Below are 144,179 nucleotides of genomic sequence, written 5' to 3' on the forward strand. Positions count from 1 at the left end.
AATTACCCTATTACAGAGATCTAACTTAATTAGCATTTGTATTAAAAACTATCCAATGCATTAAAATATTCAGTCAGTGAGTCCCATCTTGAGTACATACCCTCACCCATACTTCAAACTCATATTAAAAGTTCTTATACAGAAGGGAACAAACAAGTTCAGGAACCAATTTGTCCTGCAGCTGAGGGATTGTTGCCTTTTCCCTGAATGCATCCACCATTAATACTGAGATGAGGGGTGATTCTCATTGTTCATGACACTCTTTACTTGCATCAAAATTCTTTGAGAGCAGAATTCATCAAGAAAGATCTGCTTATCAAATACTCTTCATGCCTGGTTCAGTAACCTCTGTACCCTTAAAGAGCCTGCTTTCCTAAGACAACAGCACCAGGTGAGACATCCAGAAAGGATAGCATTCTCAACTACAGCTGTATGGAAGAGTTTCATGATTGTAGGATCTATTCAAAAGCATTTTAATTTTCTGAGGTCGTATAATTGTATGTCCCTTGGCCACCACATCTGTACGTTGTGTTAATGGTATGTTAGTTATATTGTTAGGAACCACAGGTGAAAGGCATTGTTTAATTAAGTACTTTGAGCACATATAAATGGGTATAGAGGTGTCAGCTGTGGCTCAGTTCATAGCACCCTCGCCTTTGAATCAGAGGGTTGTGGGTTCATGTCCCACTCCCAGAAAACCAAGAACTGTGATTGTACTCAAAGAGTTGCAATCTGTGACTGTTGATAACTCAAAAGAGTATAAATGGGTATAGCTGAGACACTGAGTATGTGGAAGGGGAGCTATGAGACTGGACAAGTCAATGGACATTCTCTATAAAGAAATGCTCTGTGATTTGGTTTCAACTTCGCCTATAGGCTTGCATCCTATTGACACACTATTCCTTCCAATTCAATTTATCATCTGCTTTGTGGATACTTGTAGTTAGTAATTATTTCAATGACCACATCATGAATCTTCACTGAAAAAAATATCATTAACTGACTTTTTCCTAAAGTCTATAACTAGTTCTTTTGTCTTGTTTTCGTTCAGTTGTTGCACCCATTTTACAAACATATTCACTAAGCTCCTATAGTTTCCCTTGTTATTCTTTATGAGACCCACCAGTACCATCAGCATATTTCAGGATCATTATGTCGTCGTACTCTGATCAACAAACATGTCCTATCAATGGCGGAGCAGGCTAGAAAGGCTGAATGTTCCTAAGTCCTATGTTCCTATGGATAGAAGATGAAAAGTAAATGTGACTTAATAAATTATAGACTTAATAATTGTACTTAGTAAGAAGGCTACATCAAGAGTTTATGTCATTCCATCTTTAATTATATCAACAGTTAACAAACTATTTGATTACAATTTGGTTAAAAAGAAATTGAAGAAATTGAATTACCTACTAGGCAGCCAATAAGGCAATGTCTGAATGGTATCTTGAATGTCAACTGTCCAGTCATGGAACTGTTCCTGGATGAGGGCAATTCCAATAGATGAACATATGAAAAGAAGGGAGGAACATGGCTATCAGGTTCATGAATATTTATCCTGTCCATTAGATGGTGCAGGCTTATGTACCTAACTCTACAACCGCAGAGCACACAATTTTGTGGCTAATTTGAGAAAAAATGCTCTGGGTAATACTGCCTCAAGTCCAGAATACAATCAACATACCCCAGGTGAACACATTTACTCATACCTCATCATGAGACAAACTCAGAATCCACAGACACATCCTGAATATATCCCAATACCTTGCTCCTTCAGGAAATTATCATGCAGCAACATAAATTAGTCAATATTTTCATCCTTCAACGTTGGTGCAAAGGGAGATGGAATGAGTTGAATAACACATTTTGAAACAGTATCTAATAATTACTAATTAAAAGTGATCAAACAATAATACACATGTCCACACACTCTAATGGCAAAGGAGTGTATAGTAGACTGACCTTTCTCTAATTCCTTCACTAAAGGACAGACATTTACAAGTCCCTTCGTACCAATCAGTCAGGTTTACAAAATATTGTCTTGTTGGATGAACAGCACTATAGGTGTACCTACAGCACTGTGGGTATAACTACACCACATGGGTTGCAACAGTTCAAGAAGGCGGCTCACTGCCCTCTTCTATAGGCAATTAGGGATGGGCAATACATGCTGGCCCAGCCAACAACACCCTCATCCCATTAACAAATATTAAAACAAAGATATAGGACCTATTTAAGGATTTTTACATGGCTCTGCTTCCAAACCAGCCATGGAACACTACATTGTGAGTGGCAATGTCAGCAAATCTTGTATCACACACTTAAGCATGTTGAGGTGTCCTCAATGAAGTGGAAAATGCTAGTCAGGAGCAATAAGGTCATGAGATTATCTACAGGTCCGGGGGAATCCTGCCAATGTGTGGAAAACTGTTAAACATTTCACAGCAAGGGTGAATGCAGGAAACATCTAATCCTTTATGAGGCTCTTAAAAATGTCAATCAAAATATGGACATACGAACAAGGGGCACGAGTAGGTTATTCGGCCCCTTGAGCCTGCTCTGCCATTTAATAAGATCATGTCTGATCTGATAATAACCTCTAATCTGCATCCTGCCTTCCCCCAACAATCTATCACCCCCTTGCTTCCCAAGAATCTATCCACATCTGTCTTAAAAGTGTTCAAAGACTCTGCTTCCACCGCCTTTTCAGGAAGAGAGTTCCAAAGACTCACAGCCCTCTGAGAGAAAAAAATTCACCTCATCTCCATTTTAAATGGGTGACCCCTAGTTCTAGATTCTCCCACAAGGGGAAACATCCTCTCCATATCCATCCTATCAAGACCCCCCAGGATCTTATATGTTTCAGTTGAGTCACCTCTTACTCTTCTAAACTCCAGTGGATATAAGCCTAGCCTGTTCATAAGATAACCCACCCATTCCCGGTATTAATCTAGCAAACCTTCTCTGAACTGCTTCCAACACATTTTACATCCTTCCTTAAATAAGGTGACCAATATGGTACACAGTATTCCAGATGTGTTCTCACTAGTGCTCTGTATAACTGAAGCAAAACCTCCCTACTGTTGTATTCAATTCCCCTTACAGTAAATGATAACATTCTTATCATAAAGCTATTAATGTATATAATATTATTGAAAAATATTTTTCTTTTAAAACAGGGGATTAGTCTGTGGGCATGTCTTAATTAGATAAAAGCCAGGTAGTCTGGGTGCTTTAATATGTATTAGTTTTGAGATGTAAACAGAGAGGTAGAGCGCATTTGCATTTTTTTAATAGAACATTCAAGAAGTGGGGTGAAAACTGACACCTATCTAGCAGATACCAAGCAATATGCTTATATTACTAATAAAATTTGTACTATGAAAGGGGTTGTATTGCTAGAGTGGTTTAGTTCAGAGGTTGGTGATACAATGGAAATTTACATTCAGTGAGGTGTGTGGTAGGTATAACTTCAGCAGTTTGTGTGTGCAGGGCAGAGGCAATGTGAGATCAAAAGGCAGCTGTAAGCCTCCAACTGTTTTCACAGGAACTAAAGTGAAAAGAACCTCATTTGAATTTGTAGGGTGGAAATGCTTTTTCTGGTGTCTGGTTAAGTCTATGGGCTGCTGTTGCCTTAATGGAAATTAGTTTGGGAATTTGTTAAAAGTTATGACAGTAGTCATTTGTAGCTATGTGTATATATATTTTAACCTGTATAAATTAATAAAATGTTTCATTTAGTTTAATGTAAAAGCTCAAGAACTGATGGTCTGATTCCTGAATTTAGAGTCACATCTCAAACATAACACTTAAAATTATAGGTTATGACAGTTTAAAGTTTCCCTCCGGGATTTTTAAATAACTGCTTTACCAATTGCATCAGTCATAACAATTCTATTAGCTTTCCTAATTACTTGCTGTACCGCATATCAGCCTTTTGCGATTCTTACACTAAGACACCCAGATCCCTCTGCATCTCAGAGCTCTGCAATCTCTCACCATTTAGATAACATGCTTCTCTTTTATTTTTCCTGCCACAATGGACAGTTTCACATTTTCCCACATTATACTCCATTTGCCAGATCTTTGCCCACTCATTTAACCTAGCTATAGTTTTTTGTAGCCTCCTTATGTCCTTTTCACAACATACTTTTCTACCTATCTTTGTGTCATCAGCAAATTTGGCAACCATCCCATTCATCCTTTCATCTAAGTCATTTATATAAATTGTAAACAGTTGAGGTCCCAGCACTGATCCCTGTGGCAAACCACTCATTACATCTTGCCATCCTGAAAAAGACCCGTTTATGCCTACTCTCTGCTTCCTGTTAGCCAACCAATCTTCTTTCCATGCCAATATGGACCTCTGTACCATGAACTTTTATTTTTTGCAATAACCTATGATGTGGCCCTTTATCAAATGCCTTCTGGAAATCTAAGTACAGTACATCCACCGGTTCTCCTTTATCCACAGCATGTGTTACTTCCTCAAAGAACTCCAATAAGTTGGTTAAACATTATTTCCCTTTCACAAAATCATTTTGACTCTGCCGGATTACCTTGAACTTATCCAAGTGCCCTACAAAAACTGCTTTAATAATAGCTTCTAACATGTCCCCTATGGCAGATGTTAAGTTAACTGGCCTGTAGTTTCCTGCTTTCTGTCTCCCTCCCTTTTTGAATAATGGAGTTAAATTTGCTATCTTCAAATCTAATGGGACCTTCCCTGAATCTAGAGTGTTTCAGGTAATTGAAACCAATGCATCAACTATTTCACTAGCCACTTCTTTAAAGATCCTAGGATTAAGTCCATCAGGATCCGGGCACTTGTCAGCCCCGCAGCCCCAACAATTTACTCAGTACCACTTCTCTGGTGATTGCATTTTTCCTGAGTTCCTCCCTCCCTTTCATTTCCTGATTTATAGCTGTTTCAGGGATGTTACTTGTATCCTCTATAAATAAAGACTGATGCAAAATATCTGTTCAATTCATCTGCCATTTCCTTGTTTTCCAGTATCAATTCTCTAGACTCACTTTCTATAGAGCCAATGCTTCCTTTGTTAACCCATTTCTTTTTTAAATATTTATAGAAACTCTTATTATCTGTTTTTATATTTCTGGCTAGCTTTCTCTCATACTCTAATTTTTCCCTCCTTATTCATCTTTTATTCATCCTTTGCTGTTCATTATATTCTGTCCAATCTTCTAGCCTTCCACCTCACTTTGCACAATTATATACTTTTTCTTTAAGTTTGTTACTATCTTTAAGCTTTCTACTTAACCACGGATGTGGGTCTGTCCCTTGGACCTTTTCTTACTTGTTGGAATGTATCTATTCGATGCATTCTGAAACATCCCCTTAAATTAACTCAGCCCCCCTGCTGGGATAAGTGATTCTGGACCTTTTAAAGCTCAGCCACGCATTCATAATGGTCTCAGCTATAATAACAGCCCTTGGGAAATGTCAACCATGAACTCTACTGAATCTGCAGCATGGTAATGTTTTTCAATCAATGCACTCCAGCAGAAAATGTTTTTTTTCTAGTCTGACAACTGCAGCTTGTTCTTTCACATTTAAAGGGGTGGGGATTTAAATAACTTTGGATCATGATACATAAACAGGCCTTATCCACCCTTCAAGAGCATTTATGTCTCCCCCATAAATGTGTGAAGCCCACACTGTGGGTTAGGGCCCATGGAACAGCATGAACTCAGCACTAATTTCAAATGACCCTGCTGAGGTCGAGTTTCCTGCCTGCTTGATTCACACCTCGCCCCCTTCCCCTGCCGACAAAAAATGAAATCTGCTAGAAATGGGGTTGGGACTTCAGCACTTGGGTCCCATCCATCATCTTTAAAAGCCTCTGGAATCGGCCAGACTCTGCAAAAATCTGGCCCTCAATCTTTCACTCCTCAGTGTATGGAACAATCACATAGCAACAGCACAGCCCCAAACATTAGATCCAGCTAGCAATATTATCCAATTGATGCATGCAAAGCATACTCAGGAAATTCTAAAACAATAGATCATTGAAGGAAGCCATTCGGCCCATTGTGTCTATGCTGGCTCTTTGATAGAGCTATTCAATTAGCTCTACTCCCCTGCTCTTTTCCCATTACCCTGTAAATTTCTCTCTTCCAACTACATATCAACTGGATATATCCTTTCATACCTTCTTAGAGAGTAATTAATTATTAAAAACATACATAAGTAAGTTTAAAATATTATTATACATTAGCAGTTAATATCTTACCAAAGGTTTCATTTGTCCCAATTATTATCTTTTGTCAGGTAAGATGGTCTCATAATAAATATAGACAGAGAGAAACATTCTTGACTGAATTTCTGATCTCCAGTGTTTAAGTAGAAATGTCAATGTCTAGCATTTTCTAGCTGCTGGGTTATAGTGAGAGCTCTTGTATCAGCAGGAGTTTGGGATTTTTATACTGATTAAATTTGAATAAGAGGGTAACAGCATGAAGTAGTGACCTCAGGAAGAATAGCAACAGCAAGAGGACAAGACTGGATTTTAAGGAATGTGTTAGAAAATATTGCAATATTACATTCTGGTCCAATGAAGCCCGGTTGCTTTTCTTCTACTTATCACTACCAAACAAGCTTAATTCTGTATTCTTTAAAAATTTGTCGCTACGTTATGTGTGATATATACTTAACCTGAGCAAATCTGTGTAGAAAATCAGTCCTACACTTCAGAGAAATGCACTGTATTGGGTGTGAACTCAAGACCCTAGTCAGGGGTCAGTGCTTTGACCTTTAACCTTTTCTCAAGAGATGAGAGCCACTGTCAACTGACAGGTCATGTCAGGTCATTTTTTTGAGTCACATTAACATTGTCATTATCAGTTCTTTCAATCTGTTAAAACCTCTGTGTTTTCCCAGTTTAATCCTTTGGACAATCCTGCTTTGAGAATAACTCATCATTAAAGAATCAGATTGCCTGTCTAGGACTCATCTGATTTTAAGTTATATTTCTCGAACTTTGAATGCAACTGATTGAGTACTGGCTTAGGTACAATGAACTGGAAGGACCCAAAGCAACAACAGACACATATCAGGGTAATTGTATTCAGGCTTCAGCACAACGAGATCTGGGCCTCACATGAGATGCCAAATTTGGATTACTAAGGTTTTTTTGGAAGTTACTGTGAGTATAAATACTTAGCATATTCCTATCAAATTCCTTTCTTCGCTATTTTGAGATAGATATTAAATAATTTAATTTAAATGAGCAACATCTCCATTGGAGAGGAATTTGATAAGTGCTCATGCAAATATTCAGTCTTATATTTTTAGATGTATAAATCTAATGCCTGAATTTTGGACATAGGTTTTCAGTCCCTTGTACAGATGCACACACACTTACTTATAGACACATTTGTAGGCATACTTTTAAATTACATTTCTCTCCTGTTTGGTCAGCTATGTCACACATCATTTTTACCAAGTCCTTCTCCCGCCTTATAACCAATGCTAAGAAATGCAGAGGAACAACCCAAATTGCTTTGTGCTCTGATTTACTTCATTTCCCTTGAGTTTTGCTTTGTCCCCACTCTGCAAAGCTCAACACTTTGCCATCTGAGAAATTATGCGTGTGAAGCTACATCATATATCTGATCTTCTTAAAGGTTAACAAGAGAATATTATTTTATTAATGCAAATGCACCTTTTTTTAAACCCCATTTATAGAACCATACAATGAGGTCTGAAAGAAGCTACCTTAAGCATTCAAGAAATTCCATTGTTCAATACAGCCTTTCTACTTTACAGAAAGACTACAATTCTACTTTGCAATAATCACTAAATGTATATACCGATTAGTTCTGTAGCAGTTATGTCGTTCCAGAAATGAATGGTGAAGTGGTTGATAGCCTCTGTGAGAAAATCGATTTAGTTGCTCAACTAGGTAACAAAACCTGGTTTATTAAGAAGCGTAACTGAGTCTGCATAGCCTTATCTGCATATACATAATAGATATTTTATGTTGTCTTCTCCTAAGGGTTACCTAAAAAGCATCCTTTTTTGATGGGGCAGGTGAGCCCTATTGAAGTGCAGATCATTTGCTGCAAAAGACCACACTTAGCCATTGTGTTGTAGAGACCACTAAAATCAATGATACGAGATGGTATTCACTATCTCCCATTCCTGTCGAATGAGCTAAGGATATGATAAAGCATTCTGAATATGGACCAGTATTCTCAGCTTTATTGTGAAAATAACAGTATCTATTTTACAATTTATTGTTCTAACGGACTATTTATCTGTATCTGTCTGCTATCATCTGTTATTTATTTTCTGAAATGTACCCAGTGGATATGGTAGTCTGATGGCATGAACTAACTGAAGAAACTTAGGCGGCAATTTTGAGCTTAGTAGCGCAGCTGGTTCAAACACTACGGAAGTCCAAAAGGATCAAATAGCAGGGCCTCGCTGCCAGCCTTTTGCAATGTGTCCTGCATGTTGCCCCGTGCTGGGCATGGCACTAGAATGGATACCAGTAGCATGAGGGGAGGTCTGGTTGTGACAGCAATCAGCCTTTCCAGATGATTTGATGCACTTGGTCTGCACATGTCCACTCAGCCCCCCACGGCGAATCACTCTTGCAGCACACAGGACACTGCAAAAAGCACGATTTAAAGGGCCAAGTGCTTTCGACTTCTGCTGTGCCAGGGTTAGTGGAAGTGGTGTGGCTTATCTTGGGAGGTTTTGTGGCAAACTGTGGCATATATTCAGGGAGGACAAAAGATCTGGTGCCCAACTCTGCATGAGGTATGGGGGCTGTGGTTGCAGTGCCTCTGAGTCATAGTAATCCTAGTAATCTGTTGGAACACAGACTGCCGGATTGTAGCCAGACCCTGTATATCTCTTTGAGCACTGAGATCCACAGCCATGGTAGCAGTAGTCTCAGCTGCTTGGCAGGAAGCATGGACCTCATGATCTCCATCTGAGCTTCCAGTGTAGCACTGAGACATTAGGTGGATTCCACCTGGGCTGCAATGGAAGCTGAGACACTAGCCCCAACCCTGCATCGCTGCTTGGTCTGCTGGCACTGTCATGGAGTAGGCCACCACTTGTATGCTGGAAAGGATAGACTCCATGCTCTGCCATGTTGAAGCTGGATTCCTCCATGTTTCTTTGACAGGAGGCTGTCTGGCATCTTGGGGTGCACGTTCATCAGTGTCCTCCTGTGTGCTGTGTCATTAAAGTCTTCATCTGAGCTCCCTGCAGCAGGGCTTGTGCATGACCTCAGCCCCCAGTGAACTGGCAGGTGAGATATCCTTTTCCCCTGACCTGTCTGCAGCCCACTGATGTCTGGTGACCCACCATGTGTAGATCCTGACTCTATGCTAACCAATCGGGTATGCACGGTGCCAGTATTAGAGCTGGTGGCTGTGAGTGTCAGATTAAGTGATGGAGTCTCTTCATTGGTGCTGATATTGCTTTCTCTCTCCATTCCTCCTTGGGCTGCTGAGGTGGCAATGCTTGGGTATCTGAAAGCATAATATCAGAAGTGGGGGATTAGGGTATAAAGCAAGAGGTCCATGGTCACACCATCTGCTCCTTGCACCTTATCCCAGAATCCTGGATGAGGATGAGGTGGAAGTTCAGAAGAGGCATTAGGAAGCCATGTACTGACATCCTGAATGTTCTGGGCAACACCAGATGCTTCGAGTCCATGATGCAGATCACCAGTTCCTCCATTGGGCTCAGGGGATAAAGGAGCACCTAGCCCTCATCGGTTCTCTGCTGCTCTCTGCTATGATGGGTCACCTTGTCCTGCGTGATGGAGGACAGAATGGCACTGATTGTGTTGCACTGTATTTGAGAGATATGCGTGCCACAGCTGAATAGCTGGAAGTATGTGGAGACAGCAAGAGGTGTTTTGAGGCTGGCATAACTGCAATGTGTCTGAGAGTGAGATGGAGTATCTGAATATTAAGCTAGGATCTGCTACTGGACTTGGTGCATTGAGCAAGGTGAGAAGTTGGTGGAAACATTGGGTCACAGATGGGTGAAGAGGCATTCACTGGCCTTGACCACCCATGTGTGGTCATTAAACTTCTTCCTGCGCTGCTGCCAGGTCCTTATGGCCAGATTCCTTGCAATGACCTCCTTGGCTTCCTGCTTCTGCTTCCTTCCTTGACAGTTTATAGACCCCTGTGGATGGCATCTCTCCAACTGAAGTCTTCAGTGTTACATGAATGAACTGTGGAGCCCTCTGTCCAGTTGTTCTTAATGCCTAGTCTTCATTTGCAGTGCTCGCAGTCAGCAGAAGCCTTCTTTGATTCACTGCAGCTTCCTTGTAAGAGGGACAGACCACCTTTAAGAGTTGGAGGCTAACTGCTCTTCTAAACGCCAGCCTTGCACTCTGTTAGACACCCTGTTGCATGTGCAACAGCCAGTAGCACCGGTCACACTGGGCTGTGCACAGAAATCATGGAAATGAGGAGGCAACACAAAGTTTGCGTTCTGCCTTTCTCAACAGAAATGGGCAGATTGCGAATCTCAACCCCTGCCCCCCAAAATGGTTGCAAAGCCATGTTTAGCCCTTACTATTTACACAAGATCACAAAACATGTTGGGAGTTTAAAATATTGGTATTGAGAAATTATGGTGTGCTGTATTGCATTTGTTGGGTACATAAATCACAAAGACTATCAATACTTACATACAAATTGCAGGTGATATTTCCCTTCTATTTCTACAGATCAGAATAGAAGGGAAAATGAGGAGCAGTGGCGACACTGCAGCTGAATACATTCAGGTTTTCTTATTTGTATCTAGGACAGAAAAGATCAATAAAATTAAAAATGAGATTGAATGTTATTGTTTAACACGAAAACAAGTAAAATAAACAACCAATCTATAACCAGCCCAAAAGCAGTGCAAGGATGTGTGGTAAGATCTTACGCTTGTGGGCAAGTTATGGAGCAAGGGTGGGAGGGAAAATTGGAGAATCATTCTGACCTCCCAAACCTTGAGCAACAACGCTAAGAACCCGCTGATAGGAGGGATCTTAGTCTGACTGTCTGGAGGTTTTAGGTCTCCCAATGAGAAGCGTTGGGCACTGCTCTACATTTTCACACACTGATCAGTTATTTAATGGGGTGACAGTAGGGGTAGTGGGGTAGGGGAGGGGGGACTGTGGGGAATACTTCATCAAAAAGACATTTCTCTAAATCTTCAAAATGTTGATAATTCCTTTGTCTTCCTTTAACCTTAAGATCAACACTAGCATTACTAGAATCATAGATATTTTACAGCACAAAAGGAAATCATAGCTCATAGCAATAGGCAGAATGACCTCCTTCTGTGCCATTTCTATGATTCTATAATAATAGAGTTAACTCAAGGTGCAATGAAGGAAAAAGGAATTAGCAACTCTTTCCCTTTTTAAAAGCAAGGATGGATTTTGTTTCCATCATTGCTTCTACAATGTTCCACACCCTAAAAACCACCTTCACAAAAAGTTTTTTGCCTAATGTCCCCCTTCATGTCTTTAATTTGCAATGATCTGAATTTTATGCTCTCTGGTTAGTGCATCAGTGGCCAATGGAAATAGTTTGCCAAGTTTTCCCCTCAAAATTTTGAACAGTTTGGTCAGATCTGCTCAATGTTTTAATGAAAAGTACCTCTAGTCACTCCTCAAAATTAAAACTTTTTGTTCCTCGTGTTATCAGAGTGAATATCTTCTGCATTCTCTCTAAGGCCTTGAAATCCTGCATAAATTAAGGGGCCAAATACAGGATACAATACTCTAATTGTGGCTTAACCAATAGTTTGTATGTGTGTATTTTTGTTAGCATTATCTCTTTACTTTGATACTCTATGGGCAGAATTTTGCCATCAGCGAGCAGGTGGCAGGACCCGCTCGCCGACGCATAAAATGACGCGGGATGATGTCAGGCGGAACCCCGAATGTCATCCCGGCCCATTTAAGTTTTCAGGAAGGCGGGGGCGCAGCAAAATCAGCTGTGGGCCCGCCAACCTGCCAATTGAGGCCATTGACAGGATCATTTAAACAATTAAAGGACCTGCCCGTCCAACCTTAAGGTTAGCAGGTCGGCCAGGAGCCCCAGCGGCAAATAGAGAAAACATGAAACCTCATCCACCGGCGGGATGAGGTTTCATGCAGGGCTTTAAACATTTTAATAAGCTTATTCTGTAAATTATGAACATGTCCCATCTCATATGACATTGTCACATGAGGGAGACATGTTAGGGAATTTTCTTTTTTCTATTTTTAATATTTTTCAAAGTGGAAGTGACCTCCCTGAGGCTGCACTTAGCCTCAAGGAGATGTGTGCTCTTTTGTGCGCATGTGTGAAAGAGCGCACTCTCACTTTTAGGGAATCCCCCCCCCCCACCCGCACAGGGAGCTCATAGCACTTCCCGCTGGATGTCACGCTGGGCAGGCCTTAATTGGCCTGCCCACGTAAAATGGCGGCAGGGCCCGTTTCTCCGATGGGGATTGGCTCCCCGTCCGCCGGAGATTGGGCCGGGCCCACCCGCCCGACAGGCAGAAAATTCTGCCATATATCCTTATTTAGGAACCGAGGATTCCATAGGATTTTGCAATCATTTTCTCCTCCCACTTTTCAAGATGTGTGCATTTGCTCTGCTCCACAGCACTGTTTAAAATTGATCATTTAGTGTGTATATCCTCACCCATTCACCTCACAAAATATACTGCCTTGCATTTTGCTGAATTAAATTTCATCTGGCACCTAGTCAAATTACTAACTGTCTACATACTCCTAAAATCATTTACAATACAAAGATATTTACAAAGATGACCGCACTCTCTTATTTTAGTGTCATCTGCGTATAATTTATCTGCTGTGTCCCCTACATTATAACAGTGACTAATTTCTAAAGTACTTCATTGATTGTAAAGGTCTTTGGCATGTCTTGTGGATGTGAAAGCACTACCTAAATGCAAGTTATTTCTCTTTTTTCTTTTACTACCACACTCTTCTGAAATTGTGACAATTAATGTAGATTTGGATAAATAAAAGTGACTCTCCTCCTTACTCTTTTCTTTCCAATGTTCTCCCTTTCCTCCTTTCCAATTCATAAAGGCATTGACTCCCTGACATGGGATGTTGTCCCTATAGGTGACAGTCACACTTGGGTACATCATCTAAATGTCCATTTTTCACTGTGTGATCCTTGAGAATGAGTGTGATCAGGCCATTGGAGCCAAGCCTGATACTATCCTCACTCACCACCCATCCACACATGCACTCTCAGTTGGCGTTGCTGTGTAATGACAAAGGACAGCCCTGGATCTTTTAATCTTCTAAATCCAGGGCTGTAAGGCCAACAGTAACGTCCTTGCAGCTGCTCTGGCTGAGCTTAGCACAGACCAGACATTAAACATGGCAAATTCTTACATATGTTTTTGTGCCTCAATAGTTCAGCAGTCTCCCTTGAGCCTCTTTTCCAACTTAATCAATGACTGATGATTTTCTTACATCTGCACTTGCACCGTCACCATGCCTTAACTGGAAGTAGGGCAGAAATCATGTCTACAGCATAAACAGGGTTTCCACCACACCTCCGGCACATTTGCAGGAGCAGGAACAGTTCAAAGGAGATTCTTGGCCCAGGTTTTCATCAGCAAATTCTGGCATATATTGGCCTGTTCTATGCTCATTTCTGTTTTTCTTGTATAATGAGGTTGTTCTCACACAGCTACACCAGAGACAAACAAAGGATCCCATCTGAGAGAGCCTGGAACACTAGCAGTTGGGCACGGTACTCCCAAGTTTAGCATCTGAGTTCCAATCGCAACCTCGGGTGTCATTTGAACGCAATAACTTGCTAATTCTCACCAGACTCTAGATTTGCCACTTCAAAGAGGAAATGTTGTCAAGTCCAGTTCGTTGCCACGGAAATATATTTCATGTCAACCAATTACAAAACAACATTGAGAATAACTATGCAGAAGTTCCCACCCATATCCATCTAACCCTCCCAACTGGAGGGAGTAAGAGAAGGTTAAACAGGGTTAAAACTTGTAAAAAGATCCTTTATGAGATTTGTTTGCCTGTTCAGAATTTGCGGTCATTTACTTGGACTTAATTGACCACCAAATTGTGCTTATCTTCTGTGTGGTGCTTTAAAGCAAATGCCAACATTACCCAAAAATGTTTAAATGTTTTGCTGCATCATCTTGGTGCATAATTTGTTGTTGTATCATGCCTCAATTATAAAGAAAATTAATCATGAGAAAGTATGTTATTGTTTCATGGAGGACATAATTATATGTTAGGAGGGCTGATCATTTTAACATAAAGATCTTTCAAGCGATTTCAATGAAGTCATTCATTATTTAGATAACTATCTCATCCAACCCACCACTACCTCGCAATCTGCCCAGGCCAGTGACATGCACTGTGATATGAAGTGGTTTGCTTGTGACAGGAAGACTTGCAGTGTTTGTCAGGTCATCGCTGAATGTTGCACCCTCTATGTTTAACATTATAATCAGTGTATACTCTGGACCAGCTCTCTCTTGTGCTGTGTTAGACATGTGATCTTTTACATGTAGGCTTCAGAAGCCCTGTTTACTTTCAGAAATTAGATGAGATCCATTAGTCAATGTCTACAGGAAAGACAAGGGAAAAGTGAAATGGGAAAAACTTCAGTTGCAAACTGAATAGTTTATTGTGCTTCACTTAAACTCAGCTGAGGTGTACATCTCACGTTTGATCAAATTTGAATGCAAGCCAAACAAAGTGTAAGTAGCCTCATTATTAAACTGGCTTTCTAATAGCCTCCAATTGTATTTAATGTTGGTGAATTATCTTGTGTATGTTAAGTTGGGAGCATAAACAATTTTCCCACTTTTTGTTACCAAATAACAGCAACAAATACTTTAAGATCAAGTGTAGCATGACTGAGAACAAAGTACAGTTTTCACTATTCTTCCCCAAAAATGTACCTTGTCTCTAGTCTTTGAAAAATTGCCCTTAGCTGCCGCAAAGTGATTCTCTTTTCATTTCACACAATCGTGTCTCAATGTCACGAACGTGCTCATTTTTGCTGAATTGTAGGGTTATGTCTTCTACTGATAGGAGCTGAATTGAGGCTGTGCAAGTCATCCGCGGTAAGACCCTTGCAGTAGGGAGAGAAAGAAGATGAACATCTCATCAGTCTGGGCGCAGTATGAAGTCAGCTTGCAGAGATGAAAAGATTAGCATATCTCCTCTGCAATTCTTAATGTTATGAGTAGATGCGTCATTCTTGCATGATCAAATAAATGCAGTCTGGTTCCAGCATATTTGTGGATATATCAAAATAATTACAAACTTGGCTATGGGAAAGTCCCCCAAAAACAGCAGTCCACACTGGTTTGATCCAGTTGAATCATGAAATTGAACATTTAGGACCGGATTTTTGCCATGGAGGCAGGAAGCTGGAGTCAGGAAATCTCCTGACTTGGCAGGCCCAGGGAAATGACCCCATACACACAATTTTCACTCCGGTGCCACAGGAGCATGATCAAGTCAGGCCTGCTGCCTCTGGAGGCAGTTCAGAGGTGGTCACAGAGGCAGGCTGGTTAGAAGGCCTACCTTGGTTCTCTGAGATTTCAGCCCAGTTTTATTAAAGGCTAATAGGCCCTTTAGCCCTCACTCCCACCCCTACTCATCCTGATGCCCGCTCATACTCCGCCATGCCAGTTCAAACCCCTATGCCACCTCATAGCTCTATGCCATCCCCATGGCATGTCATAGCCTCATGCCACATCCATAGCCATTCACCCAGTATCTACTAGTGCAAACCTCAGGAGACACGTGGAGTTGTAAAAAAAACTTCTAATAATCTATTTTAAAGGCCTTAGAGCCAGCCTGACTCTGTGAAAATCTGGCCCTTGGTCCAGATAATAGCACAAAGCATAATATGTTAGATAACCCACCATGTTATAATCAGCTAATAAAAACTGATTTAATCCCAGCTCAGAAGAACATGTTGTCATGGGAAACCAAACTGAGGTCTAGGCCAAACAGATTCTCACATCTTAGCCTGCTGTTTCTTTGCACGGTCTCCTAGCCAGAGGAGATGTGCAGTGCTATGAAAACTGATGGGAATGAGAAGACTGAAACAAACTTTAAAATGTTCTGTTCTTTTTCTCGGTGTCTATGCTATGACTTTTAAGCAAATAATACTAAGTGGTCATAATTCCAAACTCCTTTTCACTGGGTTCAATTGTCATTACTTCACAGACAGGAGAAAATCCAAAAACTTCTAACAATCAGTTGGAGCTTTCACTCATATATAATTGATACAGAGAAAACCTCTCATTCATGAAACCCATTCAAAGATTTTAAATCCCCTCAAGTGATTAATCTGTTATAAAAACAAAAAGCTTCTATTCAGTAAGCACAGCTCCTCCTTCAGGTACCATGCCTAAGAGGGCACTGATGACCATGAACTTCAATTGGATTGGTCTATAATTATGCTTGGCAAAGTACTGCAATGGTTTGCTTTTGTCATATGGCTGACCAAGAAACTCCCCCACTCTTATCAATGGCCATCAGGAATATTGGAAGGATTTACAGGCTGACAATCAACCTGTTTGGCCACAAGTCGCCATCTAGTCCTGAAGTGGCATAAAAACAGAAAATGCTGCAAAAACTCAGCTGGTCTAACAGCATCTGCGGAGAGAGAAACAGAGTTAACGTTTTGAGTCCATATGACTCTTCTTCAGAGCTAAAGAGAAGTAGAAAGTTAAGGAATTTATACTGTTTAAAGGGGGGTGGAGCAGGTAAAGCAAAATAGAAGGTCAGCGATAGTTGGGGGCTAAGGAGAGATTGATAAAGATGTCATGGACACAAGACAAAGGGAGTGTTAATGGTAGTGGTAAGGGCTGAAGAAGGTGCTGATAGTGGCAAAGGTAAGAAAGCAGAATGTGTGAATAGCAGAACAAGGGTCAGCATTCTGTGAAAGAACAAGTGACAGTTGGCCTTTTTGGGGGTGGGTGGGGGAAGGGCAGTGGTTGGGTAAAAAGTCCTGAAGTGGGACTTGAACCCAAAGCTTCTGGTGCAGCAGCAGGGATGCTACCGCTGCAACATAAGAACCCCACATCCTTGCACTGACAACTGAACCAATTCATTTGTAAGATGCAGGAGAGTCTCATCGATCATACTTATTGCTATTTATCCTCACACATTGTGGTATCTTTTAACCTGTTCTTGTATCATGTGGATTCGATAATAAACTCTCTGCACTCTAGTTGCTCAATGTTCTGATGTTTAAATTACCTCCGAAAAAAACATGAAAAATAAAACTTCTGTTGAATATATTTGACGCATTTTCAAAGGACTTTGTGATATGTAAAACATTTCAGGAAATATCGGTAACCTTAAAAATGCTGAAGATTTCAGTGTCTTTGTAAGAAGGTGAACTAAAGCAGTTGCTTATAAATACCATGTGAGTGTCCGAAGGAAATTGCGATATTTGAAAGGAAGTTTTGTAGCTTTGAAGTACAATTAAGACCAACCAATAGCGTCTTCAGGGTTTCAGCAGTGATGTTGGGCCCCTGTATTGTTCAAAGCTAATATTATGGGGTAGAGTTTCTACTTGTTTTTGTCAGTAACATCAGTGCAATCTGATCAGAATAGGCCAAACTTTTACGAAAGACCGGGGAATTTTAAAAGGGAGTTGCATCTGAACCCACTGAAGTTTGTGTTTTCTACGATTCCTTACTCTGGTTTAAGATTCAGTTTGCCAGATAAAGCCATTTCCACAAGTCTGGCCACACTTCCAGGGTGAAATTGCGATATTCTGATGGCCAGGAATTTCCTTGCAACTGAAGTGCTCTTTCAAGTTGTGCTCATTTTCTTATGTGCACAGGAATTAGTGAGTGGCCAGAATTTTCGGCTCAGTGAGTGGGGGCAGGGGCGGGGCTCGCTCACTGAGGCGTAAAATGACGCGGGATGATGTCGGACGTGTGTCTCGACATTACCGCGCATTATTTGGATTTTCAGTTCGGTGGGTACACAGCCGATTCGGCTCAGCGCCCGCCGAACTGTCAAAGGCCTATTAAGGCCATTTAAAAACTAATTAAACCAATAAACTGAGCTGCCCGTCCAACCTTAAGGTTGTCGGCAGGTGAAGAGCCCAGGCGGCCTTTGCATTCTTCATGGAACCTCATCCACGGGCGGGATGAGGTTTCATGAAGTGTTTATAAATCGAATAAAATTTTTTTAAAAAATTCATTGACATGTCCCAGTTCAAGTGACACTTTCACATGAGGGGACGTGGCTTAGAAAATTTTTCTTTTCTTTATTTAGCTTTTTAAAACTTAAAATAACCTCCCGGAGACATCTCCGTGCCTCAGGGAGATTTCTGCATCCGTTCGCCCAACGCACCCCCCGACTCAGGGAATCCACCCCCCCTCCCCCCGCCCACCCACACAGGGAATCCACCCCCCCTCCCGCCCACCCACACAGGGAATCCACACCCCTCCCCCCCCCACCCACACAGGGAATCCACCCCCCCCTCCCGCCCACCCACACAGGGAATCCACCCCCCCCCACCTCCCGCCCACCCACACAGGGAATCCACCACCCCCCCCACCCCCCGCCCACCCACACAGGGAATCCACCCCCCGCCACCCCCCACCCCCCCCGCCCCACCCACACAGGGAATCCACCCCCCCTCCCCCCGCCCACCCACACAGGGAATCCACCCCCCCTCCCGCCTACCCACACAGGGAATCCACACCCCTCCCCCCCCCACCCACACAGGGAATCCACCCCCCCCTCCCGCCCACCCACACAGGGAATCCACCCCCCCCCCCCTCCCGCCCACCCACACAGGGAATCCACCCCCCCCCACCTCCCGCCCACCCACACAGGGAATCCACCACCCCCCCCACCCCCCGCCCACCCACACAGGGAATCCACCCCCCGCCACCCCCCACCCCCCCCGCCCCACCCACACAGGGAATCCACCCCCCCTCCCGCCCACCCACACAGGGAATCCACACCCCTCCCCCCCCCACCCACACAGGGAATCCACCCCCCCCACCTCCCGCCCACCCACACAGGGAATCCACCCCCCCCCCACCCCCCGCCCACCCACACAGGGAATCCACCCCCCGCCACCCCCCCCCCCACCCCCCGCCCACCCACACAGGGAATCCACCCCCCGCCACCCCCCCCCCCACCTCCCGCCCCACCCACACAGGGAATCCACCCCCCCTCCCACCCCACCCACACAGGGAATCCACCCCCCCTCCCACCCCACCCACACAGGGAATCCCACCCCCCTGCCCCACCCACACAGGGAATCCACCCCCCTCCGCCCCACCCACACAGGGAATCTGAGCGCGCCTCATGCTGGGTGGGCCTTAATCGGCCGGTCCATGTAAAATGGCGGCGCGGCCCTGACCAGGCTCACGCCCACCCCCGCACAACAACCCTAACAGGGGGGAAATTCTCTCCAGTATCTTTTAAAAGCTTTTTCATATCAAGAAACATTTAATTTACTAAAAAGAACTGACTACAGTTTACTATTAAATGGTTCAAGTCATTTCCTAATGATTTTAAATCGGTTACTCAAAAGTGGAGGACTGGGCACACTTATTGAAAATGCTTATTTTTGGTGCAAAACATATTTTCAGATGTAATAGGGAAACCACTCCAGTTTGCCAATCCTAAATACATTAAGGGATACTGTTGTCAACTGTGGGTCAGTTGGTAGTGTTCTCATCTTTCAGTGGGAGATTGTGGGTTAGCTGTACTGAGGGAGTGCTGTATTGTTGGAGGTGCCATCTTTTGGATTGCTGCTTAACTGAGGCCCTGTCTGTGGTTTCAAGTGGACATAAAAGATCCAATACACTATTTCATAGAAGAGCAAGCTGCCTTGCATAATATTTATCCACCAATCAACATCCCTAAAAATAGATTATCTGGTCATTTTCATATTGCTGTTTTTGGGAGTGAAACAACAAAAGCGGATTTCCAGCCTATTCCCAAAGCTGCATTGTTGATGCTGGCATAATGGTAATGTTACTGGCCTAAGTAATCCAAAGGGCCCAAGCTAATGTCCTGGGTACATAGGTTCAAGTCATGGCAGCTGGTGGAATTTGAATTCAATTAATAAATCTGAAATTAAAAGCTGATCTCAGTAATGGTGACCATGAAACCATTGTCAACTGTTGTAAATACCCATCTGGTTTACTAATGTCCTTTAGGGAAGGAAATCCATCATTCTTGTCTGGTCTGGCCTACATGTGACTCCAGATCCAAACCAATACCTTAACTAGCAAGCCATTCAGTTTGAGGGCTATTAAGGATGGGCAACAAATGCTGGTCTTGCCAGCAATACCCACATCCCATGAAATAATAAGAAAAAATTAATTATTCCGTGCTGCCTCATATTCCCTTGTGCATTGGAATAATGTCTCATGCATTGTTGATGTCGCTAGGGCAGGTAAAACAACTCAAAATATTTTTGTTTGCTTTTAGTCTTGAATGGATAGAAGATGACCTCTCGATGTGTTCGGTTCCTTCCTGAATGAGTCTCCTCCAATTTTGGTTGGTCACAAGCCAGAGTTTCCCCATGTCCCTAAAGCTTTTCTGCTGTTCTCCTGGGAGTCCCCTGCCGTGATTGAGTTCAGTAGCGCAATTGGTTTGGGAGTCTGGTGTCAGGCATCTAAATGACATGTCCCACCTAGTGGAGCTGGTTTTGAGTGGTTGGTGCCTCAATGCTGGGCATGTGGTGTAGGTACACCCACAGTGCTGTTAGGAAGGGAGTTCCAGGATCTTGACCCAGTGACAGTGAAGGAACGGTGATATATTTCCAAGCCTTGGTTGTTCATCTACTTTCTTTTGTTGTTTTTCTTTTTTTTTCACACTTTCTATTTTTTTAAACTCCTCCATTTCCTTAATCGATCTCATGGACCATCTTACAATAGCTTCAGGATTTGGGCATACGGAGATGAGTGGGAGGAGTTTAAACTAATTCGGCGGGGGGAGGGGACACAGAATGTTAGCAGAATAGGGACACATCATAATACAGTAAAACAATCAAGTCAGAGGGAGTACAGCTGAAATAAGCTTCAGGGGAGTAAGGCAAGGCTGGATGGCCTCTACTTTAATGCCAGGAGTATTACAGGTAAAACGGATGAGTTAAGGGTGAGGATTGACAGGGGGAATTGTGACATAGTAGCAATCACTGAGACGTGGTCGAGGGAGGGGCAGGATTGGCAGCTCAACATTCCGGGATATAGAATCTTCAGACGAGACAGGGGAGGGGGTAAAAGAGGAGGGGGCGTTGCATTATTAGTTAAGGAGTCAGTTACTGCAGTAAGGAGAGATGATATCTTGGAGGGGGCATCGAATGAAGATTTGTGGGTAGAGCTTAGGAATAAAAAAAGGGGCAGCCACATTGTTAGGTGTTTATTATAGACCCCCAGATAGTCAGCAGGAAATTGAGGAGCAAATATGTGCACAATTTGTGGAAGTGTGTAAAAACAATAACAATAGGGTAATTATATTAGGTGATTTCAACTTTCCCAACATTAATTGGGATAGACATAGTGTTAAGGGCTTGGATGGAGTGGATTTCTTGAAATGTGTACAGGAGAACTTTTTAGGTCAATATGTAGAGGGCCCAACAAGGGACGGTGCAGTGCTGGACCTAATTCTGGGGAATGAAGCCGGACAGGTGGCTGAGGTGGTGGTGGGCGATCATTTTAGTGATAGCGACCACAACATGGTACAGTTTAAGTTTGTTATGGACAAAGAAATCGACAAGTTGGAAAAAAATGTTTTGGATTGGGAGAGAGTGGATTTTAGTAAAATAAGGCAGGATCTGGCCAAGGTAGATTGTGAACAGTTACTTGTGGGGAAATCTACAGAGGAGCAGTGGGGGTTGTTTAAAAGGAAATGGGGAGGGTACAGGCTCAACATGTTCCCTCTAGGGGGATAGGAAGGAGTAACAAGCCCAGAGAACCATGGATGACCAGAGATATTCAGGTTACGATGAGAAGGAAAAGAGAGGCTTTTAGCAGGTACAAAGGAAGCAAATCGGCAGAGGCATTAGTGTAGTACAGACAGTGCAAGGTGGAGCTTAAGAAAGCAATTAGGAGAGCAAAGAGGGGATATGAGAAAGCTCTGGCTGGTAAAAGTAGGGAAAATCCCAAGATATTCCATAAGTATATCAATCGGAAGAGGATAACCAGGGAAAGAGTAGGGCCCATAAGGGACCAAGGGGGAAATCTATGGGTGGAGCCAGAGGACATTGCTAGAGGGTTGAATGAATACTTCACATCCGTCTTCACCCAAGAGAATGAGGATGAAGGTATCGAGCTCAGGGAGAGAGACTGCGAGGTTCTTAAGCAAATTGATATAGGGAGTGACAAGGTATTGGAGGTGTTGGCTGGCTTAAAAGTGGACAAATCTCCAGGTCCAGATGATTTGTGTCCCAGACTGCTGAGGGAGGCAAGGGAGGAGATCGCAGGGGTTCTGACCCAAATTTTTAATTCCTCTCTGGCCATGGGGGAGGTGCCAGAGGACTGGAGAACAGCTAATGTGGTTCCGCTATATAAGAAGGGTTGTACAGATAAGCCAGGGAACTACAGGCCAGTAAGTCTCACGTCAGTGGTAGGGAAACTATTGAAGAAAATTCTGAAGGAGAGAATCTATCTCCACTTGGAGAGGCAAGGTTTGATAAGGGATAGTCAGCATGGCTTTGTCAGAGGGAGGTCATGCCTAACCAATGTGATTGAATTTTTTGAGGAGGTGACCAGGTGTGTAGATGAGGGTAGTGCAGTTGATGTAGTTTATGTGGATTTCAGAAAAGTCTTTGACAAGGTCCCACATAGGAGACTTATAAAGAAGGCAAATGCACATGGGATACAGGGTAATTTGATAAGGTGGATTCAAAATTGGCTTAGTTGTAGGAGACAGAGGGTGATGACAGAAGGATGCTTTAGTGACTGGAAGCCAGTGTCCAGTGGCATACCACAGGGATCTGTGCTGAGTCCCCTATTATTTGTCATTTATATAAACGACATAGATGACTATGTGGGGTGTAGGATTAGTAAGTTTGCGGATGACACAAAGATTGGCCGGGTGGTTAACAGTGAGGTTGTGTGTCTTGGGCTACAGGAAGATATAGACGGGATGGTCAAATGGGCAGATAAGTGGCAGATGGAATTTAACCCTGAAAAGTGTGAGGTGATACACTTTGGAAGGAGTAATTTGACAAGGAAGTATTCAATGAACAGCATGGCACTAGGAAGTTCTGAGGAACAAAGGGACCTGGGCGTGTGTGTCCATAGATCCCTGAAGGCAGAGGGGCATGTTAGTGGGGTGGTGAAAAAGGCATATGGGACACTTGCCTTTATCAATCGAGGTATAGATTACAAAAGTATGGAGGTCATGTTGGAGTTGTATAGAACCATAGTGAGGCCATAGCTGGAGTACTGTGTGCAGCTCTGGTCACTGCATTACAGGGAGGATGTGATTACACTGGAGGGGATGCAGAGGAGATTCACCAGGATGTTGCCTGGGATGAAACATTTAAGTTATGAAGAGAGGTTGGATAGACTTGGGTTGTTTTCGTTGGAGCTGAGAAGACTGAGGGGCGACCTGATCGAGGTGTACAAGATTATGAGGGGCATGGACAGGGTGGATAGAGAGCAGCTGTTGCCCTTAGTTGAAGGGTCAGTCACAAGGAGGCATAAGTTCAAGGTGAGGGACAGGAGGTTTAGGGGGGATGTGAAGAAAAACTTTTTTACCCAGAGGGTGGTGAAGGTCTGGAATGTGCTGCCTGGGAGGGTGGTGGAGGCGGGTTGCCTCACATCCTTTAAAAAGTACCTGGATGAGCACCTGGCACGTCATAACATTCAAGGCTATGGGCCAAGTGCTGGTCAATGGGGTTAGGTAGGTAGGTCAGGTGTTTCTCACATGTCTCGATGAGCCAAAGAGCCTCTTCTGCATTGTGATTCTGTGATTCTGTATATCACTGACCAATGGATTCATGGTCATTTACTTGGAGGACTATTTTACGAGTTTTGTTGGGAATTTGAGCAATACAGAATGAAAGTAGAGACAGCGAAGACGATAAATTTCCAAGACTCCCAGCATCTGCTTCTTCTTGTGGTCTTCTCTGTTTCCGAGATGCCAAGGTTCCCCAAAGAGCTTCAGCAGCACAAATTAAAGGGTTTTCTGGGTTACCCTAGCTGTGCCATGAAAGTGGGCTAACTGAGAATCATGCCCACAAGCAGAAAATGTAGTTTCTATAAACCAGAAACCTAATATGATACTATAGAAAATAATTGACCTTTGTATTAATGTTCCACCAACAACAACGACTTTCATCTATGTAGCACTTTTACTATCGTAAAATATCCCAAAGCACATCACAGAAGTTTATTGAACAAAATTTGACACCGAGCCACATGAAAAGTTATTTGGACAGGTAGGTTTAAGAAGCGACAGGGAGATTTAGGGAGGGAATTCCAGATTTCAGAGCCTCAATATCTGAAGGCTCAGCCACCAGTGAGGAACATGGGAATGTGTATAAGGTCAGGATTGGAGGTGTGCAGAGGTCTCAGACCATTGTAAGCTGGAGGAGGTTACAGAGATAGGGACGGACAAGGCCATGGAGGGATTAGAACACAACGAAGAGAATTTTAAAATAAGGCAGTGCTTCCTGATCAGGGTACAATGTTAGTCAGGGAACACAGGGTGATGATGAGCGAGACTTAGTGAAAGTTAGGATATGGGCAGTAGAAATTTGGAGAGTACAAGGTTACGGAACATGGTAGCTGGCCAGGAGAACATTGGAATAATCTTAAATATTGTTATCAAATTCTATTAACTGCTATGCACTGTAATGTCCCTTTAAAACCTGCCCAAAGTGTAAAACAAAATCGCAGGGACAGTATTCCAACACAGTTTTTCAGTATTTCTCATACTCCCACGGGGGCTAGGGGGTGGGGTTAGGGATGGGGGTTGGGGGCGCAGGTAATGTTTGAATCAATTCAGTTTCAAACTGATGGCATATTTCATTACCACATGAGAGCTGACCTTAAACAAATGCATTGACCACTTTCGTATTTTCTTTCACGAATCAGTTCTTTGTGACCTTTCCCAACAAAAATAAATAACCTGTTTAGTTTTGAATATTAAATGCTAAGCCTCAGTGAAAGGATTTTACAAGTTTTGTATTCATATCATGATATGTCTCTTATGTAAATTGAAACGGTATCCCAAAGGTTCTGGAAATTAGTAGTCATCCACAACCAACAAGATCTGTTAAAGAAGTTGCAATATCTGGTTATAGCTTAGTTCTTGTAATAGTCTATACATCAAACTCCATCAGATTGGTCACTTTGTGAAAGGCCACATTGTTACCCTATTTACTGTGATTCAAAATAGTTTATAAGCATTGTGTTTGCAGAAAACCAGGATTTTTTTTTAAAGCATTTTAAATCTCTTGATATAACATTTGCATTCAGTTCCATTAACAACGCACTACTGAAAAGTAGGGAGTGCAATGGCTGACAATCCACTCTACCCAGCTTATAGTTTCACTTTGAACTAGTTATTAGCCATGATGTTGTGATAGCAAGAATGAACTGAAGCATTAGAAATGCTAAAAAAAAAGGGTGGTACCTTAGGAACATAGGAAGAAAGGAACAGGGGTAGGCCATTAAGCCCTTCAAGACTGCTCCATTACTCAATTAGATCATGGTTGATCTGTATCTTAACTCCATTTACCCACCATGATTCAGTAACCCTAATGCTCTTGCCAAATAGAATCCTACTTGAACTGTACTGTAACTTTATTCCTTCTAATGCTGTACTGTTTATATCACACCCTAGTAAGGAACATCAAGTGAATACATTGGAGAAGTCATTAAAGAGACCTAACTTGCTCACTAAAGTAGCCTAGACAACAGGAGTGGAAATTATTCTTCTCCGTCCCATTTACAATTGCTTTATTGATTAAAATGTTGATTAATGATAAATTTGTCAACAAATGGTGATTGATGTTGAGTTAGTTCTTAATTTAGAAAGCTTCTAACACCAGATGTGGTGGCACAGCAAAATAATAAATATTTCCACGGAGAAGTCAGTAAGATGTCTCCTGAGGTGAAATAAAATTTGGTGTGGCTCCATGAATACCCATAACATGCAAACTTAAATAAAAATGTACTGTTGACCAATCATATCATCATGTTTTATTACTTTTGCTTTTTGTCCACTGAAGCTGTGATTCGTTATCAGTATTGAGTGGTCAAACAACATTTTGGAAGAATAACATTCTTCACTGCAGAATAGGACAAAACATCTTCCTGCAATCCACTACTCTCTGAGTTAGCAATCACAACTATGCCAACATGAGGAGGTGCTCAGTAGATTCAAGCAATTGCCCACATGGTCAATGGGTGAGTTGCTCTGGGCCACACAAAAGCACTTCCTAGTAGTTGGTTTCTCAGTTATGCTGGTAGAAACCTCAGAACAACTTCTTTGTCCTCTATCTGACCACAGGTAGTGTGTGGAACCGGGAAGCCAATAGAAAAGGGAAGGGCAGAAAACCTTATTATTTAAAAATAGACTCTTGTTTGCAATTGAATAAATAATTGGCAAATAGTAACATTTGGACATTGGCTGTATGAAATCCTTAAAATAACAGACAATCTCATTATTGAAAGGTTATTAGCATGGGACAATGCAGGTGCTGGTATGAAGCAAAATGCTTTATAAGCACCTGACTTAGGGCTCTAAAGATATAAGTCAAACTACCCTATTAAATAAACAATGGATAGCTGGGAAATATCTGTATGATACACTCCAAGAATGAAGTCTAAGCAATTTGTATAAGCATCTTAACCCTACATTAGATTACGGTGTTAAATTCACTGCCTGGTAACTGTAGTTCAGTAGTAAATTGCTTGTGGCATTTACCCACAGTCAGATGAATCTAAGTTTTTGGTAATGGTATTGGTGTTAGATGTCAGACTTCAGGTTCTTGTTTCAGGGTGGCTAGACCTTTCATTACATTGTGACAGTTAACATAATATAACTAAATGGTCAACGTAGCAATTTACAATGTTAAATGTTGGGAGAAAAGCCTAACTAAAATTTGTGACAAGGGGAAGTGAGATTTGTGGACAAGAAATGTGTACCCCAGGGAAGGTAATTAATAATATACAGACTTTCTTTGCAACATTTTGACATCTCCATTATTAACGAAACTTAGGGTCATGTTCACCTGTGCTCTTGAAACAGGAGGATATCACAAAGGGGTATGAGTGCCCTAAGCTGCAAGACATAAGCGCAATAAAAGAGACACATTGTATCGGAATTTACTGGGAATTGGTTAATTATATTAACCACCAGTAGTGTAACCAAAGGCAAAAACTGTTAAGGGCAATATAGCTGCTCTTACAGTGATATGAAAGTCTATGGTTTTGCAGATGTGTTCTTAATGTGTGCAACTTTTAGACACAACTCTCGGTCAACTCTAGAAAATTACATAAGCCAAGCCAATTCCTCTTCCTCCCAAAACACTTGTGCAGTGTTACGTCTTCACCTCCTCATTTGGTGGGCAACCTCTGATCCACTTGGGCTGCAGCAAGACCAAGAGACATAAGAATGCAGCAACATTCTCTGGATAAAGCTTGATACTGGAGAGCTGTGTCCTCATGTCACTTAATATGTAACAAGCCATGTTAAGGATTTAATATTGAGTAAGGTCAGCTGCTAGGTAGTGAATTCATTTTTAAATCTCTTGCACTTGTTATGACCGATCCCCCAATTTGTTAATTCCCTAACCAGGGCCCCAGCTTGTGATGCTCCCGAGTGAGCAGGAATGAGCTGGCTCCCCTTCTTTATTCAACCCCCTCAGTTGGTCACAACAAGGTTAATTTAAAAGGGATCCCTTCCCCCCTGGATACCTTTTCCCAATCCAAATGTATTTATTTTTTTTAGAAGGAGCCAATTTAACCAGGCTTTCTTGAGTCAAAGAAAGAGTAAGTTTATTAGTTATTAAAGCCTGAGAAAAATAATAAAAATGCAACACACACACACACAGATCAGAAATGAGAAGTTAATAGTCCAAATAAAAGCTAAAAAAAATACAGATCAGTCTTTGGCTTGTCTGTGAAGTGTTGATGGTGGTACATTGCGGCCGTTAAGTTGGGTGATTCCAGTAGAGCTGCCTTTGGCAGTTTCACAGTTGGTTTGGAGACACTTGGTTCTGCAGGGTAGCGGAGGAGGCTGTCCTATTGCCTTTTTGATTGTGGCTTCTGCTGAGCCTTGCCTCCAGCAACAGAGAGAGAGAGACTTTGCCTGCAACTGCAGAGATGCCTAGGTGGTTTTCTTGTGCTGTCACACTCACAGCATACCAGCACACACTGCACTGCTCTGCAGCCAGCTTTTTAACCCATTTTTTTCTTATGTATTCCAGGAGAGAAAATAGTCGTCTTGCATTCATATTAGAACTATTTCCACATTCTGAGATATAAATCAACAGGAGATAGATTTTTGGGTGACTGCTGAGACGTGCAAATCAATCTTTTGGCTCCTCAACAACGGGAGATTAAAATTCAGTCTTTTGCATCTTTCCTATCTCCCTTTCAAATGCCTCTGCTTGAAGAAGGCCATGATACCTATTCAGGTGTGACATTCCATGTTATCTCAAGACAGGTATGTCTGTATAATCCACACAGGAATTTTCCAGAAAGTGATCACTTTACATTATTAGCTATCTTTTGCTCTGTGTCCTTGCTTGTATTTCTTTAAAAATAAACAAGTCTTCCTTAAAAGTTCAATATGCCTGTAAGTAATTCGTGGCTGTAATCTGCTTTTCATGACACACTTGAAAAGTTCTGGTTCTTTGAGTTTACCAGTGTTGAAATCCCAAATGAACTAAACATTGGCTATGCTACGTTCAAATATTATATATAATATATGCAATATTCCAAGTTCATTAAAGGCAATTGAATCAAGTTTTGCTATCTGCCAGTTTTTTATGTCAATAACAGCTTCCATTTATATAGTACCTTTAATGGAGTAAAATTATCCAAGGTGCATCACAGGGTAAAAAAGACACAGAACTAAATAAAAAGACATATCGACAGATGGTCAAAGAGGTGGTTTTTAGGAGCCCTTTAATATAAATGGTACTAACTTGAGGGGTGCAAGGGTAGAGGGATCTTAGGGTGGACATTCATAAATCCTTGACGGTGACAGGCCATAATGACGTAACAGTTAAGAAAGGATATGAAGTATTTGGCTGAAGTAAGGGTAATGAATACCAAAAACAAGGAAGTCATAAACTTTAGCAAGTCACTGGTCAGGCCGCAGCTGAAGTGTTGTGTACAATTCTGGGTTCCACATTTTTGGAAGAATATCAAGGCTTTAAGATGGTAAAGAGGAGGTTCCTGAATATGATGCCAGGGATGAGGGAACTCAGTTATGTGGAAAGATTGGAGAAGCTGAGATTGTCCTCCTTAGAGCAGAAAAGATTAAGGGGAAACCTAATGGCCTGAATTTTCCCGTCAGCGATTTGGGGGCAGGGCCCGCTCGCCGATGGGAAAATGACGCGGGATGACGTCAGGAGGAACCCCCAGAGATCAGCTGTCCACCCGCCGACCTGTCAGTGGCCAATTGAGGCCATTGACAGAGTAATTAAGATAATTAAAGACCTGCCAGTCCAACCTTAAGGCTGGCGGGCAGGCCAGGAGCCCCAGCAGGCTTCTGATAATACATCAAACCTCATCCACTGAGTTTCATGTTCATTTTTAAAAACTTTAATACATTTTATGTGATATTTATTAAAATGTCCCATCTCATGTGACATTGTCACATGAGGGGGACATGTTAATAATTTTTTAATTTTTCTATTTTTAAAGTTTCCTGGACTGTCAGTAATCTCCCTGAGACAGCACTTTGCCTCAGGGTGCAGTGTGCTCTTTAGCGCACTTTGACAATTGGGGATTCCCTCCCCCCCAGAACAGGAAGCGCATAGTACTTCCCGTCGGGCAGGCCGCTGGGTGGGCCTTAATTGGCCTTCCCACTCAAAATGGCGGCGGGCCCCATTTCGGTGGCGGGGGTCGGCTGTCTGCCCGCCATCCAAGGGCAAGATTCTGCCCAATAAGTGTATTCAAAATGATGAGGGGTTAGGTATGTTAGTTATAATAGGGCAAGCAGGTCATAGACCTAAAATAAGTGACAAACAAACTGAAGGGGAAATGTGGAGAAATTTCTTTTCACACACAGTGTTGTTGAGATCTGGAACACAAAACAGCACGTGAAAATGGTGGAATCAGATTGCATAGAATGTTCCAAAAGGCAATTGGATATGTACTAACTTGCAGGGTGTGGGACTAAGTTGGAGAGTGGTCTTTTAAAAATGCAGCACAGGTAATGATGTGCTGAATGGCCTTGTCCTGTGCTGTAAGATGCTGAATGGCCTTCTCCTGTGCTGTAAGATGCTGAATGGCCTTCTCCTGTGCTGTAAGATGCTGAATGGCCTTCTCCTGTGCTGTAAAATGCTGAATGGCCTTCTCCTGTGCTGTTAGATTATTTTATTCTGTGAAGGAAGAAAGAGGACTGAGATTTCAAGTATGAACAAAAATCTGATTCTTAAGAAAGAAATTATTTTTCCCCATTTATTTCTGTATCATTCGTGCTTTTTATTAAGAAAAAAGGCATGAATTACAACCACAATTTCTGAAACACTGGGGGAAAGTGTCAGAATCCCAGCAAATAAAAATGATGATCTAAATATTCTAAGGTTTCAAGCATGAGGTATCTCATTCACCACAGACATGCAGTGGAATATCATGGACAATGGACTTATGCTTTTTCATTTGATGCTGGTAGTGGGTCAAGTGCCTCGCTGTCAGTGTAGCACAGGCGTAATTTTAACTGCCTGAAGGTCTGGCTTGATTGGGTGAGATGACCATTTTACACACTGACTTGTCTTACTCCTAATTGATTTCAATGGAAAATAAAATTGGGCTGTGGGGCTTTTTTAAATTCATTCACAGGTTGTGGGCGTCGCTGGCTAGGTCAACATTTTTTGCCCATCCCTAATTGTCCTTGAGAAGATGGTGCCTTCTTGAACCACTGAAGTCCATGTGGTGTAGGTACAGCTGCAGTGCTGTATGGGAGTGAGTTCCAGGATTTTGACCCAGAGACAGTGAAGGAACAGTGATATATTCCCAAGTCAGGATGGTGAGTGGCTTGGAGGGGAAGTTCCAGGTGGTGGTGTTCCCATGTGTCTTCTGCCCTTGTCCTTATAGATGGTAGTGGTTCTAGATGGTTTGGAAGGTGATGCCTTTTGGGTGGCAAACACTGCTGCCATTATTCGTCAGTGGTGGAAGCAGAGTAGATAGTCAGAAGCTTTTTCCCAGGAAGAGTCAATTACTAGGGGACGTAGATTTAAGGTGAGAGGAGAAATCTATAGAGGAGATGTGTGGGGCAAGTTTTTTACGCAAAGGGTAGCAAGTGTCTGGAATTCACTGCCAGAGGAGGTGGTGGAAGCAGGTACGATAGTGGCGTTTAAGAGGCAGCTTGACAAATACATGAATAGGATAGGAATAGAGGGATACAGACCCCGGAAGTGCAAAATGTTTTGGTTGTTGGGCAATATGATCGGCGGAGGTTTGGAGGGCCGAAGGGCATGTTCCTGTGCTGTACTTTTCTTTGTTCTTTGTTCTTTGAATGTTTGTGGAAAGGGTGCCAACCAAGCGACTGCTTTGTCCTGGATGGTGTTGAGATTCTTGAGTGTTGTATGAGCTGCACTCACCCAGGTAAATGGAGAGTATCCCATCACACTCCTGACCTGTGCCTTGTAGACGGTGGATGGGCTTTGGGGAGTCAGAAGGTGAGTTACACGTTGCAGGATTCCTAGCCTCTGATCTGCTCTTGTAGCCACAGAACCTATATGGCTAGTCCAGTTCAGTTTCTGTTCAACGGTAACCCCCAAAATGTTGATAGTGGAAGATTCAGCAATGGTAATGCCATTGAACATTAAGGGGTGATGGTTAGATTCTCTCTTGTTGGAGATGGTCATTGCCTGGTACTTCTGGGTTATGGGGTGTGGGTGGTCGATCTGGACTCAACCCTTTCCCACTCAGCAGGTTAAGTTAAAATTGGCCCTCATAACATTCAGTTACCATGGCACAGGGTGGGGTGGTGAGGAGGGGGGGGGGGGGGGTGTGGATAGGAGGGGATCTGAAAACTGGAAGGAAATCCTGTCAGACCAGTTCCACAACATGCTCCTGCCTCTACAGGATTCTCAGGGTGGCAGCAGGCGGGCTTGGTTACCTGCCCGGGCATGGCAGGTTGCCTAATAAGCCCCCATCAAGCCAGGACACCTCCATGAAAAGGTCACAGCCTCAGGCTGGGTAACCATCGGAACCAGGGGCTCCATTCAATGGCACCCACAGCTGTCCCTGTTACCCAGTGGGGGGCTTTCCACCTCCTGGTCAAAAGCACTAACCCTTTTGGTCCTTATTTCCCCATATTTGTTGTCAATGATGGTGATCGAAGACACAGCCTCCTTACTTCAGCAGCTCCCACCTCTGATGGTGGGGTTGTCCGCCTCTCAGTGCTGGAGGGCCGGACATTGACCCTCTAGACTTTCGAGCCCTTCTACCACCCTTAAATAGGGCAAACTTCCTGAGGTGGCCTTTTAATTAGCTGCATCCTGGGAAATCTCATCCAGGATTCCTCTGCTGACACTTCCAGCCTGGATTCAAACAAAACAAAAAATCAGCTAATGTATAACTCTGTTCCCCAAGGTTTTCAATTAATTTCTGGCTGAAGGAAAGCGAACATCAGGAAGTCCCTCAAGCCTTGATCCCACTCTTCTGCCCCCTCACTGGTTTGGGGTTTGACAATAAGAAGGTGGCAACCCCTATTTCACTGTTAGAACTTGTAAATGCCGAATGTGCATAACTGGAGTTTGCAGTTTGGTGCAGTTTGAAATTGAGCCTCAGGAGCTGTGGTGTCGCTCGGTTTGCCCAGTTTAGTTGCTTCCTTGTTGACTGTGATTGGCTCTCCCGGGCATGATGTCGTTTGGAGCCCAGCTCCTCCGAGTGTTTTGGTGTCTGGCCACGACTTGTGTGTTGTTCGAGATCCTGAGCGCACTCAGCTGAATGAGATCTCAGTCCCCAGTCTTTCATCGCCCCGTTAACACCGGGATCTGAGGCTCCTCGATCCCTTACAGCTTCCCCTTCGCCTGAACTACAAGTTGGTTCATTGCAGCGAGAGACTGAAGCAAAAGACAGACAGACAGAGAGAGAATTGTCAGCTCCACTTAGTGCACACGTTTAAAAACTGCTGGAATCTACCCCACTGCGAAAAACTGAGCTTCCCTCTGTATCTCCGAGACTGTGTACAAGCTCGACTCTCTTGTGAGCTCTGCTTTGCTCTGAGTTTCTTTGTGCTTTTGTACTTTGAGTGCCCGCGACGAGTGTGAATGCCCGAAGCTGCAATGATGAATCGCAAAGGGATGGTGGCCAAGATTTTGTCCCGAATACGGACCGACTCTTTCAACAGTAATTACACTCTCTTGGGAAAGGAGTTAGGAAGGTAAGTGGATGTTAAAGGGATCCGTTCAGCGGAAGCTGCGATGCATTTACCTTTATTCCAGTCAGTCCATTTGAAGTAAATTCCCAGAGTGTCGGAAATTCAACCTCATCGATCGCTGGAAATAAACCGCTGGGGTTATCAATAAACAACATCAGGGATAAAATAATGCATTGATATGATTTGCAGGCGGAGGAGAGCATGCGGAAAGTTAGTATCAGAGGTTGGTGGATCAATGTCATTTAATGTTTAACGAGGGGTATCTGTATAAAATTTCTCAATTAAAGTTGTGACTAATGCAAATTAGAGTTATTTTTAATTTTTGGTGTTCAAAGGGTTAATTAAAGACACCGCATTATGCAGAATCTGGAGAGGCTGCACGGGTTTGCTTTTGTTTTTACCTTTCTGCAGTGCTAGCGTAGATAATTACTAGTTCAATGTCTTAATTGCTGTTTAACGTTTTGCACAGCCGTAGGGAATGAACACTTTTTAAAAAAAAGTAAAGCGTTACAGATACACTTAATCATAGTTTGAACATTGCTTGATTGGTATTCTAGTTCACTGTTGGCAAAATAGAGACTCTGGTCAGTTTATGCCAGGATGGATCATTCATTAATTCATTATTTTTGGGTAACTTTTTATATAACAACTTCTGGTATCATTAGACTTCAGGTCCCTGTTAGGGTGAGAAATATGACGAATATTAATGTAACCTTTATGTCCCTTACAAGCATCCTTTGCACTGACCAAGATTTCTTTAAGTAAATAAAGGCACACATTCAGATGGATACTCAAACCAGTGACAATTTAAAACTGGCACTGTTTGTAAATATAATCTTTTCATTAGTTATATTAATTTGGGAGCTCTTTTGCAGGATGGTCATTTGACTCTCTCCAGTAAGTTTAAATGCACTACAGTTTATTTCTATTGACATTTTCAGGGAATGAACCTTATGAATTAAGACAGAATTGTTGATTCCTGCAGATATTTGCTCAGGTGCTGTTCTCTGCGCTTCTAATTGCACTAACTTTGCCCACGATACAATCTCTTTGCTGTAACCCCAAGGGTGGTAAATGCCAAAGAGATTCCTGAGTTCAAATTGATTGAAGTTCTCTGTGGGATATTTATGAATTCACTCAGCTCAGGTTAAGTTATCTGCAGTGTCCACATCCAGTTGAGGCCAAACTGTGCCTTCAAGTGCCTTGATTGATTGATTGACTTTCAGAAGTACTCCTGAAAAACTAGCAAAGGATGATGTCCAAACCTGAATTAGGCACTTGTGGATCCCAAATTTGATGTGAATCCACACATGGCTTTATTTTATAGTTATTATAACAATTGGTAGCCTTTCCTGAAGAAGTTGTGTAACATCACAGAACCTCATTGTTTCCAATGGTGTCTCTTGCCAGTATTGCTGATGTTTAGAATTCCTCCCTCCCTAGGCCCTGTAAATGAACAAAGCAACATTAACCAGTGTGTACAATCAATCAATCCATTCATTGCCTCCGTGAAAGTTTTCTAACTTATAGTTATCAATAAGGAGGGGGTTATATATAGATTAAGAATAGCTAACTGTCAAGAACCAGGGTGACTGGGGTGATGGAATATAGATTTTGCTTCCCCAGTTGCTAAGCCTCACAAGTTAATAATGAATGAGAGAGCAATGATTTTGGCTCTGTTATTATGTGTATACAGCTTATCCAGTTCTATGTGTTAATTCACACCAGGATTTGATTTGTGAATTGCGTAAAGCGGATAAGATAAATGATAATAGGTTATTGTGTAGCCCTGTTCTGAGGATCAGGTGTCAGTTTTCCATTTATCTATCTGAAACTTGGGATGGGTTTGTATTTGAACCTATCAAAATAGGATTGGTGCTGCCTCCAACTGAACATATGCACTCTCTAGTGGGACTTGTCTCCTCCTCCCTGCTACACCCCACCACTAATGCTCCCCCCATCAATGTTTTCTCTCCACATTCCCTGAAGGTTCTGAGTCTTGTTGGGACATGGCTCCATGTGCGATGTTGAAACAGCTACCCAGTACCTCAATCGCATGACTGTTCTTCACTTCTGAGTCTAAACAGTGCACGTTAGTGAGCTGGTAGTTAGCAAAAGGCGATGACAACTGAGAACATTCCCATCCTCACTGCCACTAAATTATCCAAACTGCCATGTTTTCTTCGAATGATTCCCAGTTAGTTTAGCTGAGTAATGGAAGCAGAAGCTTTTATAAATACCCTGGACCCATCCCAGGCTTCTTTGTAATTAATCTGGTGGAAATAATTTTCCAGTTTAAAAGAACAGTTCCAACAACCATTATGCAATACAAGTGATGGCTTGGTGGCACATGCCTGTCAAAAATGTTAATGTCTTATGAATGATAGTTAATAGGATTCACTAATTTAGAATACAATTTAGAACTAACTTAAGCATAAGTGCAACAATAGTAACTTCCTTAGCTACAGTGTAATGGGGGTAACAAAGGCATGGATTCTGCCTTTTTAAAGGAGATTGTATTATTTTACAAAGGACTCTTGCAGAATAAGAATTGCACAGCTGGGGTCATCCAGCATGGTGGTTTTAGAGGCATCAGTAACTTCTACAGTAATAATGTTTTGGAAAGTTTCAAAAATGCTGACAGTATTATTCACTTTTGCAAGATGACACATCCTTTAAAACAATGCGTGTTTGTGTTAAAAGGCTGAAAGAATCCCCCATTGTATGTGAAAACTTTTTAAAAAATCAGTTTCTGGTCATATCTCTCCAGTTTAGTTATTCACTGGTGATCTATTTTACTCGTGATCAGACTGACTTAGTGGTAAATCTGACTGAGACTGCAGTAGACATCGTCTATATCCAAAGTGCAAATCAAAACTATAATCATTGTCCTCAAGTGAATCTCTGCATGTATTTTTACTGGCGCTCTGAATAAATCTGAGAGAAAATCTTTCAGAACGTTTACTTATTATACCTTCTTATAACTCAAATCGTTCAACAAAACTATGGCCAGTGTGCTTCTAAACTAACTCAAGCTTTGATGCCTTTTAGCCTGAGCTCGCGAGCAGAAAGCACCAGTTATTTCCAAAATTCAGACAAAATGTCTGGTGAAGATGAATAATCTGCAGAAGAATGCTGTTGCTGAAGAAAGAAAGCCAGTTATATTTCTGGAGCCTAGCCTCTTCATGGTAGCAGGGCTTGAGTAATGTTACATTATATAGCTACAGGATTCCTTCCCATCCCATGATTTGTATTATCCTGTGTACAAGTTCTCTCTGTTGGAGCAATCCCCAGACTGGAATCTATGGTGACACTGCCAGCTGTCAGCTTAAGATCAGCCACAGATTTCCTGGTCTGACCTGGGCATTATGCCAGAACAGCTCCTGTATCTTCCTGCCACTGAGTGCAAAGGCAGATCCCTGTGGATGAAGATGTAAATCTAATTAATCTAATTAAAGTGGAATTGTAGCCCTTGATTCCATCTTCATAGAGATTAAAACAAGTAGCTTAGAAAGTTAAGTACAAAGTTGTAATATTATCACCCCTCCAGTAGTTGATGAATACTTGCTCTAACATGTATTTTTATTAGCTCTGTACAGCAGGAAATTAGATTTTCTGCTTTTAGTTGATTAATTATCCAAAAAATTTGACATTCATGTTGTTTTTAACAATGCCTCAGTCTAGGAAATAAGTAATGCTTTCAAGAAGATATGAACTGGATTGGATTATATTGCACGTGCATAGTCCTTTTATTCAATCAATACAGTTTTAATTGTACTCATTTTCACACTTTAGCTAGTCCTGCTTAGGGCCTAACAAGAGACAGAGCTATTGCTCCTGAAAGTTTGCAGAAGGAGAACAAAATTTGAAAGACTCCTATTTATCCTATCATTGCAAATTAGCATCGGTTTTGAAGTTAACTGCTGCTGCAAACTAAATGGATTCTGAATGTTCTGCCTTTGTGGAACCTCTGTTCTCTCTCCATGTTGTAAAGATTAATTTGCATTGAAGTCTAGTGCTGTGTTTGGTATTGCAAAAGGATGTGGGATTGGTTGTGGATTCTGCCATCTTTTTGGAATGCTGAATGATGCAGTACAGTTAAACCAGGAATTGCTCATGATCCAAAGGATCTCACTTGCCGAAGTGAATGCTGGAAAGAGGCAGGACAAAAAGGTGTGTAGAGTCATTAGTGAACCCCATGCATCAACAAATGCAGAAGCTGTCTGCTCAGACTGTCTATTTTTTTTAACATCTGGCCACATACATTCCTGACTCAAATTTTCCTCTTTTTTTCCTCTGACTTGGCTGAGGAACGACTTAAGGTTTGAAAAGATATTTGGGGAAAAAAAAACAAAAACATTGTGCACATGCACTGAGATGCACATTCTTCTATTTTTACTTAGTTCTGTTGAAGGGTCATTCGGACTCAAAACGTTAACTGTGCTCCTCTCTGCAGATGCTGCCAGACCTGCTGAGTTTTTCCAGGTATTTTTGTTTTTATTGTGCACATGCACTGCATTGCTCACTCATGCACAATGACCTTGTGAGAAAAACCCATTCACAACACTTGTTCTCCCTGCCCCCACCCAAAGTTCATTTCTGGTTCCTGTGCAATTGCCAGTCGGAGCTGGGGAAAACATTGGAAAATAGCAGCAAGCCCACCAAATGGGGCAATGGAATGGACTGAGGAGGTAACGGCTATTTTCCAATACACCTGCGAGCTCCCACAATCTCCCACATTAAAATTGGTCCTTGCAGGTACAAGGACATCAAATTCAACAGGAAATCTGCTGGCTGTTTTACGACTCAATGAACAGAAACTTTTAATTAGGATCATAAAAATGCAGGATTTATTACAAAATTGCAATTGAGATGGAATTGGGGAGAGTTGGTGCAAAGAGATGGTCAATGTATATTTAAATTATTTGTGTGCCAAGAATGCAGATTCACTATTAGTTAGATTAAAGTTTCTTATATAAATGGTGTTCAGTTTATCATGTGAGTTCAGACTAGAATCTATTAACCACAGTTTGGGAGCTGTGAAGGGAGGAATTGATATGTTGACACCAGGCCAATGCACAGACCAAATACAAATTGTCAGCTGTGTTCTGTGGGAAAAGAAAACTCTGCTCAACACTAGCAGGCAGATCATTCAACACTTCCTTGTTGCACAAACAGAATCCGGGGAGATCTATGTCTGTACCCTGGGAGATCTCATTCATTGTAGCATGTTGATGTTTCGAATTGAGTGTACTCTTCACTGGGACTGCAGCTGATGTGGGCATTGGGTCAGGTTCTGAATATTTACATTAGGCAAGAAAATTGCAATCTTCTGTCAAATACATTCTTCAGAGCTATGCAGCGCAAACTTTTAGGGGTATTAACAAAACACCGCAGAGAAGTGGTTCGAGAAATGTAGGGACTTGAAGAGCATTGTTGTTCGGCTGATTTTGCAGATATACTTGCTTCCTGGGGCAGCTAGTGCCATGGAACTAATGGTAACTGGCAGTGGGAAGCAGTCTGCCTTCACTCCTGAAATGATAACTCAAACTGGAATGCAATTCCAAGGAGCTATCAGCTCTCAACATCACTTCCAAAGTAATCATTCTTCACAGGCCACATTAGAGAATGAATGATTGCAGATTGTTCAAGCAATGGGGTACATCACAAATCACATTCACTCACACATAATTGATTAATGATTAGGAACTGGAACCCCGAGCACTTTTCACTTCCCCTGTTGGGTGTCATTGGGACCAATTAGAGAGCTCCACTGGTAACCTGGCTAGTTAGCCTATCAGAGACAATGAAAGTAAAATTAAACTTCAGGATTCAATCATATCTCAGGCAGTGCAGTTGTCCATTGAGCTGTTGGGAAGCTAGCAAGTTGTATTTTGCACATATATTTCTATTGCTGTATTTAATTCCAGTGGAATTTGCATGTGATTAATAAAGATACTGTGCATTGAGTGTCATCATTATGCACTTCATGTGATCAAACCTTTATAGACTTTTCCAAGCCTTCACATTGGGCTTTTTCCCTTTAATATTTAAGATTCAGGTCATATGGGTTGTAAAAAGGTTCCTCCCCTCATACTCTTTTGTGACAAATGCAGCGTCATTTGATCATTCACTCTGGCAGTGTGAGGTCAGCCCGTGGCATGTTCAGGATGATAATGAAATACAAAATGCTTTAGCAATGCATAGCTCATTCTCATTGCAAAACTGCAATTGCTGTGTCTTGCACACATGATTGAGTCAGTCACTTAACCAGTTTCCTGTTGAGGGAAATTAGCCTAGAACGGGCTGCTTATAGTTTAATCTGCACATTTGAGTCTTTAAAGCATTACTGTCCCTGCTCTTTGTCCTTCTCCCAGCCACCTGCATTGAGAACGTCTCGAAGAAACCCGATTGTCAATGTTTGTTTGCTTTCCTGGTTTGCTGTGGAGGTTTGAAGAGCAGTTGAGGAAATGCTTGTGCAGAATTAAGTCACACACGCCCATGTGATGCTTTGGCTTCCTTGAGGAGAGTACATGACCTGAAGAAAAGGATTAGGTTTTTAGATTTATCATTCTTGGTGTCTTAATAATTAATACAACACTGCACTCAAAGTAAATTGTTTGCAGCCTGTGCCGATGATAATGCCATGGTTAATTAATTGACAGTTATGGCCAAAGCAAGGATGGCATTGAAATATTTCAGTTTTGTCCTCTTTAGGACTACGTAGCACAGCAATCCCATTGTTTTATCCCAGTTCTAATTTCTATGGGCCAGTTGATGATATTAACAATGTTAAATGGTGTACAAGTCACAAATGGCACTAGCCTCCAACAGAGTTAATCCCTCTTTGTTTGTGGCATTTCACCTAGGTTTCCAATGATTTCCCATCAAAGCTACAGTCAAAGATCAGGAGAATCCCTGTGGGAAAACACAATGGTGAAAATAGGAGCACCATTTTAAATGAGAATTGAAATTCTGTCAAAAGAGTTTAATATTCCAGAATTATGGAATGTTGGCTATTTTATTTAGTATAATTCAATTCCCTTAATTGGTTGGATCAGGCCAAATTCAAGTGATTGTCAAACTTCCTGCTTGCTATCGTCAAAAGGATCTTTTATGCTAAAGCTACATCAAAGGGAAAAGGACAGAAGAATGCAGCTGTTCTGAATCTTCCCTTCAAATGCATTGTTAGTGCCCCTGTGTGCCAGCGGCAAAGGAGAAGCACATGTGCAGCATGACCATGACAAATTGATCACTGTGCCTGTTCAACATAATTGTGTCATGACATCGTCAACTAGTGGCATCACAGTGCATAAGCCATATATGGAACTGGGGCACATAGATGATTGGCACAACATCATTAGGCAGTGTGTCTAATAACATCACCAGTGAAGTGATTTTACTGGACACAATCAGTTTGCTATCAGGCACTAAGACCCAAGCGGTTTTAAAAAGTGGGTATTCTTGGCCACCTGCTGCTGGAGGCCCAGGCTATCAGAGCCAGCAGCCAAAGGACAATATAAAAGCAGCTAAAGTTACATTAAGTGCCACTGACCAGTTTCCCTCATTAACCTTCTGACCTTCCTTCAGCAAGTACAAAATGAACTGGACCTTGTGTGTTCCCTAACCAGCTTTATATCTAATACTTATCTTGCATACTTAGTTCCAAGAAACCACCACAGATCAATTGTGTCAGAGAGCTTGCAGTAATTTAAGAGCAATCATCTTCTTGTAATGTGTCATTTGGAATAGTACTTAATTTAGCGGGCTCAATAAAATAGCTTGTACCAGTCTGAAAGCGCAAGTTATATTGTCACCGCACTGGGATATATTCCAATGGATTAAGCTCCTGGAACAACCTAGAACAGCCAACTTTGTAACCTCAGTTCAAAGCCCATCATATGATGCAGTCGTTTCTTATACTTAGTGGAAACCTTTACAATGCGTATCAGTAAAATTGTTCTTTTATTGGTTCCAAAGACAAAATTAATTCTTAACCTTTGCTGAACCAAATGAAAAAGGCAGGAGAATGGGTCTAATTAAATCGGTCTTTCAAAAAGCTGGCACAGGCCTGATGGCCAAATAGCCTCCTTTGTGCTATAATTTCTATGATCCTAACCTTCTAAATGTGAAGGTGTGACTGGTGGCACTGATATTGCCATATAATTTGTATTATCACAGAATTGACATTAATTGAGACAGAAAGCACCACTCCCTAAGTCAGTGGCCCCGTGTTATATCAGCTCATGGTGATTGTATTTTAACTTGGCTCAGTACTGCAATATTTTATGGTTGGCGTGTGTTTGTGTGTGTGAACATGGATCAAGGATTCGTGTCTCTTAAAGCTCAAAATTGTCCTACTTTTAACACTGAAAAATCTAAAGCCAGGCTGTTTTCTCCAATTTTTTTTATTCACACTGACAATCACAAAGCGTTAATAATTATTTATTCGTTGGGTAACCAGTTTTTACCAAATGCGTGTTCAAATATTGAGCAATGAAATGTAGGTATATTAAGTAACTTTACACATGTTTATATGAGCTTCCTCTTGAGGCTTTGCTGTGCAAAATGTGATGCTCTTACAAATGATGCACCCTTTTTCCTCTTGGGATGAATAAGCTCACCATAATTACTTTGACATGGCAGTGCTTTTAATGGCAGCCTGGTGGTATTCCCACAATTAATGTATGTGCCACTCAGCCTGTTGGCAGAGTGCAAGACCTTGGAAGTTCTGGTGATGCTAGAGATGCATATTTTGATGGATCCCACATTGTGTGCCCTCTTAAACACCGAGATTTTTTATTTCCTTTTCCCAGTCAATTGCCTGTCTCTGGCCTCCAATAAGCCTCACACCAGAATAAAAGTAAATGTGGAAAACAGGACCCGGAGGTCATAGGCTTCCATGTGACCTGTGCCATATGGGATTGGTGTGTCGGCGCAAACATGTCTTATGTTTAGTTCTGACCTCAGTTTAATCAAGTGTCACGGGTTCCTGATTCTCAACTGCATCGTCCTCTACTTCCAATGGCTGTTACATATATTGCAATGTAAATCCTGTAACTTGACCTTGTCTGCAATATAAATGACATGAGGCATCAAGAAAAGCAGTAAAATAAAAGTAAATACTACAGATTCTGGAAATCTGAAATAAAACAAAGTGCTGGAAAAACTCAGCAGGTCTGGCAGCATCTTTCTGTTTTCAGGTTTTGCTAATTTAATTATGAAAGCTGGGTTAAGTGAAAGGACTTTAAACTTCAACCACAGAAGCCCAGTTACAAATAATGTTTGGATTGATTAAAAACAAATTGCTGTACTGTATATGACATCATTACAACACTTGTTGACAGAGTAAACATGTTAGATAAAATGGAAATATTACATCGTTTTTCTTGCAGCTTAATTGAGCAGCTTTTAAAAGTTAATGCAAATCTGTTATTCAAAGGTATTTGTCAGAAGAGAACTTGTACGATCATGTCATCTTACGTACTTGTTTGTTTCTGAATGAATGTTAAGGGAAATGGGATGATATCATGCTGAGCACAAGCTACACACATTCCCTGTGCCAATTTGGGTGCCGCACCTCATTCTCCCTGGTGCATTTAGAATTGATGGATATGGCAAAAAGAAATCTGAACCCTTCTTTCTGGTTGTCACCTTCAGATTGGAAAGTTAGATTGACCACTAATAATCCCAACAATTCTGGTTGGAGTAGGGGGTCCTGAGGAGTTCCTTTCTCATCAGAAAATGTGACAAAAATACTCCAATCCCTGTTTTTGAGTGTAGGATTGGGGATTTGGCCCCATTTGAGCACATTGTGCGTTTGGTGCCTGCAAAGATTTTGTCTTAAACTACTATGGACTATGAATGAATATACTTTCTAATTTTCAGCATTGGAAATGCCTAATTACCCTTTCCTATGGGTCTGCTGTATTAGGAGATGTGTATATTATAAAGCTCCATTTAATTGTTCTTCCACCTTTGTACAAACACGTGAAGAATCACTATAACAAAGTCCAGGCACATCATCATCAGGGAGACATGTAGACGGTTCTGCATGTAGACGGCCCAGAGGTTGGTGTTAGCATCAAATGGCACTAACTCAAAGGTAATAAAGTGATCTTATCAACACTCCTATCTGCCATTGGATGCTCATGTAACAGTAAATTGCACATATGATGTAAGTCCTGTCATTGCCCAATGTAGCCTTTAGAAAGATTGAGCCGTGTTCTTTGAAGTGTTTCAAAAATGAAGACTCACTGACTCTAGAAATCCAGCATCCATTTATTCTCAAGTTTATTCTCCTGAATGTCCTGCATCTTGTCATTGTTCCATAGTGCAGCCCTTCAGTATCTCATCAAGTCTTCATGCATAAGCTAAGACAATGTGTATCAGCTGTCTGGTCAAGGGCATAACACTCCAGCCCTTCTTTGTTCTCATCTGATGTTCATACATGCACTTTTCAGTAGGGATCACTAAAATTGCAGACTGGATCAGGAAGTCATTTTTTCTCCCTTTGTCCTCTTTCCATCGCCCAAGGAGGGTAAGGTGAGTTTGATATCCTCATTGAAATCAGCCAACTCCACACAAGAGTGCTTAAAAAATTGCTCTCTTTCAACCTCCTCAGTGTTGCCATGAAATTGATTTTACCATGCTGACAGTGTTGATGGTGATGTTTATAGAAACATCACTTGCCAGTTTTTCTGTATGTCCATTGAGGCCTCTTTTCACTCCTCCTCAGCATTTCCATTCTCACCATCTCTGACCATCCGTCTATGTGTCATTAATTTAAATACAGTAATGCTTTAATGGCCCTGCTACTGCAATGAAGGCTGATGATGTTATGCTTAATTTATTAAACAGATGCACTGGAGGCTCAGGTCCCTCTTCAGTAAAGCACTGCATGTGGAAAGAGAGCAATTTCACAAGTTTGTAAGGACAAAGCCAAAGAAGGATGAGAAATCTTGCTCACTATCATTTATGCCCTGAGTGGCTATTGAGGCAGACTTCCTGATTAACAGGCAATTTTTTGTGGCTGATTTTCCTCTTTGTTTTGTGCTCAGGTGATTGAATATGCGTAGTGCACTCAAGCATAGGAAAACCCGGCTCTTGGTCTACACTTTAATCCCAAAAAACCTAAAACTTTTTATGTATTTTAAGGAGGTAAAATTGGCCTGCACCAATGCAAAATGGGATTGGAGCAAATCTGCATCCCATGCACCCAATCCTCTTTTCACTGAAATTCACTGAATGATAGTTCATACTCTTTTTGATGAGTTGTTTCCTTGTTTCACAGTCACTTCTGCTTGGTTTGAAATTAAAAATCTTGGAAATATGAGTCAATGGTAATTGATGTGGGGAAAAATCAGTTGCTGATTCTCTGCAAGTTCACCCTGCTGACTTCCACCCCCTATTTTTTTTTGGCAATTTGGAAGCATGATGCAAATCCGAGTCCGAATGAAGGAGATGATGCCACATGACTAATCATTTCTGAGCACATTAAAGCAGTATACTGTTGATCACCGCATTTTAAGAAATTTAGTTTACAAACTGCAGAATCATGTATTAACCTAGGACCATAGCTCATTGCATCTAGGCTATAGAAACAGCTAGAATAGAATTGTCACAGAATGTATGATTTTATTCCGAGGAAAGGTAGGTAGATGAAGTTGAGGTACCAGATCAGCCACAATCTAATAGAGTGGCAGAACTAGCTTGATGGACTGAATGGCCTACTCCTGTTTCTCCATTCATGATATGTTAGCTCATCAAATGATGAGGTCAAAGATCAACCAGCTTTCCAAGTGCCATTTGAATACTGAACTTAATTTTCCATTATCTGTTATCATTTTACATAGCACAAAATTGACCTTTGATTGTTACAACAGTGGAAAGAATGTTTTAATCATGAACCGGCAAGTAATCTGTTGAAGGTAAATCCCTATTTTAAAAATTCTCTCAATGATGGGACTTGTGCCACTGGTTTAGAGGGAAACAAATTCTGTGCGGAACGTTACTCTTAAACTTCTGGGTGTGAGCTCAGGCATTGTCACTATTAGTAGGAGGGTTCCAGTGTTTCCTTGAACAGTGTCATCTTATGATGGGCTCTAGAGAATTCAGGGTAACATTTGTATCTCACTCTTCAGACTGGTTTAACGCAGACTTGTAACTCTTGACAGTTGTAGCCACTTAAATTAAAGTTAGATTTCATTGATTGGCCAATGATCATATCACTACACAAAAATAGAAGCAAGGTACTGTGGATGCTGGAAGTCTGAAATAAAAACAGAAAATGCTGGAAGTGCTCAGCAGGGAGAGAGAAACAAAGTGTGGAGAGAGAAACAGAGTACGGTTTTGAAGACAAGTCACATTTGACTCAAAATGTTAACTCTGTTTCTCTCTCCACAGATGCTGCCAGACCTGCTGAGGACTTCCAGCACTTTCTGTTTTTATACCAAACACTAAAAGAATGGTAAAACAAAAACAGAATTACCTGGAAAAACTCAGCAGGTCTGGCAGCATCGGTGGAGAAGAAAAGAGTCGACGTTTGGGGTCCACACGACCCTTCAACAGAACAATGGTGTTTTGTCATGTAATTACCAGAATGTATTTTGCAATAGATTAGATTTAAGTGGTATCCCAAAGTACATGTAGGTTTTATTAGTGTAATTGGCTGGGGTGGAGATTGGAACGTTTCTTAAATGGCTCCAAAGTAGAAAGTAGAGTATGTGCCACCTACAGGAATGTTGCTATCCAGTAAAATAGAACGTTCTGTTACTCAGTAACCTGATCTTTTTCTGTCAAACTGAAAGACCACATATTACATTTTTGTTTTAAAAAAAGTCTCTTTGGTCTACCACCTGGATCTTGTAAATATATCATCCTTTTTCATGTTACCTGAGGCTCAGCTGGTAGCACCTCTTGCCTCTGAGTCAGGAGGTTATGGGCTTAATTCCCTCAGGACTTGAGCAAAAAAATTCAAGGCTGATGCTCCAATACAGAGCTAAGGGAGTGCTGCACTGCTGGAGGTGCTGGCTTTTGGGTAGGAGGTTAAATTAAGGCCCTGACTGCCCCCTCAGATGGATATAAAAGATCCCATGGCACTATTTTGAAGAAGGGCAGGAGAGTTATCCGCAGTATCCTGTCAATCAACATCACAAAAACAGATTGGCCCAGATCTTCCAGTCTCCAGATTGTCGGAGATTGGATACATGACCCAAGACCCCTCAGAAGTCCCAGTGCACTGGCCTCCATGGGAATTGCCTGGGAAGTTTGAACTTCTGACGGGTGATTTCCCCTGCTCCTTGGATCCTCTGTGATCTAGCATCAGAGACTTCAGACAGTTCTGTTGGACTTACCTGAATAGTTCCCATAGAACCATAGAAAAGTTACAGTACAGAAGGAAGGCCATTCAGCCCACCTTGCCCATGCCAGCCCGAGGACACGCAGGTGCCCTTTCTAATCCCACCTTCCTGCACCCGGCCCATAGCCCTGCAGCTTACAGCACTTAAGGTGCAGATCCAGGTACTTTTTAAGTGTTTAGAGTTTCTGCCTCTACCACCAACTTGGGCAGCGAATTCCAGACACCCACTACTCTCTGCGTAAAAAAGTTCTTCCTAATTTCCCCCTGCACCTTCTGCCACTTATCTTGAATCTATGTCCCCTGGTTCTACAATTCTCCACCAAGGGAAACAATTTTATCTTGTCCACTCTATCTATTCCCCAGGCAATGTTAGACTGAAAAATCCTAGTCTGACTCCTTGGTAACAATAGAACTGACCCCTGACTATCATCCCCCCACCCACTTTATAAAAGGCTAAATTGGGGTTAGTCATGTCCCCTGTTTGATAATATGACAGGTATGATGGGTTAGTTGATATTTTTCTGCTCTTTGTTTTCATTTGTCTATACCTCAGATGTTGCTAGTTTGCATAGAAAAATGTAAAAATGCATGAAACATCTATTAAGAGACTATTGACTCATACAGTCACTTCACAGTGGCTAGAAATACAACTATTCATTCGAACACTCAGCCCTCCACAACGCTGATTATATAACATAGCGGTAGACTCCTTATTTCTGTGTTTGAAATCCACGGAAAAAAGTGAATTATACCAATGAGTGTGTCATGTAGATGATTTGTATGTTAATAAGAGAGCAGTAAGCAACACAGCATATTTCAGAAGGTTCAGTGCATCAAGATGTGTTCTACTGAGAGATGATATTGAACTTGGAAGGCCTAACATGGACCTTCCCACCCATTGAGATCTGAGCCGAATACTTTATGGATCATATTAATTCTCCTTTAGATCTTCAGGGCATATTTTCATTTTGTACAGCAAGCAGCTTTTCCCCACCTTGCTGCGTTTTAAACAGGTGAATGCCACATGACAGATATCATTCACCTTGTGCACTCTAACTGAGCTTTGTAAACGTTCAACAATGTCAAACATTAACAACAGCAGCAAAGCCTGAAGTTCTGTTAAAGGGGGTTAACTGGGAATGAATCTAAATGCCTCTTGGGAGTAGTTTTAGCAAGGCAATTATGCAAACTGTTTCAAGTAATCCCAGCACATGTTTACTACAAATTAATTTTCCCTGTCTCCTTCATATGCCATCTTGAGGGGTCTATAAAGCGCTATTAACTGTCATGTGCGACATAAATTAGTCTTTTATAGTGTGAAGCCAGAGTCATGCTGTGGTTCATCCTCTTTCCGTTGGATCTCGCTGGAATTGCCAATAAGGATATAACATTTTTGGGAGGGAGCACCCAAAACCTGTTTTGTGTCAAAATATCAAATAAGTTGGTCAGCCATGAAAACCACTTGTTTCATTACATTGTAAACAATGTTCCCTCCCCTTCTCTGAAGTGGGGAGGGAGAGATTTGACATTTTACTCTGCACAGCCCCTGATGGGTTCCTCTTTATCATACAGGTGCCATTCTATTCTAGAAAATGGTCCAGATTGTGTGCATAGTTTATGTTATTGAGGGCATAGCAGGTTGGTTTGTTTATGAGTAAAGTATATATAAATTAAGGAAGCATCACATGCACCCTGTAGCAAGTAGAGCAGTCCCCAGGGTGCCCTGAATTGAGAACTTCCTTGATTGTTTAAGACCATCCTTTCAAAATGTTCCTCAGCAGAACTTTGTTCCTTTATGGTAACTGACATTAAAGAAATGTGAACGACTTAGCTGAATTCCTCTTTGTGTTCCAGGCATGTAAAGGTTGCCCTTTCATGTGGCATTTGCTTTTATATTTTGTATTTCTCATAAAACAGTGCGTTGTGTGTGCAACAAACAGTGACAGCTAATGACCTGCCCAAGCCTGTATTTATCGGTAGAAAGGGAGTGCAGGTTATAGGTGGCAATTGCAACAAACAATGTGTCATCATTGGGATTAGTTAACAGTGGAATTCTACTGCCAAAAGGTGAAAAAATAAGTATTTTGGCTTGACGCCAGGAATTCCATATGAATTCTGCTATGTGCAAAAGCTTTACTGATTTGTCAGTGCTTCACATGTAATACTGCCACAATAACCATTTGGGATATGATGGGGGTTTGAGCTGACAGATGTGGATTTTAACTAGAAATGCCATTACGGTGCCAGGCAGAAGCTGGTGCTGTCAAGGGCCCCTTAGTATAAACTTGGAATAGAGGTGACGGTTTTGGGGGAGAAATTCAATCCTGTCTCTTGGCTGTTTTAATACACACAAAAAAAATTGAGGTTGGAGGGCTGTGATCTCACTGGGCCTGATTTTCCCTGGAAGTGTGTAGGTTGCTAAATTGGATGTTAGATGCCCAGCAAACTTAGAGTCCGAACATCGCTGGTAGGGCTCCAATCGAAATTTGTCATCGACTGGGTACAGCTTGTGACCCATATGTTCAGTCCAGTTATTCTAGGCAATTGGTGGTCTTTAAAGGGACAGCTGGAAGCTGCCAACCAAAGGATAAGAATGGCCTTTTACAGTTCCATTTTTGTGGAGCAGGAAGGCTCTTCTCTGGGCCTAACCCTTTTGATTTTCCATCCCATACCAGTCCTTCCAGGATTTAACTTGCAGGCTGGCTTGGCATCTGAACCAGTCAAACTTCCTGTGGCCCTAAGTTTGTGAGCTGCATTGGAATACCCATTTGGCATCTGCAGTTCGCCACTTTTTTGCAGATGAGGCCTGAGGCTCAATTTTGATCGGGACTAGGGCCAACATCTTTGTGCACACTTTGCGAGTGCGCTGCACATTTCATGAGGCATAAGGCAGCTCCCTGTATTTCTCCCCCTTACGGCCTTCGAGGTCAAATTGCCCTTATTTATTAACATGCTTTGATTCATTTTATGTAAGAGCACAGATTGTACTTTTGGAAATTTGAACTAAAGATAGTGCATTATTCCAGTGTCTACCACTGCTCCTTAGATGGGTGCTCGAGCCATGTCCATGAGGTGTCAGGAAGTGCAAAAGCACAACCTGCTCATGCAATCTGACATCTGCTTCACTGCTAGATTTGAAATATAATCGTTTTAGAATATTTTTCTTACTTCAGAATTTAAAATCTGGTATAGAAAAAGGCTGGCACCATCACCTCATTATCCCCTTATTATGCATCATTATGTCTTTCTCTGTTTACAAATCTCGAATACTGCCAAATCACATATCTGGTTAGAGTATCAATTTGAAGGGTGTGTCCATTTGGGGTTAATTGCTCATCCCTTAATTTTCAGGACGTTAACAGGAAGTCTCTGAAGTAACTCTCACTAATTTCTATTCGTTTAGCCATCCATCACTAGATATGGCTGGATTAAATCAAAGTATTAAGAGCTTATTAGTATCTTTGTCACTAATTTGGAGACCACCTATTCAGCTGCCTCTCTTACTCTCCCTTCCCAATATGCCAGCCCTTCTTCCAGCCTCCTGCTGCCCTTTCCATGAACTGGTACCTCTGGTTACTTTCTCATCTCCTTGAATGCCATCTCAAAGCTCATCCCGTCAACAAGATCCACCTCCTTCTCCCTTAACCACATTCCCATTCCCTGGCCTCCCCCAAAATCTTCATTCCTCGATATTGGCCTTTTGTGCATTCCACTTCCATGCCCCACCATTGGCCAATAATCCTGAAGCATGTCACATTGTGGAATTGCCTCCCTGACCTCCTGTGTCTCCCTGCCTCCCTCCCTCCCTGTAAGACTTATAAATTATAAATTGACCATTTTAAACAAACATTTTGGATCTGAATTTTCACTCCTGTGGTGCAAGTAAAGAGTCAGGAGAATTCCCAGCTCCACAGATTTAACCCCTGAAAATCTGCACTGGAAGTTCCAATTTTCATTCTGGGGGGGTGGGGGGCAGCTGTTAACAGGAGTTGTACTTGCTGACCCAAGAAACAGTTCAGAGGTAGGATGGGTGAAACAAAAACAAAAATAGCTGGAAAAACTCAGCAGGTCTGACAGCATCTGCGGAGAGGAACACAGTTAACATTTCAATTCCATATGACTCTTCAAAGAAATATCGAAATGAGGTGGAATAGAAGCTGGTTGAAGGGGGTGGGACAGGTAGAGCTGGGTAGAGGGCCAGTGATAGGTGGAGATTGCCAAAAGATGTCATAGACAAAAGGACAAAGGGGCGTTGACAGTGGTGATATTAGCCAAGCAATGTGCTAATGATGACATTAAGGGTAGAAAGCAGGACGAGCAAGGTACAGATAGCCCTAGTGGGGTGGGGTTGGGGGAAGGGATCGAAATAGGCTAAAAGGTAGAGATAAAACAATGGATGGAAATACATTTAAAAATAATGCAAATAGGTGGGAAAAGGAAAATATATATAAAAGATTATAAATTATTGGAAAAGGGGGGATCGGAAAGGGGGTGGGGATGGAGGAGAGAGTTCATGATCTAAAGTTGTTGAACTCAATGTTAAGTCCGGAAGGCTGTAAAGTGCCTAATTGGAAGATGAGGTGCTGTTCCTCCAGTTTGCGTTGAGCTTCACTGGAACATTGCAGCAGGCCAAGGATGGACATGTGGGCATGAGAGCAGGGTGGAATGTTGAAATGGCAAACGACAGGGAGGTCTGGATCATGCTTGCAGACAGACCGAAGGTGTTCCGCAAAGCGGTCACCCAGTCTGTGTTTGGTCTCTCCAATGTAGAGGAGACCGCATTGGGAGCAGCGAATGCAGTAGACTAAATTGAGGGAAATGCAAGTGAAATGCTGCTTCACTTGAAAGGAGTGTTTGGGCCCTTGGACGGTGAGGAGGGGGGAAGTAAAGGGGCAGGTGTTGCACCTTCTACTGTTGCATGGGAAGGTGCCATAGGAGGAGGTTGAGGTGTAGGGGGTGATGGAGGAGTGGACCAGGGTGTCCCGGAGGGAACGATCCCTGTGGAATGCCGCCGGGAGGGGGCGAAGGGAAGATGTGTTTGGTGGTGGTGGCATCATGTTGGAGTTGGCGGAAATGGCGGAGGATGATCCTTTGAATGCGGAGGCTGGTGGGGTGATAAGTGAGGACAAGGGGGACCCTATCATGTTTCTGGGAGGGAGAGGAAGGTGTGAGGGCGGATGCGCGGGAGAAGGGCCGGACACGGTTGAGGGCACTGTCAACCACCGTGGGTGGAAAACCTCGGTTAAGGAAGAAGGAAGACATGTCAGAGGAACTGTTTTGGAAAGTGGCATCATCAGAACAGATGTGACGGAGGCGAAGGAACTGAAAGAATGGGATGGAGTCCTTACAAGAAGCGGGGTGTGAGCAGCTGTAGTCAAGGTAGCTGTGGTAGCTAGAGGTCGCTAGGCTTGTAATGAATATTGGTGGACAGTCTATCACCAGAAATTGAGACAGAGAGGTCAAGGAAGGGAAGGGAAGTGTCAGAGATGGACCATGTGAAAATGATGGAGGGGTGGAGATTGGAAGCAAAATTAATAAATTTTTCGAGGTCCAGACGAGAGCATGAAGCAGCACCAAGTCAGTCATCGATGTACCGGAGAAAGAAGGGGGCCGGAGTAGGACTGGAACAAGGAATGTCCCCCATCCCCCATAAAGAGACAGGCATAACTGGGGCTCATGCGGGTACCCATAGCCACACCTTTCATCTGGAGGAAGTGAGAGGAGTTTAAGGAGAAATTGTTCAGTGAGAAAACAAGTTCAGCCAGACGGAAGAGAGTAGTGGTGGATGGGGATTGTTCGGGCCTCTGTTTGAGGAAGAAGTGGAGAGCTATCAGACCATCCCGGTGGGGGATGGAGGTGTAGAGGGATTGGACGTCCATGATGAAGAGGAGGCGGTTGGGGCCAGGGAACTGGAAATTGTTGATATGATGTAGGATGTCAGAGGAATCGCGGATGTAGGTGGGAAGGGACTGGACAAGGGGAGAGAGATTGGGGTCAAGGTAGCAAGAAATGAGTTCCGTGGGACAGGAACAGGCTGACATGATCGGTCTGCCGGGACAGTCCTGTTTGTGGATTTTGGGTAAGAAGTAGAAGCGGGCTGTCCGAGGTTGGGAGACTGAGATTGGAAGCTGTGGAGGGAAGATCTGCAGAGGAGATGAAGTCAGTGACAGTCCTAGAAACAATGTCTTGATGTTCAGTGGTGGGGTCATGGTCCAGAGGGAGGTAGGAGGAAGTGTCTGCGAGTTGACGCTCAGCCTCTGCGAGGATGGTCTGAGGGCTCTCCGCTTCTTCCTCGAACAGAGGCCCGAACAATCCCCATCCACCACTACTCTCCTCCGTCTGGCTGATAATTTTTTATATATATTTTCCTTTTCCCACCTAGTTCCATTATTTTTAAATGTATTTCTATTCATTCTTTTATCACTACCGTTTAGCCTATTTCGATCCCTTCCCCCCACCCCACCCCCACTAGGGCTATCTTGTTTGTCCTGCTTTCTACCCTTAATGTCATCATTGGCACATTCCTCAGCTAATATCACCACTGTCAACACCCCTTTGTCCTTTTGTCTATGACATCTTTGGCAATTTCTTCTTTGCCTCCACCTATCACTGGCCCTCTATCCAGCTCTACCTGTCCCACCCCCCTTCAACCAGCTTCTATTCCACCTCATTTCTATTTTTCTTAGTTCTGATGAAGAGTCATTTGGACTTGAAACGTTAACTGTCTTCCTCTCCGCAGATGCTGTCAGATCTGCTGAGTTTTTCCAGATATTATTGTTTTTGTTTTGGATTTCCAGCATCCACAGTGTTTTGCTTTTATCTTCGGATGGGTGAAAGGTTGGCTTCGGTGATCTGGCATTATTATCCGTGCCAACCTATGTGCCTCAACCCCCCCCCCACCCCACCCCACTGGCCCTTTGCCAACTTAGTGCCAATGCATGTCAACTCATGCCCCCACCTACCACCCACCACCCTTTGCCCTTACACCCTCCATACCAACTCACCCAGTATCTGCCATGCACAGACCCCAGGACCTATGCTGAGAGAAAATAAAATAAAATTCCATGTGCCTAATGGTGAATTCGCTGTTTTTTAAAAAACGCTCTCATTGCCTTTTAACAATGAACATTTGTATTCATAGTCCCACTTCAAATAGTTTATAAGTACTAGGACCTGTCAATCAAACGGTGAACTGACAGAAACCACACTGTGATAATGATAGATTGTGAAATCAGTCATACAACACTAATCCTATAATAATAATCCTCAGGCTTATGGCACCAGAGTGAAATAGCAAGCACTCATCTTTTTTTTTAAACACAGTGGACTGTTTATTTTTCAAATATTTAAAGGTCAAAAAAAGTTACATGCCTGGACAGCTCCCTTGACAGTCCCAATGAGTTTGTTCACTTTTTATGCACATTCATGTCTACTTTTAACAATCCCAAAGGTGCCCTGGGACCCTATCCAAAAGGGTACTCCACCTTTCCAAAGAACTCCATTAACTTCAGACTATTTGATAGGTCCAAAATGCACAAGTCGTGCTTTGGACATCCCACTAACAAAAAATGGATCTGACTGAAGGATGCACTTTTACATATGCAATTGCCTCCGTGAACCACAGAGGTGCAAAATACAACCTGCCCTCATTCACCACTAGCAACCACCCCCTACGAATATGGTAGATTTCGGTTTCAGGGGTGGGACTTCTAGAGGGTCTGTAGCATTTTTGCTGAGCCAGGGATCCTCCCTGTCATTGTGAAAATTCAGACCTTCATCAACCCTCCTAATACCACCCTCCCTTTAGTTCATCTTTTCTTTGAACCTCTGTGAGGCGCCTGGGGATGTTTTGTCTATGTTAAAGGCCCTATGTAAATGGAAGTTGTTGGATTCAGCACATGTTTAATTTACAAGGAACTTGACACCCAATTCTAATGAAAACTGATAGTCCTAGTGAAGAAGCACCAACAGATGTGACACATGACAACTCCTCCTCCACATCATCATGCCCAACTTACTAATGACTCCAAAAGTTAACACCACGAAAAGATAAAATGTCTCTGTTTTTCCCATGTGGCAGGCATTTCCCATGTGAAATGTTAGTTGCATCTCCAGGTGCAAAGAGTAATGGCAATAGCTGTTTATCCAATTTCCATTCATTTTCTCTCAACTCTTCATAGTCAGCCACTGACTTGACAATAAGTGAGTTTTCAATAGGTTTTGAGCAAATAGCTTAAAAATAAAACCCAAGTTGGCCACAGGCCCTTCCTTTAGGCAATTTTAGCTCAATTAGTGAGGTTTGTAACCATCTAGATAGAATCAACTCAATGATTCAGGTGCCAGTCCTTTCTTTGTCCAGAGAACCTGTTATTAGAAATGCAAAGACATCCAAGGCAGCTTGCATGCAACAGCTCTCAGGCACTTTATCAGCCTTGCACTACAAAGTGATTGTAGAATAAACAGCTCATGTATACATAACAACCTCAAGGTCTGTTAATAATTTGCTAGTTGCTCCTGGGCTTCTGAAGGTTCAGAAATGGGATTTTAACATAATTCTCAAGAATGATTAAGCAGCATTTGTTCATCTTAGCTTAATTCGAATGAAGCAAAGAGTAGTTTGAACGAAACATTCAAATGTACATTGTCCAGTGTGACTAGTTATTCACTTGATTAGTTTGCAGTGCAATGGCAACTCAATGCTAGTCCTGTGTGGAGACAAACATGTGGAATACAGTGCCTGCAGTTAAATGAATGAAAATGTAATATAGTGATATATTTTAAGTGGACTATGTAAAATTTAAATTTTGACTTAGTGTGTAGTTGGTACTTCATGATTAGAGCACTGCTAATGCTACCTGGTTTCTATAAATACTGTGTGAAAAATCTTTAATAGTATTAAGCTTACTAAGTGGTGTTTCTTTCTGCTTCTTGCAAAGAAATCCAATTAGAAGGTCAGGAAAATTATGGATAGTTTATAGAAGCGTTTCCAAGTGTGAAGCGTAAGAACTTCCCTAAGGAATTTTCTTACAAATTGGTGTGAGAATAAGATGAATGCCAATCCCTCATGTAATATTTTGACAAATCAGTTGATGTAAACTAGAAATCGAAACAGATTGCTCCAGAAAGGGCCTCAGCTAACTTGCTCCTCATTTTTAAAACTTGCATCCCAATATTTTGGATATGTGCCCCAAAGTATTACATTTTACCTTTGAAGAAATGTGCTCACTCAGTTCTGTTTTGGAGAAACCTTCTTTACCCAAATTCATTCACTAGTGAGCAAAAGAGTAGACTGTTTATAACTAGTAACATGGAACTGATGTCTTGTGGGTCTGGTGTTAGGATCAAATCATCCTGGACCTAAACTCCAGAGTTTAGCTCGAGCTAAGTGACCAGATAGCGTTGTTTAGCTTAGATTTAGCTATAAGTTCTTAGCACATCAACCAACACTCAATTACATTCTTTTAATAAGTCTTTCTGGTAAAGTAAGGAATTATAATGAGTTGACCCTATCCATTTGTATTGCAATCAGATGTTTTAACATGATTGTAGATTCAAAATATAATTCAGGGAGCAGTTTTTAAAGACCAAAGTTTACATTTTTAGGAAGGTTATCCTGTAGGCAGAGTTGTAAAATTGGATGTATTCTGGGTGTTTTCTTAATTGCAACTGGAAATTTAGCCATATTTTTACATAGTGGGCATTACACATATGTAGGAACAGTTTGTGGAAGCTAAACCAGGTTCATGTATCTGCTACTGTTGATTGTAATATATTCTTGCAATTATTCAAGCAACCCTTTTTAAAAAAAACCCTGTACCTATGTGTCATTCAGAGATTCATTCAGTCCATGTGCATTCAATGATTGTGTTTGAATAATTATCATTGTAACCAGTTTAAGAAGTGGATAAATTGTTTGGTGGAGTAAAGACTCTGTACTCTTTAACGATTTTTATATCTTATCTGAAACCAAGCATTTTGAACTTAGTGGAATCAAATGACCTAAATGAGCAACATAATTGATTGAGGAGATAGTAACCTGTAGTCTGTACTTCTGACCTTCCAATGCACAGCACATTGCTGAGGCTTGCTCACCAGTAGCTGATTAAATTGGTGCTCAAACTCCTCACCTGATCAGAACATAATGTGCTATAATAAGAATGCTAGCGCTTTCATTACATTAATTTTCTTTGACTGAAAACTGTGCAGCACTGCTAAGCTATATAAAGTGCTCATTAACCAGTTAAATCTCTCTAATTTAGCTGTCTGCTAATCGGCACCTGAATAAGTATTATTAATAATGTTACAAAAATAAAAATACCTGGAAAAACTCAGCAGGTCTGGCAGCATCTGCGGAGAGGAGCACAGTTAACGTTTCGAGTCCGTATGACTCTTCATCAGAACTAAGGAAAAATAGGGCCTATTTTTACTTAGTTCTGATGAAGAGTCATACGGACTCGAAACGTTAACTGTGCTCCTCTCCGCAGATGCTGCCAGACCTGCTGAGTTTTTCCAGGTATTTTTATTTTTGTTTTGGATTAATAATGTTACAACTGGGTCAATTGACTTTCAATTGAGAACTGCCATTAAAATGATCAGAACATCCAAACTGCACTCAAGGCTATGAAAGATGGCAGTAGCAGATGGGTTCTGGTTTTGGAAAGGGGATTTTAATTGTCTTAAATGATTGATCATTACAGGCAGTGACCAATATAGAATGTATGAATGTATCCCGTCCTTTTGTACCACTTAAAATAGGATTACAAGCAGGTAGACACATGAATAGGGTTATGATTGCTCCGCATAGTTTGGATTTTATCTGGGTCTCCCTTGTTTCTATTCAGGTGCACTTTTGTAATCCTGACTTTCACTTTTTTATTATTGCTGCCCATATTTTTGACTCTCTTCTCTCTTCCTTCATTGTTTTCAAGCATATTCCATTCAGTTCCATTCAATATACCTCTTCAGTTGTTTCTGTTCATCCTGTTAATAACAGTCACTGGCTATGCTGGACACACCATTAGTGTCAAAAACCACACATTTAAAACAAAGAACTGAAGTGTATGAAATTCAAACCAGCTCTGCTCTCAGCAGCAGCAACACTAGATCCCCACATCCTGTTGCAGGTTTAGTCTGATCTTTTATGCTGCCTAAAATGCAGCAACTTTAAAGATCAATATATACCTTGATTCAAACTAAGCTCTTTAGCCCTGATAAGTTTTATCATTAAATCCGTATATATCTCTTTTAGGTTGTAACTACTGTATAACACCGGAAGAGTTAAAATGTGAAACTAAGCTAAATAATTAAACCCATGAGCATAAGGATTAAGCAGTTTGGTATACACTGAGCAGCAAGTGATTATAACATTTTAATTGAGTCAAAATATTTAATTGCCAAAGACATCGGTTTAGCCACCATTATCTTCAGTAAAAATATTTATTAGTTTGACACTCTTGCCACCGTGGTCAGTACTGCCACTTCTCATTTTTAAGTTGTTATTGAGTGCTAGATATTTTCTTTGGTTGGCCTTTATGTGGAGCAGTAATTGGAGGAAGTGAATACTATCTGGTACAAGCCTTGCGTGCTGTCTTGACTGATCAGCTAGCCACATTTGACTGACTCATATTGAACCGTTGGATTGAAGACTAGCTACATGAAAGGTTGAACTCCTGGCTATACTTAAGAGCTGTGGTTAACATTGCCATAATTGCACCTGTCAGACAATGCAGCAGCATTGTCAGTTAGAACAGAAAAGATCATGCCACATCTCGGCCGAGAAAGGCACTCTTCAACACTCAGTAAAGTCCAGTGATCTTCTGCTAGCCAGTTGTGATCGTATGGCTACCAAAATGTTTCCAAAATTGTAAACCTGGAGTCAAAAAAACCTCCCTCCCATCTCCCACCAGATTGAAACACAATGGATGGTTGGAGGGGAGCGGGAGAAAAACTGGGAGAAGGCAGGAGGGGAACCAGCAAACATTAAATCTAATGTCTGAACTGTATGCAACATAATCTCCTCTGTCTTCAGAGCAGCATAAAGTATAGGAATGTTTTGTGACTCCCTCTCTTTCCATGCCGCAAGGTCCAAGATATTTGGAAAGGTGCCAAGCCACCACATTCTATTGACTTAAGAAAAATTTTTTAAATGATTCAAGGGAAAAGATGTGGGGACTCGAGGGAATTTCTTGCATTCCACTGAAGCTCACATGCAATACTTAGAGATTTGAAAAACAGGACAAAGGCAAAGTACTTGAGATGGAAATACTTTAATTTTGAGAAACTGCTGCAATCATTGCAACATTATTGCTGAGGTGAATTGCACAATTAACATTCTGTGTACATCCTTTAAAGTGTTGTTTGTATTTTTTTATCTAAAAGCATAGAAAATCAGAAACTAATGGTATCGAAAAACCACAAAAGTCTCAAACTTTTTGGTTATGTCCAAAATTGGGGTCTCATATGCATGGCTGTTGGAAGTTTCCAGGTTGTTAAAATAGACATTAAAGTAAATGTGAAAAGATGCTGTCTATAACTGTTCAGTGAATTCTGAGCTCTTAATGAAATGAAAACAAATCTGCTTCTCCGCTCTCCATTCCTGAGGTTTTGGTCTAAAGGCACAACCACAGATTTGAGTTGGATGCATGCAAGGGAAATCCAGAATTTGGAGCAAGAAATCATGAGCTGTATTTAAAAACAAGGAGAGGAGCAATTCTTTATCCTTCCCAGTGGTTGTATATATCTTTTGCCTCTGTTTTGATTTCATCTTGAGCCAAATTTTATCCAGTCCTGATGGTCTTTTGTTGCAGTCAGATTGGGTCTTATTTACCCGATCTTCAACACAGGGGATGCGTGCTGTCGTGATTATATGGTGTAGACACACAATAGTTCTGCAATCACGATTTAAATCTTTGGCATTGTAGTGTCAGAGACAATGTCATGTGCTTTCACTATAGAACTTCATTGTTTACTACTGTGATCTTGAAAGCTGGCACATTGGGATGGTGTTCAATTATTTATACTACCAACAGGCCCAAGTTAGAGCAAGCTAGAACAAGCAGATGAGATTTTAGACTCTTTTGGTAATAGTTGAAAATTGTAAAACTTGCAGCAATACTACATTGACTATATCCCACAGTACACATTGAGTATGATTTATACGTCTGCAGCCTTAACCACCCAGTTGCATATTGTTAATATAGGTTGTAGCAGCTGAGTGTTTAGAAATCATAAGCCAATTGAAGAGTAATGGCCTAATAGTTCTAATTCTGAATGCCTTTGTCCAACTCTCAGGTAAAGACCATGATGAACATGATTCTTTACCTAAAGACACCAGCTAATGATGTTGACTTCTTTTGCTCACAGGGGAAAGTTTGCTGTTGTCAAGAAGTGCATGGAAAATGCCTCTGGAAAGGAATACGCTGCCAAGTTCTTACGAAAGCGAAGGAAGGGACAGGATTGCCGCATGGATATTATTAATGAGATCGCAATCCTTGAGATAGCAAAAAGCAACTCTCACGTGGTAGATTTGCACGAAGTGTACGAGACGACTTCAGAAATCATCCTGGTGCTGGAATAGTAAGTAGAATGTTGGGATCTTCTCCTTGTCTGCCAGTGTAAAATGTTTCAGCCTTTTCTTTTCAATGATATACTCATCCTCAACTCTTATGATGTGGGACCATGACATCTGCTGTCTTGTGTGGAACTCCTGTTTGAATGGTAATGTAAGTACTAGTGGTTTTGCTTTTGACCATTTAAAGCATGCAAATGTGACAAATGTAAAATCCTTTTATCAGGCCAGCGAGTAGCTGACCTGCTTCTTAATTGCTGTGTCACCAGTAACTTATTGACATTTTATCGGTCAGTGAGTACATGACACACATTTATGAAAAAGGTGATGCAGTTGATTAACATGGAAGGGAAATACCCTTTGCGCTTTACTTCGAATGATGTGTTGGCTTGGCATTTCCACAAGGCTGTTAAAATGCTTATGGTAGCAAAATCTGATGGGATGCTTGAAGTGGCAACGCAGTCAGAACCACAGGAGTCATTCATCAGTCCTTTTGCATACACTTTGGAAAATCCATATCTACGTGAGAATCAGAGGCTGTGGGCTTAAATTCTTACTTCAGGGCTTGATCACCTAATCTAACCTGATACTTCAATTGAGCAATGACAATAGTGAAACATTGTCAGAAGTGCTGTCCTTTGAATGAGATGTTAACCAAGGCCCATTCTAACTATTTAAGAACAGCAAGGAATTGTCCTGACCACCATTGATCCTTCAACTTAAATAAATTAGCTGGTCATTTATCTCATTAGTTGCCACTGTTACCTACGAAACAAAAGTTACTGAACTTCAAAAGTAATTCATTAGATGCTAAACTTGCCAAATCTCCTTTGACAGCACCTTCCAAACCCACAAACTCTACCAGTTTGAAGGACAAGGGAATCAGATACATGGGAAAACCGCCATCTGCAAGTTCCCCTCCAAGTCACGCACCATCTTGTCTTGGGATCGTTGTTCCTTCACTGTCACTGGGTCAAAAACCCGGAGCTCCCTCCCTAAGGTGGGACTCCAGGTGCACCTACACCAACCTGGAGCTCCCTCCCTAAGGTGGGACTCCAGGTGCACCTACACCAACCTGGAGCTCCCTCCCTAAGTTGGGACTCCAGGTGCACCTACACCAGATGGACTGCAGCAGTTCGAGAAGGTGGCTGACCACCAAATTCTGAAGGGCAATTAGGGATAGGCAACAAATGCTGGCCTTGCCAGCAACACCCATGTCCCGTGAAAAAATAAAGAAAAACACTTTGAGATATCATGAGGATGTGTAGATGTTGTATAAATGTGAGCTCTAATTTGTCTACACTCTGGAGCTTTTCACATGTAATGGATTTGAACAGTGAAATTATGCAAATGGATCATGTACAGGACTGAACATGGTGCTTAAGATGGGTGAAGAATAATATATCTAAAGCCTAGCCATTGTAGCGCTTACAAGTGACATGTTCAACAGTATTTAAGAAATGGCGACATATATAGCCACTTTGCCAGTGTATGTTACCAGCCTTATAAACCAAACATGATACAACATGATTGGAGACATGTTACATTAGTAGCCACCTTAACCACAAAGGAGTCTGAGAAAAATGGTGATATTAATGCAGACAACATTTGAATTCCTATCACCCACAAGAAGTATTTTATGCATTTGCAGTTGGTGCTTCCTAGGCTGTGCACAGACCCTGATAAATCCAGCACTGTTGCTTTGTTCCAACGATTAGGAGCTGCAAGGGAATAGCCTGGGACACCCCACAGTGTTGTAGGTAAAGTTTCTGATCCGAATGGATAGCAAAGCCACATCCCCTCAATGGTAAATATGTTGGAGTATTGCTGTTTATCCATCTAGTATGTGGAGATACGGTGGGATAGGTTTTTGTCTTTACCTCCTGGGCAGTAATATAACAAGACAAGCCACCAGCCTTTTATAGAATCTATCATTGAAACCAGTGGAATGAAAATCTGATGAGGACAGGCAATCCCAACATTTACTGGCCAGGCAGTAAAGGCAAATATCTACCCCAGTGAGTTCAAGGTTCTGAACTTTGTAGAGAGAGAAAAAAGATCACCCTATGCCCTAAATATTGGTGGTGTTGAAGTTAACAAAAATCTGCAGTGTTGTTTGGAAATGATTTAGAAAGACTTAATAATTCTGATGTAGCAAGAAATATTTTTTCTATTTGACAGATATTGCTGAGGTTTTAATTTGTTGAAATCTAAAATGTAGAACAAAGACTTATGAGAACTTGAATATTAATTACGTGAAACAGATGTAACTTGCACGCACTTCCTGTTACAAAATCAGACAGACTTGTAAAGCCACATCCTCAACACAACCAAAATCAGACTATCTCCTGTAACAGTCAACAGGTTGCAAATGATGTAGACTGTTGCCATATATGGTTATGTAAAATGATCATAATTCTATGTTGGTCCATGAACCAGGGCTTTACATTTTAGGTTCCTCCATTATGGCTGTGAGAATGACATTTGTGGGCTATGACTGAGCCGGGCAATGTTGAAAGCAACAAGCTGATTATGAACTGTATTACCTGATATTCTTGAACACCAATTCACCATCGCAGGACCATGTACATATATTAAAACATAGATTAAAGCAAAACATGTAGAAGTCTAGCACCACTATTCAACAGCAGTTTCACAGTGTAGATATAATATGTATTATTTGTTTGCAAATTGAGGAGAGGGCTCAATGATTCCAATGTATTACTGTCAGTGCTGAGGGTAGGCAGCCCTGAAACTTGAATCGATGGATAACAAAAACAGAAACAGAAATACCTGGAAAAACTCAGCAGGTCTGGCAGCATCGGTGGAGAAGAAAATAGTTGACGTTTCGAGTCCTCATGACCCTTCAACAGAACTGTTGAAGGGTCATGAGGACTCAAAACGTCAACTGTGCTCTTCTCCACCGATGCTGCCAGACCTGCTGAGTTTTTCCAGGTATTTCTGTTTCTGTTTTTGTTTTGGATTTCCAGCATTCGCAGTTCTTTGCTTTTATTGCTTGAATTCATGGATGTCTGGTTGAGACTTTCTGCCACCACTGTATTCACTAGACTTTGTGAGCACTTGCTGTACAAATTGAGAAAATCTTTCACCACGAAATCTTTCCTTTTACAGAGGAAAGGGACATCAAGGCAGAACTAAAGCAATAGGGGAGGCCAAAAGCAAGGTTCAGAAAGGTTGAGTTGAAGAAACATCTTTTCAAAGTGATAGAGAAAGCTGGCAAAATGAAGGAGTTTTCAAAAAGATATTCAGGGCATGATGGCAGAAGCATTGGCGCTGATAACAAAATGGGGGTGGGTGGGAGACGAGCAGGAATTCAGAGACGAACAGAAGGTCTGGACTGTGATGTAAGGTTCGAGTAGGACAGTGTGAGGCCAGGGAGGGGATTTGAAGTTGGTTCTCTGGGGACAGTGCAAGACGGGTGAAGATGGGTAAGTGAGACTCTGTATGGAAGGTGACTAGGATCACACACTAATCCAGTACCGAAAGTATTTTATTCTGAAATGCATGAGGTAGATGTACTGATTAGCTCGTTTTCTGTTTTAGCCATTTTTTTGTTTTAAATAGCAGCATCCCTCTCAATGTTCGGAATTCAGTGTAATTTAAATATATAAATGAAAATGGACACTTTACTAAGATACCACAGCCGTTGATGTAAAAATACGGTGTGGTTTCAATATGTCCAGTTGCTGTATTGAAGTTTGTTTTAAATTTCTGCTCTTAATTGTCTTCCTTTCTCTCCTGAAGGCACGTGCAGGGGTACAGTTCCACAGGTTTTGACTTCCTTGTACTTCCTCAGTCCAGTGGTCTCTCAAAGATCATGCATTAAGAATGTGAATGGCAGACAATTTGACTGAGCTTGAGAAATTAAAGCCAAGCCTAATCCAACCCTCCCCCATTCTAAGCACATGCACAGCTTCCAACAGGAACCACATTTTCTAGAATGATCCTTACCTACCTATCTACCCACTGCAAAAGGTGGTGGCTGATTTCTAGGACACTGTCAACATGTTGAACAGGAATGGGAAATGTAAAGCTTCAATTTATTTATTAGGTGAATAGTAGGAAAATGTCATCTTAAGGCAATCCTAATCAGGTGAAACACTGCATGTTTTCTAATTGAAGTATGTCAGTCTCTTTTAGATTACGCCAACCTATCTTGCTAGTTTTAGTTCAGCTTTGTTATGGGACACCACAAATAGACAGAAGGTTTTAGCAATATTGCATCTGAGACATGCAATGCTGAATGTCCATACTTCACGTAGGAAGTGTGCAATCTGGATGCTGCAGCTACAATCTGTAGAATAAATCCTACACAACAGAAAGGCTTCAATAATTGGGAGAATGTAGAACTTAAAAAAGGATAGAAGTTATCTTAATGAACAATCCTAAAAAAACCCCTTCAATGCCCCTGAGGCATCATTTCATAAATGTACTGCCTAATGTGGGCATAACAACATAGACCAAGGATGGTCCAGGTTCAATTCTTGGTCTGTATTCTATCAAATAACTTCAGGCAGTAAGGGTAAGGGTCCTATAGTGGACTGAAACTAGCAAGATAGCTTGGTGTGATCTGAAAGAGACTGACATGCTTCCATTAGAAAACATGCAGTGTTTCACTTGATTAGGATTGCCTACTATTTACTTAATAAATAAATTGAAGCTTTACATTTCCCATTCCTGTTCAACATGTTGACAGTGTCCTAGATATCAGCCACCACCTTTTGCAGTGGGTAAGTAGAACATTAAAATTGCATCTTTTAACCCCCTCACTCTTAACATTTGCGAATGCATCAGATCAGCATTTGTCAAGTTGACGTGCATTTAAAAGAGAGATACAAGTGGAGAGGTAGGTGGTTATGTGGTCAGTCCAGACATTCATTCTGGTCGAGCATGAGTTCTAGTTTCACACGTAACTTATCCGGTGGTTTCAACTGGTACCTCGGCAAGCATCGTTCTAGAAAATGTGCTTAAATAATGAGAATTTGCATTGCATCCTTCACACCACTTCCTCGAACTTCAACATTTCTACTGAAAGGTTCTCAAGGTTACTGAAGTTTGTTGCATGCCTCATAGTGAAGTGATCTGAATTCGTTGCAGGATCTATCATGGACTGATTTTTTTTGTATTCTTGGAGGAGTTGTACTAAATGCCCTGATGGAGGGTTAATACCAGATGCACCTGATCCAAACCTAGCAATCCTATATCTCTATAACTTTCAACAGCCAGGCAACCCCCCCTGCCCCTGCCACCAAACTCCAACCCCTGCCAATAAACCTCATTTTCCAGCCTCCCTCATTGTCAGCTTTGCCTTCAGTCATCTAGGCCCCACATTCTACACACAAGGAGTGCCATAAAGGAGGAGAGAGAGGTAGACTGTCAGAGATGTTAAGCCAGAGGGGTGGTGTAGAATTCCAAAGTTTAATACTTAGGCAAAGGCTCAGCCACCATTGATGGAACAATTAAAATCAGGAATCTGTAGGAGGCCAGAACTGGAGAAGCACAGATATCTGAGGGTAGCAGGGCTCAAGATTACAGAGATTAAGAGAGGCAAGGTCACAGAGGAATTTGAAGATGAGGACGGGAATTTTAAAATTGAGGTGTTGCCAGACCCAGAGCCAAAGTAGATCAGTGAGCACAGGGTGATATAAACACAAGGGCTAACAGGACTTGGTAGATTAGGATAATGGCTGCAGAATTTCGGGTGAGTGCAAGTTTATGAAGGGTGCAAAGACGGAGGAAAATGAGGATATATATATGTATAACGTAACCTTATTATGTTGCATTTACATCACATTGCCTTTCAAAAACTTAACACACCTTGTGATTCAAAGGATATCAGCAAATTGCTTAGTTCACTGTTGAAGTCCTTAAGGCCATCTGAACATGTCCAAGAATAGCACACCCCAGTCTACACATTATTGTATGCTGATTAGAGAAAACATTTTGGCACCAAGTAGCCATTTCTTTCACTAGCTCTTCAGCACAGTAATTACCTGTTAGCAAAGTGTCAAGAGCACAAGTTGTTACATTCACAGTGATACCTGATACCCTTTGCTGGCTGATAACCTTGAAGGAAATGATTGCCTGCCACTGACTGACTGAAAATAGCCTTTCTGATTGAAGGGTGAAAGCAAACACCTGCGAGATCAGGAAACACATTTCACTTGGACGACTGGCAACTCTCTCTACGGCTTCATATGTTGAGATAAAATGTCTAAATTTTTTGCCAGTTGTCTCAGTAAAAAAGAAAAAAAACTTGTATTTATATCACACTTTTCACAACCAATGGATGTCTCAAAACTCTTTATACCCAATTAAGCACTTTTGAAGTGTACTCACTACAGTAACGTAGGAATGAAGAAGAAATGTAGCATTGTTAGTCTGACCATTTTATAAAAGGCGTAACTTTCTTCTAAAGCTCCATTTAAGGATATTTATACCAACTGTCGCTACCTGCCCTGATTTTGCCTTTGCATCAGAACAGGAAAAAGGTAGAGAAAAGTTGGGCTGTTTATTTCTTCTCGTTCTGATGGAAGGTAAGCAACGTGAATCATTAACTCTGTTTCTCTCTCTATTGATGCTGCCTGACCTGCTGAGTCTTTCTAGCATTTTCTGTTTTTACTTCAAAAGTGCTTAATTGGCTGTAAATTGCTATGGGCGACATGAATATCAGCAGGCTAACAGTAAATGCTGATGCTGCTGATTTTACCTGGCAAAGTCTAGGAGATTAAAGCTACGACCTTTTGTTAATACGATTCTAGACTGCCTTTACCTGCATTGGATAGCCTAAATATTAAGTTTGTTGTATGTCAAGAGTTCACTTCACACTAGTCTAAATGTACTTGCAACAGTACTAAACCAATGCTACATACTCAAGGACATGCTCACTACATAAGCATAGCTCCACAATTGAACGGTCTGTACAATAGTCGGTAACATTGATATGAGATTCATACTTCTGAAAAAGAGGTATCAAATATACCAGAACAGGTTTTACAGTATTTGATACAATACAATAGCTGCCGTTTAAAACAAAACAAAAAAAAAACTCCTAAAACAGGATTGTTGAGTCTGCAACTAAACGTATCAGGTGCCCTGAAAGAACAGGTATAATTACAAAGCACTTGAAAGGTAATGTTGGCCATTTTGAACACAGAATAGAATGTCATGGTGGTTTCTCAGAATATAAAAGCCACTTTGTTTATACCCTGACTTGTGATTGGTCAAAATGGGCCCCTTATTAAACACCTAAACTACAGTGACTTGTGATAACTAGGTTTTGTCCATTTAACTACATCTTGTCAACACTGAGCCTGCTCCACCATTTCAAAAGTCACACGAAATGCACAGTGCCAACTACCATGGGATAGTGGATCCATTTTACTTAGCATTTAATGGACTGTTCAGTTCACATTGTGTTACGAATCTGCACTGATTTCCTTTTATACAAATCTTATGGGGGAAGGATAGTCACCGTCTGATTATTTAGTGCTTTATATGTGCCGCAGTGCTTTCTTTTTCAATTGGTAGAGTAGTTAGACGAAGCCATGTAGACGCTGCTCCCCTGAGAATCAGGAATGTGATGGAACATGATCCACTTGATGAGTATGGTGCCTACAACTTTGAAGAAGCTCAACACCATCCAAGACAAAGCAGCCTGCTTCATTAGCACCCCATCCACCACCTTAAACATTTACTCCCCCTGCTACTGGTGCACAGTGGCAGCTTTCTGTGCCATCTGCAAGACGCGCTGCAGCAACTCGTCACGGCTCTTTTGACAGCACCTCCCAAACCAGCGATCTCTACCACCTTGCAAGGCAAAAGTATCAGATGGATGGGAACACCACCAGCTGCAAATTCCCCTCGAGTTATTCACCATCCTGACTTAGAATTATGTTGCCGTTCCTTCACTGTTGCTGGGACAAAATCCTGGAACTCCTTCCCTAACAGCACTGAGGATGTACACCACATGGGCTGCAGCGGTTCAAGGAGGTGGCTCACCACAACCTTCTGAAGGGCAGTTAGGGACGGAAATAAATGCTGGCTTTTGTTAACAACACCCACATCCCAAAATTGAATTAACAAAAAAGAATGAAAAATAACTTTGAAAGTGTAATCATTATTAATGTCGGAAACGTGACAGCAAATTTGCACACAGCAGGGCCTCAACAGCAGTGAGATAAATGATAAAATTAGACTGTCTTTGGTGTTGGCTGAGAGAAAAATGTTGGCCAAGGTATTAGGGCAACTCCCTGCTCTACTTTAGTCACGCAACTTTTTTACCTCTACCTGAGAAGGCAGGTGGGACCTTGGTTTAATGTCTCATCTGAAGAACAGCTCTGCTGACAATGCAGCACATTCATAATACTGCATAGTATCAGCCTAGTTTATGTGCTGCATCCTGGAGTGGAGCTTAAAGACTTGCCTTTCCGACTGAGTGATAACATTGATACCAGTGAAACAAGAGTCCAATTTTACTTGTTTAGGGTATAAATATCACAACCTCCTTTTCTACCGGTGGGAGTGTTTCAATAAAATAAAAGCTCTTATGTAGATAGCCTGCATTTGAAAGGACCATTACTGAGAGAGTTTGTTTCCCCTTTGATTAGAAAGGAAGAAGTGTCTGTAATTAGAGATATATTAATATGAGGAAGTGAAGTAGACTAATTTTGGCCAGTTTGTATCACATGACTATTTGATTTCTATTTGCTGCTTCCCCCTCACTGGTCTTATCTTGGTAGTTATTACTCGACGTGACCTCCATGTGATAAGACTATTATTTGTTTTGCAAGCTCAGTCAACGTTCACTAAGGTAAGAAGATGAGTATGTCCATGTTCAGAAAGCAGAGGGCAGAAGGGTAGTGATGTCCCAACAAACTCTGATATGCAATTCTGATAACTGGAGAGAGAGTAGCACTGGGTCCAATGATTTTAAAATGAGCAGGTAGCATTTGCCATAGCTGTGCTACGTTTCCCAATGTCCTACAACATGATTTAAAAATGACCAAACTTTGGCCCTGAAGGCACCTGTTTTGGCTTCCAACAGTTGCATGAGTTTCATTTCTAGTCTCTGTTCTTATGTGGCTTTGTGCTTGGATAGTTATTCCATGGTAGAATTACGAGGCTGTCTGGAGTCTGATTGTATATTTTGAGAAAGAGTAAACTTCTGTTGAGTTACATATAGGGCAGATGCCCAAGGGAAACTTCTTAATGCAGAGTGATCAAGATTCAGAATGATCTTCCAGATTGGATATTGAAGACAAAAATCTTCTTTCAGATTTGATTAGATAGCATGATGAGAGGAGGGAGGAGATCAGTAAATGTATTTTTCTGGATAGATAAGCTGATGTGGGCCAAATGGCCTCACTCACCAGTATTTATCTCAGAAACATTTTGGTCTTCGAAGCTGCCCTACCAGTGTTTCTGGATTTATTGGCAGTTTATAGCTGGATAGCAGGGGACTGGATTTTTAAAAAACAAGCATTATGGTAAGAAATGATCTTTTTTTAACAAATGCACAATGTTTGTTTTTCCAAGCCACCAACACCTTTACAGTTGTTGTCTCCCCAATTCTGCAAAGAGTAATTAGTGCAATTTTGTGAAGTAGAAACTAGTCTTATTGAGGACTCCAGCTAATGAGCCAGCTGAGAACAAGATAAACTCACCCAATGAGAAAGTTGCTAATGCCTTATTGACCTTGAACTTGCACCATGTGCAAATTTGGTGGAAGATCCCGTCTCCCGCTGCTATTTGGTGTATTTATTTAAAATGAAGACTGAGCGCCTCCACTAAAGAGCAGAAAGAAGAACTTTGTGTTAATGCATATTACTGGTAATCTCACAGTGTAATTTCAGTGCCTTTGGAACTAAGATTTGTTTCCTGCTGAGTTGGTAAGAAAGAAATCTCCAGTCCGTTTTCACTCGACTTGAACTGCATTCCAACTGCTAAAAGCTTCCTTGCAGCCTTTTAAAAGCTGTACCAGTCTCTCTCTCAGAAAGGTCTCTGGAAAATCAAAGTGGCTGTAGAATCTCAGGCCCCGTGAATCCTTTGTCAATGACTGCCAAGACATCGAGAGGCCTTCTAAACACAAATTGGTTGCAACTGAAGTTAAAAGTCGAAAATAGATGCCTATAATACCAAAGAAGACACATTCCTAAGCCAACAAAGATGGGAACATATCAACCAATAAAATCAATCGATGAAATGGTCAAGGAATTCTGCCTTGGGTAAACGTCCTACTTAAATCAGCTTGGTGGCAGAGTAATAATCTTTAATACCCTGCACAGACAAGAACTTGTGTTTCAGGATAAGTTATATCTGTGCAGAAACCACAGCCAAGAACAATAAAAGCTAAAGATGTGCGGTGCTTTTGATTTTTCCATGGCAGGCATTCGAGTTTTATATTGCCTGCAGCTTTATCCTGTTGAAATATTTCATGAAAGCTGTTTTCTTGAACTATAATTAACACTTTTTTTCCTTATGTTAGTCTTCCTCAATACAACCATTTTGTGGTAATTTCCTTCAATTTAGGCATATTTCCTAAGGGAGTTGCTCCCTTTTATCTGCAGAATCTGGAACTGAAAAGTAGATAGAGATGGTCTGGTAGAATTCCATGGTGGGTACTAGTGCACGGCAACATGCAGAGCTGAGATACAGATCTTGACCAATCAATCATACCAGACAAAAGAGGTACACCTCCTGCCTTCAAGCAGGGGAATGGACAGATGACAAATCTATATTTTTATATATTGAGAAGTCAAGTTCAAATTACCAAGGCTCATGTAGAGTAAGGGACATCCACCAAGCTAGAAATAAAGTCAAAGTCAAGGTAAATTAGGTAAATAGTGATCAGTGACCGTTATGTTTAGGTTTGAAAGAACTCGAGATTGTAGGAGAAAGGGAAGTCTCGGGGTGTATAGGGTTCCCAGTTCTGAGTATGGGACTATGGAATGAACCCTGATTTCAATACAGTTATGAGTGGGGGGAGGGGAGGGGGGAGTAGATAATGTAGGTGATCAGGATCTTTTAGATTAGGAGAACCAAGAGCAGAACATTCAGAGGAATATTGAGCACAGCTGTGTCAGCTGTGGCCCAGTTGGTAATGGTCTCGCCTCAAGGTTGTGAGTTCAATTCCCGCTCCAGGACTTGAGCACAAAAATCAATGCTGACACTCTAATGCAGTATTGAGAGAGTGCTGTGCTGTTGGAGGAGCCATCTTTTGGCCTCATCTGACCTCTTAGGTGAATGTATAAGATCCCCAGGCACCATTTTGAAGAAGAGAGGGAAGTTATCTCTGGCGTCTTGGCCAATATTTATCCCTTGGTGGGATCTGTTAGATCAGTTGGCTAAGAGTGTGGAATATGCCAACAGCATGAGTTCAATCCCTCTATTGGCTAAGTAGTTATTGGAGCCTATGCCTCCCCTCTTTGCCTCATAGAGATATCATGACATAAACCATAATTTGCAACCCTCAATGGACTGTGGTAAAATGAAAACAGAGAAACACCTTGTACTGGCCATCCACTGCAGCTGCCCAGATACCCAGACATCTTGGATTCTCCTTGCCTCTGCGACCATGGAATGTAATCAAGAGAGTGGGGGTGGCAGCACTATAATCAAATTCCTTAGTGAAGGTTTAGCTGTATAAAGTGTGACCCTTGAAATCACTTACAGTTTGGACATATATGAACAACAAGGAGTCAACCACTACTTACCCCTCAATCAAATCCACAAAAATAAATTGTCTGGTCACTGCTCCCCAAGGGGAGGTGGTGACGTAGTGGTATTGTCATTAGATTGGCATTCCAGAGAGCCAGCGTAATGCTCTGGGGACCTGGGTTCACATCCCACTTTAGCAGATGGTGGAATTTGAATTCAATAAAAAATCTAGAATTAAAAAGTGATGACCATGGAACCACTGTTGATTGTTGTAAAAAACCCATCTGGTTCACTAATCCCCTCTAGGGAAGGAAATCTGTCGTCCTTGCCTCGCCTGGCCTACCTGTGACTCCAGACCCACAACAATGTGGTTGACTCTTAAAATGCCCTCTAAAAACAAGGGCAATTAGGGATGGGCAATAAATGCTGGCCTAACCAGTGATGCCCACATTCCATGAACGAATTTTTTTTAAATTGCTAATTGTGGGAGGTTGCTGTATGCAAATTGGCTGTGAAAGAGTGCTATTTAAATGCAGATTTATCTGCCTGACCACAGGCTTTTCTTATGTCCTGTTTGTTGAAGTTCTTTAGGTTATTTTTCTTAGACAGAAATGGGTCAAGTAAATCACTACAAAGCACAGAAGTGCTGGATCAAATCAGAGCAATAACAGAGACATTCTAAAAATGCAAGTGTAAACACTTTTTTTTGCTGCAAAGGTTTCTAATAAATTTTTCAAACAATTGATGTTCCTTCAATTTCCAGCTGCATTTGTTGCTTCAGTATTTTCTTCCTTTCCTAGAGCACTGACCCATGGGCAGCAACATCAAAGTTGCTATTTTTCAGTGATTGTCAACAAAATAATCAACCACAGGGGTCATAACAGCTGAGTTACATTAGTTGGCATAAGTGCCCAGTTTAGGAATGCAAAATGATCAGCCTGAGCCACTTGAAAGCTGTTTTAATGTTGCAAGTTGAAAGAAAGATAGACTTCCATTGATCTAGTGCCATTCATGAACACAGAATGTCCCAAAGCACTTTGCAGCCAATTAAGTACTTTTGTAACATAGTAATTACAGCAGCCAGTTTGTACACAGCAAGCTCCAACAAATAGTAATGTGATAATGACCATATAATCGGTTTTTGTGATGTTGATTGAGGGATAGAAATTGATGAGGACAGTGGGGATAACTGTCTGTTGCTCTTTGTAAAAGATCCCATGACACTAATTTCAACCTTTTGAGGGTGAGGGGGGAATGTGGCCTTAGTTTAAAGTCTCATCCAAAGGAGGGCACCTCCAATGGTGCAGCACTCTCAGTATTGCCAATCTTGAATTTTGTGCTCAAGTTGTGGCGTGGAACCTGAACCCAGAACCTTCTGGTTCAGAAGCAAGAGTGCTACGAACTGAGCCATGGCTATCATAATTGATGTGGTTTGAATCCAGCTTGGGTGTGTATACCTGTTTGCAAGGTAAAGAAACAGACCACATTCTGTGGAAGGTGTCTTTATCTCACTAGAGCTTATCTTAAAATCAGAACCTACCCTGTTCACATCCTACTGATGTCTAGATGAACTATTGCATGTATTTAGGTTGACTTCATTGACTGTGATCTATCTCAAGGACATCGTTAAAACTCCTTTGGACAAAGAAAACATATAAGTACCAGTTAACTTGTCTATTTTTGCAGGATTGTGCTGATCCTGTTTGATGTACAATATAGAACAAGTAATCAAACTTCTCATTATTGGAAAAAAATAGTTCTGCGCTTTCACCTGTCACATGATCTGATATTCTGCACTTGCACAGTTTGCAAACTATTGAATATCCACTTATCAGCCCAAAGAACTGACTGAATTTCGAGGTCGGTGAAGTCAGAAATTTAAAATTTGCCCCACCACCAGCAAGAGTGTATTGTTCAGCTGTCTATTACTGCCACCAACCTTCAGCATGTCTAAACTGCCGTAAAACTCCCAGGTCCTGCCGTTGGAATTGGACCTGAGAGGAAGGTTTAAGGGTGGACACTTTACTTCCCCCACTAGAAAATAAATGGACTACAGTTAACTAATGAAGTGGGACATTGCCTTTTTTGACCATGGCATTGCATTAGCAAAATCCTTGATTTCTTCAGTAAGGCATGTGTATAATTACACTAAATCTTGGAGAACATTTTAAATTTCCCTGGTAGTTGCCAAGCAATTGCTTCAGGTCGTAATCACCTCCAAAATCAAAACAAAAACAACTTTTTTTTCCCCTACTTTGATGTTTCCATGGAAATTTCTTTTTTCTCAAATTTTCTGGAAATATTTTGAATGCTTAGCTTTTGTCCATGTGGCCTTCAGCTAATTCTTCTCATCTTAACCTGTTGGCCAGTGAGTGATCAAAATTCCTGAAAATCGCCTTCATTCATTTGTGTAGGGATAGGTTCTGTCAATGCAAGTGAAAGCAAAGGGAGCTCATAAGAAAAAGCAACAAATCTGCAAATGTCTTTTTTTTGACAAAGTTGGTAAATCGAGCAAAGCAGAATATTGGACAGCAGCTCAAGCTGCTACTGCAGAGTAGCACCAATAAACTGAATTCAAATCAGTTACTAATAGTACTAAATGAAACTTGCTATTCAACCATATTGTATGCACATCCTTACCGGTAGGTCAATCAGACTCTGTTTTTCAGAAGAAAAGTACCTTTTCCTTCAGTTATTTATTTGCAAAGTAGGTCAATTGTCCTTTGTATCAATGAGGGAAGGAAACTAAGATCATGGACAGGGAAAGTATATTTAACCATTCCACCTGGTCAATACTTTGACAGAAAATAATTCTACAACAAATTGCTTTTATGCAGTACCCCTAATGGAGAAAAACTTTTCAGTATTTTATAAATCTAATCTTGCCCAATCCAGTAATCACAAGATGGTTGATGATTATGTATAATGACTATCTCTTTTCCTTAAATGGAAGAACTAACATCATGGAGAATGGGACGGTAATTTTTCCACATCAACAGTTGTTTAAAATGCAGGCTGTGGCTTGTTTTCCCTTGGCGTGCAGCACACCTTTGTTATCCAACTGTTTCATGCAGTAAAACATCTAAGCCTGGCATTTACAGTTTGTGACACCAGGTTACAGACATTTCAATGTGTTGGTATGTCACTGCTGCTTCAGCGACTTTAAAAGGTTTATATGATGGACGGAGAAATAAAACATGCTAAACGATTGTGTGCTAATCTCACGAACAGTAGGTTCTTTATTTAAGCCACAACTGATCATGCAAATCAACCCAGAGATCAAGTTCCTGCTCAAGCCTAAAAGGTTAAAAAAAACTCCTTTGCTAAGTTTACTATGATATTTTGCTCATTAAGAGAGTAGCTAGACAAATGATAAACATTCAGTACTTGATATTAAGTTAGCATCAAAGCATTTCAATATTGGTATGTTACATTGGGAATTTTGAATCCCTCATGAGGGGAAGAAGAGTTTTTATAAAAGATGCTCCAGATGTTTTCAAAACTTAAGATTTGCTTTGTTCTTGCAGTAAGTTTGATGTTAATTACTTTTCCCCTCTTAGTGCTGCAGGTGGTGAAATCTTTAACCAGTGTGTTGCTGACAAAGATGAGGCCTTCAAAGAGAAAGATGTCATCCGCCTTGTGCGTCAGATCCTAGATGGAGTTTCTTATTTGCATGGGAATAATATAGTGCACCTAGACCTGAAGGTAAGGTTATTCTTCACATCAAATTATTCCAAGTTAATGTCTCGGGTTCATTGCTGCCAATCCTGTATAACCAGAAAGCACAAGCACTGATTCTGTGATTTGAAAAAAATGCTGTCCCTGCACCATAGGTTGCAATTGCACAAATAGTTAGTTTTTGTGCACAATTTTTGCCTCTGCTGTTTGAATGAAGGTGCTCACCCATTTAAAATAATTTAAAGGCTGCTCAGATTAAGGCAATGTTAAGGAAGCCTCATGTTGGCTTCTTGGCTTACATCTAAGACTTATCGAGATTTTGAGGGTTTAAATTGCTCTCTAGACAATATGGTGCATACTGATAAACGAATCAAACAGTAAGACCACTTGCTTAAAAGTTATAGGTTTAATCTTCAGTGCTGCCCTTGTCACTGTGCGACTAAATGAACCAAAATGCTCTAGCAGGAAGCTTCATCGCCACAGATAAGGGACAGAAGGATTGATATACATTAAGTCATGGTGGTTCCTATAGCCTTGTTGTTTCTAGTTGAAGTTGTGTGTATGCATAAATCTTTCCCTTTGGATTTTCCTATATGCACTCTACGGAATGATGTACGCTCAAACATTAAAGGGGAAGATCTATCACAAGGAATGACATGGGTTCTCCTTGTATTCCTAACATTACTATTTGGATGTCAGCTTAGAACTTCACACCATGGGTGTCTTAATCGAGAATTCACAGCATATCTGTTCATGTATGTTCTTAATAGCTTTAAACTACTAAGTGATACAGTGTGGAAGGTTTGTAGAAAAGACGCCGCATTGGCTCTGTGATTTTACAGGATTGCAGTCTCCTCATATAATTACGCCTGTGGCTAAGTGGATTATGGATTTCTGAGTTTCCACGATACACTTGCCAGATTGTAATTACCTGCTGATTCTTGGTTTTTAGTGGTAACTGTTTAGCAACTGATGGGAGAAGTGCAAGCCTTGACTGGTAAACAGTATGGATGCAATACTTACAGAAGTCAATAGTAGACCATTGTCTTTTTCTCTCTCTTGGCTCACTACAGAAATTCCACGCTATTTGTAACACTGCAATTAAGAATTGCTTTTTAATTAATTTTAGAAAAATAATTATATGACAGTGTATCTGGAGTTCACTTTAAATTAGGAATCTCAGTATACTGAACGTCATTTTTTTGTACTCCATCTAACCAACAAACTGATGAAAATAGAAGTAAATTTATCTTTAAAACAAACAGCATTGGACTAGAATGGGTGGAAGTTCAAGTCTGTATATCTCGGCTTCACGTGTCTGATGAATTAAGGGGTCAAATTCAGCTCTGTATGTTCAGAAATTGGCTGTTTCCTGAGAATGAACTAGAATGAGCACATTTCCTTTTTTAAAAAAAAACAAACCAAACATCTCACTTGCTGCTGACGGTGACAGCTAACAAGCAGCGTGCCTGACATATATGAACAGGCATATTGTAATAGCATTGAAATGTTCGAAAATGCGTGTAGCGCAGAGGCGCCAAGATCAATCACTGCTCTACCTTCTGAACCTTACTTGGCATAGATTGGAAATCAAGCATGAGACTTTTCTGGCTGTATGGCTCAAGTACTCATTGGATAAATGTGCTTAGGCCATTGGGGAATTGTTTGGGATGTTAGGGTCTCACCGCACCAGGGGGCAAATTACAAAAGACAGCAATTTCATCCCAGTGCTTTAATGCATATTGTGAAGTATTAATTAAGATAATGAATTATTTTAACCCATTAAGCTGAAGATTTTCTATGGTTTCTGTGCATTTTCCATGTGTCCTTTATATTGAGCTTAATGCATGTTGAGTAGCGCAAACTATAAGTTACAATGGAAATACCACTACATGACATGTGGGAACTGTACTCCAGAGGACTACTTACAGATGATATAATGCACAGGTTTGTGGATATAAAAGTGGATATGGAAGTGCAGAAATAAAAAAAGAGGGCTGTATTTTAGTAAGAAAGCCCCTGAATTAAAATGCCAAGGGCCGTCCTATGTAATGTTTTACCATCTAGACTCAGAATCTCACTGCAGTGAAGCAGACTATGATCCTGTGAAAATAAAACTACGCCATTAATTTGTTAGAACATTTACAAAATGAATAGGAAAGTGGCAGAAACTGTCAGCCCTGACTGGTTTTGCTGAATCCATAATGAACATTAGTACCACACATTGCATCTGTAGCATCATTGCCTCAGGTGAAATGAGAGAATCCGATCAGCACAGAAAAGACAAAAATTGGCCTAAGGCAGAACTGCTTTATGGTGCAGTTACCATGTGTGCAAAGTGAAAAGATGAATGGCTGGTTTGTGATGCAGAGTGACCCGCACCAAAAGCGCCAGTTCAGTTCCCTTACTGGCTAAGGTCACCCATGAAGTCTGGTCCCTTGCCTGAGGTGCGGTGACCCTCGGGTTAAGCTCACCACCAGTCATATCTCACTAATGAGAGAGCAGCCTATGGTCCTCTGGGACTAGGGTGACTTTCAATTTCAAAGTAGAAAGACACAAGAAATTGTCAGTGGCTTTGGGGAGCTGATCTCACAACTTGCGTGCATTTCTCTATTTTGTAAATGTACTGTGCTGGATACTGGAGAGATTTATTTTCACTGCAGCCTATTCAATTAAATGGACATCAATTCTCCAAAAATGTAGAGTTTGTTTGTTATAGGAGGGAAAAGATCCAGAAGGACTGTTTATCATTTTGGTTGTGATTACAGGAGACATAAATGGCACAATCTTTTATTTCCAGTGAAGTTTGCATCATCACATTGACCGTCTGTAAACAAAAAAGAATTTCCAATTTGTTTTGTGAAAAATGTGCCTCTTTAAACATAAATAATTGTCCATACACATCAAGTTTGTAGTTCACAAAGCTCATTGTCATCATTGCTATCACAAGATCCAGTTCAATCAGTGTCTAGCACACTTTACCCATTCTTCCACCATTCTATTTGTAATTATAAAATCACTTTGAACTGAAGCCCTTTTGTTAAGATGCCCTTGACACTGTTTGGGTAACAATACTGGACCAGATCTCAAATCTCAGCAGCGCAAGTTGTGAAGTTTGGTTTTGTAAATCTGGTAATTGGCAAAAGAAGCAGAGGGGGAGATGATTTTTTTTAAAATGTACCCAGCGGGTTATGATCTGGAATCTACTGCCAAAAGAGTGTTGGGGTCTGTTTCAGTAGCAACTTTCAAAAGGAAAATGGGTAAAAAGCTTCTATGCAGAAAGAGCAGGACTGTGGGGCTAATTGGATAGCTCTTTCAAGGAGCCATCACAGGCTCATTGGGAGAATAGCCTCCTCCTGTTCTGTATGATACAGTGATTCTCTTCTGTGCACTAGCACCAGAAGGAAAATGACTACATAAAGCTGCTGAATTGTTGTAAAAATCCAACTGGTTCACTAATGTTCCATAGGGAGGAGAACCGGACGCACTCACCCCCTCTGGCTTACTTGCAACTCTAGCCCACATTTTATGATTGACTCTTAACTTGCTAGACAATTTCAGAGAGCAATATGCAGTTGCTAAAAGCTCCAGAGTAGCTAGGGATGGGCAATAAATGTGACTTTACTAGTGCTATCAAACACCCCAAGAGCAAATAAAGAAGAATAGGATTTCTCTTATATTCCTAATAAATGTAGTCTGATACATAAGCGATGCAGGCTTTTATTACTTGCAAGCAACCTTTTTTTAAAATCTCAATGTAAAGTCTTGATTGTGATACTCCATATCAGTGTGTATTGTGTTTACACTGTAGAGCAGTAGTGTGTCTAAGAAGCCTGCATGCTATGTTCTTGACAGTATTTGGCTTCCGAGCCTGAAAACCAGTCAATATGTACTAAAACTCTGGTTCTGTTGTCTTCTCAGCCACAGAACATTTTGCTGACCAGCTGCAATCCATTGGGCAATATCCGTATCGTTGACTTTGGACTGTCCAGGAGAGTGGACAGCATTGAAGAGATCAGGGAAATTATGGGTACTCCAGAGTATGTAGGTAAGTGCCAGTTTGCAACATCCTTCTAAAACTGTTCCCAGTTCACAAATGTAATATTAATTCCTAAAATGTACAATGATACATGACTGTTTAAAATACATCAAGCATTGTACAGCTGATTTCATAGTAGCTAGAGTGCTAAAATATGAGAATGAAATTGTTTGTAGCAGAATCATGTTGTGCAGAGAGTGAAACCATTTAGTGTTGCTAAATGCTTAGTAGTCTGTACATAAGCAACAATACTCGTATGTTCAAGTATCTAATTGTTTTTTTAATTTCACTAGCTCCTGAAATATTAAATTATGAGGCAATCACAACAGCAACAGATATGTGGTAAGTACATATTTTTGCAGCACCGGTGAATGTAGATTTTAGGGGTAATTTTCTGATCAACATACATATTGAAATCTCATATACAAGTCCCCGATATGAATTGGCAATGGATGAGCCTTCTCACCAAAAATGCAAAGTTGGAAAGTTTTTTAAAAATTATCCCCTGGATAAGGGTGTCACTGGCAAGGCTAGCATCTATTGCCTATCCCTAGTTGCCCCTCAAAGGTGGTGATGAGCTGCCACCTTGAATACAACTGTGTGGTTTGCTGGGCCACTTCAGAGGGTAGTTAAGAATCAACCATAATACCATTGGTCTGGAGTTATATTATAGGTCAGACTGGGTAAGGACAGCAGATTTCCTTCCCTAAAAGGCATTAGTGACCCCGATGGGTTTTTACAGCAATCTGGTAGTTGGTCACTATTACTGATGCAAGCTTTATTTTCTAGATTTATTTAATTCAGTGAATTTAAATGCCCCAGCTGCCGTTGTGGGATTTGAACTTGTGTCTCTGGATCATTAGTCCAGGGTTTAGGATTACTCACCCAGTAACATAGCCACTATGCTACCATATCCCACCTTATATATTTTATCTTAGAATAAGTGAATTATGGAATAAATCAGTAAAAACTAGTCAATTAGCAAAGGCCATTGTACAAACTTGCCTCAAAATACTTCAAGGCGCTTGATGGAAAACCAAAAACTGTAGGCCCATGATTTCCCCACCAGCACTCTCTATAAGCACAGCTCCTCATTACAAACACAAACGGCTAATCAGGGATTTGGCATAATTTAAAATGTTCCAGCAGAGTTTTGCCTGGGAGTTCTATACCCTTCCTCCAATTTCCTGCCTTAGCCTTAGCAGAAGGTGGGTGAAACTACTGGAGACTTGACCAAAAGCAGTTGCTCCTTTCATTGCTTCAGGGTTCCTACTTAGCTATGGATTTACATTTGGATTTAACATTGGAGACATTTGGAAATCACTTCACACCAAGACTTGTAGCATGAATGCATTCTTTATAAATGTCAACAATGATGTTGAATTATTTATTCCACCCTATTCCTGGATTTTAAACAGGAGTTTTATTGTGGTTCTTGGCATTGTCTTTGAGGTTTGGCTCACGTTCAAGTGAAGAACAACAATTCCATAATGCTGTTTTCTTTTGGTTATTTTTTCCAGGAGTATCGGGGTGTTGGTCTATGTCATGTTGACAGGCATTTCACCTTTCCTTGGAGATGACAAGCAAACCACTTATCTCAATGTTTCCAGAGTGGACATTGACTACTCAGAAGACATCTTTGAAGGCATTTCCAATTTGGCTTTAGATTTCATTCAGAGTCTCCTTATTAAGGACCCTAGGTATGATTTTAGTACTCCTATGGATAACCATCTTGGTTATTAACCACTATTATTGGGTTAAAAAGGACACAGAAAAGCAAAAGACCCCAACCAGCAAAGTATTAGATTCTCTACGGGTCCTATCATTATCAGTGCTTGAGATTCTGTACAAATCACATTTTTTAGATACCTAGGCCAAAGCAGGGAAGAAAGTAGGACATGCAGTGAAACTAAAAAGAAATTCATATGAAAACAAAACTTTCCTTCTTTCACCACCTATCACAGGGAATTTACTTTAGTGTCACTAGGCAGCATGTCAGAATAGTGACTTTGCACCCACCACTATTGGAAACAGCTTGCTAAGACTTCTTACACAGCACCTCCCAAATTCCTGACCACCTCCACCTCAGATGCATGGGAACACCACCATTTGCAAATTTCCCCTCCTAGACACACCATCCTGATTTGGAAACATAAGGCTGCGCCTTCACCGTTGCTGGGTGGAAATCTGGAGCTTGCTCCCTGACAGCACCCTTCACACGGAGTGCAACGGCATAAGGCAGCTGCCCACCATCACCTTCTCAGAAGCAGTTAGGGATAGACGACAACTACTGGCCTTTCCAGCATTGCCCAAACACTGACTGAATAAAAAACACACTATATCACTATATCACTCAACCAAATTGTGGTTGTGTCAATGTAGTGTCAATGTAGGTCATCAACCATGTTCCCAGATAGTCCTACACAGACGTAGGAACCAGACTTTAAAGTCCACTGATCTTCAGTCAACATATGACACAGAAGAAGTTATTCAGTGGATTTGGACCTTATTTCTGCTCTAATCTGCCGTTAGAGGTTCAGTGATTGACAAGCCTGTCAATCCCAAACTGCTCATCATCTTTAAATTACATTTAAAGCATTGTTGCAAATTAGTTCATAGAACCATAGAAAAGTTACATTGCAGAAAGAGGCCATTCAGCCCATCTTGTCTGCACCAGCCAAAAAAGAGAGAAAAAAAGAAACTAGCTGCTCATTTTAATCCCACTTTCCAGTACCTGGTCCGTAGTCTTGCAGGTTACAGCATTTCAGGTGCAGATCCAGGTATCTTGTAAATGGAGTTGAGCATTTCAGCCTCAACCACCAATTCAGACAGTGAATTCCAGACGTCCACCAGCCTCTGGGTGAAAAAGTTTTTCCTCGTGTCCCATCTAATCCTTCTACCAATCACCTTAAATCTATGACCCCTGGTACTCGACCCCTCAGCTAGGGGGGGAAACAGATCTTTCCTGTCTACCCTACCTAGGCCCTTCATAATTTTGTACACCTCAATTAGGTCATCCCTCAGCCTCCTCTATTCTAAGGAAAACAACTCCAGCCTATCTAACCTTCCTTCATAGCTGCAATGTTCAAGCCCTGGCAACATTCTTGTAAATCTAAGTTCATCTAGAACTTGCCCTCATATTTTGACACATGAGCTTCCACATGTGCCATATTATTTACATGTTATAAAGGATCTATAAAAGAGAGGGATTGTAGGGGTTAGCTATTCCAAAATCAATGCGTTTCTGTACTAAAGGATAATACGTTTAATTCATTTCATGTCGCTGTATAGCATGCATCATCTTTGGTATTGAGAATAATAAATTTAGCCCTAAATAGTCTAACTGGATAAGTGGTCACAATTGTGTTACAGCCGGGCTTACAGAGAAAATTATTTTCCACATCATGTTGATGGCTGGGAGACACACCATTTGTAGCGGACATACCACCTGAGTGGATATTAATCAGTTGCAGAACATTTGACCGCATATCCGAAGGCCCCAGTTCAAATCTATGCATGTCTCACTTTGCTCATCTTTTATTTCCCCTTCCCCACTAGTATCAAGTGCCCTGTCTCACTCTTGTGGGCACTGCTTAGTTCCTTGGACTAAGCCCAGCTGCTATATCAAGAGTTCGCTTATTCAAATTCAGCTGCCCCTTTAATGACTTTATGAGTGGGCCCATGGGATTAGCAGGACAGTTGAGTTGGAGGACTGACACAAGTTTGGACTCGTCAGGCCAAATACCATGTTGGTGTAATGTGATCCTATGTTGCATTTGAATTAAATTAATGAGCATATTTGTAGTTCTTTCTGAATGAAGAAAAGCAGTTGCTGATGTTATTTTTACCTTTGATTTCTTCCATTGATATTTCTCCAAAGTTCAAAACAATGCAATAAAAATCCGCTCCCCAATTTAACAGGAGTCTATTTAACTTCAGTTAAAAAAGGAAATACCCTTTTAAATAAACATTAGCCTTGAAATTATGCCGTGTTGAACACTTATATGAAATTCCATCTCCACTGCTTATTCAGAGGGACGCCTCCATTAAAAGAGCAAACAAAGTAATATCATACACATGAGGTATTCATTCTTCATGCAATGTAATTTTGACACTTGTATCAACATTTTGGGATTTAAATTTACAAAGGACCTGCTATGTAATGGGTTCAAATTAATTTTGCAAACCACAGTAAGGGGTTTATGTTTCTGGTAAACATTATGGTTACAGGTTAAAGAACAGAAAGTTGTAAATAATTAAATATTTGGAGTGCAACAGTATCTGTAATAATTCTCTGCTTTGTTATTGAAGGAAACGAGCAAAAGCAGAACAGTGCCTAGACCACCCATGGCTTTCATCTAAACTAGAGGTGCCAAAACCCATAACTGAGTCAGAGGAGGAGCAGTCTGAACCCGAACAGAACAGCCCCGACTCGGAGGAACTGGTGCTGATGGCGTCCTACACACTGTGTAGGCAGTTGGACAAGAACATTGAAATTGAGCGAGCGGCTGTGCACAAACAGTTCAAATTTGAGGAGCCTTTCACAACGTTGCGAGATTTTTTGAGTGCTTAACGTATTCGGGACTGCAAGTACGCTGGCTTCAACTAGCTACACAGAGCACTGTATTTGTTTGCTGCTCGGAGTGCCACATGGCTGAATGCTCTGCAGGCTTTCATTACTTAGGGCAATTAACTTTTTATTGGGCATCAACCTGGTGTAATATAGAATGGATGGCCTGAATAGAGCACATGGTTTAAGGAGAAAAGTACAGTCTTTTTCTGGGGAAATAGTGCCCTCTTAAGCTTGGTGATAGAGCTGAGAGATTGGTATGAAAATACCTGGTTAAAACCATGGCAGCTTTGCTAATCAAATTCTGCATCTCATTATTTACTAATGAAAGGTAAATTTTGTGATGGCTGAACCAAGAAACATGGAAAGTAAAATGTAGACTGTTTTTAAAGTGACAATCTTACATTCACCCAGTACTGTCGGGTTTCCCGATTATTGGCAGCTAGGTATTGTCTTTCAGTGGTTTAAAAAAAAAACTTCTCTTTGGCGTTGCTCCTTTAAGCAAAAAAAAAGCTTGCATATTTGAGTTTAACTCGGCTATTCAGTGGGAGAGGCCTCTCTTCACAGTGTAACTGGAGAAAGTTCTTTGTTCTAGTATACTGACAAGCATCTTAACTCCACCTCACCCTTCCAGAAGAACATTTTATACTAGGCTTATTTCTAGTTGGAAACGGAAATTAAGTGCTGTTTTTAACAGCCGTTAAAAAAACAATAGAAGTCCAGCAAAAAAAATTGATGTACAAAATTGCCATGGAAGTTGCCAAATTGATAATAGGTACGCTTTTTTCATTTGCTTTGAAGGCATACAGTAATAGTTTTGTATGCTTCATATAGTAAACAGTCCCACTTTGGTTCTCATTCATTTCAGTTCAATTATAGGGTCTGCCATTTTTCACCTTGTAATTGTACAGTACTGAGCATGTGATTCTTTATTGAATTGGAGAAGAATGCCAGGATTGGGGTCAGTGGAGTCTAAAATTCAAGTAATGAAGTTAAATAATAATTGTCGTTCTGTGGGCCATAGGACATCTTATGCAAATTTCCTTGTAAATCTGTACATTGGAATGTGTTGTGCTGCAATGAAATAATGGCACAAAGAGCATTAGTGCACAAATTTGCTGTCTTTCTTGGGTTTAGGGAATAAGTATCTTTTTTTTCTTATTTATTGTATTCTGATTATCGAAAGATTTTTGTCAGGGACTAGAATGTAATCATTTTCTAAAGAATATTCCAGAAACATATCAGCATTGTTATTAAAGCAATTTGACATTCATCTTGATTATCCACTCATGGCTCCCTTCCTCCAAACGTGTGCGCACACATTGTAAAGCTCTGGTGACTGTGTGAGGTAGAACAAATATATAGTTTAAAAATTGACAGTGCCTTGATACTAAGCTAGACATTGTGGGACCAGGTATGTTTAAGTCTTTGAAATCAGAATGGATATGTGGATTTTGAATTCATTCGGTATCACCAGGCATGAGGAACATAGGAATCCCTATGTGGCTGGGTGAGGGGGGCAGCTGGAGGCAAAGAGCACCTTTGTGGCATATGTAGCAAACACACAAACTGTCACTTTATTTTTTGTCACTGATATAATAATGTAAGGAAATTCAGAAGCAAGTCAATGTAGGCTAGTGAAGTAATCCAGTTTGTATTGTAAACTGTGTGAATGTTCAAACCAACAATTGAGCAAGTCAGGAATGTAACATTGTGCTAGCAATGTGCTGTATTTCACTTTTGAGGCTTGATGTATGAGGCCTAATTAGCAAAGGCCACCGCCTGTGTTTCCGGGTTTGGTCTAATCCTGACTTTCGTGTTTGCACATTATTAAGTTCAAAAGGAGGAGGGATGGATAGAAGAGTATTTTGTAATAAAACAAACTTTTTCTTTCCAAAAATTGCAACAGCCAGTGTTATCTGCACAAGAATGCACAGTCTGCCCTTCTTCTGTTCCTTTCTCTTAAATTCCTGACTAATATAGACCAAAAAAACCTTTGGACTGCAAGAAGTATCAAGACGTTGATTGCAAAACTGAGTCTGTCGCACAGCAGTCTTTGCCATGTGGCCTTTAGGAAGTTGATCACGCAACTTAAGTGATATGTTGTTTCAAGCCAGATTCCTGTTGTATATTATAGAGTTCAAAGACTTGAGGTATGGAATTTTGTATTGTATTTTGTTCTCAACAGTATGAAATAATTATTCAGATATGTTCTTCATTCAGAGTCTGTTGGCCAAGTGTAAAGACTGCGCTGAACTGATAAGGGGAGACTTTGTTTTATATTTCAATGGGCACCTCCTGCTTTAAAGTAACATTGGAGTTATTCAGTACAAATAACGGGCAGTCAGTATTGGCATAAGGCATTTTCCAACAGATCACATCCTGTTCAGTAAGGAACTGAATTTTCCAGAGCACAAAATTAGTCTCCAGACATTGTACAGAGTTGCTTTAATGTACTTCGGTGACAATGACGGAGAGGAACAAAGACCGTGGTGGCACATTAGTCAATGCAGACTGCCACAGATAGGAAGATAGCCAGAATCGCTCAATAATCGGTGGTTCTGTAAAAATGGGATTTTTTTTTATTGATAAATGTTAAGGCTGCTGGAAGTCTGCCTTGTGACCAGAAATGGTTGTCAGGTTAACTGGAGGGAGAGGCCTATGTTGCTTAATTTTGAAAAATCAACAAAACATTAGTTAAGGTAAAGCGTTCGTTGTTTAGTGATGCCACTTGTTTTGAGTATGTTGGGGACACCACTAGTAGTCATTAACCAGTTTAATTTAAATGGATTAATGAGAAAATAGCAGCCAAAGGTGGGCTGAATGTTAAAGCAGTTTCTATTCCTGTCTCCCTTTTCTGTGGGTTTCAGAATGAATTCTGTTCTAATATGGATACTTAACACAAACAAATTCCTGTCTGCTCCACTTTAGTTCCATTGTCAATCCATCTGAGAATTCAAACATGTTTAATGTTCATAGAAGAACAAAAAAAATCTGAGATTCGACATTTGCAATTCCAAAAGGAGTTCATGTTATCAATAATTTCTCAAAAGGACCACATCTGAAGATTGGTAGAATAGATGATGCCAATTACAGGTGGCACATGGTGCAGGGCGGGAAAGACAGGAGAAAAATACCTTAGAATGAACAGGTCTTGCATATACCTCTTCACACCATAACACAGGAAAAAGTTTGGAGCCCTAAGGACCAACAATGGGCTTGATCTAATGGTACATGCAGGGAAAAACTCTGCATTTTTGACCCTTTGTTTTAATGGTTTTGAATTAGCGGAAAATATTCCTTACTTTCACATTACTATTGAAGCATGTTTCTTTTGTAATGTAAAAGTGTCACATCTTGGTATACAAAGCAATGGCATGAGCACAGGCTTTATAAAGAATATAACCATCATATTAAGCAATCAGGTGGATAAATATTCAAACTGCATAATTAACTACTGTAATTCCACTGGACGACTATGTATATCTGATAATTCCTTAAAGTAGGGCATGTTTGTTGGACCAGATTATTGAAATGTAATAATTGTAATTATTTTTCCTTTCAAATGCTGCTGACTTTTCAGCATCTCCACAAACAAGAATATAATGTACAATTTATTTTATGTGATAGTTTTGACAGCAAAACTGATGATAAAGGTACTGTTTGACATTGTCCATGTAATGTGCTTTTTTTTACAATAATAAAACATATTATTTAATTCAACAGCTCCCTTTCATTTATTGAAAATCAACTGTTATTAAATGTTCAGAAAGAGACTGGGGCTAAAAGAGTGAGATTATGAGAACAGGTACCAAGAACTAGGTTTGTATTCCCTTGAAACTGGAAGATTAAGAGATGGCTGATGTGCGGTGTTTAAAAAGTGTAAAGGATTTGATAGGATAGATGGAGCCAACTATTTCCTCTAGTTGGGAGAAATTCAGGATGAGGGATCATTACCTTAAAATCAAAACTAGGACATTTGGGGCGAAGTAGGAAATTACTTTTCACACAAAGGTTAGTGGAAATCTGAAACACTCTGCTCCAAAAAGCTGTTGAGGCTAGTGCATTTGAAAATGCCAAAACTGAAATTAATAAGTTATTGTTAGGGTTGCGAAACTAAGATGGGCAGATGGAATTAAGCTGAAAGACCAGTCATGATCTAATTGAATGGCAGAACAGGCTACTCGTGTTCCTATGTCCCAACTCTCACCGGCATGCTGGCTAGCGAGGCTCATTTTTGCCCTGCCTGCCTCTGATCTCGGCCGTGGCAAAGTCCAGCCATTTATGGGCCTCCAGTCCAAAAAAAGAAGCATTGGTTAGGGGATAAGTAATGGCCAAGGCTGCAGGTGGAAAAGGATATGAGGCAAATGGAATTCTAAGGTTTTGAATATTAAAGGCAAGAAAGTGAATTTGAATCAGTATAAGGCACCAGTTAGGCCATACTGCACAGAATCACAGAATCTCACAGTGCATAAGAGGCCCTTCGGCCCATCGATTCTGCACTGGTATGTGAGAAATACCTGTCCTACCTACCTAATCCACTTACCAGCACTTGGCCCATAGCCTTGAGTGTGCTGACATGCCAAGTGCTCATCCAGGTACTTTTTAAAGGATGTGAGGCAACCCGTCCCCACCACCATCCCAGGCAGTGCATTCCAGACCGTCACCACCCTCTGGGTAAAATTTTTCTCACATTCCCCCCTCAAACCTCCTGCCTCTCACTTTGAACTTGTGGCCCCTCATGACTGACCCTTCAACTAAGGGGAACAGCTGCTCTCTATCCATCCTGTCCATGCCCCTCATAATCTTGTACACCTCGATCAGGTCACCCCTCAGTCTTCTCTGCTCCAACGAAAACAACCCAAGTCTATCCAACCTCTCTTCGTAACTTAAATGTTTCATCCCAGGCAACATCCTGGTGAATCTCCTCTGCATCCCCTCCAGTGCAATCACATCCTTCCTATAATGTGGCGACCAGAACTGCACACGGTACTCCAGCTGTGGCCTCACCAAGGTTCTATACAACTCCAACATGACCTCCCTACTTTTGTAATCTATGCCTCGATTGATAAAGGCAAGTATCCCATATGCCTTTTTCACCACCCCACTAACATGCCCCTCTGCCTTCAGATATCTATGGACACACACGCGAAGGTCCCTTTGTTCCTCAGAACTTCTTAGTGCCATGCCGTTCATTAAATACTTCCTTGTCAAATTACTCCTTCCAAAGTGTATCACCTCACACTTTTCAGGGTTAAATTCCATCTGCCCATTTGACCATCCCACCTATATCTTCCCGTAGCCCAAGACATTCAACCTCACTGTTAATCACCCGGCCAATCTTTGTGTCATTCGCAAACTTACTAATCCTACACCCCACATAGTCATCTATGTCGTTTGTATAAATGACTAATAGGGGACCCAGCACAGATCCTTGTGGTACGCCACTGGACACTGGCTTCCAGTCACTAAAGCATCCTTCTGTCATCACCCTCTGTCTCCTACAACTAAGCCAATTTTGAATCCATCTTATCAAATTACCCTGTATCCCATGTGCATTTGCCTTCTTTATAAGTCTCCCATGTGGGACCTTGTCAAAGGCTTTGCTGAAATCCATATAAACTACATCAACTACACTACCCTCATCTACACACCTGGTCACCTCCTCAAAAAATTCAATCAAATTTGTTAGGCATGACCTTCCTCTGACAAAGCCATGCTAACTACCCCGATCAAACCTTGCCTCTCCAAGCGGAGATAGATTCTTTCCTTCAGAAATTTCTCCAATAGTTTCCCTACCATTGACGTGAGACTCACTGGCCTGTAGTTCCCTGGCTTATCTCTACAACCCTTCTTAAATAGCGGAACCACATTAGCTCTTCTCCAGTCCTCTGGCACCTCCCTTGTGGCCAGAGAAGAATTAAAAATTTGGGTCAGAGCCCCTGCAATCTCCTCCCTTACCTCCCTCAGGCAGCCTGGGACACAAATCATCCAGACCTGGAGATTTGCCCACTTTTAATCCTGCCAAAACCTCCAATACCCGGTCACTCCTGATATCAATTTGCTCAAGAACCTTGTAGCCTCTCTCCCCGAGTTCCATACCTTCATCCTCATTCTCTTGGGTGAAGATGGATGTGAAGTATTTGTTTAACACTCCAGCGATGTCCTCTGGCTCTACCCATAGATTACCCCCTTGGTCCCTAATGGGCCCTACTCTTTCCCTGGTTACCCTCTTCCCATTGATATACTTATAGAATATACCAGGAATATTATGTGCAGTTCTGAGCAACCCATAAGAGAAAAGATATTAGATACATGGGAAAGATGCAGTGAAGAATCATTAGAGTTTATATTTTAATGAATTCTGATGTAATTGAGCCATTTTAGAGCATTTTTTTTCTTTATTGGGATGTTAGTGTCACTGGCAAGGCCAGTATTTGTTGCCCATCCCTAATTGCCTTTGAACTGAGCGACTTATTAGGCCATTTCCAAGGACAGTTAAGAGTCGACCACATTGCTGTGGATCTGGCATCACATTTGGGCCACACCAGGTGAGAGTGGCAGATTTCCTTCTCTAAAGGCCATTAGTGAACCAGATGAGTTTTTAACGACGATTGATAGTTTTGTGGTCACCATTACTGGACTAGCTTTGTATTTCAAATTTGTAACTGACTAATTTTAAATTCCACCAGCTGCCATGGTGGGATTTGAACCCATGTCCCCAGAGCATTAGCCTTGGCCTCTGGGTTACTAGCCCAGTGATGTTACCACTACACAACCATCTCCCTTTATTGTCACCAGATACAAAGTATTTGTCGCTGGACATGATTCAGTGATGTGGGACATGGTTTGTATTTATCTGTAAGGACATGTATCTTTGTCACAAAGACACTGTAAGTAGATTTGAGGCACAGGCCCTGTCCAGTTCAAAGGCATTTGAGAAAAGCCCAACTCTGGTGTAGCCAATTGAATCCTGGTTGATGGACTGTAGGGTCGGATGTGATACAATGATAGGACGACCTGCTGTCTATGCAGCATGCCAATGAGTTGACAAGGAGAAGTTGAAGGAATCGGGGAAAAGTTGGTATAATTGGGTGTCTCAAGGAAAGGTACTAATACTGGGGAAAGAACAAGAATTGTAAAAGTTACTAAAAAAAATGGTTGAAAAGGTGGTGGGTGTTTTTTGCTAAGCAATAAAGATTATAAAGAGATTGAACATCATTTTTCAAATGTATGAATGATTTAAGAAGGTGAGTGGGGAACAATAATTTCCATTGATTTTACAGATTGATAAGAGGGGCATAGACTGAGGATTATCACAGGGAGAACTAAAAGAAAACTACAAAGCATTTTTTCATAGAGGATTATTGGAACGTGGAATGTTTTACCAAAGAATATAACATTTAAAAGGGATTTGAGTAAATATTTGGAAGGGAAAACTATGAAAATATACAATAAAAAGGAAATGGGAGTAGACAACTCTAATTTAAGCCCTGGGCTAGATTGTACAATACTGTTCCTAAACTACTCACTCTGACTCAAACCTTTGAAAAGAAAGAACACTCTATAACATCATCTTTCACAATGTTAGGATGTCCCAAAGCATTTCACAGCCAATTAATTATCTGCGATGTGTAGTTGCTGTTGTAATGTAGAAAAACGAAACAACCAATGCGTGCACAGTATGGTCTCACAACAACAATGAGATAAATGACCCATTAAAATATTGTTGGTGCTATTGGTTGACCAGGACACGAGGACCCTTCTGATCTTCAACAGTGAGATGTTTCGTATCCACATTAGAGGGCAGATGGAACCTTAGTTTAACATCTCATCTAAAATACAACACATCCAACAGTGCTGTCTCAGTACTGCATAGAAGTATCAGCTGAGATAATGTGCTCACATTCTGGAGTAAGCCCCTGCCATTCTCGCTGAAAGGGAGCAGAATCAAAGGACTAAGGTTTTGGGCAAGATGTGATATGAGGAAGAACTTTTTATGATGTAGATGGTAATCACCTGGAACACCCTATGAGGCTGGTGGAAACCGAGAGGATAAATAATTTCAAAAGGAAATTGGATGGGCACTCAAAGAGAATAAACTTGCATGACTCTGGGGAGAGACCAGGGGAATGGGACTGACTGGATTGCACTACAGAGAGCTGGCATAGATTCGATAGGCTGAATGGCCTCTTTCTGTGCAATATGACTCAATGACCCGAATTTCCACAGTGATGGAAGGTCTGCATGGCTTAGTCAAAACGATACTAGAGCCCTGAATCCAGAATTACTACCCCTGTTTTCGACAGATGCTATTTTTGCTGATGGGGTGGTGGGGAACAGGATGTGATTCACACACACAAATTTTCACTTGGCAGGCGGGTGCTGCCTGATCCGCTTGAGCATGAATTGATTTGCACTGACATCAGCAGAGCTTGCCTATGTCAACGCACAGTCGTGTGATAGTTTGCTTGGTGGGTTCAGACTGGAGCCAGTAGTGAGCCCGCTGACAATTTAAAGGCCTGTTAAGGCCATTAAGTAATCAATTAAATTAAAGTTTTCACTGCCCGTCCAGCCTAATGGTTGACAGGCAGGCGAAAAGGCCAAGCGGCCTTTGCATTTTTTTGGAAACCCCATGGGTGGGATGAGGTTTCCAAAAACAAATAAAAATGAAGTAAAAATTTTAACTTTTCATTAATTACATGTCCCTGTTCATGTGGCAGAGTCACAAGAGGGGACATGTTTTATAACATTTTTATTTTCTTTATTATTTTTTGTTATATCTCTTTATCTCTCTGAGGCAGCTCCGTGCCTCGGAGATTTATGCAGCGCTCACTCGCGTGCATGTGTGAAGTGTGTGCTCAACCCACTCACCCTCCTCCTCCCCCCACCCGACCCCCACACAGGCAGCGCTCAGTGCTGCCGCTCGCATTTCGCACTGGGTGGGCTTTAGTTGAAATCACAGTGAAATCGCGGTGCAGTGCCAATCGCGGGCAGCAGTCAGCTTCCCGACCGCCCCTGCCCACCCCTGCTGAGCCCACCTGCCATGGGCAAAATTCTGCCCATGGGAAACCAGAACCCAGCAGTGCCACGAACTCAATGCTGAGTCCAAACAGAAACCATTTTTGCTGGAGCAAGGTCTGTTTTCCACAGTATGTGACTTACAATTGTTAAAAGTAGACATGAATATGTGTAAAAGGTGGATAGGTTTTGTGGATCTGTCAAGCTGGCAAGTTATTTAAATTCCATCCTCTTTAAATTTGAAAAAAAAAACCTGCTGTGACTCTGCGTTGGGAAAAAAAATCACTGCTTGCAATTTCAATGGTTTTTCTTGACATAATCTTGAGGGGTATTATTGTAGCGTTAGTACTGGTTGAGTGCTTCTACAGCCTATCATTATCACGGGGAGTGGGGTGGGGTGAGGAGAGGGAGGAGGGCCCTGTAAGTTCACAGTTTGATTGACAGCTTCAAGTGGTTATAAAGGGATTATCAGTCTTTGATGTGGGTTTATGAATACAAATGTTTGTTTTATAAGGGATTAAGTACATGAAGGGATTTAAATGTATTGAATGGGCTTTTATCAATGAGAACTTTTTTTTAAATAGTGAAGTCTATAGATAATTTGAACTTTATTTTATTGCAGCTCAACATGGCTCCTGAGATCTGCCCATGGTGGATACTGGGGGTTTTTGCATGGAGGGTGCAAGGGCAAAGGGTGGTTGGAGGGGGGTGGGTGGATTAAAATGAAGTTGGCATAGGGGCTATAAAGGGCCATGAGGATAAGTGGGGAGTCATTGGTATAACTTGGCACTAAATTGGCATAGGGGCTATAAAGGGCCAAGGAGGTGGGTAGAGGGGCATGTGTTGGCATGGAGGGTATGAGGGCCCATAGAGGGCAGGTTGGGACGTGAGTTGGCATGGATGGGGCACGGGGATTCCCGACTCTGTGTACTCGACTCATGAGCGAAAACTCAGGCCTAAGACTAAAAGGCGAATGTTACTATTGAGCCAATGTTCTTTCATTTTATGTCACAATTAGCTTTTTGCTTTCATTTTATGACCAGCAGTTACATTTCCCTGGAAGTCGTTAACTTATGGTTTATAGATTATTTTACCAAAGAAATCCCAGCTGTAAATTTGAAGCACAAAGACTCACAGTACTATTTATTAAAGCAACCAGTCAGTGTATGAATTATTTATAAAAATACATGGAAACTGATGACTGTAGCTCAGCCACCCATGAAACACCACATCCAACTTTTATTTTCATTGGTCTCTTTATTATTCAGCTTCTGCTAAGTTCAGGTTGATAAATAGATAAAATATAATGCAAATACATTCCATATTCAACATTGAGATAGATTTGCAGTCAGCAGCGAAGCAATCGTGTTCACCACTGACATTGAAGAAAACTGCCCACAAAGATCTAACTATCTCTGTTGGACAAATTTATCCTTTCCCGATGGCAGTTTAAAATCTGGCATGAAGTCAAGGTATCACCAGGCGTGCAACAGTGATGTCATCAAGCAAGGTAAGCAGCCAATCACATTGAAGTATGCTCACAGACAGCAAACCCGGAAGTTAAAAGCACTAAAACCCTTCACTTTTTACTTAAATTTTTAGATAGCGAAATTACTGATTATGATTGGATTGACTGAAGCTAAAATATAAACAAACTTTTTTAAAAAGTTAAAAAATGGGGAATTTTTTATCATAATGGAGAAATTTGACATTCCACAAATATGAAGTTAGCTTTTCAGGGCCAGTGAAGGCGTTTAGTGGTAATTATGTTATTAAGATACCATTAAAAGCCCAATTGCATTCAGCAAGATGTATCTTTTCATGGGTTTTTCCAAGACAGCATAAAAGAAAATGATTTTCTCAATTCAGTGATTGCTCAGGGATTTCAATCATGGCGGGGTCACAGCTGGGATCCTTCTGAAGGAGTCTAGAATCACTTCTACATTTCCGTGTTATTCTGCACATGTGCAAGCTCCCAAAGTTGCTGTCAGTTTCAGTGGAGTAATGACAGTGAATACTGATAGGTTCACTGTCATTACCAGTGCAAAGTCCGAGCCATTGAGTTTTCCTGCTTTGATACCACTTTGTCCAATGCTGCAAGATTCAGGATGGAGTGTTAGAAGCTGATGAATTTGATAGTAAACATTTATGGGTTAAAATGTTCCTTTTAACAGTTTAGAAAATCATCACATTTTTGAAATGTTCAGTAAAAGGGGCATGCAGGAAAAAATAAAAGCAAAGCCAATGTAAACCTAACAACTTGCAAACAGCAACACTGTAACCAAACAATGAATTAACATTCCCAGGAGAACTCTGAGCTGAGCTGTACCATGATTTACTAATGTGTTTGTGTGCAAAGGGCCAGAAAGTAGGAATTAATGACAAGCTGGCAAAGCAATTAGAAAGTTACCTCTCCATCAACTGAAAAATAAGGATCAGAAAGAAATTTAAGATCTCCCCCTCAGTGTTGTACCATAAAGTAAGAGGTTGTAGTGCTGGATCCTGGCTAATCCCAAACTCAAGTATGTAAACAAGCAAGTTCTGGCATCCTTCCATCTATGAGAGAAGATGGACACCCAGCAAACAAATCCATTTCAGATGTCTTCATATGTGATGGCTGAAGAGGCCAATCCTTGAGATGTAGGTTCTACTACAAACGCCGCGCATGAAGCTACCAGGCTAACAGCACTGTGGATTGTTGTTTTCGGCACTGGCGTCTGTTGCCAAGTCGTTGTGTCCACTGGTCGTCTTGGTGGCGCTTGCCTTCCCATAGGAGATGTCACCATCAGCTAGTGACCCAGGTGTGATGATCGATTTCCAGGAACTTCATGTCACGCTTGCAAATCTTGGAGAGGAGCTTTGGGCGTCCTTTTTTTAATTCATTCACGGGATGTGGGCTTCGCTGGCTGGGCCAGAATTTATTGCCCACCACTAATTGCCCTTGTCTTCTTGAACTGCTGCAGTCCATGTGGTGTAGCTACACCCACAGTGCTGTTAGGAAGGGAGTTCCAGGATTTTGACCCAGCGACAATGAAGGAACGGCGATATATTCCCAAGTCAGGATGGTGAGTGATTTGGAGGGGAACTTCCAGGTGGTAGTGTTCCCATCTATCAGCTGCCCTTGTCCTTCTAGATGGTAGTGGTCGTGGGTTTGGAAGGTGCTGTCAAAGGAGCCTTGGTAAATTTCTGCAGGGCATCTTGTAGATGGTACACACTGCTGCTATTGTTCATCGGTGGTGGAGGGAGTGAATGTTTGTGGATGTAGTGCCAATCAAGTGGGCTGCTTTGTCCTAGATGGTGTCAAGCTTCTTGAGCGTTGTGGGACCTGCACTCACCCAGGCAAGTGGGGAGTATTGCACCACACACCTGACTTGTGCCTTGTAGATGGTGGACAGGCTTTGGGGAATCAGGAGGTGAGTTACTCATTGCAGGGTTCCTGGTCTTTGACCTGCTCTTGCAGCCACAGTATTTATATGGCTAGTCCAGTTCAGTTTCTGATCAATGGTAACTCCTAGGATGCTGATAGTGGGGAATTCAGTGATGGTAATGCTAGTGAACATCCTACTGGTCATCTGGCTCCGGATACCTCACCATACATAAATAACAACTTGGGCCGCCTCACAAATCGTACATGGAATAACACCATGCTGACCTTTAGGGCCAAGCTGATGGTTTATAAGGCCTGTGTTCTCAGCACCCTGCTGTATGGCTGTGAAACACGGATGACATACAAAAAGACCTAGGCCTTCCCTACAGAAACTATACAGCAAGAGTCACCCTGGGCTCTGTTTGCACACCTGGCTACAGGGTGGAACTGTGATTGGCTGAGAGTTAGTCCCCCCGCCTCCTGCAGGCTATCCTCTCAGCAATCTACTGAGGGAACAAGCCAGAAGAAAATAAGAGTCCCAGAAACAAAATTGCCTAGAATTTACTGCAAATTAACAAGATATAGCTGGACAGTCATATACGTGAAATTAGACAGAAACTCCTCTGTCCCGGGATGGTTGCCAGTTTGAAGGTATGTGTTCTGTACACATAAGTAACCTGACAAGTTGTGAAACTAGCTGGAACATTGGCAGGAATGGACTGACTGTACGCATATATGCGCAAAAGACACACATGCAGAGATTAATATTACAAATCTGGTTTATGTATCGTATTCTTATTTTTGTGCATTAAAACTATTGAAATAAACATACCTGGGGTTTACCAATGTCCTGGAGAAGGAGATCTGCCATCCTTACCTAGTACGGCCTATAAGTGACTTCCAACCTCAGCAATGTGGTTGACTCAGCATTGGCCCAGGCTCCAGATTTGGCCATGACAAAGATACACTCAGCCCAGTCAGCCTTGAAAGGTTGGCCCCACTTGCATGAAAGCTGGGAGATGAGTCAATCTTCAGCCTGTCATAGCCATTCTCACAGAATTGTACAATTCAGCCAATATATCAGACTTCTGCATCAGCATCTCTGGTTATGTCATGTCCCATCAGCAGTGCAGGCCCATCAGAGCTGGCGACACAGTGGGATATAGTCAGAATGGAGTGGTCCTGGAAGTCCTTAACATTGACTCCAGACCCCATGAAGTCTCATGGCATTAGGTCCAAAATGGGCAAGGAAACCTCCTGCTGATTACTATTGACCGCACTTCCTTAGTTGATAAATTGTTCTCCTCCATGTTGAAAACGCCACTTGGAAGAAGCAGAAAATGTAAAAAAGACACAGAACATACGCTGGATGGGGGCTTTCAATGTCCATCATCAAGAGTGGTTTGGCAGAACCCCTACTGACTGAGCTGTCTGACGTATCTCCCAGGCTGGGCCTGTGGAAAGTGACAAGAAAATCAACATGAGGGCACATCTACCTGACCTCATCATCATCAATCTACCTGCCTCAGATACATGTCCAGGACAGTATTGGTGGGAGTGATCATTCCACAGCCAGTGTGGAGACAAAGTCTTGTCTTCACATAGAGGACACCCTTCCATCATGTTGGTTGGCCCCACCACTATGTTAAATAAGATTCAGAACAGATCTAGCGGCTCAAAACTGGGCATCCATAAGGTGCTCTAGGCCATCAACAGCAGCAGAATTATATTCCAATATAACCTGTAATCTGCAGCATATCCCTCATTCTACCATTATCACCCAAGCTTGGTTCAATGAAGTGTGTAGAAGAATATGTTAGGAGCAGCACCAGGCATACTTAAAAATGAGGTGCTAACCCGGTGAAGCTAAAACATAGGATACATACTAAACAGCAGAAGCAGCATTCTTTAGACGGAGTGAATAATCTGACAACCAATGGATCAGATTAAAGTTATGCAGTCCTGTTGCACACAGTCATGGACAATTAAATAAAAGGAGGTAGTTCCATGAACATTCCTATCCTCAATGATGGCAGAATCCAACACTGGAATGCAAAATACAAAACTGAAACATTTGCCAGCAACTTCAGCCTGAAATGCCGAGTGGAAAAGCCTCCTCCTGAAGTCCCTACCATCACAAAAAACAGTCTTCAGCCAATTTGGTTGACTCCAAGAAATAGCTGAGCAAAAGCAATGGGTTCCAACAACATCCAGGCTGTAATGCTGAAGGCTTATGCTCCAGAACTATCCACACCTCTATTCAAACTGTTCCGGTACAGTTACAACACTAGTACCTATCCAACAATGTGGAAAATTGCCCAGGGATGCATTGTGCACAAAAAGCAAGACATATCCAATCATGCCAATTACTGACCCATCAGTCTACTCTCAACCATTAGCAAAGCAATGGAAGGGGTCATCAGAAGTGCTATCAAGAGACACTTACTCAATGACCTGCTTACTGATGCTCAGTTTGGGTTCCGCCAAGATTGCTTGACTTCAAACCTTATTAAACCTTATTCTAAACATGGACAAAAGAGCCAAATTTTAGAGATGAGGTAAGAATCAAGGAAGTGTGACCAAGTGTGGCATCAAGAGTCCCTTGTAATATTGAAGTCAATGGGAATTGGGGAAAATCTCTCCACTGGTTGGGGGTCACACCTAGCACAAAGGAAGATGATTGTGGCTGTTGGAGACCAATTATCTCAGCCCCAGGATATCACCACAGAAGCTCCTCAGGCAGCATCCTACGCCCAACCACTTTTAGCTGCTTTGTCCATGAGTTTCCCTCCGTCATAAGGTCAGAAGTGGGGATGCTTGTATACAGTTCCATTTGCAGCTCCTCAGATAATGAAGCAGTCCATGCTCATGCACAACAAGACCTGGACAATATCCAGGCGTGGGCTGATAAGTAATATTCGCATCAGCTACATGCCAGGCAATGACCGTCGCCAGTAAGAGAGAATCTAACCATCTCTCCTTAACATCCAGTGGCATTTCAATCACTGAATCCCCCACATCAACATCCTGGTGGCCACCATTGACCAGAAACCGAACTGGACCATTCACAAGAGCAGGCCAGTGGTTGAGTATTCTGCAGTGAGTGACTCACCTCCTGACTCCCCAAAGCTTTTCCACCACCAACAAGGCACGAGTCAGGAATATCAGCAATCGGCACATCCCATGAATTAATAGAAAAAACCTGGAAGTGCTGTCCTGTTAGGTTTGTACTTTCTTCAAAAGCGTAAGCAATTGTGTTTTTAAATGGCTTCCACTCTCCTTTCCTTAAATCTTAAATTGAAATCATCTGTAGGGAGTGCTTAAGAAGTTTTTTTTTTTGGATTGAAAGATATTTATCAATCCTGACACAGTTGTGGCCAGCACAATCATCATCGGATAAATCTTAGCAGACTGTGTTATGAAGGTGGTTCTGGCACCATTGCTGTGACATGGGCGAGAGGGCATGCTGTTCTTGTTTTGAGGGCCCAGGCTGAGGAGGAGTTCACAAGGTCACTCAGAGGAACAGAAAAAAACTGAACCAAGCTTTGTGCTCAATTCCTGTGACATTTCAACCCTCATCTCTCATGCGTTAGGCAGCAATGCTAAAGACAAGACAAGTGAGATGAAGCAAGTATTGGAGATTGTGATGATTTACTCTCCACTTCCAACTGAGGGAGCAATTAATTCATACAATCCTGCAGTATGTGTAGCAAACTTAAGCATCCACTATCGAATAGCCTGCATCAAATGTTAAGACTCAGATGAATAATAGCTATTTAGAAAAGGTGACAACAGGACAATAGGCACTGTGGCAGCAAATTCCAATATAAATTGGTAATCCCCACTCAGTGAACAGCTTATAGCCCAGTGGTTTTCAACCTTTTTTTTGGGTTAAGTAACCGTATGAGGAGAATGTTCTCCCCATCGGGCAGACTGGTCGCGATCGGGCACGGGCGGGTGCGGAGTTGATCGCCACCCGCAATTGGCTGTGCTCTGCCATTTTATGTGGGCGGGCCAATTAAGGCCCACCCAGCGTGACGAGCTCCCGGTAGCGCTCATCGCTACCTGTGAGGGCGGCGGGAGGAGGGAGAGTTGGGGCCTGCGCTCTTTCATGCACGCGCACAAAAGAGCGCAGCAATCTCCCTGAGGCAAGGAGCTGCCTCAGGGAGGTTAATTTCATAATGAAGATAAAAAACAATTTACACATGTCCCCTCTTGTGACATGAGCTGGGACATGTTTATGAAATGTTCGAAAAATATTTATTAATTTAATAAACCCTTCATGAAACCTCATCCCGTCCTTGGATGAGGTTTCATGAAAAATGTGAAGGCCGCTTAGACTCTTCGCCCACCCGGCAATCTTAAGATTGGATGGGGCAGCCCTGTCAATTTGGTTAATTGGCTTATTTGGCCTTACCAGGTCTTTGACAGTTCGGCAGGCGCGTAGCTGACTCTGGTGCATGCCTGCTGAACGAAAGATTGGAATGACACGTGGTGACGTCGGGAAGCACGGCAACATCACCGCACGTCATTTAACGCACCGGGGTCCACCCCCGCACGCCGATGAGAAAATTCTGCCCTGTAATATTTTGTGAAATTCTGTGGAACCCCAACCCTCTCTCCCTCCTCCCCTCCCATCTATATGTATATTATAAAACAAAAACAAAAACAAAATAAAACACTATTGAATGAATGAATGAATTACTATTTTCCATAAAATGTAGTATGGCGCAGCAGATGATGTGTGCCAGGCAGACCAAATCCATGATGGAAACCTGGTCATGTTATCACAACAGTTTTGCAATTTGTATTTGTTTTGAGTGGCATGCATTGAATTCAGAAGTAATAAGTCCACCAATACTTCTAGATATTTTTAAAAAATTAATTAAATATTTATGAACAAAATAAAAGATGTCAAGCACATACATAAGACTACAATTACTACTATAATAATTCCTAATATTCCTAATTAACCTGACTCCCAGTTACACCCCCTTTAAGGTAACGGTCCAAAAATAGATTTTAGATTTTAAACAGATCCAGCAAATTAACACAATACCTGGACAGTGGAATTCCAAATGGCTTTTCCCCAGCTTCAGTAGTCAGCAGATTTATGTACAAATACTGGAGGCTTCATTAAGGCTATTTCACACATTTCGGTTAGATCTCACAGGGCCTTCTCTTGACGCACAGCCTCATTCTCCTTTATATATGTTCCTCTCTTTTTAATATGTAAATTCTATTGTTTATTTGTCTTTGAAACTGTATCTTCTTCACAATATAAAAACTTTCATGTTGCTATTATTTCTTTTCAGAAATCTTTGGGAAAAATAAACATATTCCTTAGCCTTGTTTATCTGATGAGTTTTAAACAGACTGAGATCCCTTTGAAGTCCAAACCTCCCTTCATTTATCTAACAGTGCAAATTCCCTTCACACCTTATATGCTAACCCAGCATCAATGTTTACTCCTTAGCATGTCAAGCACCGAGCTTCTTTTGATGAGTTAAAGCTTGCAGTCTACTTGATTCCAAATATAAGTAAATCACACACAGACAGACCCAACTGTACTTACCCCCATAAACCTACTTTACAATAAACCCGAAAAATATTATGAAAATTATTGTACTTTCATGACGGTAGGAACAATATAATTTGCAAAATTGAAAACTTTGGTACAATTTTCAAATGACCTTAAATTGCGCAGAACTCTTTAAGGATGCTCATGGTTTTGGGGAACCCTCGTTGAAAAACACCGCTATAGCCCAAAATTTGAAGTTTTATTATTAATGCTCTATATTTTAAACAGTGACCAGCACTTTCTAGAAATGTGTTTAAAAATCAAACAGGTTTTTAGGGTTGCTAACCATCCAGGATTGGCCTGGAGTCTCCAGGAATTGAAGACTAATCTCCAGAATGCTGCTAAGTGTGGCCCTGGATAAAAATCATTCGGACATTAAACAAGATTTTTTTTGTCATTTTCTTTGAACATTTCTCTTTACCAGATATAAAAATATCGAAAACAGGAGAAAGGCAGTTTGGCTGGCAGTCAATCATCAGGTAATGAGTCTTTTTGCTTTCCAATTGGCGTAGGAAGGCAATGCATCACGAAAATGTATGTGTTGGCCGACTAATGGCTGGAGTGTGGTGGCAAGTCATGTCCTTTAACCTCCAGGAATATCTTTAATCGCAGTTGGCAACCCTACTCTAGATTCAAACAGAACTATGAAGAAATATTTGTTGCATTCACCTTACCATAGCAGGAAGGTTCTGCAAGGGTCAGAAGTAAAGGAATGTTAAGAGTGTCAGAAACATTGCCAGGTGTCTCATTCTAGTGACACTACCCTGAGCATTCCTTTCCTGTCACCCCCTATAAAGCTTGGTTAATGTGTGAACCGAAAGACTGAACAGCTTCTCAAAACTAGACCTATTGTGAGCTGGGGGAGCTCAGGTTAATTAAAGTGTTAATCTATTGTGTTATATTTTGAGTTAATTTCTGTCTATATTCTAATACAGTCTGTGTGCTAAAACAAGAGCCACATTGTGTGCCCACTCTGCAGAGATCATTCTTTATATTATTTAAGGTATTGTACACTCAACTTCTAATCATATTCATGAGCTGAAAAGTATTCTTTGCACTGATGCTCCTAAATATTCTGAAACAAATTTTATTTTGTTGCATAAGCGAAGCTTTATGGATATTTTGGATGTTGCCCTGTTAACCTTCCTGTTTTTTGACCGAATCTAATTGAACTTTCTGAAAATTACTTATGTTTATATTGGAAAAATGAGTAAGCATGCAGAAATAATCAAGTCACAAGAACATCTCACAATGTTTTATTTCACTCTGGTACATAATAGATTTGACCTCAAACAATGTTTTCAACTTTCCATAACTATTAACTGAGATTGATGAGAAAATTTGTGACAGTGCAGGATACCCAGCAGCGAACATTATTTGGAGAAATAGAACAGGAACAGACATGGAGCCTTTCATTCTTCTGGATAAACAGTTCAACAGGCAAGGAGAGCGGTCCAAAGTTATGAGGAGGTTTTTTTAGGAGAAAAAGATTCGTACGATGGCACCTAAAATACATTAAGTGACTATAACAGTGAAATTTTGTGGACCTTAGCATTGAGGGAAATGGAGATGGGAAAAAATAAAAAGCACTTTTCCCTCAGGTTACCTGTGACATTGGGCAGAATTTTTCTCTTATCGGGCGGGCATGCACCCGACCCGAACGAGAGTAAAGAAGTGCGCAATGACGTTGGATGAGTGTCCTGACGTCATCGCGCACTCTTGCGATATTTCTCTCGGTGGGCGCACGCGAGAGATGGCAGATCGCCCACCGACAGTTAAGAAGCCTATTAAGGCCCTTAGTCAATTAATTCAATCTGATTTTTCGCAGGTCAAGCAGCCTTTGGAATTTTAATGGAACCTCATCCACGGCCGGATTTCCAACAGGAATTAAAAATAAAATAAAAATGTTGAAATCTCATTTATATCATGTGCCTGCTCATGTGAGAGAGTCACATGAGGGGACATGTTTTTTAACATTTTTAAAGTCTTTATTTATGTTTTTAAAAATCTCCAGCTCCCTGAGGCAGCTCCGTGTCTTCAGGGAGTTTTCAGTGCGCACACCCCTGTGCACACGCGAACGTCCACACTCGCACTCCTCCCACCCCCACCCCGGCAGTGCTCAGCACTGCAGCGCACGATTCACACTGGCTGGCAGTTAATTGGTCGGGGCCCGATCGTGGGTGGTGGTCAGTTTCGTGACCGCGCCCACTTGACGAGGTAAAATCCTGCCCATTGTGTTGTTAGGATGTGACATTTCTAGCAGCAATTCTCTGAGTGATGCTGTATTGGAGTGCTCCATCTGTGAATTTACCCTTAATCCTCCGGTATTGCTAACCCTCACCCTCTAGTCGTGTAACAGGAGATATCTTTCCTCCATGTACTGTCTGTACATCAATATGTCATTCCACAATCCTCAGGAGCACAATAAGAAAGCAGAATATTTTGCATTTTAATATTATTCCATTTCATTGATGGTGTATTCTAATATTACACCTGCCTGAGGTGCTACAGAGAAAAATCATCTTATAAACTTTGTTCCAATCTAAAAAAATTTGGCTAACACTTGATTTGTTTTCACTGCCAGGTCCCCCCTGCAAAGCACCAGACAATTGCAGACCATGCTGGAAAGTGCAAAGGAAATGAAATATTTGGAGCTCCCTGGAAGACAAAAAGGTGATTGGAGTTATCCAACTTATTTTAAGAGCCTGTCTGTGTTGTATTATTATTTGAAAAATGCCAGCGTCAACTTCCATAATTTGATTTCTGTCTGTATTACATAAGCTCATGACCAGGAACTCTGCAAGATTTGGCCAAAGGTAAATCTCTTGATAATTTTCTCCAGGAAACCAAATTAGGAAATTTCAAGGTCAACAATAAACAAAAATCCCTAAATTTGTCAGATAAACTGCTTAGTAATGTAGCATTAGGGTGTTTGAGACTGTAAGGGTTAATGTAGGACTGGGGAAACAGTATCATCCACATTATGATGAGTCACATAGGAGTAGAAGAGTGTCGTGGTGAGTCTGGTAAAAGTCGGCATGAAGGTAGCACCTAATCAGGACTGTACCCTGTATACATGTATTTTGTTATGTGTTATTAATAAACAGTTATTGTTCAACTATGCAAGCCTCTAGACCTCTTCATGAGGCAACATACAACCATGTAACAAGTAAAATCAAACTGGGAATATCTGGTATGTCACTGGTACATGGTGTTATCAACTGCCATACATCACTTAATGACACTATATCCAGAGATATCACTTAATGATAATCATAGCCAGTGCATCACTCTGTTATATACCTAAGCAGATCACTCAGTTATTTAAAAGCTGAGCAGACGCCATAGTGAAATCACACCCATATGCATCAGTCAGTGAAATTGTTCTCAAGGTAACTCAGTCAGTCAGTTCATACCCAGATGCATCACCCAGTAATATCACACCCACATCTTTCACTTGGTAATATTATACAAACATACATCAGTTAGTGATATAGTTACCAAAGTGCATAACCTAGTAATATGCCTACGGATAGCATCCAGTCATGTCAAAACTATGAAGATTACCCAGTAAGAAAACTTGGCAGGAACTTGGGCATGGCATGCATGCTGCATCTCCATCCTGGAGAGATATCTGTGGAGATGTTCTCTTTGGACAGGAGGTGGGTGGTATTTGCATCCAACCCCTTGCATCCTGATCTGATGTAACAAAAAAGTGGTGGAGCTGCTGGGCTGGTGTCATGTACCAGAATTCACAATGTTCCTGGCTCCTGTGCCCAAAATACATTGGATGCCAGGAAGATACTGGCAATTAGCACATTGGACTGACAGAAGTGGGTTCCATGGGGGTGTTCCAGATTGGGATCGCTCCAAAAAAGAACTTATAGCCACAGTGAGATTAGCCTTTACATAAAGGAAATCAACATCAATGTGTTTTCTTCACTACGACCTTCACCTCACCCAGCGGGCACCCAACCCAGTTTAGACGCAGCTGTCCAGCTGGTAACATGCAAATTGCAGGTCACCAACAGGGTACAATTCCCACTTTGTCATACTTATGGTGGCAAAGTTGAAGTGAATTTTTGATCCCAGATTGTCTGGGATCCAAGCAACTGCAATGAGTCCAAACATACATCAATCTAATTTATATTTGGCGCAAAGCATATTTATTTTAGATCGAAATGAACATGCCATTTTCACACGCCTGGTTGCAGAGTAGAGTTAACTCTAACACTACTCTAATAATAGCTACTGAGCATGTGCATAAGGAGGTACGTCATAATAATGTCGCTCAGAGAGAGAAGAGTGAGGAGAACTTAAGGGAGGAGCAGTAGCTCTGCCTTGACGTTCTGCAATCTTGTATATAGTTAGTTATGCAAATAAAAGTATTTTTAAGGAAGGATCTTTGCCTCCAGCCAGATCTCTTACGACAGTAAGACATGCAATGTCTTCTGAGTCAACTCACAATAACACTCTGGTCTTCAATTTTGAAACAGGTTACCACCGTTTTGAAATATTATTTGCATATATACAAGCCCACTAAGAGGAAAAAATATTTTTGTCATAGTACATCAGGCCTAACCACTGATTTGGTGATGTTGTGCACAGTTTAAGACAATAATGTCATGACTATTGATTGCAGCACTGTAGTGCTAGGTACATGTGCCAGCCTTGGATCAGTGGTAACACATCTACTTCTGAATCAGAAGGTTAAGGATTCAAGCTCTGTTCTAGAGACCTGAGCACACTAATCTAGAATAATAGTTCAGTGTAGTATTGAGAGAATGCTGCATTGTTGAATGTGCCATTTTTTGGATGAGATGTCAAACTGAGGCCCTGTCTGCCCTCTCAGGTAGACATAAAAGACACACTATTTTAAAAAGAGTGGGAGAGGTCATCCAATATTCTAACTAACATCTATCCCAGAACCAACATCATTAAAACATATGTTTGTTTTAATTCTTTCATGGGATATGGGCATTGTTGGCAAGGACAGCATTCGTTGCCCATCCCTAATTGCCTTTGAACTGAGTGGCTTGCTAGGCCATTTTAGAGGGAAGTTAAGAGTCAACCACACTGCTGAGGATCTGGAGTCACATGTATACCAAACCTGGTCAGGATGGCAGATTTCCTTCCCTAAAGGACATTAGTGAACTAGATGGGTTTTTAGGACAATCAGTAATAGTCATCATTACTGCAACAAGCTTTCAATTCCAGGTTTTATAAACTGAAGTTAAATTCCACCAGCTTCTGTGGTGGGATTTGAACTTGTACCTGCTGAGCACGAGCCTGGGCTTCTGGATTACTAGCCCAGTGACACTACCATTATGCCTCCATCCCCACCAAGTCTGCTTATTTATCTCATTGCTGTTTGTGGGGTCTTGCTGTGCACAAATGGACTGCTGAGTTTCTCTCCATTACAAGGACTACATTTCAAAAGTGCTCCAATTGGCTGTGAAGTGTTTTTGGATGGCTTGCTGTCCTACATGTTGCTCAATACCATAACTGAGAATATTGTTAATTCAAAGAAACAGTGAACAGTTTAGGCCATTATATTTTACTCAGTTAAATATGACAATTTGGTATATCTGGCAATTATCCTGACTTTGCAATCAAGTCCAGTCCAGCTGCTCTTGAACATCCCACTCCAAGGCTGCCCAAGTCTACACTGTCTCTTCCCATCAGACATTCAGCTGACACAGCTGCTGGTATTTCTTGAATTATTACTTTAATAGTTACGATTACTGTAACAACCCCATCATTTAAACCAAGAAAATTACGCAAGAATACTGATTCACTGCAACCTTATTATTAACCACACTTAGACTAACTGCACAAGGCAGCTGCTTGTGCTTTCTTAAACTGAGTTGCCACAATCATCAACATGGCAACAGGTTGTGGATGTACCTACACTACAGGGACTGCAGCGGTTCAAGGAGGCAGCTCACCACCACCTTCTCAAGGGCAATTAGGGATGGGCAGTAAATGCTGGCCCAGCCAGCTAAGCCCACCTCACGTAAATGAATTTTTAAAAATTTCTGAAGATAGACCATTACACAATCTGGTGTAAGTGTGTCCTTCAGGCTGGCTCCTGGCTGCTTTCCTTCCTGCCTATTGCTTATTTGCTATTTTCTAATTCTCTCCCCATTTTTGCCTCTTGTGATAACATGCAACAGCAGAACTTGCCAGCTCTCCACTCACCCTTTGAGTGTAACCGTGACTGCAAGGTGATCTTATTGAAATATATAAGATTCTGAGGGGGCTTGCTAAGAGGATGTTTCCTCTCATGGGGGAAATCTAGAACTAGGGGGCACAGTTTAAAAATAAGGAGTCTCCCGATTAAGACAGAAATGAGGAGGAATTTCCTGTCTCAGAGGGTCTTTGGAATTCTCTTCCACAGATAGCAGTGAGAGCTGGGTCACTGAATATATTCAAGACTTAGTTAGGCAGATTTTTGACTGACAAGTCAAGAGTTATGGGGGACAGGAAAGAAAGTAGTGTTATGGCCGCAATCAGATCAGTGGATTATATTGAAACACGGAGCAGGCTAGATGGGCTGAATGGCCTACTCCGGCTCCTATTTCTTATGATCTTATGAACTGTGAGCTGTTCAACCTTTGAGAACATCATAGCCAAGCCCAAGCCCTCACTCTGTTCATGTTTTTGAGTAGAGTCATGTGCAGGAGCAGGAACTCTGGCTAATTTAAATCCCTTGCCTGACTATGGCCTATTGTAGCATCCCAGCTGTTATCATTGGAAACATCAGGCTAAGTTAGCAAAAGTGAAGAATGAAAACATTCCCGCCAGTTATTCTGCATTCAGTGAGCTTTTTTAAAATTATATTACCTATGATCATTTTTGTCACTGTAGGGACTCTCTGTAGGTTCATATCTGATTGGTGACTGTTTCCATTGCAAAAATCTACTCATTTGCTATGGACAATTCAGATATTGTGGAAAAAATAGCTCCTCTTTGCCACCATAATAGGTATAAAATGGAAGCAATAAGTGCTTACCTGCACAGTTGCTTCCCTCTGAGTCCTTTTGGTTTTCCAACTTGTCATTTGCTCGCCAGACACCCAATAGTAACATTGCTCTACCCTGACCCTTGTTCCCTGAACTTCGCACTCTGACCTTCCTTGCTGTTAAGTTTTTGCCCTCCCACTCACCCCCACAGCTGGTGGTGGACATAGCACTGGTGAATATAACTAAAAACCTTGAGAACAAACACATTCCACCCTCATCTGCAAAAGAGGTTACACAGTGGAAGACAATCTCACTGGTACACAAAGGGAGAAAAAAACACGGGCAATCAAAATGTAAATGATTCACTCAGGGAGAAATCATTAGCTTATTAATTAATCATATTTTATGTCACATGGCTTCTTGAGAACTTTAATTTGGAGGCTTATGTTTGAAATTCCAGCCATTTTGTACAATTATTGTTAATTTTCTACAATTTACCAGATCAATGAGGTTACTACATTCAATGCAGTGTGCAGAACCTGACACTGCAATTTTAGACTTCATTTTGTGAAATCTTAGCTATTTCCTGTTGTGTTCATTTCACATGATGAACGAGATGTGAAATGAGCCAGTGAAGATAACCAAATATGATGGGTGCAGTTGGAAAATGGGATCGGATAAACTTAATTTCTATAAATCAGTGGCCAGATAGATATATGTTTAAAGGAAAAGGAAGGCGTATGGTTTTTGTTCAAATTATTCCCAATGTCTGCATGAGAAAACTTATTCACACGTGCTCCCAAAGTCCTTGGATTATTGTCTGCCGATGCTTCATTTCTTGACAGGCTGTTTTCTTGACAGTTTTTTGTCAGTGGTGGCTTGTCATTGTCTTCCACTATGAAAAAAACATACCCCTGCAAAAATATTTGCTACACTTACAGCACAAAAGAAGATCATTTGGCCCATCATTCCCTTGAAAGGGCTACCCAGTTAGTCCCACTCCTTCCCCACAGCCATGCAAATGTTTCCTTTTCAAGTATATATCCTATTCCCTATAGAAAGTGACTATGGAGTCTTCTTCCTTCACCCCTTCAAGTATAATGGAGACCCAATCTTTCAGGTCTTCTATTCTCCAAGTCATTTTGGTATGGAGATTCACAAGGATGAGCTGACTGTATTCCAGGATGGTTGTATTTATATCCAGTAGCGATTGCAATTTTGGATTTCTCAACCCAGAAGGAAAAACAGTAAAAACTGGGAAATAAAAATACTGGCCCAAACTGGTCTTGTATACCTTAAACTGTAACACCAGCAAAAAACTGGGAAATAAGAGTACTGGTCCGAATTGTTTTTTCCTCCTGGGAGGGTCCAATCCTGGAACACACCCTTGGAGAATGCATGATTCGTTGGGTGCCCTGCTTACATGACTGGGTGCACTCTGATGTGGCCTTTGGAGCTTGGATTTAACAGCAGCGTAGTCAGTGTCTATCAGTGTAATCAGCATTTATCGGTGTAGTTGTATCTAACCTGTGCCGCTCCTATAAACCAGAGAGTGAGTGAATCTTTTGCTGTTGCTACATTGGACAGAAATAGCTTTGGCATGCATAGGATCAATTGCTCTTTCCATTGTGTGCAGAGAAGAGTTACCTTCATTCAAAGTTGGGTGGCATTCTTTCAAAGTCTGGTAAATATTGAAAGATTGTTATTTTAAATATGGCCAGCAGCTCACCCAGCTGTCAATCTTCTTGCATGTGTTGACCCAGGTCAAAATGTCCTTGTTTTTTATTCCTAAATTCAGTTCCTTTTACTATTAAATCTATAGGAAAAGGAACAAAACTTCTGAATTTATTTTAGTGCTTTATCAATTCTCTTAGAGGGATCTCTGCAATACATCTCACGCAATGAATTGCTCTGGCATTAAGTGATTGTTATTATCCAGTATTATCCCGATTTAATTGGTGGATTAATATTGAACATTGAAAATCTACTTCTGCTAAGCACCTTTGTGCAAATCATTGCATCGCTATTGAGGTGAGCTGTTGGCATATAACTGGGTGGAATGTCAGCTTGTATCTTATCACTGCCAGAAAGGAAAAAACAGTTTGGACCAGTGCTCCTATTTCCCAGTTTTTACTGGTGTTCCATTTTAAGGTATACAGGACCAGTTGAGACCAGTATTCTTATTTCCCAGTTTTTAGGTTTTTTCGCTCTGGGCAGTACAGTCGCGAGACGAGATTTTGGGGTTTTGAGTTCTGAAGTAGCATTGGCTGCTGTGGAGCTCTGACTGAGTGCAAACAGCTTCAAGGCCCCTTTAAATCCTCACTTTTTTTTTGTCTATTGGTGGGCATGGCCTGACAGACTGATCTATGAGGCCCGATACCTGCTTCAAAAAAGGCTGTGAAAGGGTAAGTGTTTTAATCAAGCTAGATTTAAAGAGAGTGCAGTTGATCAGATATACTCCAGATCCACTGCGTATAAGCTAGATTTCAAATGAACAACTGCTGAGTTCTACAGTGCTTGTGTCAAGCATACTGGATCTGACTTCTTAATTACAGCCAAGCATTACAGAAAAAGTGTACTGCAAGCTGAAAAAAGATAGCTATACCCTTTAATTCCAAAACTAAACATTTTTATTGTTATAAAAGCATATAAAGCATATTCTTGCACTGCAAGAAGGAAAATAATACACCAGTATTGGGCTCCTCCCGACCCCAACTCAGCAGAAGTCCCACCCCAACCCCACTCAGCAGCTGAAGGCCACTCCCCACTTGACAACTCTCATACCCCCTAAATTTTCACTCTGGGGTCACACAAAATCTGGGTCATTAAAATGAGGTTATACCAAGAAAAAGCTTGGGAAGTGCTGTGGAACTTATTGATCATCCACGAGCGGGATGAGGTTTCCTAAAGCAAATAAAAACTCTAATTTTCCATTAATAACGTGTCCCTGCTCATGTGAGAGCCACATGAGGGGACATGTTTCATTATATTTTTATTTAAGAAAATTTTTTTTCATATCTCTTCATCTCCATGAGGCAGCTCCATGCTCCATGCCTCAGGGAGATTATGCAGCGCTCATTCGCGTGCATGCGCCAAGTTTGCTTTCAAACCACTCGACCCCCTGCCTCCCGCCCCACACAGGCAGCGCCCAGCACTGCCACTCGCGTTTCACACTGGGCGGGCCTTAATTGGCCGGCTAGTGTGAAATCGCGGTCTGGTGCTGATCGCAGGCGGCGGGCAGCTTCCCGAATGCCCATGCCTGCCGAGCCTGTCCGCCAAGGGCAAAATTCAGCCCCTAATGTACAAGAAAAGCAGTGTCATAGAAAATCGACAATGTGGTTGAGTGTGCAGAAGTTGTGGCAGTGACTTGTCGCTTTAACTTTCAGTGTGAGGAGTCCTGCAGGACCACCTGGGTTTGATCCCCTCTCTCATTTAGATCAGGCAAAATAATCCATCATACAATCCTCAACTGTGGCTCCAGACAGCTTCCAGTGGTCTCATTGTTTCGTCTACAATCCATGCCAGTCACCCTGTTTAATGGGATTGCTCATTTCAATGGGAACCTTCTCTAAGAGGGCAATCTATTTCACCAAAGGAAAAGGAACAATACAGATTTTGTAGAAAGCATTTATAACTGCTGCTGCAACTAATCTGTTGTAGGCCTGTTGTACTAAATGCAACACAACAATCCCAGGCATTCACAAGTGAGGGAAATACATGCCTCTTTACTTATATTTTGTTTACCAGGAAGGAAGTCAAAAAAAACCCACTAAAATAATCTTCTTTGGTCAGAGGAGTGAGAGGTGACTTGCTTAGGCAATACCAAGGTGTAACTGGTCACCAGGGTGCATGTGAGGGTGGCTTATGGTGACCCAAGCTGTTTTGCCTAGTCATTCGCTATAGAATTTACTTTCCTCTGGTGACACATCAACCAGCATGTTTGTGTTCAATTCTTTGACACTGGACTTTGAGGCAGTCAACCTTGTTCATTTTAAATGAGTTGGTTATGTCATTCCAAAGGAATGTTAAGTGAATGCATTAATCAGGTCGCCAACTCAAAAGAGAAACATGAGCGTGCATCCTAATAACCCATTGCTTAGCACATTGTGCATGCGCCATACTTCAGCATAGACTTAGACGGTAGTGCAAAATGGGCAATCCAGAACTGGCCGTCCGTTATACTCCTGTTATGGCACAGCCAATGATAAATGCTGAGTTATTCAAATCTCAAAGGGAAACATCAAACAACTGCCACAACTTGTTCTGCAATTTGTATAAATTTCGAGGTGTGTGCCTTGAATTCAGTCATAATAAGACCACCAAATCATATATGTTTTTACAAAACTAGATGAAACATTTATTAATAAGAGAAATGATTTTAAACATATACATAGATCTACAAATTACTACTATGATAATTCCTAAATCCCAAACCTAACCTGACTCCCAGTTACACTTTTGTTAAGGCAACAGTAAGACACACAGATTTTAAAAGGTGACCCACAAAACCCTGAACCAGTCCAATTCAAAGTGAGTATTCTTAACTTCAGTTCTTTGAAACCAGCAGTTGGAGGCATAGATGCTGAAGGCTTTTCACACTTGTTAGATCTTAAAAATGCCTACCATTACACACAGCCTTCATTCCTTTATACATATTTTCTCCTTTGAATGGAAATTCCCATTGTTTAACTATGTCTTTGGACTTTATCTTTCTTATGATAAAAATCTCTCATGGCACTAAGTTTCATCAGTAATCTTTGGGAAAAATAAACACACTGTTTCTAAGCTTCACCTGGCTGGTGACACATTTCACCCATCCTTTCAAAACAATCTAGTCTTATTTAAAAATGCACATGTCCTTTCACACCTTACATTCTAAACTTCCCCCATGATACCATGTTTATATCAAAGCCTTCAGACTAGCTGCCTTTAATCCAATTAAGTTTCACACACACACACACACACAAATACAAGCACACACTCACACACAGACAGACACAGATACCACTATTTTACAATAAATTCCAATAACATTATGAGAATTACTATACCTTCCTGACACTCCCTACCCAATTCTCAATCAACTGAATGATTCAAAGGAACTAAATATCATTTGGGGGCGTGGGGTGGTCAACAGGGGGTGCCTGTTTAATGCTAATGCCCAACACCCCCACCCCATAGGTGGACTGCAGGAGAACTTGAATAAGTTAACAACTAGCATTTCATGTACAAAGCTGCTTTGGTGTTTACTTTGGTACAATGTTTTCGGTTCTGTTTCTGGTACCCTTTATCCGTTGTTGTATCTTCCCTCATTGACACAGCTTACGGTATTGTGCATTGACCTCTTCAGCAGATATGATCAGTTGATTTTCTATTCTTGTTTGATTTGGACAGGCCATAGGCTGAGCAAGTGTTTTGCAGCTCCTAGTATGTTGCAAACTCAGCATAATTGTACAACAGTTGATACTTTTCAGAATTGCAACACTGACCCCTGAAAACAAAATGCATTTGCCGTATGATCAATTTTGATTTGCTTTGTATGTGCTTGGGGCTAGATTGAATGAGGTCAGCCATTCATTCTGTTGTGTTAAATGGGAACAAATTAACATTCTGCCTTTTTTTGATTCACTGATGCCACATGTAACATGTGACCTTGCCTGATGAATATTTCAGTTGATTATCATCTTCATAAGTAAAGTAGGTTTAACTACAGCGGTATGATTGTTTGAGTCAACTTGCTTTAATGTGGTACTGTTCCTGTGCAACAGCTGACTCTGCCTTTAGTCATATTACGCCTGACTGGTTTGATTTTGATGTTGGACCAAATGTATTTAACGAGGCAATTTTAATGTCATCAGTCAACTATAGTAAGAGGGAGTGAGGGAAGGAAAGGCAGATCAGGCCTTTCCTATGGAGGGGTGGCAAGGAAAAATCAGACAGCAAATCAATCTCATATAGATACACACACACACACACACACTGAATGAATGTTGGCACTTTTGGGGGAAGTGTAGAAGACTGGAACACTTTTCTATTCTTCAAATTCATTGTTAGCAAATAGCATAGTCTGATGTAGAGTAAAAGTATGAGCAACATCATCGGCAGCTGGTAGAATTAAAAAAATCAATTCAGAAAAACCTGGAATATAAATCTCGGCTCAGCAAGAGTGACAATGAAACTATCATCAATTGTTATAAAAACCTACCTGGCTCACTAATGTCCTTTAGGAAAGGAAATCTGCTGCTCTTACCTGGTCTTTTGTACATGTGACTTCAAATCCACAGCAATGTGGTTGACTCTTAGCTACCCTCTGAAATGGCCTAGAAAGCCATTCAGTTCAAGGGCAATTAGGGATGGGGATGCCCACATTGTGCGAAAGACTAAATTTAAAAAATCACTCATATATTTATTCTGTATCCTTTTTTTTGCCTCTAATTCCTTCCTATAATTCCCTCCAATATTCTAATGACATACTATCCAATATCTTGTGCAAATTAAACATTATTTCCTTGCTTTTCAATTCAATCTCCTTTTGTATAAATCCAGAATTCCATTTGGCCTTACTTACCTGCACTTCTATCTTTAAAGATCTATGCATCCACATCCTTATATTCCCCTCTTCCTCCTTCTTTAAGAATCTTACAATGGGAATCAGGGGAGAACTCTCCACTGTTTGGAGTCAACATACTCAACATAAAGAAAGATGGTTTTGGTTGTTGGAATCAATCATCTCAGCCGAAGCGCACTGCTGCAAGGATTCCTTAGGGTTCCTCCTAGGCCCAGTCATCTTCAGCTACTTCATCAATGACCTTCCCTCCATCATAAGGTCAGAACTGAGGATGTTCGCAGATGATTGCATAATGTTCAGCACTATTTGTCACTCTTCAGATACTGAAGCAGTCTATGTCCATATGCAGCAAGACCTGTTCAACGTTCAGGCTTGGGCTACTAAGTGGCAAGTAACATTTCTGCAGCACAAGTGTCAGGCAATAATCATCTCCAATAAGAGGGAATCTAACCCCCAAATCCCCTTGTAATTCGACAGCATTACCATTGCTGAATCTTCCCCCATCAACACCCTGGGGGTTACCATTGACCAGGAAATTTACTGGACCAGCCATATAAATACTGTGACTACAAGGCTGGGAATTCTGCAGTGAGTAATTCACCTCTAGCCCACCATCTACAAGGCGCTCATCAGGAATGTGATGAAACACTCTCCTCTTGCCTGGATAAGTGCAGTTCCAACAACACTATCCTCAACACTCAACTCTATCCAGGACAAAGCGGCCCACTTGATCAGCTCCCTGTCCATCAATTTAAACATTCACTCCCTCCACCAGTGGTGCAGCATTTACCATCTATAAGATGCACGAAAGCAACTTACCAAGGCTCCTTCAAAAGCATGTTCAAAAACTGCTAGCTCTACCCCCTAGCAGGACACGGGTAGCAGGTACATGGGAACACCACACCTAGGAAGTTCCCCTCTAAGCCACACACCATCTTTGGAATTTTACTGCCATTTCTTTACTGCCTTTGAGTCAAAATCCTGGAATTTCCTCTCTAACAGAGGAATGTAACTACACAATATGGCCTGCAGCAGTTCAAGAAAGCAGTTCACCACCACTTGGGCTATTCAGAATAGACTATAAATCCTGGCCTTGCTGGTGACAGCACATCCCATGAATAAATAAATCATTATTTTTTTCACATTTCCATATATCCTAATTTGACAAGATCAAAAAATTCTCCTGTTGTTCTACCAAAATTCTTCCCTCGATGAATATCCCCAAAACAGATTAAATGATTTTTCATCTCAATGCTATTTATGACGTCATAATGTGTGCAAAATGACAGCTGTGTTTGCCTCCCACCAGGGGCTGGAGCACTTGAAAAATTCATTCATATGCTACAATGCTTCAGAAATGTGATAGAATGTTATGTTCTTTCTGTATTGATGAAACCTGTAGGCTTCACTTCCATTAGAGATGAAATTTCCAGTCCCTGAATTATAAGGAGAGTCTGTCAATGGTTGAAGTTAGTAAAAGCAAAGTTGTGGTATATATAATTGGGAAGTAACTTTGCATTGTGAGTACCAGCCCCCGCTATAGTTTCCCGCTTTCCAAGCTCAATCTAAAGTCTAAACGCAGGAGCAATCATAGAATGCACAAAACATTTCTTTGTTAATAATATCTTCAGACAAAATGGAAAGTTATTTTTTATTCTACATTAAAATTCAAAATTTTGTTGAGGGTCTGTACGCAAAAGCCCATCACTCTTCTTGCGAGCCTCCAAACCAGTTTTGCTTTGACAAATATGGAGCACATGCGCTCTCTGCCCTTTTCTAAATGCAAAATTTTCCGTGTTAAATACTGGTCTAGACTGAGTCAAGTTTGGTGAGTCCAAGCAGCTCTTCCTGTGTCTTAGATCACAAGTCTCATTTAGTTTTAGCAGGTTGGTGGGCAGCTGGAACCCTATAGAGACAATTGTGCTTTTTTTATAAGAAACAGCCCAGGCAAGCTGAGCCACTACAAAATCCAATTTTGCATTCCACAAAGTTGGAATGAAGACAGATAATTAACCTAAAGATAAAAGCAAAATACTGTGGATGCTGGAGATCTGAAATAAAAACAGAAAATGCTAGAAAAACTCAGCAGGTCTGACAGCATCTGTGGAGAGAGAAACAGAGTTAATGTTTTGAGTCTGTATGACCCTTCTTCAGATCTCTGATGCTGTCAGGCCTGTTTTTCCAGCGTTTTCTGTTTTTGTTACAGATAATTAACCTCATGGGAGCCTGGAAGACCCCATCTCCTGGTTATTTATACCACACTGAGACTTTGCAAATGTTTCTGAGATGAGACATCAGAATTTACTTACCTGTTCTGAAACAATAACTGCAGCAGACATGAACTAATCAATCCTCTCTGGAATATACAAACCAGAAAGGTATTTCAAGGGAGCCCCTATCAAGTAGGAGACAAGAAGAAGTGAAAAGGACAATATTGCACTGAAACAGACTGTTGGAATCCTGTGCCTTCTCTCTCTCTGGAGGTACTACGCCTGATTTGTAAAGTGACCATCCTAGGAAGAAAATGAGTGTGAACTGAGATCTTTAAAAATATGGAAATCTGCCGGGTACACCTGCATCCAGGAGAACAACGAAGTTACACAGTGCAATGTTGAATCGCTGCATCGAGACCAATCAAGGAACAGCTAATGGTATACTCCATTTTTCTTTCATGGACTGTAGAAACCTTACAAGCCTATCCTTTCACTCTGCCACCTGTACTCGTGTGTGCGTGGACCCAGGCAAATGTGGGTGACCGTATAAATGGTGTTGCATTTTTCTCATTTTTTTAGCTCGGGAATAATTTCAATAAAATTACCTTATTCTTTGTTTAACCTAAGGAAACCTGTCTGAGTAATCCTCTACAACCTCAACACGTAAATAGTGGGACACTTACAGAATTGGCAAAGCACATCCTCTGTAAACTCCTTAAAAAAAACCCTGGCTGAATCTTCCGGTCAGTATGCGGGGGTGGGCCGGACACACTGATGCATAAAATGACACGCGATGGCGTCGGGCATGTGTCCCAATGTGATCGTGCATCATCGCGGTATTTTGTTTGCTGGGCATGCGCCGGAGTCGGCTGCGCACCTGCCAAAATGTTAAGGGCCCATTAAGGCCATTCGTGTTTTTCAGGAAACCTCGTCCACAGGTTGGAAGCTTTTATAAAATAAATAAATTTTCCCAACTTCACAAACATGTTCCAACTCACGTGACACTGTCACCTGAGGGTACGTGTTTAAATAAATGTTTACTTCATTTATTAAAATGTTTTATAATCTATTCAATCTCCCCGAGGCAGCTCTGTGCCTCAGGAAATTGCTGTGCTCTTTCGCGCGCGTGCGCACAGGCCCCGACTCTCCCTCCTCCCCCCGCCCGCACAGGTAGCGCTGCACTACCGGCCAAGCATTATACTGGGTGGGCCTTAATTGGCCCGCCCGCGTAAAAGGGCGGCACGCAGCCGATTGCGGGCGGCGATCACCTCCGCGCCCACCCCCACTCCCTCCCACCCAGCCCGCCCGCCATAGGAAAAATCCAGGCCCCTGTTATGGTCAACCGAGGTGTGGGAGAATAGGGGGGGTCATTTCACCCCTATGTATATATAAAAACTCTAGGATTATCTTTTAAATACAAAACTGATTTTGAAAATATGACTTGTTTTCACAAATTGACTACATTGGAACAAGTTCTATTTTGACAATGTTCCAAAAACGTATCATATTCCTGGTGTTCTAGATGGTTTGTTTTCCTTCTCCCCTCCCTTTCTCATATAATTAGTGAAAAGAGAGTGCTTTGCAGCCCTTTGCCTGAGGGGGTTCACTGCCATTTATAATATTGGCTTATCTTCATTCACATTGTCAGGCTTTTCTTCTAATCCATCACTTGAATAAGATCCCTAACATTATAGATTTCATGCCTGCTTTGTTTTCTTTATGTAACAATGCTGAATGCAATATTACCAAAAGTGTTGAATCTTATTTTTGGACATATCGTAAAGCTGTGTTTGCAGTACCTAAAATGTAAGCACTTTCAATAGGCCATTGCACTCTTGAAATGGTTGTTATTACCAAGTTTCTAAATATTCTGAGTAAATTTTGTTTTCATCTTTTCCCTGGATGACACAGCCAGGATTATCAAACATTCTCCAGAAATGCCTTCAGGTCTGAGACGCAAACAGACTCAGGGACACAATCCAGACACTAAAAATTCTAGAAAATATGGATAATGTAGATAGAATTAGCTTCTGATGTGGAGAATGCCTCGTGCTCCCCTTTGGACTGTCCGATGGGGTACGAGAATGGAATCCTTGCATCTTGACTGGTGGCCTGTGGGAATCAGGGATACTGCACAACTTTACCTTCCTGAAGCTTTCACCTGCGGCTCTTTGATCTCTCTGAGCAGTTTAGTTTGTCCAGGTGAAATACATGACAGTGCAAGTTAGACACAAGGGTTGATTTTTATCTTGCTGCTGTCTCTTAACCTCTGTAAACCCCAGTGCAACCATCCCGATCAAACTCCACAGATTTTCAGAGCCAGTCTCTGTATCTGAAACATTAACCCGCCTTCTCTATTTTTCTAATGTTGTTTTTTTCCAGCATTTTCTGTTTTTATTTCTGATTTCCAGCAGTCTCACTTTGTTACCTTTTAAAGTTAATCATATTTATCCAAAGTTGATAATGAGTACTGGCTGCATGAAACTCATTCCATAAAGTTCCATAGGGTGCTACAAAGAATTAACAAAATGTTTCACCATCAGTTGAATCATAGTCCATTTCAAGCTTTTAATGTTCATGAGCTTTACATCTTTCATGGTTATAAAAGTACTGCCAAAACTTAATATCAGCACAATAAAATGCTTTATATTCCTCTAAATATGCACTGAATTACTTCTCAATATAATTCCTCATCAGGCATACGATTTCTTGAATTATTTGTGGTTTTAATACCCAGAACACACATTAAAATTCTGAGCTTGTGCAGAAGCCCCACACATACTGTATTGAGTCCTGAACAAGAAATCCAAGTTTAAATTACTCAGTTTTCCAGAATTAGCTGGATACCTGGGAGGCTGGACAGGAAGCACATTGGAGTGGTCAAGTCTAGGGATACCACAGGCATGGATGAGGGAGAATGAAATTTTGCAATGAAAATGAAGGTGATGCTGGGCGGCAGCCTTGCCCTATACAACAGAGCCCTCAAAGACTTCCAGAATTTACCTAAAATGATTAATTCTTTTACAAAATCCATTTTACCATATTCTTCACATCAGGAGCAAAAAACAACTACAGATATTCCAGTTTTTGCATTAATACCGATGATGCTGTTATCGGATTTTTGGGGGATGCCAATGAATATTTTTTCCTTTCAGAGATTGGCAAAGGGCAGCAGAGGCAATTGTGCGCAAATTTAAACTGCAGATAAAACTCCAGTCTGCGGAAGGGTAAAAGATGCATTTTGGAATGTTGACAATGTTGTTCCCTTTACAATTTGATATTCTTGTGAATTGGCCTGGTGAGTGCAAGATGAAAAGCTTCAACAACTTTTTTTCAGCAATACAAAAATAAGAAGTTAAAAAAGAATGAAAGCTTTAAATTTTGTTGAAATATATTGGGGAATGACTGTTGAAGGCCACCATTCAAATCTATCACTTGGATATTGAAAAGAATTTTCCATATGCAGAAGGTTGTTGGAGAATGGAGTGCTTTGCCACAGGGAATGGTGGAGGCAGAGACTACTATGTATTTTAAGAAATAATTGTATAACAAATATCTAGAGAGGAACTTACTCGGCTATGGAGAGGGAGCAAGGCATTAGGATTAGTTTGATAAAAGCAAAAAATTGCGGATGCTGGAAATCTAAAACAAAAACAAAAATAAAAATAGCTGGAAAAACTCAGCAGGTCTGGCAGCATCTGCAGAGAGGAACACAGTTAACGTTTTGAGTCCGTATGACTCTTCAACAGAAAAATAGAAAAGAGGTGAAATATAAGCTGGTATAAGGGTGGGGGGGCAGTGGAACAGGTAGAGCTGGATAGAGGGCCAGTGATAGGTGGAGATAACCAAAAGATGTCATAGACAAAAGGACAAAGAGGTGTTGACGGTGGTGATATTATCAAAGGAATGTGATAATGGTGACATTAAGGGTAGAAAGCAGGACGAGCAAGGTACAGATAGCCCTAGTAGGGGTGGGGTGGGGGAAAGGGATCGAAATAGGCTAAAAGGTAGAGATAAAACAATGGATGGGAATACATTTAAAAATAATGGAAATAGGTGGGAAAAGAAAAATCCATATAAATTATTGGAAAAAGGGGGGATCGGAAAGGGGGTGGGGATGGAGGAGAGAGTTCATGATCTAAAGTTGTTGAACTCAATATTCAGTCCGGAAGGCTGTAAAGTGCCTAGTCGGAAGATGAGGTGCTGTTCCTCCAGTTTGCGTTGACCTTCACTGGAACATTGCAGCAGGCCAAGGATGGACATGTGGGCATGAGAGCAGGGTGGAATGTTGAAATGGCAAGCGACAGGGAGGTCTGGGTCATGCTTGCGGACAGACCGAAGGTGTTCTGCAAAGTGGTCACCCAGTCTGCGTTTGGTCTCTCCAATGTAGAGGAAACCGCATTGGGAGCAGCGAATGCAGTAGACTAAATTGAGGGAAGTGCAAGTGAAATGCTGCTTCACTTGAAAGGAGTGTTTGGGCCTTTGGACAGTGAGGAGGGGGGAAGTAAAGGGGCAAGTGTTGCACCTTCTGCGGTTGCATGGGCAGGTGCCGTGGGAGGGGTTTGAGGTGTAGGGGGTGATGGAGGAGTGGACCAGGGTGTCCCGGAGGGAACGATCCCTACGGAATGCCAGTGGGAGGGGGTGAAGGGAAGATGTGTTGGGTGGTGGCATCATGCTGGAGTTGGCGGAAATGGCGGAGGATGATCCTTTGAATGCAGAGGCTGGTGGGGTGATAAGTGAGGCCAAGAGGGACCCTATCATGTTTCTGGGAGAGAGAGGAAGGTGTGAGGGCGGATGCGCGGGAGATGGGCCGGACACGGTTGAGGGACCTGTCAACCACCGTGGGTGGAAAACCTTGGTTAAGGAAGAAGGAAGACATGTCAGAGGAACTGTTTTGGAAAGTGGCATCATCAGAACAGATGCGACGGAGGCGAAGGAACTGAAAGAATGGGATGGAGTCCTTACAGGAAGCGGGGTGTGAGGAGCTGTAGTCGAGGTAGCTGTGGGAGTCAGTAGGCTAGTAATGAATATTGGTGGACAGTCTATCAACAGAAATTGAGACAGAGAGGTCAAGGAAGGGAAGGGAAGTGTCAGAGATGAACCATGTAAAATGATGGAGGGGTGGAAATTGGAAGCAAAATTAATAAATTTTTCCAGGTCCAGACGAGAGCATGAAGCAGCACCGAAGCAATCATCGGTGTACCAGAGAAAGAGTTGTGGGAGGGGGCCGGAGTAGGACTGGAACAAGGAATGTTCCACATACCCCATAAAGAGACAGGCATAACTGGGGCCCATGCGGGTACCCATAGCCACACCTTTTATTTGGAGGAAGTGAGAGGAGTTTAAGGAGAAATTGTTCAGTGTGAGAACAAGTTCAGCCAGACGGAGGAGAGTAGTGGTGGATGGGGATTGTTCAGGCCTCTGTTCGAGGAAGAAGCGGAGAGCCCTCAGACTATCCTGGTGGGGGATGGAGGTGTAGAGGGATTGGACGTCCATGGTGAAGAGGAGGCGATTGGGGCCAGGGAACTGGAAATTGTTGATATGATGTAGGATGTGAGAGGAATCACGGATGTAGGTGGGAAGGGACTGGACAAGGGGAGAGAGAATGGAGTCAAGATAACTAGAAATGAGTTCCGTGGGGCAGGAACAGGCTGACACGATCGGTCTGCCAGGACAGGCCTGTTTGTGGATTTTGGGTAGGAGGTAGAAGCGGGCCATCCGAGGTTGGGAGACTATCAGGTTGGAAGCTGTGGAAGGAAGATCTCCAGAGGAGATGAGGTCAGTAACAGTCCTGGAAACAATGGCTTGATGTTCAGTGGTGGGGTCATGGTCCAGGGAGAGGTAGGAGGAAGTGTCTGCGAGTTGACGCTCAGCCTCTGCAAGGTAGAGGTCAGTGCGCCAGACAACAACAGCACCACCCTTGTAGGCGGGTTTGATGACAATGTTAGGGTTGGACCTGAGAGAACGGAGTGCAGCGAGTTCAGAGAGAGACAGGTTAGAGTGGGTGAGAGGAGCAGAGAAATTAAGACGACTGATGTCATGCCGACAGTTTTCAATGAAAAGATCAAGAGAAGGTAAGAATCCAGAGGGAGGGGTCCAGGTGGAGGGAGAATATTGAAAGCGGGTAAAAGGATCCATTGAACGGGGATAGGACTCCTGCCCAAAGAAGTGAGCACGGAGACGAAGGCGGCGGAAGAAGAGTTCAGCATCGTCCCAAGCCCGAAATTCATTGAGATGAGGGCGTAAGGGTATGAAACCGAAACCTTTGCTAAGCAAAGTTAGTTTGATATTGACCTAGCAAAAATATGGCACAGAAACCGATTGGTTGAATGGCCTCTTTCACAGCTAATAACAGCAATAACTTACATTTATGTGGTGCCTTTAACACAATAAAATGTCCCGAGGCACTTTACAGGTAGTAGTAGGTCAGATAAGCTTGGCCAGGGGGTTAGTTTTTAAGGAGCGTTTAATGGAGAGAAAAGAGGTGGAGAGATATAGATAGAAAATTCAGAGATTAGGGCCGAGATAACAGAGGGTATAGCCACCTCTCTAAAGTGGTGGAGAGGTTAAAATTGAGAATGGTCAAGAGGCCAGAATTACTGGAACGCAGAGATCTCGAGAGATTGTAGTGCTGAAGGAGATTACAGAGACAAGGAGGGACGAAACCAGCAAGGAATTTGAAAACAAAGATTTTAAAATAGAGATATTATTTGACTGGTCAGTGAGCACAGGGGAGATGGGTGAACGGGACTTGGTATGAGTTAGGCTCCAGGCTTCAAAGCTCTGAATGACTTCAAGTTTATGAAGGACAGAATGTGGGAAGCCAGTCACCAGAGATTCTTCGGATAGTCAAGTTTAGAGATAACAAAGGCGTGTATGAGGATTTCAGCAACAGAAAAACTGAGGCAAGGTCAAAATCAGGTGGAAATAGACATAGCCCTGAATTTTGCGTGATTGGCAGGCCCAGGAGCGGACGGGAAATGGGCCCTCGGCTGCGATCGGCCCCTGACCCCAATTTCACACTGGCCGGACCAATTAACAGCCAGCGAGTGTGAAACACGCCCTGTGAAAAGCTCAGCACTGCCGGTGGGGGTGGGAAGAGACCAGGCGCCGATGTCACCGCGGGTGCTGGTGAGCGCTTCCACTGAGCTCCCCGAAGACAGGCAGCTGCCTCTGGGAGCTGCTGACCTCCAAATAATAAAAGAAAGCACAAAAATGCTGCAAAATGTGTCCATGCAGCACAATCAAGCACCTGAAAGCATACCCCATAAAAATGCTGTCCCCAGATATTTTTATTTTATATCCTAACGGAGATTTCATCCCACCCTTGGATGAGGAAATGATTAAAACGTGAATTCTGCCCATTTTGCCCGTGCGATGAGCTAAAAATTGCACGGGCAGCGTAAAATCGCGGGCAATAGGCTTTTTAATGAGCTTAATTGGCCCTTTAATTGTCGGTGGGCACTGCTCCGACTCCCACGCGTACCCGCTAACCTCAACATTGCCCGTGTGCGTGATGCCGTCGGGATGCATGCCCGACATCTTTTCGCGCTGATTTACGTGCGTTCGGTTTACTTCAGAACGCAAGATTTAGGCCATAAATTTCTAGAATAATTTCTGCAAGTCAATAAGTAAAAAAATTGAACAGATTGGTGGCTCAGACAGACCTTTGTCATCTAGAAAGCTTCATATGAATATAACCCAGGTATATATTTTGAGGCAAGTTAGACATTTGAGAATGGAATGTGTACCTGACATAATTCACTGTTTCATCTTTTTCATATTTAACCTTTACTTCAAAATGAGAGAGAAAATGGTTTCTGTTGCATTGGTATAGGTACATGACGGGAATAAATACTGTTCCCTGATGGTCTCTGGATTTCATTTGCTTGTGACAAAGCCCTGGAGGGTGCAATCACACCTGCAGCTCTCATGAGGTATACATTTCATAGCGCTGGATAACAAACTGTGGGCCAAGAATAGCTCTCCATATAAAACTTTTGAAGCATAAATTGTGCCACCCCCTTGTATCCAGGAAACCCCAGTGCACCCTAGAGCCATGAATTTGCAAAGGTTGGAAGAGGTGAAGAATTCTTTCACATTTAATCCCACTTAGTCAGATCACTTCTAATCCATCATAGCACACCTAGAGGGAATTGAGGAATTTTGAGAACCCGACAGGATAATCTGTTCAAGATGCTTTTAGCTTCCTCAAGTCAGTAGGGCATTGTCATGGTGAAGCCGAGACCACTCTCCTCATGCATCTGTGATCTTTCAGGCTGCCATTAAACTTTCCATTCGCAACATTCATTTTGGTCAGTGGAACTATTGGCACCCACAAACTGATAGGAAGCTTTTACTTTCACTCTCTTTAATAGACCATATGACTGTTAGTTAAGCAAAAGAACATGATGTATGGTGGGCATAATAAGAAGTACTCTGTAAATCGAAACAGTGCTCAGGCAATGCTATGGTATTCACTCCACACACGTTACACTTCAGCCCACATCATACAGGAGCTTCTTACAAGCATCACACTTACTAATGTCTGTACACATAATTATACCTCAGATTCATAACATGTTCAGTAAGAATTTGACTGCTCAGATATCACTATTTCTGCATAAAGCTGACAAATCACAGCTTAAAACATTAGTTGTGCAACTTGCGAAATCATTTCTAACTGGTTGTATTTAACCTATGTTGCCAACCTATTTAACAACTAGAGAGAGAATGATCCCAGATCTCTGGTCTATTCATTATATTTTATATCAATATTATAACAGTGAACTATCTCCATTAAGAACTTTCTTCAATGCCTGGGCTACAGCTGATGATCCATCCAGAGCCTAACCCTCATCAAAATGTTGTTAACAAAGCATAAACTCTAAACCTGACTTCTTTTAATATTTTCTTTCAAAATTTGCCCCTTTATTGCCTGGAAGCATTGACAGCTGCTAGAATACTGACCTTGACTGACAGCAACGCTTCCGCACCTTACACATGAAAACTGGGCATGTGGGCACCCAGCACAACCAAAGCTAAACCTGTTCTCATGCTAATAGTTCATACACATGCATTTTCCAGTGGTCACTGGGTGATATAAAACCAACATTTTAAAAGGATTGTGGCAAGAAGAGATCACCCCACAATCAATGAATGTGTAGTTTCATCATGAGAGGAATGGAATAATTTTCCCCAATGACAGATAATACTTTTCCAAAAATGACGAGGAAGAACTCAAGTTTAATGCTCAGCCTTTGCTGAGTTAGCTGAGGTGGTAGGAGGAGTAAAATAATTGATTTCAATTTCTATGGATTAGTCAAAGGAAAATAACTCACTTTTGATCAACTCCTCTTGAAAATGGACAATGGCAGGAAAATGGGATTAAGTGGATGGTTCCTTCAGGGAGGTGGTACAGGCGCAATGTGCCAAATGGCCTCCTTGAGGTAAAATTGTTTGTTGTGGTCATGTGGGTTTTGGGTGAGGTTAAATTGAGTGGAGCTGCGATTTCCCTAAAGGTTAAAACAGTCGGTCTCCACCTATTATCAAGATATATACATAAATGATAAACCTGACTGGTAATTATTTGGTCAAAAGAATAATTTGCCCAGTGATAGTTGCTGAACCCATCTCAGCTTAATCGTTTAAAAATAATTTTGAGGATTGTTTAAACAAGGCCACTGTGGTGTCAATAGAAAATGGACAAATTCCTGACTCATTGTTAGGGCAGCGGGTTTCTGTCTGGGGGATTGTTGCAAAATGCCTGAGGACACTCTGCAAATAGTGACCCACACCCAGCGCCTAACTGCAAATAGTGACCCACACCCAGCGCCTAACTGCAAATAGTGACAAAATCCCAGGGCCCGCTCATTATTGGGAAACGCATTTAATCTATTACTGGGTACCTCTGTGATAGTTTTTCATGAAGACAATGTCAGCTGCTCATGGATAAACAGTGTTTACATTATAAAAAGAAACATTTTTATGAATGCAAAGCAGCAGAAAAAGTGCACTAACAAATGAACCAATAGAGAAAAATACAGAAATTACAAGATAGAGCACCCGAAATCTGATGGCCTCAAAGAACATCTGGAATTCCATCATGGATTGTGTAGAACCTGTAGCTCCTGCTTTCAATTTCCATGAGCTAGAGAGAGATGTGAGCTTTGTCAAGATAGAAATGAATTAAACGTTTGCATGGGGACTGAACTTGGAGCCATGTGACTAGGTTATTCAGGTGGGATGAATAGTATTTTTCTGCTTCCTACGATGTGGTGTCATTATCCTACAGCAACATAACATGAGCTTACTGTGGATAGCAACTAACCTCTCAAATACCATATCATTATTAAATACCAGGAACCAAAAGTACACCACAACTCTCCATACACACAAACTATGTAATTTACAGCTCTAATATTACATTACTAAATTCCAATACAATTTTCTTAATGAAAAGAAGGTTGGCTAACATCAGTGAACAGACCAGAAAGGAATTCTGGTTGACTTTACTCACTCCCCATTCCTGGAAAGTGGGTTGTCTCTCCCTTACTACTGAGCCGGTCAGTGTAAACAGGGCCCCGAGCTGGGTCCTTCCTGGTCTATATTGTTAAATATCTCACAAGGCAGTGTAATCAAACATCAAGAGTACTGTCTGAACCCACTTTGTGTCAGAGGAGGTAAAGGGTAATGATTTGTGTGAAACTTTTCTTGCAAAAAAAAGCCACAATTCACCTCAGTGGGAGCAAATACAATGGTCAAGTCCCTCTACTTGTTACACCTTCCAATAAGCAGACAAGGAAATTATTTCTTTATTCATGCTGCCACACAATTAAATTAGAAACATAGGCCAGGATGTTGAGGTCGGTGAGTGGGGGCGGGGCCGCTTGGCGACACGTAAAATGATGCGGGATGACATCAGGTGGAACTCTCAACGTCACCCCGCATCATTTCCATTTTCAGGTCAGTGGGGGCGCAGCCAAGTCAGCTGTGCGCCCGCCAATCTGTCAACGGCCTATTGAGGCCATTTAAAAAGTAATTCAAGTAATTAATGGACCTGCCCATCCAACCTTAAGGTTGTCGGGCAGGCCGGGAGCCCTGGCGGGCTTCAAAAAAACCATAAAACCTCATCCACAGGCGGGATGAGGTTTCATGAGGGTATTTAAAAATATAATAAAAGTTTGATTAAAAGTGATGGACATGTCCCAACTCATGTGACACTGTCACATGAGGGGACATGTCAGGGAAATTTTATTATTGTACATGTACCATTTTTAAATTTGGCACCAATCTCCCTGAGGCAGCACTTAGCCTCAGGGAGATGAGTGCGCTCTTTCGTGTGCATGCAAGTGAAAGAGTGCACTCTCAGCTGAGGGAATCTCCATCCCCGCCCGCACAGGGAGCGCATAGCGCAGACATCACGCTGGGTGGGCCACGTAAAATGGCAGTGCGTCCCCCAATTGGGGGCGCTGATTGGAGACACACCTGCCCACGCCCGCTCCTGCACTTTCCCCCCAACGGGGGGAAAATTCTTCCCATAAGCAGCTTTTTAGAACAATGGAGCATGCATTATGGCCTCTTGCACCTTTGGCCTATATAACTGACCAGACCAATTCTCCCAGCCTTACACTCAGATTATTTTTCGGATTGCACACTCTCCATATCCATTTGTTGTAGGTGACATGTACCCTATTCAATTATCTAAAATGGGGATTGTCAGTAGAGTATCATTTTGTTTTTATCTGGAAGTGATTCTACAAGCCACAGAGCTCCAGCTCAAATGGGATCAGGCAAGTTGTAGGCTCATAAATTTTTATTTTTATTTCAAAGCCATATAACAGCGTGGCATATATCAGATAGACAATTGTTGAGTGGGGAAGAATAAATCCATCATGTGGCGTCTGGACTTTATAAGCCCCTTGCCTTTTAAAAGGCTCAGAGTTTATGTAAGTTCAAATCTACAAGAAGGTTATACCTTGGTAATCCCTGCGGAATGACATTTTTCTTCAGTGTACTGTACTTTTGTAATGTTTACGAATGATATACAATATACATTCTGAGTGTACTGTAAAACCAAATTGTCTGAACAAGAACAATTTGCCCAGAACGATTGTAAGACATGTTTACACACCCACATTTCATTTGGAACAATTATAGGTCTGTTTCCATTGGGCTTCACCTTGCGTCTTCGTGAAACTCAAAGAAGTCTCAATATTTTAAGAAAGCTTTGAATCTAATTGCAACTGATCCAGGTAAACCTAGGCTGGAGCCACTGCAACATAAATATATAATAGTACCTTTATAGTGGAGATTATGTTCAAACATTAAACGATTAACATAAAATGAAACACTTTGTTATGTCCCATCCCAATTATCAATGAAGGGCACTAATCCTTTATCACTGGGTTTAAATCAAGTATAGCATAGATTAGGGATCAAGGGTTTTATCCTTGTCCCATAATGTGAGTTTAAGAAGTGCAATGGATTTAATATTTTCCAGTACAGTTATTTGGAGACATGTATACACACCCACATAAACTTGCCACAGCTAACTGTAAACTGGTGGTCATTTGATGATTTTTCTCAGAGAGTACAACGGTATGCAAGAGGGAAATGGTCCCTCTCCCAAACCTGCATCATTATTTATGCACTCCCAGGAAACACGCCGTTTCCATGGCGAGCGGGCTCTCATTCGCCCATTGGCCATCACCCTGCCACCGCTTCACGCCGGCCACCATGTTTAAAGTCCAGCTGCAAGCACAGCGCTCGTTGCTTCCAGCTCACCATTGCTGAATGGAAGACATGGCCAACAACGGAAAAAAGACTGCAGCCCCCACTTCAACGACGGGCCCCCCAAATGACTGTTGGATGCTGTGGAGGCCCGTCGGGATGTCCTCTACCCCCGCTCTGGCCGCAGGATGGGCAGCAATGTGACCATTCCAACTTGGAAGGCGGTGGCAGTGGTGGTCAGCGCCAATGCTCTTCAGAAGAGGACAGCCACCCAGTGCTGCAAGAGGGTGAATGATCTCCTCCGTTCCACCCGGGTAAGTCACTCTTTTCATCATTCTCAACTCACACACTCACAAACCCATCACACATCCATAGGGCCCTCACTCACTGCCTGTTCAAGGGACATCACCATTCACTCTCCCACACTCACCGTCATTGTCCTTGTCTTGTCCATGGGACCACTCACCACCCACACGGGCCAGGCATATTTATCATCTGGCCTGGCAGGTGTCCTGCTTACACTCTCTCCATCTCTACCCATGCAGGACAAGCTGGCACACAAGAGAGAGAGGTCGCAGGTTGGCGGCAGAATGAACTTTGAAAACAGAGCCATCCAGCTGGCTGGCAAGGACCTAGACCATTCCTGTGCTAATGGTGAGGTTGGCGCTGCTCTACCAAATGAGGATCCATCAGTGCAACATCCATCAGACAACCATGCTGTGAGTGATGTGTCCCCTTTCACAGGCCACTGCCACGCACTAATTATCTCCTCTTGCTTTCGCAGGCACATCTGCCAAACAGTCAACGGAGTCCATGACCCAGGGCCTCCAATCAAGCCCCGAGGAAACCTCCGAAGAGGAATCTGGAGGCACCCTCCCTGAAATCCCGTCACAGCGCTCACCCACACCCTCCACCAGCGCAGACACACACACCTCAGTGGAACTTAGCTTTAGAGTAGCCCTGGGATCACAATCTGGTGAGCACATTGCACTGCCTGATCCACAGCAGGCAGAGGCAGGGACTTCCTAGGTGTCCAGCACTTGGAGGACTGCTGGAGGCCAGAAGATTGCTGAGTCCAGGTCAGATGGCAAGCTTCTGGACTCAGTCATGTCGCAGTTGCTGGAGCTGCAAAAGCAAGTTTGGGGACATCAGGGAGGGATGTCCGCTGCACTCCTCAGATTGCAAGGCACAGTGGAGGAGTCTGTCCGCCTTCAGGCTGAAGTGATAGTGTCGGCATTGCCAATGCACCAAGGACAACACTGGTAGGGTGGCGGCCATCATGGAGACCTTGGTCCAGGACGTCGCTCCTGCACTCCTGCACTGCTGCGTGGGCTCAGCTCCATCGCTGATGCCATAGCGATGGCCTCCAATAGTGTGTAAGCGAGAAGGGTGCTGAGCAGCTCGATCTCACTCCGGCTACCCCTGCTCCTCAAGGAGTCAGCCTGGGGATCCCGGGCACCCATAGGGAGGGAGGATTCACAGGTGCTCACTCCAGATCCAATCATCCAATTGACCTCGAGAGGGGTTCCATTTCGTGGGGCACTGGCATCAGGATTGGAACAGGAGGGATCTGTACCGTTGGGACGGTCTCCACCTGAACCGATCTGGGACCAATCTTCTAGCGAAAAGGGTAAATAGGGTGGTCAACAGGACTTTAAACTAGAAAGTGGAGGGGGAGGGAAGGGTAAAACTCCAAGAAGTATGACTAATGGGAAACAAAGCAGCAGGTTAGTGTGTGAGGGGGTAGATTCAACTTCATGGAAAATTATGAAAAAACTGAAAAGAAAGGAGAGCCCAGGAGAGGCTATTAAAGTCTCCAAGACACAAAATAGGACAGAGTGTTTGGAAAGGGCTAGGAATCTAACTTCAAGCACATCAGATAAAGGGACGACAATGAGAAAGGGGACGGGAAATACAGGATTGAAGGTGTTGTATCTGAATGCACGCAGTATACAAAATAAGGTAAATGATCTTGTGATGCAGATTGAAATTGGCAGGTACGATGTGGTGGGCATCGCGGAGACATGGCTGCAAGGGGATCAGGAGGGTGGGGTGTGGGGGCTGGGTGTTGGGGGTGGGGTGTGGGGTATGGGAGGTGGGGTGTGGGGTATGTGGGGTGTGTGGGGTGTGGGGGGTGGTGTGGGGTGTGGGAGGTGGGGTGTGGGGTATGTGGGGGGTGTGGGGTATGTGGGGGGTGTGGGGTGTGGGGTGGGGCGTGTGGGGTGTGGGGTGTGGGAGGTGGGGTGTGTGGGGTGTGTGGGGTGTGTGGGGTGTGTGGGGGGTGGGGGGTGGGGTGTGCGGCGTGGGGAAGTGGGGTGTGCGGTGTGGGGGGGTGGGGTATTGGGTGTGGAGGGTGGGGTGTGGGGGTTGGGGGGTGGGGTGTGGGGTGTGGGGGGTGGGGTGTGAGGGATGGGGTGTGAGGGGTGGGGTGTAGGGTGTGGGGGGTGGGGGGGTGTGGGGGTGTGGGGGGTGTGATGTGTTGGTGGTTAAGGTCTGCGGCACTGGTGGCCCTTTGGTGCCCTCGTGTTTCTCGCTCGGGTGGGGAGGGGTCCGAATCCCATCACTGCGGCTGCACCTGGTCTGCCTCAGCTGTGGAGAAATGGTCAGTTTGTACAGAGCCTCCCTCGGGTGCGAAGGTGCTGAGTAAATGGGAGTATTTTTTTCTATATTAAATCACATCTGAAATTTTAAAAATTAGTGTGGAGATTATGGTGGATCTAATCGCTGCCTCTACATTGCATAATTCATGTTGTCTTCAATTCTCAGTTTTACGTACAATGTCTTAATTGGCAAATTAAGAGGTAAACAAAGCTGATTTTGCAGATGTTATATTTTGCCAAACACGTCGGAGCTGGTGGATGGAGACTCCAAACTCAGCCTATTCCAGAAAACAACAAATGTTACAAATCTTCAATCAAACTGGAAATACCCGGCTTCTCTGCTCACATTAGAAAAGATATTGTCTGTCACTCTGCACTCGCAAAACATTTTGCTTTTATTAAGGTTTCCCTGTGAGTTTTTATGGCTTTGGTGTAGGGAAACCACTCACAGTCCTGAGGGTTGGCCAGGCATCCATTGTGTAAAAGTAGAAATGAGACAAAAAAAAAGGTGTTTTATCTTTTATGTAAAGATCACTATTTCTATTAAATTATGTCTGCTTAATCACCGTTAATCTGCCGGCAAGTCAATTATAGACTAGAACTGGCCCCATATGTTCTCCCAGTATCAGCAGATGTTCAGCTAAAGGTACAAACCCATTCCTTAACCAAAAGTTAAAAATGGATACTAGAAATTTAACTCACTGAGTGCCCGATTCCCACCCATCCAACTTTCTTTTCTGGCATCTTGTTCAGTGCTGCCGGATACTGATGTGGAGCTCAGGTTGTTTAGGCTGCTCCAAGCTCTGTTCCTTCCCATACACACAGAAACTCATTCCTTCCAGGTAAATCCCTCCATGGCCTCGCCCTTCCCTATCTCCATGGTATTCACTACTCAGTCTGCACTTGTCTTTCCTGCTGCCTGCCCATCACCCCTCCTGCTCACCATCTCCCTCACACTTACCATTTTCCACCCCATCCCTCACTCACCGACCCTCCCACTTGCTGCCAACCCTCTTGCTTGCCTCATCTTTCCCATTCGCTGACACTCTTGCTCACTGACCCTCCTGTTCTCTGCCTCCCTAACACTCGCTGCTTCCCTGCCCAACCCTCCTGCTTATTGCTTCTCTCCACGATCCTCCTGCTCTCAGCTCCTCGCGCTCCATCGCTTGCTTCCTCCTTCTTTCCACCCCTCTCCCAAGCCATGAGATGGAAGATTCATGAGACGGAGTGGAAAGCAAAAGGGAGGGGCAGTGAGCAGAGGAGGTGGTGACTGGAAGGGTTGTCTAGGGAAGTGGTGAGCAGGAAGGTTGGGGAGCAGGGGGGGGGCGGTGAGCATGGGTTAAATAGAAAGAGTTAGTAAGTCATCAAGAGTTAGTAAGTTATAAAACACATTAGTAACTGTACACTTGGCAAAACAGTGTACAGTTACTAATTATTTTTGTGTTTTACATACCAAGATACCTTTAAGAAGAAATAAGTCGCAATGAAACTATAAATATTTTTTAAATTCTACTTGTGACCTGATTAAAATTTTCCAATATCCCAATTGGCCCTCACTATTTTTCTAGTGAATACCACTGCTCTATAATCTCCTCAAACCCAAAACCCTCCTGGATATCTCTGTGCTCATCTTATCCTGGCCTTTTAATAACTCACCACCACCCCCCACCCCCCCTCCGCCCACCTCCCCACCTTCCCCCAGTTTTAATCAGCCCATCATTGGTGGCTGCGCCTCCAGTTGCCTAGGTCCTAAACTTTGGATTTCCCTCCCTACACCTCTCTGCCTCCCTCCCTCACTTTCCTTCTTTAAGACACTCCTTAAAACCCACCTTTTTGACCAAACTTTTGGTCATTTGACCTAGTATCTCCATTTGTGTCTCAATGTGATATTTTGTTTTAGATCCTGTGAAATGCCTTGGGTTGTTTTATTAAAGGCACTTTACAGATATAAATTATTGTTAGTTACCCAGCCTCCTTAACTAATGGAAATATCCTTAAACTCCATTCCATAATCTTGTCAGGTACACCTTTGAGGACTTTGGTTTCTTTAAATCGTTTCCAGTAGTTGTGTATATAATTTTCTGTCATTTGTGATGTAAGATTATAGTGTTGTGTCTAAATGCATGAACTTTTAAAAAATGACAGAGATAATAACTGATTATGGTGCCATTTGATGCAAGAAAGTTTGTTTATTAAATGGAATCCCTCCAGTTTTATATTTTGCAATAAAAACATTAACTGAACTTATGACACTGCACAGTTTCTCCTTTCTTATTGCCAGTTATATTTTTGTTAAATTAATCCACCTTTTCTATTTTCGCTATAACTGCTCTATAAATTAAATGAAAAATAAGGTTATTTTCAGTTCAATAAGCAGTTGGTTGACTTTTTTGCATGGTCTTGTTTATTGTGAAAAATAAAATATTGGAGCACATAACTGTGGGGTTTTTAATCTAACCCAGGTTTACTGATTTTTTTTGATTCTTGGTAAACACCACATGGTTTATACACATGACTGGTTGTAAGTACATATTCCGAGAAGGAACCAAATCATTCAACACAGACTCAGGCCAGTTGGCAGGGACTACACAAAAACATGAACCTGACACTATGCCACACCCTTGGCATAAGCAAATAGATAGTTGGAATGAAGATTGTTGAGAAAGGTTTCAAATGTCCAATTAATAGGTGAGGTTTTGTGATAGGAACAGCTTTGTGACGATTCTGTTTCCAATACTGTACATTATTCATTGATTTTGTTTTCTTTGGTTAGGTAATATAATTGCTCCTGTAATTATTTTTCTCCCATCATGTTTGTCCATATGGATCAATATGTTCTTCTCAGTTTCTATCCTTCTTCAACGGCCTGGCTGAGGACAACTGGACCTCACCACACAATCGGTGCATTGATTCAAACCCTTAATAGTTATTGAATTGCCTGGTTGAGTAAGGCCCTGGTGCTCCAGTATCCTGTGCTCGTTCCAGGCACATAGTAAACTTACAACTTCAGTCCTGCCATCACGAGGAAGAACAGAACGAAAGGCCAGACCAGGCACTTCTTCCTCAAGGAGAAAGGAAAAGCCAAAAGGAGAAACTCCAAGCTGGCCACTGAAACATATAACTAGACTTTTCCTGATAATAGGCTTATTAGGGTAATAGGCAGCATTACATATTACATGCCTGCTTTCTACATGCTACCCTCATGTCCCCAGCAGTCTCTCTTTATACTCCTTTGAATACTGATTTAACAAGTTAACCAACTAACCAATTAAAACAAGGCAAATAAACCAACTGGTAGCCCCTTAAAGGGCACTGTAACAAAAACAGAATTTTAAAAGAACCTTACATGATTAAATGAAGATGTTATTTTGGGGGCTAATGCTGCTCCCCAGCCCCCATGGTGTCCACTGGTCATGGAAGGCCTCGTGCTAGTGGACACTGCGTGCTTCCTCTCCAGAGACACCTGGCAGCCTCTGTTTATACTCTTTTGAGTAATCAAATAAACAATTAAAAGCGACAAATTAGCAAATTAACAAAAGAGTAAATGAACAAATTAAAGGGGCAACCCCTTAAAGGGGGACTGCAACTAAAGGCAAAACCACAAAGGAAACTTACAGATGTTACCTCGGGGATTCGCGGCCTAGTTCCAGGGAGCAGAGTCGGAGGGCGGAGTTCCAGAGCGGTGAGTATAAAAACCTTACCTCAGGAATTCGCGGACCTCGGGTCTTTTAAAAAAAAAATTAAAAGTGGCGTCACGGTAAATCTGTTATCTGATTGGCTGGTAGGGAATCTACACTGAATTTGAAACTAAAACATTGTTAAACTAATTAGGCCAAATAAATTATACACTTAATTAATAAGTAGAGTATCTAGACCAGAATCAGGGGATTACTGTTCTTAGAATTTAGCATTTATAGTAGAAATCTAGCCCTAGGGAACGTATAGTTAACGAGGAGTCAATAAGCAGTTATTAGATTTAAATTAATTTATTAAATAATTCTAGAACTGGCAGTTGCTGGGGTGAAGCGCTTCACCTGTGGGATGTGGGAAATCTGTGACGCTTCAATTGTCCCGGACAACTACATCTGCAGGAAGTGTACCCAATTGCAGCTCCTCACAGACCCGCATGGATCGGTTGGAGCAGCAGTTGGATGCACTTAGGAGCATTCAGGTGGCGGAAAGCGTCATTGACAGGAGTTTTACAGATGTGGTCACACCCAAGGTACAGACAGATAGATGGGTGACCGCTAGCAGGGGTAGGCAGTCAGTGCAAAAATCCCCTGTGTCTGTCCCCCTCTCTAACAGGTATACCGTTTTGGATACTGTTGGGGGGGATGGCTTATCAGGGGAAAACAACAGCAGTAGCTAGAGCAGTGGCACCACGGCTGGCTCTGTTGTTCATCAGGGGGTCAAAGCACAGAAGAGCAATTGTCATAGGGGACTCTATAGTCAGGGGCTCAGATAGGCGCTTCTGTGGTCGTGAAAGAGACACCAGGATGGTATATTGCCTCCCTGGTGCCAGGGTCCAGGATGTCTCTGATCTGGTACGGGACATTCTGAAGGTGGAGGGAGAACAGCCAGAGGTCGTGGTAACATTGGTACTAACGACATAGGCAGGAAGAGTGACGAGGTCCTGCAGCGGGAGTTCAGGGAGTTAGGCAGAAAGTTAAAAAACAGGACCTCTAGGGTTATAATCTCAGGATTACTCCCTGTGCCACGTGCCAGTGAGGCTAGAAATAGGAAGATAGTGCAGCTGAACACGTGGCTGAACAGATGGTGTAGGAGGGAGGGTTTCCGATATCTGGTTCAGTGGGATCTCTTCCGGGGCAGGTGGGACCTGTACAAGAAGGACGGGTTACATCTAAACTGGAGGGGCACCAATATCCTGGCTGCGAGGTTTGCTAGTGTCACTCAGGAGGGTTTAAACTAGTATGGCAGGGGGGTGGGAACCAGAGCAATAGGTCAGCAGGTGAAATAAAGGACTGGGAACCAGTGAATATGGCCAGTAGGACCAAGAGGAAGGGCAGACAGGGAGAAATTATTGAACACAGTGGGACTGGGGGTCTGAAATGCATTTGTTTCAATGCGAGAAGTATAACAGGCAAGGCAGATGAGCTTAGAGCTTGGATTAGTACTTGGGACTATGATGTTATAGCTATTACAGAGACTTGGTTGAAGGATGGACAGGATTGGCAGATAAACGTTCCAGGATTTAGATGTTTCAGGCAGGATAGAGAGGGATGCGGAAGAGGTGGGGGAGTTGCACTGCTGGTTAAGGAGAATATCACAGCTGTACGACAGGAGGACACCTCGGTGGGCTCATGCAGTGAGGTAATATGGGTAGAGCTCCGGAATAGGAAGGGTGCAGTCACAATGGGGGTTTACTATAGGCCTCCCAATTGCCGGCGGGAGATTGAGGAACAGTTATGTAGGCAGATTTTGGAAAGATGTAAAAGCAATAGGATTGTTGTGGTGGGTGATTTTAACTTTCCCTATATTGACTGGGAATCACTTAGTGCTAGGGGTTTGGATGGTGCAGAATTTGTAAGGTGCATCCAGGAGGGCTTCCTGAGACAATATGTAGATAGTCCAACTAGAGAAGGGGCAATACTGGACCTGGTATCAGGGAGTGAACCCGGCCAGGTGGTCGAAGTTTCAGTAGGAGAGCATTTTGGGAAAAGTGACCATAATTCAGTAAGTTTCAAGGTGCTGGTGGATAAGGAAAACAGGAGTCCTCGAGTTAAGGTGCTTAATTGGGGGAAGGCTAATTATAACAATATTAGGCAGGAACTGAGGAACCTAGACTGGAGGCGGATGTTTGAGGGCAAATCAACAACTGACATGTGGGGGGCTTTCAAACGTCAGTTGATAAAAATTCAGGACCAGCATGTTCCTGCTAGGATGAAGGATAAGCATGGCAAGTTTCAGGAACATTGGATAATGAAGGATATTGTGAGATTAGCCAAAAAGAAAAGGGAAGCATTTGTAAGGGCTAGAAGGCTGGGAACAGATGAAGCCCGTGGAGAATATAAAGAAAGTAGGAAGAAACTTAAGCAAGGAGTCAGGAGGGCTAAAAGGGGTCATGAAAAGTCACTGGCAACCAGGATTAAGGAAAATCCCAAGGCCTTTTATACATATGTAAAAAGCAAGAGGGTAGCCAGGGAAAGGGTAGGCCCACTCAGGGACAGAGGTGGGAATCTGTGTGTGGAGCCAGAAGAAATGGGAGCGATACTAAATGAGTACTTCTCATCAGTATTCACCAAAGAGAAGGACTTAGCGGTCGATTTGTCTTGGGAAGAGTGTGTAGATAGCCTGGATAGTGTTGAGGTCAAAAAAGAGGAGGTGTTAGGCATCTTGAAGAATATTAAGGTGGATAAGTCCCCAGGGCCAGATGGGATCTACCCCAGAGTACTGAGGGAGGCAAGGGAGGAGATTGCTGGGGCCTTGACAGAAATCTTTGTATCCTCACTGGCTACGGGTGAGGTCCCAGAGGACTGGAGAATGGCCAATGTTGTTCCATTGTTTAAGAAGGGTAGCAGGGATAATACAGGAAATTACAGGCCGGTGAGCCTTATGTCAGTGGTAGGGAAATTATTGGAGAAGATTCTTCGTGACAGGATTTACTACCATTTGGAAGCAAATGGGCGTATTAGTGAGAGGCAGCATGGTTTTGTGAAGGGGAGGTTGTGTCTCACTAACTTGATCGAGTTTTTCGAGGAAGTGACAAAGATGATCGACGATGGAAGGGCAGTGGATTTTATATACATGGATTTCAGTAAGGCCTTTGACAAGGTCCTTCATGGCAGACTGGTACAGAAGGTAATGTCGCACGGGATCAGAGGTGAGCTGGCAAGATGGATACAGAATTGGCTTGGTCATAGAAGACAGAGGGTAGCAGTGGAAGGGTGCTTTTCTGAATGGAGAGCTGTGACTAGCGGAGTTCTGCAGGGATCAGCGCTGGGACCTTTGCTGTTTATAGTATACATAAATGATTTGGAGGAAAATATAACTGGGCTAATTAGTAAGTTTGCAGATGACACTAAGGTTGGAGGAGTTGCAGATAGTGAAGAGGATTGTCAAAGGATACAACGGGATATAGATCGGTTGGAGACTTTGGCAGAGAAATGGCAGATGGAGTTTAATCTGGACAAATGCGAGGTAATGCATTTTGGAAGGTCTAATACAGGCAGGAATTATACAGTAAATGGCAGAACCCTTAAGTGCATTGACGGGCATAGGGATCTGGGTGTACAGGTCCACAGATCACTAAAAGTGGCAACGCAGGTGGATAAGGTAGTAAGGAAGGCATATGGCATGCTTGCCTTCATTGGAAGGGGTATTGAGTATAAAAGCTGGGAAGTCATGCTGCAGCTGTATAGAACCTTGGTTAGGCCACACTTGGAATATTGCGTGCAATTCTGGTCACCACATTACCAGAAGGATATGGAGGCGTTGGAGAGGGTGCAGAGGAGGTTTACCACGATGCTGACTGGTCTGGAGGTTATTAGCTATAAGGAGAGGTTGGAGAAACTCGGATTGTTCTCACTAGAGCGACGGAGTTTGAGGGGCGACTTGATAGAAGTTTACAAAATTATGAGTGGCATGGACAGAGTAGATAATCAGAAGCTTTTCCCAGGGTGGAAGAGTCAATTACTAGGGGACATAGATTTAAGGTGAGAGGAGAAAACTATAGAGGAGATATGCGGGGCAAGTTTTTTATGCAGAGGGTAGTGAGTGTCTGGAATTCGCTGCCAGAGGAGGTGGTGGAAGCAGGTACGATAGTGGTGTCTAAGAGGCAGCTTGACAAATACATGAATAGGATGGGAATAGAGGGATACGGACCCCGGAAGTGCAAAATGTTTTAGTTTGACAGGCAGTATGATCGGCGCAGGCTTGGAGGCCCGAAGGGCCTGTTCCTGTGCTGTACTTTTCTTTGTTCTTTGTTAAACCAAAATGTGATTGTGGAGGTTGACAACTGCGTCCCCGCAGTGCCCACCAGTTAAGGAAGGCCTCTAACGTGCCAGTGGACACCATGTGCTCCCTACCCAGGGACACCTATCTGCAAACGTAGCTGCGAAGAGTGGCAGACAGTCAGGCCGGATGGCTGCCTTTATCACCCGCTGCCTGGACCTGTTAATGGCCAACTTGGCCAGGCCCAGGAGCAGGTTCACGAGGAGGTCCTCCTCCCCACCCCCACCCCCGCCCCCACCCCTATCTGCACCAGGTACCCAAAGATTAGGAGCGTCGGACTAAAGTGCAAGCCTCTGTTTGCACTGCAAGCTCTGCAAGCTCTAGGTACTTAACTAAACATTGTCCTTCGCCTGTGTATTTTAACGATACAATTAACAGAAACCACCTTGAATCATCCAGCATCCAACTCATAAATACAATAATGCTGTGTCCTCAGAGGTAGGTGCCTTCACACCTTCTTTACCTCAGAGGAGAGTATAGACCACAGAGATAATGAAAGAGGAAGAAATAAGTGTAAAACTAAGCAAGACTGTGGAGATAAAATTAAAATTGCTGCCCCCAACATTGGAACAAGACAACCTTCAATAAAACACCAAATGGCTCTGACTAAAGTCTGTGACTTGGCTACGCAAATTATAGCATTGAATGTCAATTTATACAGTATATATGAGATAGGCTCCTTGCCCATAAAACATTTGTGAGAAAGCCAAGCACAACCTGAGTATTTAAAACTCAACTGCGGTTTTTTTCATTTTTTTGAAAAATTTAATTACAGCAATGGCCTGAAATCACAGGAAGATTGTTACATGCAAGTGCATTTTCTGATTAAAGGCATATTTTTGTTGGTTAATCTTCAGTGGTAATTTTTCAGTGGCAAAAGCATGGAAGAAAGTCATGTTTATATTTCATTAAACTGGATACTTTTCAAACTACCATCAAAGCAAATTAAATTGCAATAAAAGCTGAAGGTCTGTTTTTAAAATGAGAATCTGAATTACTTGTTTAGCCAGCAAAATACATTATTTTTCTTTATTAGCTGTTCAAACAATTTTATATTAATTCCTGCTGATTATTATTATAAAGAGAAATCTGCAAAGCTAGGCATGTATCAATTTTTGGATGATTGGATTTCTAACATGTCTGAGCAGGACAGACCTGGGGATCTGTTCTTTTTCAGATCGTAAGATTTCCAAATGACATTTTAACTAGGTCTATGCCCTGGGATTCTTTAAAATGGACATCTTCTAGGAATTCCATAGAAAGTAGCCTGGAATGTGGGCTCCAATGCCTTTCTTCTCCAGAACACCAGATGTTTTGTATGGAGAATTCCTGAGATCCAAAGGGATATATAAGACTGAGCTATTTGTATCATCTAACAAGTGTTGGAAGATACAGAGCCACACAACTGGAAGAATTAATTAATGTTGTTACTGGGCTGTCAAATTTCCCAATTTTGCAGACCATTGCTTTGATTGGTTGACTGACAGTTTTGATTAATTTAAGAAACTTTTTACCGTCCTTTGTACCAGCTTGGATATCAATAAGAAAGAATAACATTGAACCAGGTTGGTACGCTCTGTTTGTCATGTTCCATTTTTACTCTAGTGCCATACAAGTCAGAAGTTTTAGGGATTCTGTGAGGTTCATGTCCCATACTAATCTTCACATCAGGGAAGCATACTCAAACATGACTGAGAGAACTTCAATCTTCAATTATGTTGGAAGAGATAGTGTAAAACTTCATGATGCTTATCTGCTCAGTCACCCTTGCTTCTGAATGATCTTATATTTAGGTAAATATGGATTTGTAGTTTGCTGCCTGAGTCACTTGGTCAGTATGATGTTTTCCAATGGTTTGGAGATATTTGAAACACACTGAGTTAGGCTGGTTTATTTCCAGTACATATGCATCTAAGTGGAAGGATTAATTGTTCACCCTGTATTATGGCAGATATCAAATGCACAAGGTCAGTATTCTGTTAATAGGAAGCATGAGAGTGTCTATGGAAAGTAACTTGTGAACAGTGTATGAATGAAGAGGAATAGAAGCAACCCAAATTATAATATCTGAACTATTATAGCATCTGAATTCAAATTGTGTCTGCTTGTTTTGGCAATGCTTCAGCACTGAGATTACACTAGTTTAAATTATAGGTTTATTACTTACAAGGAGACTTTATCCCACCACCTTCCCCGTAACTACCCCTCCCCACCCACCCCACACCAAAAAATAATCACAGATAGATTGGAATCCATCAGACCCAGATGAAACACACCTTGCTATTAAATCTCTGTGTAGGAAAAGGAGACCATTATTCCCATCTATCTCAGATGGACTGGAGTCCATTTCCAAGGTGACCAGATATGTTATCTCACACAGGATTATGTTTTCCTCATGTGTAAATCATAATGATAAAGGTTTGGGTGAACTGATGGAACATTATCACATATATTTGATTTTAAATGCATTGCAAATTATTAACATTCAAATGGTGAAAGTAGATTCACTATTGGCCTGGGTATTAACAGGGTGGGTTATGTAGGGTGGGGTGGGTGACGTTTTGGCACCCCATCCATAAACATTCACTCCCTCCACCACCGATGCACAGTGGCAGCAGTGTGTACCATCTACAAGATGCACTTCAGGAACACACCAAGACTCCTTAGACAG

General features: G+C 41.9%; 1 protein-coding gene across 1 annotated transcript; it reads left to right on the forward strand.

The window, feature by feature from the left end:
• Nucleotides 1–33,072: 33,072 nt before the first annotated feature.
• Nucleotides 33,073–88,213, forward strand: stk17al (serine/threonine kinase 17a like). The gene is made up of 7 exons (XM_078529220.1): nt 33,073–33,600; nt 60,320–60,532; nt 75,764–75,908; nt 79,803–79,929; nt 80,214–80,262; nt 81,441–81,620; nt 84,232–88,213. Exons 1-7 carry the CDS (start codon nt 33,488–33,490, stop codon nt 84,491–84,493), a joined length of 1,089 nt encoding a protein of 362 aa, XP_078385346.1. The 5' UTR covers nt 33,073–33,487; the 3' UTR covers nt 84,494–88,213.
• The last annotated feature ends 55,966 nt before the right edge of the window (nt 88,214–144,179 follow it).

Source organism: Cetorhinus maximus, chromosome 25 (genome assembly GCF_964194155.1).
Source record: "Cetorhinus maximus chromosome 25, sCetMax3.hap1.1, whole genome shotgun sequence".
Classification (NCBI taxonomy): domain Eukaryota; kingdom Metazoa; phylum Chordata; class Chondrichthyes; order Lamniformes; family Cetorhinidae; genus Cetorhinus; species Cetorhinus maximus.

What these genes read in the sequence shown, in the direction of transcription:
- stk17al (XM_078529220.1), top strand. Translation starts at nt 33,488, where the DNA reads ATGCCCGAAGCTGCAATGATGAATCGCAAAGGGATGGTGGCCAAGATT. An exon ending in ACAACAGCAACAGATATGTG is followed by an intron (nt 80,263 to 81,440) that starts GTAAGTACATAT and finishes TATTTTTTCCAG; the next exon opens with GAGTATCGGGGTGTTGGTCT. An exon ending in CTCCTTATTAAGGACCCTAG is followed by an intron (nt 81,621 to 84,231) that starts GTATGATTTTAG and finishes TTGTTATTGAAG; the next exon opens with GAAACGAGCAAAAGCAGAAC.